This window comes from Bos grunniens, chromosome 18 (assembly GCF_055505025.1).
Source record: "Bos grunniens cultivar Pamir isolate PY7600 chromosome 18, Bosgru_T2T1.0, whole genome shotgun sequence".
NCBI lineage: Eukaryota > Metazoa > Chordata > Mammalia > Artiodactyla > Bovidae > Bos > Bos grunniens.
This window is the reverse complement of record NC_141182.1, coordinates 17,854,817-17,974,422: the sequence shown is the minus strand read 5'-3', so window position 1 is coordinate 17,974,422 and position 119,606 is coordinate 17,854,817. Positions and strand designations below refer to the sequence as shown.

The 119,606-nt window shown below is 44.4% G+C and overlaps 1 protein-coding gene and 2 long non-coding RNA genes across 4 annotated transcripts; 1 reads left to right on the top strand and 2 right to left on the bottom strand.

The window, feature by feature from the left end:
• Positions 1-6,591: 6,591 nt before the first annotated feature.
• LOC147353175 (uncharacterized) lies at positions 6,592-17,913 on the bottom strand. The gene is made up of 4 exons (XR_015144995.1): positions 17,589-17,913; positions 16,977-17,072; positions 16,049-16,161; positions 6,592-9,407 (listed from the first exon to the last, which is right to left on the bottom strand). It is a non-coding gene; the product is annotated as an uncharacterized LOC147353175 (long non-coding RNA).
• Positions 17,914-26,029: 8,116 nt separating this feature from the next.
• Positions 26,030-88,785, bottom strand: LOC147353174 (uncharacterized). 2 transcript variants are annotated; one of them, XR_015144993.1, is made up of 4 exons: positions 88,603-88,785; positions 27,511-27,616; positions 27,023-27,119; positions 26,030-26,615 (listed from the first exon to the last, which is right to left on the bottom strand). It is a non-coding gene; the product is annotated as an uncharacterized LOC147353174 (long non-coding RNA). The 2 variants fall into 2 exon arrangements; XR_015144994.1 differs by having other exon boundaries at positions 26,035-26,611; positions 88,603-88,735.
• A 180-nt stretch (positions 88,786-88,965) lies between these two features.
• CBLN1 (cerebellin 1 precursor) lies at positions 88,966-92,845 on the top strand. Its single transcript, XM_086349483.1, has 3 exons — positions 88,966-89,624; positions 89,773-89,892; positions 91,191-92,845. Exons 1-3 carry the CDS (start codon positions 89,361-89,363, stop codon positions 91,386-91,388), a joined length of 582 nt encoding a protein of 193 aa, XP_086205609.1. The 5' UTR covers positions 88,966-89,360; the 3' UTR covers positions 91,389-92,845.
• Positions 92,846-119,606: the final 26,761 nt, after the last annotated feature.

Below are 119,606 nucleotides of genomic sequence, written 5' to 3'. Positions count from 1 at the left end.
CTCCCTACCCTGGGCCTGTTTGTGGTGAGTTCCAGCCTCCCTCTGCTGTCCCAGCTCAGTTATTATCATTATAATACAGAAAAGAATGAATCCCCTGCTCCCAGGGGAGTGTCAGGAGCCTGTGGGGCTGCAGGAAGGGGGAGCATGCTGTGAGAGCTAGCTGCGTTCCCCTCCACTGTTCAGGAAGCAATCCTGCAGCAGCTAGATTTTCAAAGAGCCCTGGATGTGGAGTGTGCATGCCCAGGGGTGGGAAGGGAGGCTAGGCTGACACCTGCTCCGAGGAACAGCTATTTGGCCACTTAACTCTCTGATACATGTGCTGGGGGTAGGAGGAGGGGGTGTTCAGGCCCACCAGCCCCAGGGGAGCATCTCAGATGTGATCCTAGGGCTGACACGGGTTCCTGAACACTATTATCTCACGTGCCAGGCACTATCTCGAGGTTAACAGGTATTTTTTCATTTCATTCTCCCACTAAACCAGCCACAAAGGTATTATTAATCCCTTGTGATACTGGAGACAGGAGTAGGAACTACGATGGGCTTTATTTTACAGAAGAGAAAACTTAGACCAGAGAGGTTAAGCAAGTTGCCCAAGGATACACAGCTGGCACATGGTGGACTCCCCTGTAGGGTCTGTACTCTTAATTATGAGGCTATAACCATGACAGTATCTTACACCCCAAGTTACTGCAACTTTTCAAAACCCTTGATTGTTCCTTGAGGTCCTCCCACCATCCCCATGATCGAAGAGCTGAAGTCTCTTGTGAAGGTCCCACCACTGGCAGGCAGGGAAGCCTGGGTCCCTTCTGTTTTCCAGGGAAGTGGGTGTGACTCTCATTGGGTAGAAAGAGAAACCTAGGGTTAATGGAGGGACCCAGCGGTCCCACTGCTGGGCACTGGAGGGTCAAGAATTTAAACAAGCCCTCAGCCTTGGAATCCAACACCTTCTCCAGGTAGCCGAGCTGGGGGAGGTTCTCAGGGTGCAAACCCGGGTCCCTCTGTGAAGAACTTTCTGCAGGTGCTTTCTCCATGTCGCTCCCAGAGCTGTCTCCTCCACTGCAGCCCCGCAAATGCTGAGGACAGCCTGGACAGCTGTTCTGCCCTCTGGTAAGGTCAGTGGAACATTCCAGGCAGGAGAGTGGACTCAGAGGCCAGACTAGTGGGATTCGAATCCCGGCTCTGCCACTTGGCATCTTCTGCAAGTAAACAAACCACCGCCACCACCACCAAACCCTCAGTGCCTCTTTCCTCACCTGTGAAGTGGGATAAACGGCGTGATGGATCTCATAGGTTTCCCTGAGGAATTATTGGGTCAGGCCTCACAGCAGTGCCTGGCACAGGAAAGGGCTGTCTGCTGGTACTTTGCTGCACGGGGCACAGGGTGAACACTGGGCTGGGCCCCACCTGGGCCCTCCTTCTAGGGGTCTGGGTTTTCTAGCCTTCTGCTCAGTTTCTTAGTGCCCACTTACTTCCAGTTCCGAGTGTGGGGTTTTGGTGTGCCCCAGGGGTCCCTCAGCACCCTGCACGGACACTCGGCCCTTGCACGCCGTGGTGCCCACACCAGCACATGACTGCCCTCTCACGTGTGGAGCCCACGCCAGCTCTTCTGTGCACCATCACCTTCTTTTTCCCCCCACCCTTGCTTCTGCCCTCCAAGTATCGCAGGAATCCCACGAGGTCTCAGACCCTGCACTGGAGGCCATGACACTTCCTTTGTCTCATCTTCTGTCCCAGGGACTCTCAGAGGGGCGGCTCCTGCCCCTGCAACAGACGTTCAGCCATTTCTGGAGACGTTTTTTTGGTTGTGGCAACTAGGGGAAGGGGTGCTACTGGCATCTAGTGGCTGGAGGTCAGAAATGCTGCTGCTAAACATCCTATAAGGCACAGAAAGTGAAAGTGGAGCCGCTCAGTCGTGTCCGACTCTTTGCGGCCCCATGGACTGTAGCCCACCAGGCTCCTCCGTCCGTGGGATTTTCCAGGCAAGAATACTGGAGTGGGTTGCCATTTCCTTCTCCAGGGGATCTTCTTGACCCAGGGATCGAACCCAGGTCTCGTGCATTGCAGGCAGACGCTTTACCGTCTGAGCCACCAGGGAAGGTGCAGAATACCCCCACAACAAAAACTTTCTGTCCCAAAATCAATAGCACTGAAATTGAGAAATCTTGGTCTCTTGGACAACACAGATATGAGACCAAATAGTTAAAATCAAATGTGATAAGGCTATAATAGAAGTCTGCCCAGAGTTATCTTGAGGTCCAGAGATGGGAGAAAATAAATGAATCAGCAAGAAGCAAGGGAAGTCCTTATCTGGACAAGTTGTCTCATATGTGCTCCCTGTGCTCAACTGACCCATCTAGGGTCCAAGTATTGTTCCTCTGATGGTTCAGGCCCTGTCTGCTCTGGTAATTTCATTTGTATTCCTGGATCCCCTGGGTAAGATTGAGGGCAGGAGGAGAAGGGGACGACAGAGGATGAGATGGTTGGATGGCATCACTGACTCAACGGACATGAGTTTGAGCAAACTCTGGGAGTTGGGGAAGCCTGGCATGCTGCCATCCATGGGGTCACAAAGAGTAGGACACAATTTAGTGACTGAACAACAACTCCTGGATCCAGCCATGCCTGAAGTACACCCTGGTTATGTGGCACCTACAGATTTCTTTCTTTCTTACATTTGTATGAGTTGAATCACTTCTACTCTATAGATAAATGTCACAGCCATGTCTGTACACTCACAGATCTTGTGCAGACTTCCCCTCAGCCTTACACACCCAATGGCCCCCCAGCTAATAGCTGCTTTCTTTTCTCTTCTTGTGGCTGATGCTTCCATCAGGGCTGCAGTACTGGCAGCTGCCGTGCCTGCAGCATTAAAATATCCAAGCAGCAATTGCGTGATTGAACTGTTCCATCAGCCCAGACGGGGGAGGGTGGGGGGGAGCCACGATCAGATGTGGTTTGTGGAACAGCTGCCCGTGCAGGGCTGGCAGTTAATTAAAAGCCCCATGCACTTAGTGATTAACTAATCACAGCATGGTGGCAGCTGGCGATGATGTGGCGACTTCTCTGCGGGAGTCAACTGAAGCTCCAAATGTCTGGCCTAGGGCGGCAAGGCAGCAGGGGGCTTGGGTGGCCCCAGTGTAGACATCCCAAGGAGTCTGAAGAGCAGATTCCCAGTTGTCTCTCCTGCTTAAAGCTCCCAGGAGAAAGAGGCAAAGGGAACCTGGGTGGGCGGGTGAAGATGGAGACGTCACTGCGATGGATGGGGTGGGGGTGGGGCTGGAGAGGCGGGGAGGGGGCGCTGTCAGGCTCTTGGAACCAGTGAGGTGGGATGTCGGGGAGGGGGTCGGTCACAGGGGTCGGGCAGAGTCCTGGGCTAGCTCAGGGAAGGGGGGAATGGACACCCCTGTCCATTTCAGGGCAGTGTGGTACAATGGTTCAGGAATGACTGTGTCATTTACTGCCTGTGTGACTGGACGTGGTTTTCAACCTTTCTGCCTCAGTTTCCTTATCTGTAAAATCTGGGGTTAATAACCATACCTGCTTCCCAGAGTTGCGGCAAGGATTAATTCGTGTGAAAGATTTCTAACACAATAAGCACATGGAAAATATTAACAGGCGCTATTAGTAGCAGAGGGCCACTTCCTCACGGTGAGGAAACGAAGGCCATGAAAGTGAAGTGGCTTTGGCTCCAATGTACCAGGCGACCCCTCCCCCACCTCCCCTAGGAGAAGCCTGGGGACTTTGAAAGCCAGGAGGCTTGGGGCTGGGAGGGCTGGGGTGGGACTTCCCTGGTATCCAGTGGTTAAGATTCTGTGCTGCCAATGCAGGGGCCCCCAGTTAGATCCCTGGTCAGGGAACTAGACCCCACATGGCAGCAACTAAAAAGATCCAGCATGCTGCAACTAAGACCTGGCACAGTCAAAAAACAGAGAAAGGCAGGCTGCGGTCTCAGGAAGTGGAACTCGGGGAGCGCCTCCAGAAGCTGCATTTCCCCGAGTGCCCTGGGCTGCTGCTCCCTAGGCTGCACCTTACCACCTCTGTCATGCTTCTGGGCCCAGTTCCCCAGCTCCCAATTCTGACCCTGCCCATCAGGGTGACCCCACAGGACTGCAAGTAGCTGTGACTTGGACATCCTGAATGTTGGCCCCCAGACTCCCTCTGACTCAACAGGAAAGAAGCTCATACTTTCCCCACCTGGCTTACAGGGCCCGGAATCTGCTCCAGCCTCTACTTCTGCTTCTGTCTCTCATTACCTCCCTGCTGCCTGCAGACCCCGAAGCTGCCACTTTCTTGGCTGACTCTCTTCCTGCTAAGGAATGCTTTGTCTACCGTCTTCCCACTTCGCTTCTGGAAATCTGAATCCTCGCCTTAAATGACAGCATTGTCTGCAGAGATACACTGCTGTCTCTCTCTCTCTCTCTTCTCTGTCTCTGTCTCTCTCTTGCGTGGTGTGCTGCTTTGGAAAGAGGTCCTATGATGGGAAGGGGCTGGGGGAGCCCATGGAGCTGACCAAGGTCTAGGAGGCTGGAGCCAGGAGGAGAGTGAGGTGAGATCCAGCATAGGAGGAAGAGCAGCAATGGGCCCATGGTAGCGCCATCGTCCCTCACTGGAGTGAGGTGGGAGACTCACCTGCCTTGGGGCCAGCTGTGCTGTAGCTTGGCTGGACATCACATGGCCTGTGAAAGTCCAAGCGGGGAAGCTGGGTCCTCAGAAACTGACCATGCATCCAGGCTGTGTGTGAAAGTGATAGGGAGCAATCTGATTGGTTGAGCTGGCGTCAGTGATCACCTGTCTGCTACTAGAGATGCTTGACTAAGCACTCCAAGTGTGTCCTGGGGGAGAGATGGTCTCCAAAAGTAATAGTGGGGTGCTTGTATCACAAGTGGGAAAAACCAACAGATGTGTCCCCTCCACTGCACCGGGTCTAGTGTCTAGGGGGCGGCACTCAGCTGGAACCCCTGAACAATGCCCTCCCTCCACCCCAACATCTGTCCTGCCCTCCCCTATGGGGCCAGGCCACCACTGGGAACCAGCAGGTAAGTGTTCCTTCTTGTTGCCCCCAGATCTGTTGCCCAAAGCCCAAGCATCTGGGATGTTCTCCAAATTCTGAGGGCTATTTAAAGTGGGTTGATGCACTGTCTCTGGCTGCTATGTGACTGTGGGAGAGATCTCTGCCTTCTCTGAACCGTTTTGTTCTCGCTGGGAGTAAGAGACATAATGGATGAGAAAGCTCTTTGGAAACTATGAAGTGTTGGCCCACATAACTCATGAGTGCTTTTATCTCTGCTCATGGCTTAGGAAGGAGCTGCCTGTTTCCGCTCTTTGAAGTCGGTCCTGCTCCCCTCCCATTCTGCATCTGTCCTTCCAGTGCCCTCTGCCCTCTCCCCATCCCCAGCCTGGGGTTGGGACCTGTGTTCCTGCTGAGAGTGCTGCCGTGGGAGCCTGTCCCATGGCCCCGTCACTGCCTAGCCCACAGGAGACACAGCTGTACAGTCAGCAGACTGGGGCAGGTGCAGGGTGTCTGGGAGGCTGAGGGCCAAGGCGGTGCCAGGGTGGGGTTGAGGGGTCTGGGGAATGACAGTGTGTGATGATGGTATGAAGGGCATGAGCCCTTCCCCACAGCCTTGGAATAAGGGACATTCAGGTCACATTCCCTACAGTAACGTCAGAGGGACTTAATTTCTCAGCCAGAATTCCTGGATAAAAACATCTGGGGCTTGGGGGTCATCATTGATTTTGGGGAACTCTTGGTTATTCATAGGACTGGTCATCCATCAGATAATTCAGTAAGTAAGTCTTAGCTCCAGCTGCTATAACAGAAATATCACAGACCGAGTGGCTTGAAGAACAGAGATTTATTTCTCAGGGATCTGGAAGCTGGGAATTCTGGGATCAGGGTGTCAGCATGGTGGGGCTCTGATGAGACCCTCTTCCTGGTTTGCAGATGGCTGTCTTCTTGCTATGTCTTCACGTGGCCGGGAGCAGAGGGAGGAGGAACACAAGCGTCTCTTGTGCTCTTCAGACGAGGACACGAATCCCATCATGATCTAATTCCCTCTCTAAGGGCCCTACCTCCTAATACGATCACACTGAGGGTTAGGATTTCAACCTACAAGTTGAAGGAAAGTCCATTTTCAAGTCCATTTCAGCATGGACTTGGTGGGGTGGGGGACACAAGCATTCAGTCCATATCTCTTACAAGTTTACAAAATTCATTCATGTCTATTTTCTCATTGAGCTTTATCTGCATTTCACAGAGGGGAAGCCTAAAGCCAGAGGGGCCAAGAGACTAGCCCAAGTTCTCACAGCAGTGGCTTAAGCTTGCTAGAAGTTCCTCTCACTTAAAGAAAGTATGTGGTGAATGGTCCAGAATGACTCTTGGACCCAGCTGGACTACAGCCCAACTGGACCCCACGCAGGCTGTGAAAGATCAAATGAAGAGGGAGGGAAGTCATAGGTTGGGTTTCCAAAAATAGACTCTGCACCCAAGACTCCCAAGAAAGTAATTTATTAGGAAATGTTTCAGAAATGACCAGGAGGGGCTGGAAGTGATCTACACAGAGAGAGGCCTTGCCTCTGTGGAGGGGGAGGCTGGGTGAGCTCACATGGTCTGTGTCTTGCTGGGACCTGAACCTCTCACAGAAGTGCGCAGGTGGGTGGGCCAGGGCTGCTCTGGCCTTCCCTATGTCAGGGGCCTAGCTGCCTTCTATCCTGTGCGTCTCCATCCTCCAACATAGCAACACAGGCTCCAGCCATCAAGCCCATCTTTCCAGCCAACATAAAGGAGGAAAGGAGAAGAAAAGGGGTGCGTCAAGGCCTGTGGGTACCCCCAGCTAGAAAGGAAAGCTCAGAAATGAAGGTTTTATTCCAGGCAACATGTGCCAGCTACATTTGGGTTCTGTTACTGAAGAAGGAGAGGGGATGGACGTTGGAAGGAAAGTAGCACCCACTGTTGCAGCTAGAGAATGTGAAAAGGAGCCTGACCGAAGTCCTCGAGATTTCCCTACAAAGGAGCAGAGAGTTGCAGCTGTTGGGAGAAGGGTCTTCTCAAGAGGAGGGGTGGGTTGGGGCTGAGCAACAGCATCTCTGGGTCCCCTGAGGCCTTTATTTGTGGGATAAGACTCCACCCAAGGAACAACTGACTCCAGAAGGACAGTGGTGTTGACAGAGCTCCCTGGAAGCGTCTTGGGGGTGGGCAGGCACGGGAAACTGTATTGGCCTGTATCCTTAGCTGGGAGCTGGGCCCTTGGCTTTCAAGTTCCTGGCTTGCTTGGAATTTTCTCACTAACCTTCGGAAGGCCTCTAACATCCCTCAGGCTCTTTCTACCATGTGTAAGATAGGGACAATGTGAGGAATTCAGGGTCGGACAAGGCAGGAGGTACTTAATTCAGGCATAACATTTAAAAGGGTGTCAAAAAAAAAAAAAAACTCAACAATTATATTAATGCAGTATTTTTATTGTAGTAAAATATAAAAAATTTACCATTTTAACTATTTTATGTGTTCAGTTCAGTGGCATTAAGTATAGTCACACTGTTGAGCAAGCATCACCTTCATCCATCTGTAGAATGTTCTCCTCTTCCCCAGATGAAAGCCAGTATCCTCTAAACACTGACCTCCCAGTCCCCGCTCTCCCCAGCCGCAGGGATAACACTACCTTCTGTCTCTCTAAATTTGACTACTCTAAGTACTTCATGTAAGCGGAATCATGCAGCACTTCATTTTTTGTGACTGGCTCATTTCACTTAGCAAAATATCCTGACGATTCTTCCGTGCTGCAGCACGTGTCAGAATCTCCTCCCCTTTTAAAGGCTGAATACAATTCCATTATGGATATGCCACACTCCATATATCCCCTCATCCATCAGTGGACACCTGGGTTGTTTTCTATTCTTTGGCTATTGTGGATAATGCTGCTAAGAACATGGATATACAGATATCTAAGTCCCCACTTTCATTATTTAAAAAAAAAAAAATCAAAATTCATGCAAAAAAAGTCTGCAATGAATAAACTATCAAAAAGTGAAAGACGAGATCAGGAGCAGCACAGTGCTGAGCTGCAGGAGAGCCAGAGGCAAAGGGAAGGATGGCTGACACTCACTCTGTATGATCCTGCTCGTGGCGCCCCCTAAAATCTTGTGCCCCAGGTGAGTTCCTCACTCTCTTCACTTTCATCCTGGACTGATGGGGACGAAAGGAGCCTGGCTGAGCACACTGGGCCAGGAGACTCCCTTACCTCCCACCCCTGCCTCCCACGGCTGATTTAGGAACCAGAGTGATGGAGCAGCCTTTAAGCTAGAAAGCTGAAGCTGGGGTTTCCTCTCCCCTTGGATAGATTCATCTTAATTAGCCACCTCAGATACAGTTCCTTCCCAGGCTGAGGGGGCTGAATTATGGAGACAGTCGCTTCATCTTCCTTTCCTCTGAGTTGTTTTGCCAAGTGACAAACCAAGAGATGCATGTCCCCTGCTCCAGGTTGGCTGGTGGAGCTGGGTGGGAGGCCACTTAACGAGGCAGGAGTCGGGGCTCCCCATCCGTCACCTGCAGCCCGGGCGGGCACTGCTTGGCGCTGTGTGCAGGGAGTGAGCATGGGCACCACCCAGACACCATGTGCAGTGTGCACACGGGGGGCTCCACCAGGAGGAAGAGACGCTCCCTTCCTCAGTCAGAGCCTCCCCACCTCCCCCACCCCAAATACAAGAACTCATGAAATCCCCGTAAGTGAGTGTCTTCCCTTAGTCATTCAAGGAACATTTAGAGAGCACCTACTGTGTGCCGGGCAGTGAGTGAGTAGGTGGGCATGAGGGTTGGTAAAGAGATGGGTCAGTTGTGGCCCTGACTCAGGAGCTTAGAACAAACTGTTTGCTCGTGTATCAGGGATTACGGTGTGTTGGGTTACTGGGTGTGAGGGCGGGCAAACGAAGGGGTGGTGAGATGCCAGCCGACTCTCATCCTGGGGAGTGTGTGCCGTGTGTGTGCTGGGGGGAGGGTGGGAAGACGCTGCCCTGGATGAGACAGACCCTCTCTGAGGCCCGGACCTTGCCTGCTAAGCCGAGACTGACCAGCAGAGGGCGAAAGTGCTGTGGGAAAGTCAGGGACTGCGGGGAGGGAGCGAGCAGAGAGACAGAGACAGACACAGAAAAACAGAGAGACGTCTGTAGAGGCAGAGAGAGTATGTTAGTCTCTTTCGGCTGCCATAACGAAACACTGGGTGGCTTGACAAAGAAATTTTCCACAGTGCTGGAGGCTGGCAAGTCCAAGGTCAAGGTGCCAGCAAGGTAGGTTTCCTTCTGACGCCTCTTATCTTGGTTTGCAGGCTGCTGCCGTCTGACTGTGTGCTCACAAGGCCTTCCTTAGTGTATGCACGCGGTGGTGTGAGGCGGGGCAGAGAGAGAGGTGGCTTTTCCTGTAAGGCAACCAGTCCTATGAGATTAGGGCCCCACCCTTATGACCTCATTTAACCTAATTACCTCCTAGAGACCCTCTCTGCAAATAGTCACACTGGGGCTTAGGGTTTTAGCCTAGGAATTCTAGGGGGCACAATTCCATCCATTGCAGAGAGAGACAAGGAGAGAAGGAAAGAAGGGGAGGGGGAGAGAGAAAGACAGAGATGGGGGTGGGGTAGGGGTGGGGAGGAGGGAAGAGCCCAGGGCACTGGGTGGGATCAGAACTCCTGGTTCTGGCCCAGCTTTACCCCTAACTTTGCTGTGACCCCAAGCAGACACTTCTGTCCTTCGGAGCAGCCACATTTTCGCTTGCAAAGGAGGTAGATGTGTGTCCTACCCCATACCTACCGAAGTAGCTACAAGCTCAGAGAAAGCAACTCTTAAGGGTTCTCCCCGCTTGCCCACTATTTTCCCAATCAGTGACAAAGCAGCCCTATGAGATGGGCATTAACATTACCTCCACCTTTCAGATGAGGTCAGGCAAGTTGGGTGACTGCCCAAGGTCACACCCAGGTCTTCTGACCCTGGGGTCTAGTCAGTCGGGTGAGCGCTCTGAGAGGGCAGGAGATACAACACAGATGTGAAGGAAACTTGGAACTCCTTGGCACGGCTAAGGTGGACTTGTCGGTCTCCCACTGGGGGTCTCTGCCGGGGCTTCCAGAAAACTCTGGAGAAAGGGCAAGTTTGGTGGAGGACGCTTGCAGGGAACACAGGCTTCCTAGTTAATGTTTGGGGAGCTGGTCCAGAGACTTATGAACCCAGAAGAACACTCCCTGGACATAAGGATACCAAATAAAGCTGTCCAGACAGAGGCCCCCGTCCTGCCTCGTTCGCTGGATGGTGAAGCCCACCCAGCTCTTGGCTTCCACTGCGTGGCATGTGGAGGGCTGTGTGCAAAGGAGAATCTTCTCCTTTTTGCTCAGAGACACACGAGGGACGCCTAAATCTAATAAGTTAATCTAGACTCCTAGAAACAAGATTAAATTTTCAAATAAAGGCCGGCTCTGACAGCTAAGGCATAAATCTTTTATTTAAAATAGAGACTAAACCCATTCAAATGCAATCAGCGATGACAGATGCAGATAGAAACAAGCTCCGATAGAACAGACACGGTGCGGATTTGTTCGCTCTCCGTGACACATCACGAAGGGTGACCTTAAGTGCAGCCTGAGTGTCAGCCAACTGCGGGGGACTCTGCATCCATTTCCATGCGGTGTGTTGGCCCAGGACTGTGCCAGTGGAGTTGCCGGGGGAGGTGGGAGGGAGCCAGTCTCAGAGGTCATGGTCCCATTGCTACCCCCTCAACTGCCACAAGAGGGCAGGGAAAAGGGACAGCAGGGTTTAGAGGTAGAACCCGCCTGCCATGGGTCGGGAAGATCCCCTGGAGGAGGGCATGGCAACCCACTCCAGTATTCTTGCCTGGAGAATCCCCTGGACAGAGGAGCCTGGTGGGCTACAGTCCATAGAGTCACAAAGAGCTGGACATGACTGAAGCAACTTAGCATGCACACATGGGCAGCAGCCAAGGAGCCTGAATGGGAGAAAATGGGGAGCTGTCAAGAGCAAGGGGGAGAAGGTTAAGGCAAGAGGAGAAGGTAGGTAAAGATCATTGGGACATTTCCTGCAGCTGTGGGAGGACAGTCAAAGGAAGCCCTGCAGGTTTCAAACAGACTTCCACCTTGGTTACCTATGGGTGAGCATTCCTGAGTGCCAAACACTATGCATTCCCTACACGAGCTCATCCGATCCTCGCATCAAACACCTTTACAGGTCATAGACTGAGCTCAGCGGGGTTAAATCCATGCCTGAATTGCACAGCCAGTTAGTGATAGCCAGGAGCCCTCCCCAGGCGTGCCGACTCCCATCCCTTGCTCTTCTTGACACTACATGGCTCACAGGCATCCAGAGATGCCAGGGATCTCTCAAACATGCTGGCATCTTTTTTGTTCTGACTCAGGAAAAGAACAGAGAATGACTTCTTCTAAATACCACCCTCTCTTTGAAGCTTTTGGATGCTTGCTGCCAGTTCTCTTCATAGCAGCAGAAACTCAAAGCCACGCCACAAACACACGTCCCTGGGGACCAGGGAGGTCCCCAAATGGATAACCCCTGAGTTCATGTTTAGGGGCATGTTTTTACAGGATGCTGCAAAAAAAAAAAAAAAAAAAAATCCTCATTCAAGATCGTGCTTGTGTTATATAAGTTTGGGAAACACTGCCTACCATAACGGCTTCTGAGGAGTCACAAAACATTGGAATTTTAGTCTCTTGAGAAGTCCTGCAGAAAAGAAGCCTGTTTAGTCTCATTTAACCTAGCATTTCCCCAACTGATTTGAATATGAAATGTTTGTGTTTCTCTCACTAGACACAAGATCACAATAATCTATCTTCCAAGGAACCTGTTTTGGGAAACACTGATCAAAGAGTGTTTCAAGTTGGCCCATGCCAACAGCTTGGAGAAGCTCCCTGCATCTCCAACAAGTGTATTATGGGACATGAGACTTCACCATTAAATACCTGAAGCAGACGCCCAGAGAAGCCACAGTTGAGAATGGTGGTTCTCAGTCTTTTTAGGATTAGTCTCTCTGGGTAACCTGATGGAAATTCTCAATTTTTTCTTCCCCAGGTGGAGAGATGCATACATGTATATCATGTACATACACTTGAGTGTTGATTTCAGTTTTAGGGGTTCATGGGTTCTCTGTTGCCCAGAGGCCTCAGGTCATGAGCCTGTTTTAAGTTACCACCAACTAAAGTCCTTGGTGCCATTGGCATCCAAACACTTGGTCCTGGGAAGAGGGTCAGGCCTTTTGAGGCAGGGCTGCTGAGAGTGTCTGGGTGAAAGGACCAAGCATACTCCTGTCCTTCTGAAAAAGGAAGGCTAGAGGGTGGTCCCCGTTCCATGTGTTCAATGTATAGAGACCTCAACAGGATCTGGGGCGGGTGCAGAATGCACCAGGCAGCTTGGTGAGCAGAGACCCTCTCTGGTTCTGAGGACCTTCCCAAAGACCTGTGGGGAGCCTGAAGCTCAGGGCTCTGACATCTCTTAGAGCCCCCCTAGCCTAGTCATGAGAGTCTCTGTTGCTGCTGCTTGCCCAGCACCCATCCCCCATGTCCCTTCTGGGTATAGAACCCTGGTTGTCCTTGGGAAACCACCCTGTGTGTGGTATGGATTGGTCAGGTCGGGCTCATGACCCAGGCTCATGACCCATGCTCATGCTGGACAGTCAGAGGATTACCATCTTTCAGGTCACATGACTTGTTTAGGGACAGACATGGGACCCAAGCCAGAACAATTAGTGCCAAAGGGATAAACGATAGAACTTTTCCTGAGAAAGAGCAGTTCTCTTGGAGATGTAGATAAAAAAAACAGTATGCCCAGAGCTTCTGGTAGCCATCTTGACCCATGAGGGGAGATTGCCTGAAAATGAATCTTCTACTGAGAAGATCAGTTGAGAGACGGAGGGCTGGGGTGTCCCAGTGAGGCTGTTTGAGACTACATCCAGTTATGACTCAGAGTAGTCCTACCCCTGCAAGGTTACATGGACCAACGCATTTCCTTTCTTGCTTAAGAGCATGTGTGTTGGATTCCTGACATTGGTAACAGAAAGAGTCCTGACACACCCTCTGTGGTTAAAAACACATTCCCAGGTCCACATCAGGTAGTTGAATTAGAATCTCCAGAAGTATAGATTGATTATCTATCTATCTATATGTAGATATACATATCTTCCTAGGTAATCTAATGATCTAACAGCTCTCAGTTCAGTTCAGTTGCTTAGTCACGTCCGACTCTTGGCGACCCCATGGACTGCAGCACACCAAGCTTCCCTGCCAATCACCAAGTCCTGGAGCTTGCTCAAACTCATGTCCATCAAGTCGATGATACCATCCAACCATCTCATCCTCTGTCGTCCCCTTCTCCTCCTGCCTTCAATCTTTCCCAATATCAGGGTCTTTTCCAAAGAGTCACTTCTTCGCATCAGGTGGCCAAAGTACCATCAGTTCTTCCAGTGAATATTCAGGACTGATTTCCTTTAGGGTTGACTGGTCTGATCTAAAAGCTCTAGTTGTGATCATTTCTCCTGCCTTTATACCATTGAGGGTACAAGATGCCCAGCAGGGGATTCCAAGATTACCCACATGTGGAATTTATCCAGCACGAGCCCTGGAGTCAAGATGTTTTACATGGTTGGTTCTTGGTTTATTCCTATTTTCAAGCTCTCAAATAGCGTTAAGAATCACGTGATTTGGACAGCTTCTCAACTTAGCACAGAAATGAGAAACTGCTCTGTGTTAATCTCCTCATCTTCCTGTACTCACAGCTGGACCACACCCCCTATAACCTCTTGTAGATGGGCGAGGCCATGAGCTTGGTTCCAATGAATAGAATGTGAGCGGAAGTGATGTGTACCACTTCCAGATTCAGCTTATGAAAATCTCCCTAGGTATTCTTCATGGTTTTTCCTTTTGGCTTGATGCAGATAAACATGGGAACTTTAGAAGCTGTGTTGTAAGGTGGCAGAATCACAAGGAGGAAGGACCCTGGGTACCAGAATCGCTCTGGGAAGTGAGCTTCATGGCTACCAGGAATTCCTGTTTGGGGCTGTACACAAGCTAGGTTGTGTTAAGTCACTGGGAATTTGGGGTTGATCTGTTACCGTTATTTAACAATTGGATTTTTTTCCATGTGTGGATCCATCTGTGTTTTATAAAATCTCTGGGTGACAGTCTGGGAATGGCATCTTTTTAATTTTTTTAAATATAAATTTATTTATTTTAATTGGAGGCTAATTACTATACAATATTGTATTGGTTTTGCCATCTTACAGGTGACAATGCTTTTCCTAGCTTAAGTGGTTGGCAGGAGAACAGAAAATGGTTCTAAGAAGAGCAGTTTGATGCAGATGTGAAGAGATTATGATGATGACTCTTTCCTTGGCCCTGGCCCCCTTCCTATAGTTCACACACGTCTGTAGTTAGAGCTCGTCCCTGGGACTCAGCACCCATCTTCTCACCCTCTCTGTCCCCAGTCCTTTCCCGGGGAAGACTCTAGGGGCTCTACCTCTGTCCCTGGTGCTGAATCCAGTGGGGTTTAAAGAGCCTTGCCACCGAATCACCCTGGACTTAAACCTGAGAACTGGGCTTTACTTCTAAACATTTGTTCCCTTGGAAAGTCTTTTAACCTCTCCAAATGTTAATTTCCTTATCTGTAAAATGGAAAACTATGCTTTCCTCATGAGAGTGTTGTGAAGATTAAATAACGTGGAGAAACCACTGGTGCAGTAGGGGTGTCGTTTTATATCCCTTCCCTCCCCACTTAAAAATTATTGAACCATCTCATCTCCTCCCTCCCCTCTCACCAAGAACAGCAGGTGAGCTGAGGACAGTTCACACTTAGGTGAATCCTGACTTCAAGGGTCAGCTCTATCATTCACTGAGTTTGAGTGGATTAAGAGGAGAAAAGTGACCAGATTCTAAAGAGACTGTCTCTCATGATTCTAGCTGCTATAGGCTACAAAGAGTTACAGAATTTTCTAACATTTAATGGAAATAGAAATTTGAGGGAAAGTTTTTTTTTTGTTGTTCCTGTAGTTTCTTCATTTGTAAAGTGGGGTGGCGGGGGGTGGTTGGTGGCAACTTGGTTTTTTCCAACCCCATTGCAAAAGGACACCTTTTAGTATTCTCACCACTCATGGATCCTCTTCTTTGTAAAGATTTTGTCAACTAAACACACTGTGCCTATTAAGGAATAACTAATTCATTTCCCCAATTTTATTAATAAAAGACATTTAGAAGTGATTGTGCAATAAAAACAGTATTAAGCTTCCCCGTTTAATGAGGTGGCTGATGCTTTAGTTAGTCTGTGTGGCCTCATTATCGGCTAATGTGTGGATTCCCTTAGGTTTTCTGAATTTTTGCCAGGAATTCATGGAACCCAATGCTACTTCTGTGAACCTCAGTGCAGGAGTCATTGCTTTCAGTGGGCTCTCAGGATCCTTCAAGCCCTGACCTGATTCTGTTGAGCTCTGATATACCTGGAGCAGGGAGCAGAATGGCCTGGGAGAAGAGGAAGGAGAGGAAGCTGTTGTGGAGAAGCAGCATGTACCTTGGGGATCGGAACTGTAGGGACATCCCCTGGCATTTAGTTTAATGCACATCTGGGATATGGAATGTACAATCCATACTACTTCCTTCACAAAGGATGTAGCAAGTGACACACACACACACACACACACAGAAAGATTGGAAAACTGGTTTATTAATGAAAACATGCTTGCCAAGGAAAACAGTTGCCTCCCTTTCTGTCAACGCTCTCTTGCACACAACATAGGAAGCTGATTTTAAATAAGAAGGATGTTTGGTGGGTATAAAACTAGAGTTAGGGAATTTGTAATTTTAATGGCATTGTCTTCAAACTATGATGGCTGTTGGGATATAACTTCTGGGAGGTTTTGTTCAGGCCCTTTCAGGAATGGAGACCCCTTCTGTCCCAGGTCGTGCTGGAAGCAACCCACCAATGCTTTACCTTTGGGTTCTGCCCTCCACTTGACCTGCTAACAGGGAACCCCTTGAGATACTCAAGTTGCTGCAGTTCTTACCTGCTTGGTGGGCTTCAGTGAAGCTTCTCTTAGTATGGGGAAACATTGGCTCCTTCTTCATGTGGCTGGCCTCCTTTTGTAGTATCAGTGGGTTTCAGCCTCAATGGTGCCACCTCAAGTTAGAATGACAGCCATTCTGTATTTGAACTGATGTCATTCTGACATCAGAGCCCATTCTCTTGACCACAACCCTATCCTGCCTTTCTAAGGCACCTGGCCCTTGAACTCTAGAGCCACAGCTCCTCTTAGCCTGCCCTGTTCAGAAAGCTCAGCCAGGGGGCCAGGGACCCGGTGCAGGAGGAGTCATCCCCCAGGGTGGTCTGATCTTGCCTCTGGCTCTGCAGTCTCAGAACAGCAGAGCATCTGCTCTCCTCCCAAGGTCTCAGGGCTCGGCTGCTCCCCTGGTTTATGAGCTGAGTAGGTGGAGGCCCGGTCTGACCTTTCCAGTCACTTCTCTCTGCTCATCACTGTAGCTGCTACAGAAAAATGAACGTCTTTTATGTTTTTCCAACTGCCGAGAACACAGCAGCTGTTGGCGAGGACTAGATGTGTGATCTTCTGTGAGCCTGGGACCTCACCCTTCCTGCCGCCTGCCACTGCCACAGCCCACATGCTGAGCAGAAGCCTGGTGAGACTTCCCCTGGGTCCAGGACTAAAGCTCCACAAGAAGGAGAGAAGCCCAGAGGGCTACACAAGACCCACAGCAGCCATTTAACTTTTAAATCTGCTGCCAGGAGCCTGGTCTCCTCTCTTGCTCTCAATCCCAGCCATTGCCCTGATCTTCCTGGCCAGTTCACTCTGCCCCCAACCCGGGCTGTTGCCTCCCAGACCAGGCACAACTCTCCTACCTCCAGCGCTCAGCGTCCCCATGTCCTTCCAGGCCACCCTCTCCTTCCCATGGCCTCTGCCGGGGATGAACTGCTCCTACCTGGTTCATTTTATGATGGGTGTTGTGTGTTTCTCTCCTCTACTGTGGCCCCTTAATTTCAGTCTTGGGTTCTGTTTATTTGCAGGCTTTCTTCTCCTAAAAACAAAAACAAAACCAAACCCAACAACAACACCAAGGACTATTGTCTGTATCTTGAGAAATTATAGAACCCTCCTCTTCTTTCTGCACTGCTGGGTACATTTCTTGTTCCTACCCAAATGACCTGCCAAGGTGAGAATGTTAATTTATCTATCTGAGTGGGAATATGCCAATATCACCCTGCAATAAGGGTGCTGGCACTTAGAATAAAACTCGAACTCCTCATGATCAGCCCCCATTCACCCTGACCTCATCTCCCATCTCTCCTCATCGCCAGCTAAGCTCGGGTCACACAACCTGGCCTCTGGTCCTCAGGTATGCCAAGCCTGCTTCTGCTCCGGCCTTTGCACCCACCATTCCTTCTGCCTACAGCACTTGCCCTGCACCCTGGCAGACTGGCTCCTTCCCAGCATGTGGGCTCAGCTCAGCTCAGCCTTCTCCCTCTTGTCCACACTGCCCAGTGTCTCTCTATTGGAATATATTTTCCTGGTACATTCTTCTTGCTGCACTTACCAGTTTCAGAAAGCCTTTCTTTAAAAAGTTAGTTTCACTTTGTTATCTTCATCCTCCACTTGGGCGGGGATCTTGCTCATCTTGTTTTGCTGTATCCTTAATGCCCAAGAGTGCTGGGTTCACAGGAAGCACTTCACTTCTGATGAATGAATAAAGGTAGGGTGATCACACACCAGTATCATCTGCAAATGTCTGTCCTTCCCCTGTTTGGGGAGTTTCTACCCCAGCACCCCCTGTTTTGCCTTTAGCATGGAATATCCCTGGTAGCTCAGTTGGTAAAGAATCTGCCTGCAGTGCAAGAGACCTGTGTTCGATCCCTGGATTGGGAAGATCCCCTGGAGAAAGAAATGACAACCCACTTCAGTATTTTTGCCTGGAAAATCCTATGGACAGAGGAGCCTGGCAGGTTACAGCCCATGGGATTGCAAAGAGTCAGACACAACTTAGCGAATAAGCCACTACATGTGAATGAAGTAAATTAAAGGGCCCCTCACCCACTAGATTACCTTCTAAGGGGACAGACCAAGCTGTGTGTTTCTCTGACTCCCCAGCATCTTGAAGCTGTTCAAAGCGCCTGCTGAACTGAATAGAATCCTTTGAAAGTACTGCGTCCACTTTGGTAATTGAGGAAGAAGGGCCTGTCTGGTCCTTTGAATGTACCTTGCTGGACAAACCAACACCTGGCGTTCTCATTCTCAGTTGTGGGTTCCGGGTCATGGGGGTGCAAAGGCTGCATCTCGCACACTAGACGTGTTGATGGAAATGGGGAGAATCTGCCTAACGTGCAGAGTGTCAGAGGAGCGGCACCGCATCCTTCTGACACTTGAAAATTGCAAATTTGAAAGATTCCTTCTCACTTGTCAGGAGTCCAGGCCTCCCCTGCACAGACGGCTCCCAGGCCTCACTCCCCTAGGTGGGATTTCCCACTGCCCCTGAGCCAGCCCACCGGTATCTTTGAGACCCACTGTTGGCACAGCAACTCAAGCATCCTAGGCACTTGGTTTCAGAATGTTTTATCAGGACTCTTTCAGTTACAAGTGACTTTAAAAAGGAATATATTGGTTCAGGCACAGAAAAGATGTTGAGTAGGGGTTGCTTCAGGCATGGCTGGATCCAGGGGACTCTGTATGATTCTTTTCATGGGGTCTCCCCATGTGGCAGCTGTTAGGGCAAGGTGGCCCCTAGAAGCCTTAACATCCTCCATCTAGTCCAGCTGTCCAAATATTGCTCAATCCATTTCTGCCACCCCCTTTTTCATGTTCCTTAAATCAGCCAGGCATACTCTTGCCTTTGGATATTTGCACTATTCCAAGTGCCCAGAAATCCCTTCCTTCTCTGCTTCACAGCTGTGTATAACATTCCTTTACCTCCCACAAAGTGGCAGTTGCTCAGTTGTGTCCGACTCTGTGTGACCCCATGGACTGTAGCCTGCCAGGCTCCTCTGTCCAGGATTGCCTAGGAATTCTCTAGGCAAGAGTACTGGAGTGGTTAGCCATTCCATTCTCCAGGAGATCTTTCTGACCCAGGGATCGAATCTGGGTCTCCTGCATTGCAGGCAGATTCTTTACCATCTCAGCTACCAGGGAAGCTTTACCTCCCACAAAGCTTTGCTCAGATTTACCTTCTGAGGCTGCACCTGACCACCCAATTTAAAACTGGACTGCCTCTCCCTAGCATTCGCAGTCCTTACCTTGCTCATCCTCTGCCTGCTCCATAGCAATAAGTGCCTTCTCACTTACTCCACATGGTAGTTACTATCTCATTGTCCTCTAGCCCACTGGAATGTCTGTTTCATTTACCCAAATTTTTTCATCAGGGACAATATTTTTTTCACCAAGGACCTAGTAGAGTCATATCATATAGTAGTTGCTCAATTTGTTGGGTGAATGAATGAAGCAGAAAGAAATCAATTCAACATCTACACATTGGAAATAAAGCAAATTAAAAACTCAGCTCTTTGGGAACCTCACTTTATGGTTGGCGGAGGCAGAGAATAAGTGAGATTTTTAGAAAGTACTAAATACATGGAGTTTCAGGTGACAACAAGTGCTTTGCGGGCAGACACAGCAAGTGTCCACAGTTAAGATGAGACCTAGTTCCTTTTGTATGCTGAGAACCTGGCAAGGATGAGATGATTCTTGGCTCCTCTGCTGTTTTGATATTACTCTTTTTGAAAGGGAGACAGGATAAGCACATTGCTAATGACAGTAATAAAGCATCTCCCAGATTTGTTTACAGGTTGTGTTTGCTTTTATTTTCATTTCCTTCCCGATTCAATTCAGGAGCAGGCGTGGGCAGCCCCCTGCCATTCCACATTCCCCTGACATTTCCCACTCACATGGTGTAAATGAAGAAATATGCAAACAGGTCTGGGAGCTGCTGGTGTTTGGAGCCCCTCTTGGGGGCGGCTGCTGCGTGAAGAAGAAGCGACCCAAACCAATAAGCGGGTATTGATTTGCATTGGCATTAATGTCTTTTTGTATCGACACAAGTATTTTATCAAAACCAGCCTGGGGGGAACATCCATCTTCATATTGACTTAAATAGAAGATATTACAGTGTGGGTGTTCTATCTACACACTGTAGACCTCTGCATACAAATACAGATGCATAATCAATATTTCATCATCAAATTATGATCTGGCTTTTGATGTTTTGCAAAGAGAATCTCAAGAAGTGCAATAATAATTTTGAAATGCAAAGACTGTTTTCCATTTTAATAAGAGTTGGGAGCTTCTGTTAGCCATCCTTGTGTGGGCAGCAGGAAGAGACCCCTCTGGCTAGAGGAGGGATATGGTGGGAGCATTTGTAGACCAGAAAGCTGCCTCAGTTTTGCTGTTTGAGGCTCAGTCGTGGACATGCTCTAGGCCTGTTCATTTATCTACCCTGTGGCCCCCATTGCTGGACCATATCCAGACCCTCTTCAATCCCTTTCATCACTTCTGCATACCCTTGGGCTAGCTTCGCTGTATGCTTGCCTCCAGTGGTCAGCAGGTGCCACTCTTGTGCTTCTGGAACCACTTTAACTGTGAGAGTTGAGAGCTGAAGGCACTGAGTTTTCTGTCCCCCTGGAGTGGTCCCCAGGCAGAGACTGAGGAGTGGGCGTAGGAAAGCCCAGCTCCCTGGGTCAAGCTCCTGAGGTATCAGCTGGAAACTGCCCCCGGCTTTGATCCTGCTCCTGTTCTTCCCCTCCCCACTTTCTTGCCTACTTCTGCTTCCCCCACAGGGGACCCCCAGGAGCACTTCATACTTGGCACTTGCATGGGAAGCCTTGTCTGCTCCAAGAAGTCTGACTCTGCACATGCCACCCATTCCCTGTGTCTGTTTATGGAGTCTTTCCTGTGCTCCAGGCACTGTGATAGCACTTAGGGACAGGACAATGAGGGAGTACTGATAGATACGGCCCATATCTCTGTGTCAGTTTTGGTACTTTAGATGGACTATTAAAAAACAAAGGAAATCTCACGTGGACAGGAGATCAGAGGGCTCCAGGACCCTCACAGCTCACTAGCACCGTGCACCTGGTTCCTCCACCTCTCTGCTCAGCCAGGCGCGGGGCTGGCTTCACCCTCAGGCTGGGAACAGGAGGCTGTGGCACTTGGAGCCAGCATCTCTTCTTGGGCCTTTCTCTTTAAAGCTGGGACACTTTCCTAGGTCCCTGTCTACCCTAGCAGGATGATCTTTGTCTCATTGGCCTGATGTAGGTCACATGCTGCTTCCTGAGCCTGTCCCTGGCAAGGGGGTAGAATTACCCTTGGGCCAGTCAGGTCCACCCTGGGGCCTGGGGGTTGAGGTGGTTTCTCCAGAGGCTTAGGGGATGTTCGAGGGGGTGGACTGCTGAACGCAATGGCCAGAGTTCTGTTAGGAGAGAAGGAGGGTTGATGCTGGGTGGGAACCGCTGTTCCTCTGTTGCTCTGCCTTCTAGATTCCTTCCTGCACCTCCCTCTGGCCACCACTTAACACCCACTGTCTGTTCATGCAGTTTGGTCTGTCTACATGGTGACTCCCCGAGGGCAGCAGTCTGTTTTGCTTACCCCTGTATCCCTATGAATAGCCCAGTATCACACATATAATTATGCTCAATAAATATCTGGTGAATAAGTGAATGGGAATAATAAAGGGACTGAATGAGTGCATGAATGAACATCTGTGATTTGAAGAGCAGATGCGAAGAGATGGTGAGGAGGTTTCCCATCCCCCTCCAGTGGGGCATGCCCTGTGATGATGGCAGGGCAAATGGACCACTCCCAGAAGGAGCTGGGATACAGCAGGAGGGACTCCTTCCCAGGCAGCGAGGGCCCTGGCTTTGGGTGAGAAAGGCTGGGGCTCACCTGGGCTCTGATACCAACTTTAGGTATTACCTCTGCTCCCTGGGTCTCACCACTGTTTTTCCAAAGATTTATTAATTTTTTAATCTTTGGTTGTTCTGGGTCTTCATTGTTGTGCTGTCTCTAGTGGGGGCTGCTCTCTAGTTGCGGTGCACGGGCTTCTCGTTGCGGTGGTGTCTCTTGTTGCGGAGCACAGGCTCTAGGCACACGGGCTTGAGGAGTTGTGGCTCCCGGACTCCAGAGCTCAGGCTCAGCAGTTGTGGCATGGGTGATCTTCCCAGACCAAGGACTGAACCGCTGTCTCTTGCATTGCAAGGCAGATTCTTACCCACTGGACCACCAGGGAAGCCCCTCTTTCTTATACTTTTAATTGGAAGATAACTGCTTTACAATGTTGTGTTGGCTTCTGCCATACAAAAACAGTAATCAGCTATAAATAAATTTATTTATATATATACACACACACACACACACACACACACACATATATATATATATATACACACTCCCTCTTGAGCCTTCTTCCTATCAGCCCCCAACCCACTCCTCTCTGTTGTCAAAGAGCATTGATCTGATCTCCCTGTGTTATACAATGACTTCCCACTAGCTATCTATTTTACACATGGTAGTGAATATATGTAAATGCTACTCTCTCAATTTGTCCCATGGACCTCACTACTTTCTCGAGAGAAATTGGGAGGATCCGATCATTGACCAATTTGTTGGACACCTATTACCTGAAGATGGCAGGATACATGCAGGAAAAGCAGAGGATGTGATGCAGGCATCTGGGTGTGGATCTAGCTGTGGGGCTTAGAGCTGGGTCTTTAAACTAAGGTTGAAGGGTGAGGTTTGAGGGATGCACAATTGGGCAGCTGGAGGTGGAAATGGGGATGCGTTGCAGGCAGAGAGAAAAAAGCAGGTGGACAGACCTTGGGCAGGCTTGTTTGAGGAAAACAAGGCTGGCCTGGCATGAACTAGGGGTGGGGAGTGGTGCATGGTAGGAGACAAGGCAGCGAGGTCAGTGGGAGCCCAAGCCAGGAGGCGGGACAGCGCAGGCTTTATGCTTTATTCTCAGGGTAGCAGACATCACTGGTGAGCCTGGGAGCGGAGGGGAGGGGAGGGGAAAGGAGATGGAGGGTAGACGAGGTGAGGGGCTGCTGCTGTCTCCCAGCTGGAGGTGAGGTGGCTTAGAGCAGTGCAGTGACAATCACAAAGGAGAGAAAAGGCCTGACTGGAGAGGTCCTCAGGAAGCGATCTGGTAGCAGGGAGTCTGAGATTCTGTCTTGGCTGGGTGTCAAGGACACGTGCCCTGCCCTGCTTCTTGAGCAGTGTAAATCAGGCTCTCCTCATCCAGGAGAGAAGCTTTCTTTCACCCCGTGCCCAGGGAAGGAAGGAGTGAATCAAGCATAATGCAGTTAAGAAATACTATGTAATCAATCACCCTAGCTTAAATTAAATGCAGTGTTCAAACGTGTTGCCTAACGTTTTTTCCATATCAAGCAGAGGCCAGGGTGGATAACCAGCATATTTAAAGTATCGCTATTTGAAGCTGGAGAAAGGCATCCTCATTATTTTTAGTGAATGAGAAGGCTTTTTGAGGGGAGGGAATAAGGAAAATGTTTTGGGGCATAAATTCTAGAAAAACTGACTTTTTCTAAACTCTGTCCAAAATGAGGTATAATGTCATGGCAAGTATGTGGAATTTGGAGTTGGAAGGCTACACTTGAATCCCACTCATGCTGTGTGACCTTTGGTCATTAGCCTCTCTGATTCTTATTTATTTATTTTTGCCTCTAAGATGGGGATGATAACAGTTGCTTCAGATGGTGACTGTGGGTATGAAATGAAATAATGTTAGTGGAAGTGCTTTATCAGCTGCAAAGCACTATTAAATGAAAGGATTATCAAAAAAGTATTTTTTTAAGGAAAAGATAAATAACTGGAAGATATTATGGAATTAATGTTAGTTAATTCATTAACTAACGTGTTAGCTAACATCTAAGGGGTGTGTTAATGTCTTTATCCTTAGGAGACACATACCAAAGTGTTTAGGAGTGAAATGTTAAGATGTCTAGAACATTCAAATTGTTCAGCAGAATCCAAAATTGCACAGCTCAATGCATTATCTGTCTATATGTACATCTCCATCTATTTATATCTATATCTATATATTGAAAGACATAAGGAAAATGTGATATAACATTAACCACTGGGGAATCTAGCTAAAGGGCACGAGTGTTTATTAAGTTATTCTAAACTTTTCAGTAGATTTGAAAACTTTCAAAATAAAAAGCAGGAGGAAAAGCCACTTAAAACTGGACTGTAGATCTAAGTACAAAAGGTGGAACCAGTACCTCAGGAGGCCACCAAAGGCAGTGTCTTCCTGCCCTTGGCCTTCAGTAGGAAATGGCAGTCAGGGTACACGGGGCCTGGCGGGGATGGAGTGGAAGGAAGAAAAGCCCCATTTCTCTCCCTGCTCCCTCCTGTCTCTTCCTGGTGCCTCCCACAGGCTGAACCCACTCAGATGCCAAGGGCAGAGCCTGATGATGAAATCTGTGGGCATCAGCCTCCAAGGGCATGAAGCTGGGAGCACGGCGGAGGATGGATTCAAAGAGACCGGAGAATGACCAGCTCCCTCCTTCTCCAGCAACGGGCAGGCAGATACTCATTTCTTTCAGTTCTCCTAAGGCTAAGTCACAGGAAAATGACATCGTCCTGACCAAACCTTCACCTGGATTAAATCATGTGCTGCTGTGGCTGCTGATTTCCAACCCCCACCCCACCCTGAAAGGAGTTCAGGGTGGACGACAGAAATGAGGCACTCCGTGCTCCTTGGGGTGGGTGGGTGGGGCAGGGGGGACTTCAGATAGGTATTTTCAGGAGCTGATTTTATGAGACCAATTCTTATATCTTTGGGAAATATATTCTAGAGAAGTACCAAAATCCTTCATGGTGAAGACTGCTCCTCATGCCTAGGAAAAGCTTCATAAGACAAGTAGAAACTTTCTGGAAAAATATGTGCTTGATTGCATGTACTCCTTCTCTTGGTGGCTCACTGGTAAAGAATCCACCTGCAATGCAGGAGACCCCGGTTCAGTTCCTGGGTCAGGAAGAGCCCCTGGAGAGAGGACAGTCTACCCACTTCAGTATTCTTGGACTTCCCTGGTGGCTCAGATGGTAAAGAATCTGCCTGCAGCGCAGGAGACCTGGGTTCTGTTCCTGAGTTAGGAAGATCCGCTGGAGGAGGGCATGGCAACCCACACCAGTGTTCTTGCCTGGAGAATTCCATGGACAGAGGAGCCTGGCAGGTTACAGTCTGTGGGGTCGCAAAGAGTCAGACACGACTGAGCAACTAAGCACAGCACCTCTTCACCAAAATCATATATATACTGACAGGTTCCTGGACTCTTTGGAGCAGTCTCTCAGAGCTATCTGAGGTCCTGTCTCCTGGGCTGCAGGCCTCATTTTGCCCCAAATAAAACTTAACTCGCAACTCTTGTGTTGTGCATTTTTTTTAAGTCAATAGACATGATGCCGGAGACTACTGCAGCCATGCTGCCACCACGATGGAGGGAAGGCCAAGTGGGTGGCAGAGCAGCCCGTTACAATTCTGTGCCCAAATCCAATGGGTGTGGGGGCTTCCCATATGTACATGCATGCTAAGTCACTTTAGTCGTGTCTGATTCTTTGCGACCCCAAGGACTGTAGCTTGCCAGTCTCCTCTGTCCATGGGATTTTCCAGGCATGAATACTGGAGTGGGTTGCCATGCCCTCCTCCAGGGGATCTTCCTGACCCAGGGATCGAACCTGCAAGTCCTGCGGCTCCTGTACTGCAAGCGGATTCTTTACCGCTGAGCCACTGGGGAAGCCCAGGTGTTTCCCACATAATCAAGCAAAACTCTGACACCAGGCATGTGTCCCATAATTCCTGATGCTGCATCAGATCCCATAGGTTAAGGTCTCCATCCTCCAAGGCTGCCTCACATCACACTTGAGATGCCAATCACAGCCCAGCTTGCTCTTGACTGGCTGTAGGTCAGAGGTTCCAATGAATCCCTGCTTTGGATCCATTAATTTGCTGGAGTGGCTCAAAAAACTCAGAAAAAATAGTTTACTTACTAGATTACGGATTTATTATAAAAGGATAAAATACAGGAACAGTCAGACAGAAGAGACGCACAGGGCAGCGTTGAGAAAGGGCAGGAGACTTCCAAACCCTCTCCAGGCACACCACTCTCCCCAAATTGCCATGTGCTTGCTCTCTGAACCCCAACTTTCCGGGTTTTTATGGAGGCTTCATCACATAGGCAAGGTTGATTCATTCATTGACCTTTGGAGACTGCACTCCATCTCCAGACTCTCTGCCCTCCTTGGAGGTTAGGGATGGGGATGGGGGTTGGGGCAGTGGTTCTCCTGGCAACCAGCCTCCGTCCTCACTAACATAACGAGGCATCTTTATTGCTCTTATTTCTTGGGAGATTCCAAGAGTTTTAGGAGCTCTGTGCAGGAAACAGGACCAAATAACATATTTCTTCATATAAATCACAGTATCACACCCTTACTAAGAGCCTTGACACTGTTGAACACCTGGGTCAAACCTGGGTCACCTGCTGCCAGGCTTCTTCGTGTGAGGAGGTCTTCCATTATGAAGCCCCTTGGCTGGACATCTGGTCTCTGGCTCCCAGGAGCATCCTAACTAAGGAACAAGTTAAAGAGGTCTGTTTGTCTCATATGCCTTAGTCACATCCTTCCCTTCACCTTCTAGAATTTCCGCCCTGATGGCAACAAGAGACACAAAACAAAGACAACAAGGGAATGGGCAATAAGCAAGAGAAAGGTATTGAGAGGAAATCTAGTGAATCAGAGGAGGAAAATGTAGAAATATGCTCTATATTGTAAAACAGCTGTACTCCAGTAAAGATTAGTTAAAATAAAGAAATACGCTCTATTGTTTGGTGATAGACATACAGGGCACTAAGCTAATGGATTTAGGAGACATTGCTGTGGCCTGTGTAGCAAATGCTGTCAGTTCTAGCCCAGACCTCCCAGGTCCCTTAATCAACTGTGCACCCATCTTCCAGCTTCTATAGGCTCTTTTTCCACCTGTGACCTTCAGGGGATATTCCTTGTGCCTTAGAGCTGCACCCCTTCTGCAGAGAGCTTGAAGCGCCCAAGGTGGCCTTTAGCCAATGTCCAGTCCCTGTGAAAACAAACAAGCCTCGCATCCTCTGTCCCAAGGCTGGACAAACCCGGAGATGCCATTTGTGTCTAAGCCCCTCTTGTGACCAGGATGCATCTGGGATTTCACCTCAACTGCTTTGGATTTCACCAAACTGGTTTGGCTTCCTCCCTTTCCCCATCCTGCTCCCACCCCACTCTGTTGCCTCTGGGGAGCACTGTAGGCGATGATGGTGTGAATCACCTGGCAACGGTTTCTGGAGTCTTTGTACCTGGGAGCCCTGGCCAGCACCAGCCTGTGGTCTCTCAACTGCCCCTGACCTTAGCACAGACCTCCCTCACTGCCCCTCCTCTGAGGTGGGGCCACCCAGGCCCACTATTGCCCAACCCCTGACCCTCTCTTAAGTACTTACTTCATTTGCAAGTGTTTTTTCCTCACCATAATGTCATTAACTCCAGGAGGGACCTGAAAGCCAGGCATTTATCTGACAGTGATGTCTGTCCTGCTCGATGCGGTTTCTGCAGGGCAAGAAGCAGTCAGGAAGTCACAGAAGGAAGGGGACATCTGCTCCAATACAGACGTCTTTAACATTTCCTGCTAAAGCTTCTCCCTTCACAATCAATCCTTGCCCTTTGCTGACCCTGGGACATGCTAAGACCTTGAGATTGGCAGACTGTGCCACCAACGTTACTTCCCTGATTACACATTTTGGTACTAATCTGGGACTACATCAGTGGTTCCCTATCCTGAATGCTACTTAGATTCCCCTGGGAGCTTTTCTAAATGCACCCACCCCCACTGTCCTCCCCTCCTGGATCACTGGGCAGGGGGCTTAGGCGTCAGCATTCTTCAACCTCCGCCGCCCCCCTGCCCCCTGCCCAGGTGACTGCAGTGTGCAGCTAGGACTGAGAACTGCTGCTGTGCAGGAAGGAGTGTGTCCTCGGGGAGTCACTGCTAAGGGACCAGGCTTCTCTCCACCTGGGGTCGTTGGTCACCTTCGTTCTGGATAAGAGGCTGCTGGATGCTCCTGGCTTCTTTCCTGCTGCTCTCCTAGGTCCTACCTCTACTTTGTTAAGTGTCTGTTTATTTAAATATTCAAGTATAGGGCTTCTCTGAAACTGTGAGCATTTCTGAATATCATCAATTGTTGGTCATCATAATATCCAAGGAAGCAGAGTCTGAAGATGGATATGGGGGAAAAGGCATTCTTCCCAGTGTCAAGCGTCACCTAAACTTATGCTTTGATGGAAACTTGTGTCTTCCTGATGAGCAGAGGAGCAGAGAGTGTGTTAGAGGAAGGAGGGCCTAACGGGGAGGCCTAGACACTCTGCTTACAGACTTTTTTAGAACATGCTGGTTTACTCTTTTGAAGGGCCTCATGCTCAGTTGCTAAGTCATGTCCAGCTCTTGAGACCCCATGAACTATAGCTGCCACGTTCCTCTGTCCATGGAATTCCCCAGGCAAGCATACTGGAGTGGGTTGCCATTTCCTTCTCTAGGGGATATTCCCAACCCAGGGACCAAACCCGTGTCTCCTGCATTGCAGGTGGATGCTTTACCACTGAGCCACCTGGGAAGACCTGTGAAAAGCCTATTGGGTTGCAAAGATTGCTTTTTTTTAAAATAAAACTCAGTTTATCACTTAGACATCAGACAGAAATATTTTACCAAGGCAGTTAGAAGTGCCACTCTGAACAACAATTTAGCCTTTTCAAAATCATTCTCACTTTCCTGTTCTTTTCATCTATATTCAGGGAGAAAAAAGCAAAGCTTGATGTTCAGCTGAATAACATAAACCTCCATTAATTACCTAGAAAGATTTGCATTCCCCCCTCAGTCTAAACACTTTAATGCCCTCTATCAAAGGCACAGGTAGTCTGAGGGAGTTTCAGATCGCCTCCACCACCACACTTCAGGAAATTCTGACCCTTTAAAATAATTTTAGGGGATGTGTTAATTCCTTCTCTTTGATGGTTACCCTGTGGATTCTCATATTTTCCTTTCTCTCATGTCTACCAGTTAAGAAAGATGCTGCTTCTTTATTTGATTAAAGATACTTTATCCAATTCTTGGCTTACATAGAAAAATAAAATCACTTATTTGAGCCTATGTAGAAAAAATAATCATTTGACAAATGGTATCTGCCACTTTTTATCAATTTGGTGGGGGAGGGAGTGAATACATGCAACATTTATGTACTGTATGATACCAGGTCATCTAGCCTCTTGACCCTGAAAAACATTTCTGAGTTGGAGTTATGTACCACAGAGAAATAATTGCCATTTTCTGGTGCACAGATATCAGGTATTACTATGGCCCTTGTCCCATTGCCTGTGGTTCTTTCTTTATGCATTCATTCTTCTTCTACATCAGTGGGTTTCAACTCTGTCTGCCCAGAACTTGGGGCTTAAAAATATATGGGTGTGTAAGCCCCTGGCCACAGAATTGGAAGTTCTGGTTCAATTGGCCTGGGAGGCAGCTCAGCCTAGGTGTACACAGTAGTTCCCTAGGGGATGGAAACATGCAGGTGGGTTTAGAACAGCTGTGGTTGATGTCAGCTCATTCTGGTAGCAACACTACCTCCTTCACCTGGTACCTCAGCATCTGCCACAGAGTCTGGTACATGACAAGCATTCACAAGTCTGCTGTGAATTATATCCCAAATGGAAGCTGGAATCCCGATACCACCACAATACCACCTCTTCTGATGTATTTCCCAGATGCTATTATTAAGCAAGGAGTCTTAGGGTCATCAATTCTAAAGAGGCAGGATTGCTGTCATACTAATGTGTCATGGTTCACTCTGGGTCACATGCCATTACTTGCAAACACTCAAAGACAATAACATAGCATTTAGCCTATAAAAATGAGTCAATATATTGAAAAGAATTATTAAGTCATTTAAAAAGGCACAGCAATAGATCCTAGACATATAAACCCAAGCAGCACAAATATCAATGGTACCTAATTACTTTCATTCACCCAAAACTGTAGAGAACACTACTCAGAATAAACACCCATTTCTTCCACGTGGCTTTCAGGCAAAATTTTGAAATAGCTTCCTGAATTCAAAAGCAAGCAGCCGAACTGTCAATTTTTGGCCTCATTTTGGCTGGTTAGCTGACTGGCTGACTGACTGATGGATCTAGTCGTGTGTTTCTTCATTTGTCTCAGGCCTTTGAGCCTCTTGGTGCTGGGCAGTGCCCTAAGCACTGGGAAACAGTGGTGAAAACAGGCAGCTTGTGTCTGATCTCAGGGAGCTCATATTCAGTTGCGGGAACTAGACAGGACAGAAGTGAATAGCACGCAATTCAGGTAACAACCGGAGAAGGCAATGGCGCCCCACTCCAGTACTCTTGCCTGGAAAATCCCATGGACGGAGGAGCCTCGTAGGCTGCAGTCCATGGGGTCGCTGAGGGTCAAACACGACTGAGCGACTTCACTTTCACTTTTCACTTTCATGCATTGGAGAAGGAAATGGCAACCCACTCCAGTATTCCTGCCTGGAGAATCCCAGGGACGGGGGAGCCTGCTGGGCTGCCGTCTATGGGGTTGCACAGAGTTGGACATGACTTAGCGACTGAGCAGCAGCAGCAGGTAACAACTGCCATGATGAAAACAAAGCAGGCGGACCGAACACTGAGGGGCCAGGGGTCCACTTCTGCCTGGTGGTCAGGGAGGGCTTCTCTGGGAGGTGACTGGGCAGGTGAGGTCTGAGTGTCAGAGCGCAGAATATATTGGGCAAGGAGGTGCAAAGGCACAGGCTGGAAGTGGCTGGCAGCTTGAGAAGCAGAAAGGCCAAGGGCTAGAGCTTAGCAAGTTAGGAAGGGGTGGTATGAAATGTGAAGCAGGAGCCTGATCACATAGGGCTTTGTGCACCGTGGTAAGGAGTTTGTGTGCATACATGCTAAGTCGCTTCAGTTGTGTCTGATTCTTTGTGACTCTATGGACTGCAGCCTGGCAGGCTCCTCTATCTATGAGATTCTTCAGGCAAGACTACTGGAGTGGGTTGGCATGCCCTCCTCCAAGGGGTAGGGAGTTTGGGTGGATGCAATTAAGATGGTCAATGATCTCATCAATTTTATCTGTAACAGAGTCGCTACCACAGAAGGGGGCTACAGTGAGAAGGTTGATTGTGTGAGTTTTGTAGCTCTGGGAAGCCATTCCATTGGATCAAGCCAACAGAAGTTATTACAAGAATTTTCTTTTCTTCTGGAGTGTCAGAATGGGAGTTGGGGTGTTGTGCCAATTCACCTGAATGAAACACTCTTCCCCATAAATAGCCATATGGTTTGTCTTCTCTCTTCATGTAAACCTTTGTTCAAATGTCGCTTCCCCAAAGAGGCCTGTCCTCCCTACCATGCATCTCTCTAAATTCCCTACTCTCATTCCGGTGGTCTTTACAAGTCTGACTACTACTAGATATTATACATCTGTTTATTTCAGACTTCCCCCTCCCCACTGGAATATAAGCCCTTGAGGTCAAAGACTTCATTTGTTTTGCTTTATATTTTTTGTTTTGTTTATATTTTGTTTTCTGCTATATTCCCAACACTCAGCATAATCTCTGGCACAACAAACACTTAGAAAATAAATTTCTGGGAATAAACACCATCGGATTTTTGCTGCATCCATTTGAGCATGAGGGACTTGGGAGAGTCCTAGGATTCTTAGGCTTCTATTTGCCCAGCACATTCGTGTCCCTTCTAATCTTTCTGCCTTAATCACTTTAAATGTACTGACAAGCACAATTGACCAATTAATAGTGCTTATGCTTTTGTTACATCATTTGTAATCCACGATGCTCTTTCTATTTGTAACGGTCTTTCAATTTTTCATGACTCAAAATGGAGGACATACATAATGAATACAAATAGCAAATTGATTAAAGGTAATGCATATTCTACTGCTTGCTGGGTTTATGCCTGTTATTAATGACAGAAATCCAGCAAATTCTCATGAAAACACCGATGACATACAACCTTTAATGCAAGATGTTGGAGCACTAGGGGTCCTAAATTTTCCTAATTACTGAGCAACAGCAGACATTAATTTCCCAGACGGCAACCTTTGTAAATAAGAACATCAGCATGGCTGCTTTGTCCAAGTTCTTTTTTGCTGAATACAAAACCCATCACGCAATCCATTTTTATCCACCAGACTATTTGTGTTGTGTTTCAAAAAAAAAAAAAAAAAAACAGATACACTTGAGAGATTGCTTTATGAACAAAGTATAAAGGACACCACTTGTGCAAAATCAAATTTACTGTCTACTGAGGGACTGCATGTTTTTTGGAATGCTAATATACTATGATACAGATTTCACATAGCTTCAGCTGGTGGGCTGAGCATCAAAGCATCACAAAGGTGATAAAGCAAAACAAGAAAGAAGAAAGGGATTAGAGTCTGAAATGGAGAATATGGTAGAGGAGATGCTTTTAAGAGACCCACCTGGCTAAACGCGCAGTCTTGGTCTCAGATTGCCAAAGGATGAGCTGGTTTGCAATGAGAGGCCTTGGGAACCAATCTTTTCTTCTCCCCACTAGATAGAAAACCTTCTGGGAAGCAGGTGTGTCCTGTGAAACACTGGTGGGGAGGCTGACTGGTTTAGCTTGATTGGTACTGGGAAAACAGTCAAGCGCTTGTCTGATGGGTCGGTAAAGAGAGTGGATGAGATGGATAGGAGCATTTGTTGAGGCCCACTTGTACTTAGAAGCCAGCATTCACAGCAGGCTCGATGCTACAAGCCTGACCACTGCTACTAAAATCTTCCTCCTCCCATACAAATTGGCTGTGCTGCAGAAGGAAGGCTGAGTGAGTGAATGGCTGGCTATGGTCCATGCCTACCTCCCCAGCAGTCAAAGCCCTGACAGGTCTGCATCCATGACTAGCTGAGCTCTGAGTGAGTACAACTCCAAACCCAGGGGAAGCAGGGGTCTGCCAAAGTGTGCCCAGCCAACCTGAGACCCACAGTGGTTTTGATGAAGACTAAGCATCTGCCTGCAATATGGGAGACCTGGGTTCGATCCCTGGGTCAGGAAGATCCCCTGGAGAAGGAAATGGCAACCCACTCCAGTATTCTTGCCTGGAGAATCCCATGGACAGAGGAGCCTGGTGGGATACAGTCCACGGGGTCGCAAAAAGTCAGACACGACTGAGTGACTTCACTTCAGTTCAAACCAGGCTTAACAGATTCCCTTCTGTATTTTAAGTGTGTGCACCATCTTAGGTTGGAAACTCCAGAAAAGACCCAGAGCCAAGGATGTGAGAACCATGTGGTTTACTGAGAAGTAGAGGGAGCCTGGAAAGTTGAAGGAAACAGGGAGACAGGGAAGAGAAGGTGGATGGACAACATAGGGGAGGGGACATTCCTAAGTCACCTACCATGGTGGGTGACTGCAATTTAACCTCAGAGGGAAACTGGAAAACTGTGCTAAACACATGCCTTGGAATGACCTTGGTCAAGGGGGGTGAGGGGGCAGGTTATTTATCCCCATATATTCCACAGTCATTGGTTAAGGATGCCCCAGAGACGTATTAATTCCCAGGTACTTTGTCTGACAAAGTGAAGTGTACGTGGGTGAAGCACTAGCAGAGCTGGCTTCAGAAGTCACCCCCAGGGCTAAGGATTCCCTCTGGTGGATACAAGATCCACAGCCCCCCACCAAACTTCGGAAGCTCCACCATTACTCGTGATAAACATGTCTGATAGACATACACTGGGCATTGAGTACACTGCTGAATGTGATTTGAAAGGGGAATGAAACTTAGACTCTTTGCTGAATTTTCCACTCTATGGAGACAGCAAGACAGATTTCTTGCTAAAATTTAGGAAATACACATGCCCTCCTCCCCCACTGTCATATGTCTATGTGAGAGAATAAAGAATTCACAACTAGTTCTATAAAAAGAGCCAAACTCAGAAAAGAAATACATTCACAGACCATAGAGTAAGAGACAGTGCAGAGACAGGAGAGAAGGGCAGAGGGAAATGAAGACTTCATTTATTATAATTTGAAAAAAAAAAAAAGCCTCAAATACTTTTGGTACCTTTAAACATTTTCCCCAGATGAAGCCCAAGGTAATATACGTGTGCTGGAACATTCTGATTGTCACCTTGGGTCTGGTTGTCAAGACCTCATTACGTACTAGAATTTATCTTTTAAAGCCAAAGAATTCCTCAGTGTCTCTACTTCTTTGGGTATCTTAGTTGTGAAAATCCATTCTTAACAGATAATAATAAAAATTGCACTATTTAGCATTTATTTAGTCCTTATTATTCATGAACTGTTTTGTATGTATTATCAAATATAACAAACATATGGTTAGCTATCATTTCCCAAATTTAACACAGAAAGACGCTAAGGCTCAGAGAGGTTAAGTGACTAACCCAAGCTCAGTCAGCAAGTGGAGTTAGGATTTCAAACCAGGTATTCTGATTCCAGACCCACATCTGTGCATTCTTTTTCTTCCATGCGTCCTATTTCTTTAATAACCAAGTGTTTTGATAAACGTAAATCCTGTCCTATTTGCTTATAGCCCAAGACTGTGAAGATGTTTGACATTTTATTCCATGGTAAGTATAACACCTTCACATGAAATGTCCTAGGACAAAGCCATTCAAAGAGAAGAGAAGCTTCAGCTTCCCAAGGGCCACATTTGGTTTCTCCTGCAGCACGCCCAGGTCACTGTACTAGTAAAACCATTTCGGTTTTATCTCACACCCACAACACTGCTCTCTAAATCTACAGAGTCCACGTGAGATGCGGGAAATCAACTCTCTTCACCTCTCTCGGCTCCCAAGTGAGACTATTCAACTACTGGTCTCCATACTGAGTAAAACTATGAAACATGCAAATACCACTGCCTTCGTATTAGCTTTTATTGGCATTTCCTAAAGAAAAGAAGGCTATGTGTGTGATGAGAGATGGAACCACTGCTTAGAAAGCACTTGAGCAATTGCTTCGATTCACATTTATTACAGTGTGATCCCGTGCCTAAAAAAGAATTGACATTTTTTTCTGGTGCGGCTTATAAACGCAGAGGCAGAGAGGCCTCTCATGCTTCTAAACATCTCTTCAGGAAGAGATGAGAGGGAAAAAGCTCATGCCTGACAGTGCTAAAAGCTTATGGTTTGCTGTTCCATGGTATTTCTATTACAGTGTAAGTGTGTAGATGGCATAAGCACATATGCACATAAATGCTATTTGCTAAATTTAAAAGAAAGATGGTTTTCCCACTTCTAACACTTAGGGATTTATAAAAGATAATGCTTTGAGAGCCAGCAAAATCAACTACTACACACACATAAAAGACCCTCTTATTTCTCTAAATATTTAGAGAATTAGTCTAGAGAAGGCCCACAGCAGGATCTACCGAAGTTAGACTGGATGAAATACTGAAAGCGCACCTGGGGACAGCTAATGTGCACAAGTGTGGATGTGTGTCCGGGGTGTGTGTGTGTGTGTGTGTGTGGATATGTATATCTATACCCACACACAGAAGAGAATATACACTTTTAAGCTAAACCACTCAAGAATTCCATCATTCTATCTTCACTTATTCTTTCCACATGATTGTGTTCAGTACTAAGAGCAGCATTGGCTGTGTCAGACCCAATCTGTCAGACCCAATAAGTCAGGAGGATATATTTAGGGATTGGGACTGGTCATAATGTGATTATTTCATCTACATGTTATCTGACCCTTATAATAAGTGATTGCTGCAGTGTGATGAAGTGCAGCCTGCTCTCTAGCTAGACAGCCCCAGCGCCTTTGCCTTCAACACATGAGAGCAATGGCAGCCCCAGTGTGGGGAAGGAGGCAGAGGTTTGTGCAGTGTGGTTTGAGATCCCCTTGTCAGGTCTTCTGATGCGGAACAGGACTGGGCAGCACTAACAGCACCTCTAACTAGGATATTTAGGTCTTAGAAACATCATTGTTTCTGAAAACTACTTGTGAGTCTCCCTCCCTTGCCCCAGATATCCAGCCAGAAACAAATACAAGAATATGGCATTGTGCACAGAAGTCCCCAAAGATGGCATTATAAGGACTGAGAGCATGGAATAAAAGACATAGGTTAATATAAATTTCAGAAAAGCCCTTATGTATACTTATAGCTGATTCATGCTGTTTTACAGCACAAAATCAACACAACATTGTAAAGCAATTATCCTCCAACTAAAAATAAATTTTAAAAAATTCTAGCCTTTCACAAAAACTGATTAGTTAAAGTCATTGTTTACAAAATAAAGTCAAGCATTTACTGTTGCTTAAGCTTTGCTCGACAACTTCTTAGTAGTCAGGACAAAAGATGCTAGGGCAATGAGCCAGACAGATGATGCTAAATAATAATATCATACTGTTATTAAATTAAGTAAGTAATAAAGTAATAAATACTTTTTATTATCATTGTAATTATTTAATTACTTAATTATATTCTTTATTATTATCAGATAATCATGAAGGTGTGATCACTCACACTCACCTAGAGCCAGACATCCTGGAATGTGAAGTCAGGTGGGCCTTAGGAAGCATCACTACGAACAATGCTAGTGGAGGTGATGGAATTCCAGTTGAGCTATTTCAAATCCTAAAAGATGATGCTGTGAAAGTGCTGCACTCAATATGTCAGCAAATCTGGAAAACTCAGCAGTGGTCACACAACTGGAAAAGGTCAATTTTCATTCCAATCCCAAAGAAAGGCAATGCCAAAGAATGCTCAAACTACCGCACAATTGCACTCATCTCACACGCTAGTAAAGTAATGCTCAAAATTCTCCAAGCCAGGCTTCAGCAATATGTGAACCATGAACTTCCAGATGTTCAAGATGGTTTTAGAAAAGGCAGAGGAACCAGATATCAAATTGCCAATATCTGCTGGATCATTGAAAAAGCAAGAGAGTTCCATAAAAATATCTATTTCTGCTTTATTGACTATGTCAGAGCCTTTGACTGTGTGGATCACAATAAACTGTGGAAAATTCTGAGAGATGGGAATACCAGACCACCTGACCTACCTCTTGAGAGACCTATATGCAGGTCAGGAACCAACAGTTAGAACTGGACATGGAACAACAGACTGGTTCCAAATAGGAAAAGGAGTACGTCAAGGCTGTATATTGTTACCCTGATTATTTAACTTATATACAGAGTACATCATGAGAAACGCTGGGTTGGAGGAAGCACAAGCTGGAATCAAGATTGCCAAGACAAATATCAATAACCTCAGATGTGCAGATGACACCACCCTTATGGCAGAAAGTGAAAAAGAACTAAAGAGCCTCTTGATGAAAGTGAAAGAGGAGAGTGAAAAAGTTGGCTTAAAGCTCAACATTCAAAAAACTAAGATCATGGCATCTGGTCCCATCACTTCATGGCAGATAGATAGGGAAACAGTGGAAACAGTGGCTGACTTTATTTTTTTGGGCTCCAGAATCACTGCAGATGGTGACTGCAGCCATGAAATTAAAAGGCACTTACTCCTTGGAAGGAAAGTTATGACCAACTTAGACAGCATATTAAAAAGCAGAGACATTACTTTGCCAACAAAGGTCTGTCTAGTCAAGGCTATGGTTTTTCCAGTAGTCATGTATGGATGTGAGAGTTGGACTGTGAAGAAAGCTGAGCACCAAAGAATTGGTGCTTTTGAACTGTGGTGTTGGAGAAGACTCTTGAGAGTCCCTTGGACAGCAAGGAGATCCAACCAGTCCATCCTAAAGGATATCCGTCCTGGGTGTTTATTGGAAGGACTGATGTTGAAGCTCAGACTCTAATACTTTGGCCACCTGATGTGAAGAGCTGACTCATTGGAAAAGACCCTGATGCTGGGAAAGATTGAGGGCAGGAGGGAAAGGGGATGATAGAGGATGAGATGGTTGGATGGCATCACCGACTCAATGGACATGGGTTTGGGTGGACTCAGGGAGTTAGTGATGGACAGGGAGGCCTGGCGTGCTGTGGTTCATGGGGTCGCAAAGAGTTGGACACTACTGAGCAACTGAACTGAAAGTAATGTGTCTTTTTATATAAAATATATAATATAAATTACAAATTAATGCAATATCTAAATAAATCAGGGGTAAAGAAACTTCCTACAAGGCAGGCAGGTTCGATCACTGGGTCCAGAAAATCCCCTGGAAAAGGAAATGGCAACCCACTCCAGTATTCTTGTCTTGGAAATCCCACGGACAGAGGAGCCTGGCAGGCTACAGTCTGTGGGGTCACAAAGTCAGACACAGCTTAGTGACTAAACCACTACCAAATAACTTAAAAATGGAAAAGGAATGATAAGTCAAAAGTAGTTCTCTAACAACTTGAAATAATTCTGCAAGCCTTAGATACCTGTGAAGTTGGAACACTATAGAAAATAAAATGTTAAGTTAGGAAGAACTCCACAGTTGGAAAATATATTTATGGTGTTAAGGTATCCTGAATATTCATTGGAAGGACTGATGCTAAAGCTGAAACTCCAATCCTTTGGCCACCTGATGCGAAGAACTGACTCACTGGAAAAGACCCTGATGCTGGGAAAGACTGAAGGCGGGAGGAGAAGGGGACAACAGAGGATGAGATGGTTGGATGGCATCACCAACTCGATGGACATGAGTTTGAGCAAGCTCCAGAAGTTGGCGATGGACAGGGAAGCCTGGCGTGCTGCAGTCCGTGGGGTCACAAGGGGTCGGACATGACTGAGCGACTGGACTGAACTGAAGGTATCCGAGGCATTAGCTATATAACAAAGGTGAGAGTAGATGCAGAATGGTATGATGGATGATTCCTAGTATTAACTTGGTGATGAGAAGGGGCTGCTTCAGAGCAGAGTTTTAAGTAGAATTGAGGAAAACTGAAGGTTGCTACTAAAGGTACCAAGGAAAAATCCTACTGAACATGACCCAGTGAGAAAGGCAGGGAGACAGGAAGCATGGCTGCATAAAAGATCTATAAGAGGAAATTAGGAAAGCTTCTTTTCCCTCAATATTCAACTGTTTTCCAAAAATGAAGCCTGCTGAAGTAGGAAATATTTTCATAAAACAGAAAGTAGAATATTTACTTCTTGGGAAAGGAAGATTACATAAAATGTTGAAAGATGGAATAAAGCTTTATCTTTATTTTATTCTATTTCACTTCATTTTATCTTATTTTTAATTTACTTATACTTATATGGGCTTCCCCAGTGGCTCAGAAGCAAAGACTCTTCCTGCAATGCTGGAAGCGTGAGTTTGATCCCTGGGTCAAGAGGATTCTTTGGAGAAGGAAATGACAACCCATTCCAGTATTCTTGCCTGGGAAATCCCATGGACAGAGGAGCCTGGTGGGCTATAGTCCATAGGCTCTAAAAGAGTCAGACACAACTTAGCGACTAAACACAACAACAAAAATGTTTATATAGTACTTACCATATATGAGGCACCATTTAAGGTATTTCATAAGCAATAACCAATTTATTATTATTTTTTAAAATTTGTTTATTTTAACTGGAGGCTAATTACTTTACAATATTGTAGTGGTTTTGCCATACATTGTCATGAATCAGCCACGGATGTACATGTGTTCCCCATCCTGAATCCCCCTCCCACCTCCCTCCCCATCCCATCCCTCTGGGTCATCCCAGTGCACCAGCCCTGAGCATCCTGTTTCATGCATCGAACCTGGACTGGCGATCTGTTTCACATATGATAATATACATGTTTCAATGCTATTCTCTCAAATCATCCCACCCTTGCCTTCTTCCACAGAGTCCAAAAGACTGTTCTATACATCTGTGTCCAATTTAATTTTCAAAACAAAAATACTGAGAAAATACTGTTGTTACCCTATTTTGCAGATGAGAAAACTGAGGCTCAGAGGAATCGAGTTACTTGCCCAAGATCACACCACTAGTAAGAGATGAGGCTGTCCACAGGCAATTAGGCTCCACAGTATATGGGACCACTATGCCATGCTGCTTTTATAAGGCAAGGAATTAGTAAGTAACATGCTGTGATTAACATGCTCAAATTTCTTAGCTTCTGAATCTTTGAAAGATTTCATGAATATATAATACAGTTCCACACTATCTAGAAAAAGTTGACGAAATTTGGCCTTTGAGGTCCATTTGTCTTTTTAATTATACATTGAACCTGAAGGGTTCTTTAAAGGATTAAATCGTTATTACACAAAAATAAAACAAGAGAGTAGAGAATTGGAAAGATATATTTTTCTGTTATTCCACAATAATTTTCACACTGAGATCAGATTAGAAAATGATCAGGATAAATGGCCACAAATAAAATTCCCCCAAATGTGCAGACACATTCTACCAGAACAGTCTGTGACAGCATTTTTAAAGAAGTGTTTCCTGCCACAGAAGTGCTAATGTTAACAGCTCCAAAAAAGCTGTAGCCTCAAAGAATAATGTCTTGAAGGGTAAACTGTATTTCCCTACAAAGGCTTAACTATAAGGACGCTTATGTTCAGTCTTGACTCATATTCACGGCCTTACCAATAAGAACATCACCCTCTCACTCATTCATTTATCAAACCTTTACAGAGCTCCAGTGGAGGTAATTCCAGAACAAGTGAGAGATAGTCATCCACTCTTCAGGAAATCCATTTGGAGATTATGAATTGGAATAAATAATTACAAGGCCACAAGTTCCTGTTAACAGAGATTCCAAAACCACAAGAAACAGTATCTTTTAAACAATGTGTAATGTGCTTCTGGGTCAATATGGTGGAATGATGACATGCATTGTTTTCTCTGACTAAAACACCACTAAAATGAGAGTAAATGCCAAATTCCTACTTCTGGCCAATACCGAGTAACAGGGACTTGACTTGCCCTCCCATCTAAAACAACCAAAAAAAAAAAAAGTGGGGGGGTGGGGAGCAAAATATATGAAATAACAGGATGGAAGACACTGGACATCAGCCAACAAAAACAATGGTCTTTGAGAAAAAGGACACCAATGAGATGAGCCCTAAGCCAAACAATATACAAAGGAGGTTCCAGGCCACAGCAGGAAGAGGGCAACTCAGGTGAGGCCTGGTGGACTCCTGGAGTCGAGTGGCTGAAGCTAAGTGCTGAAGATGTAGGCAGCTAGAGTTAACAGAGGACAGTCCTAGAGAAGCGTGTGCTGCATAGTGAGAGAGATCCAGAGACCAGAAGATGGTCCTCTATAAGCATTCAGCTGAGGACTGAAAAGTGTATGCTCAGAGGAAACTACCCAAGGTCAGGTTAAAAAAAAAAATTAAAGAATTAAAACAGTGTTGACTGCTTGCACAGACTTGGGAACAGTCCTTAATCCAAAACACTCAGATCAGAAACCTCAAGATTTAATGGGCTGTGTGTACATCCACAGAACAGTTTGCTTCAACTATGGGAAATAATTACCCCCAAACCAAACATTTTTTTGGTTTAAAGCAAACTACAATATCTAAGATAAGAACTATACTGGATAGGATTCATGGTAGCTTAGACCTTGTAGAGGGCTTCCTTGGTGGCTCAATGGAAAAGAATTCGCCTGCCAATGCAGGAACCCCAGGTTCAATCCCTGGGTTGGGAAGATCCCCTAGAGAAGGAAATGACAACCCACTCCAGTATTCCTGCCTGGGAAATCCCATGAAGAGAGGAGCCTAGTGGGCTGCAGTCCATGGGGTCAAAATTAGCTGGACATGACTTAGTGACTAAACAACAAAAAACAACAAGACCTTGTAGAAGAAAAGCTTATTGAACTTGAAGACACAGCAATAGAGAGCATTTAGAAAGAAAGACCAGGAGAAAGGGAATTTTATAAAATGAGCAGATGATCAGTCAGCTGTGGGCTAACTTCAAGAGGCTAAATACATAGGAAAGTGGAGTCCCTGAAATGTGGGGCAGAGAGGGCAGGACAGAAAAAAAAAAAAAAAAAAAAACTGAAGAAATAATGGCTAAAAATTTCCAAATTTGATAAAGACAATATGACCACAGATCCACGCAGCTCAATAAGCTTCAAGCCAAGAAACACAAAGAAAATGACAGCCAAGTACATCATAATTAACTTTCTCAAAGCCAGTGATGAGAAGAAAACCTTAAAAGCAGCTTCAGACAGACATATCACATAGAGAGGATCAAAGTAAGATAAAGGTAGCTCTCTAGACAGAAATAATGCATGTAAGAAGAGTGGAGTCACGTTTTTTAACTCCTGAAAGAAAAGAACAGTCAACTTAGAATTCTATATTTAGTAAAAAGTATCTTTGAAAAATGAAGACAGAGAGCAGAGAAGCTGAACGGGCTGGACTGGTGCAGTTGAGTGGCCTGGGTCCAAGCATGCAGGTATGGTCTCTCGGGGCAGAGAATGGAGAGTGGGGCCCAGCCATGTGCCTCATCCACTGTGGAGATCTCTCCAGCACCCGTGCTGTGAACCCAAATGGCTGACTGGCACAGGGAGACACAACCAGCTCCTGCAAGATAGTCAGTAGCTTGGTGCCTGCCCAGAGCAAGAATCTGGTGTCAGGCCTCTGGCTGTTAACAATCAGGCAGTACCAAAGCCAGGGACTTATGCAATGTGGCAATGACATCAGACTGGCATACTTTGTATCCTTGCACATGAAAATTCTCACATTTAATTCCCCACTCCTCACCATGTAGAGTGCATACATGGAATGGTTTCCAAAATATGTCCATCTCCTCTTCTTCAAGTGAGTATTCACGAACAAATAATCACTTCCCAGGTGGCACCACTATTAAAACAAATAATCATTTTCCCAGTGGTAAAGAACCCACCTGTCAATGGAGACATAAGAGATGCAGGTTTGATTTCTGGGTTGGGAAAATCCCCTAGAAGAGGGCAGGGCAACCCACTCCAGTATTCCAGCCTAGAGGATCCTGTAGACAGAGGAGCCCGGTGGGCTACGGTCCATGTGGTCACAAAGAGTTGGACACGACCGAAACAGCTTAGCAGGCACTGTCTGGTTAGTACATACCAGGCTCTATTTAAAGCCTTCACATGCCATTTCATCCTCATAAGAACTCTATGAAGTGGATTTTATTATTGTCTCCATTTTCTATATGGAGAAACAGAGACACAGATTAAGTTACTTGCCCAAAAGTTACCAAGTTTTTAAGTGGCAAGGTCAAGATTTGAATCCAGATTTATATAACAGTTATACTATAAAACTACTACATATATTGCCTCATTCAGCTTTAGAAAAAGTTAATGGACTTTTAAAATTAGTTTTGTGTTTACAGAAAGACTGAGTACAGAATTCCCATATACTCTGTCACTCCTCACCCCAGTTTACCCCGTGCATTATCCCGTGCATTAGTGTGACGTATTTGTTACAACTGATGAAGCACTACATTCAGTTCAGTTCAGTTCAGTTGCTCAGTTGTGTCCGACTCTTTGCGACCCCATGAATCGCAGCACGCCAGGCCTCGCTGTCCATCACCAACTCCCAGAGTTTACCCAAACTCATGTCTATCGAGTCGGTGATGCCATCCAGCCATCTCATCCTCTGTCATCCCCTTCTCCTCCTACCCCTAATCCCTCCCAGCATCAGGGTCTTTCCAACTCTTCTCATGAGGTGTCCAAAGTACTGGAGTTTCAGCTTTAGCATCATTCCTTCCAATGAACACCCAGGGCTGATCTCCTTTAGAATGGATTGGTTGGATCTCCTTGCAGTCCAAGGGACTCTCAAGAGTCTTCTCTAACAGCACAGTTCAAAAGCACCAATTCTTCGGCACTCAGTTTTCTTCACAGTCCAACTCTCACACCCATACATGACCACTGGAAAAACCAGAGCCTTGACTAGATGGACCTTTGTTGGCAAAGTAACGTCTCTGCTTTTGAATATGCTGTCTAGGTTGGTCATAACTTTCCTTCCAAGGAGTAAGCGTCTTTTAATTTCATTGCTGCAATCACCATCTGCAGTGATTATGGAGCCCCCCAAAATAAAGTCTGACACTGTTTCCACTGTTTCCCTATCTATTTCCCATGAAGTGACTGATACATTACTATTACCTAAAGTCTACAGTTTGCATAAGAGTTCACTGTCTGTGTTGTACATTCTGTGGGTTTTGATGAATGTATAATGGCATGTGTCCACTGTTACAGTACCACACAGAATAGTTTCACTGCCCTAAAAATACTCTTGTGTTCCGCCTATTCATTCTTTCCTCCCTGCTAACCCTTGGCAACCACCGATCTTTTTATTGTCTCCATAGCTTTACCTTTTCCGGAATGTCATATAGTTGGAATCACACAATATGTAACCTTTTCAGTTTGGGTTCTTTCACTTAGTAGTATGCATTTATGTTTTCCCCATGTCTCTTTGTGATTTGATAGCTCATTTCTTTTTATTTCTGAATAATATTCCATTGTATGAATGTACCACAGTTCATTTATTCACAACTGAAAGATATATTGGTTGCTCCCGTGTTTTAGCAATTATGAGTAAAGCTGCTAAAACATTCACGTCCAGGGTTTTGTGTGGACACGAGTTTTCATTTGGACACTTCATTCAGTTTTACAGCAATGAAATCTGTCATAATTTTTTTCAAAAAAGATAAATACTTTTTCAGGCAAACAAAAGCTAAAATAATTCATTACCAGCAGACTGCACTGTAAGAAATGTTAAAGAAAATCCTTCAAGCAGAAGGAAATGATATGAAATGGAATGTACACAAAGGAATGAAGAACACTGAATGGGTACATAAATAAAATTTGTGCCTAATTGAAAACAATTATTCTTTAAAACATATTTTTAACAAAAGTAATAAATAATGTGAGGTTAAAAATATCTATAGAGGTTAAATGTATGGCAATAACAGCACAAAAAGGTTAGAGGGGGAGAAACAGAAATATACTATTGCAAGATTGTTACACTCCATGTGAAGGAGCATAGAATCACTTGAAGTAGTCTGTGATAAACAATACACACACACATACACCTTTAAGTAAAACTAAATTAACAGTCTGGTAGGCTGCAGTCCATGGGGTCCCTAAGAGTCAGACACGACTGAGTGACTTCACTTTCACTTTTCATTTTCATGCATTGGAGAAGGAAATGGCAACCCACTCCAGTGTTCTTGCCTGGAGAATCCCAGGGACAGGGGAGCCTGGTGGGCTGCCATCTATGGGGTCCCACAGAGTCGGACACAACTGAAGAGACTTAGCAGCAGCAGCAAATTAACAGTCATAGCTGAAAGGCCAATAACTGATACAAAATGGAACTGTAAAAAAATATTCAAGTAATCCAAAATAAGGCAAGAAAAAAGAGGAACATACATAAAAATAAACTCAAAATGGATTAAGGATCTAAACATAAGACCAGAAACTATAAAACTCTTAGAGGAGAACATAGGTAGAACATTCCCCGACATAAATCACAGCAGGATCCTCTATGACCCACCTCCCAGAATATTGGAAATAAAAGCAAAAATAAACAAATGGGATCTAATTAAAATTAAAAGCTTCGGCACAACAAAAGAAACTATTAGCAAGGTGAAAAGACAGCCTTCAGAATGGGAGAAAATAATAGCAAATGAAGCAACTGACAAACAACTAATCTCAAAAATACACAAGCAACTCCTGCAGCTCAGTTCCAGAAAAATAAACGAATCAATCAAAAAATGGGCCAAAGAACTAAATAGACATTTCTCCAGAGAAGACATACAGATGGCTAACAAACACATGAAAAGATGCTCAACATCACTCATTATCAGAGAAATGCAAATCAAAACCACAATAAGGTACCATTTCATGCCAGTCAGAATGGCTGCGATCCAAAAGTCTACAAGCAATAAATGCTGGAGAGGATGTGGAGAAAAGGGAACCCTCTTACACTGTTGGTGGGAATACACACTAGTACAGCCACTATGGAGAACAGTGTGGAGATTCCTTAAGATGTGTTATCCCAGGAGAAGCTAACACAGATGACCAGAACACTGACACATGTCCTGCTCCATGGGGATCAGTCATGGGGATCACAAAAAAAAAAAAAAAAAAAAAAAACTGGAAATAGAACTGCCATCCGACCCAGAAATCCCACTGCTGGGCATACACAAGGAGGAAACCAGAATTGAAAGAGACACGTGTACCCCAATGTTCATCGCAGCACTGTTTATAATAGCCAGGACATGGAAGCAACCTAGATGTCCATCAGCAGATGAATGGATAAGAAAGCTGTGGTACATATACACAATGGAGTATTACTCAGCCATTAAAAAGAATACATTTGAATCAGTTCTAATGAGGTGGATGAAACTGGAGCCTATTTTACAGAGTGAAGTAAGCCAGAAAGGAAAACACCAATACAGTATACTAACACATATATATGGAATTTAGAAAGATGGTAACGGTAACCCTGTATGCAAGACAGCAAAAGAGACAGTCTTTTGGACTCTGTGGGAGAGGGAGGAGGGGATGATTTGGGAGAATAGCATTGAAACATGTATAATATCATATAAGAGATGAATTGCCATTCCAGGTTCGATGCAAGATACAGGAAACTTGGGGCTGGTGCCCTGGGATGACCCAGAGGGATGGTACTGGGAGGGAGGTGGGAGGGGGGTTCAGGATTGGGAACACGTGTACACCTGTGGCAGATTCATGTTGATGTATGGCAAAACCAACACAATATTGTAAAGTAATGAGCCTCTAATTAAAATAAATAAATTTAAATTAAAAAAATAAAATAAAAATAAAACTTAGGAAAAAAAAAAGAAAAAAGAGGAACAAAGAGAGAATGGGACAAATAGAAAACAAACAGCACTTAATAGAAACAAATTGTGTCACATTAAATACACATGGTCTAAGTGCCACAATCAAAAGGCAGAGATTGAATTTTAAAAAGACCCAACTATATGTTGCCTATAAATAACACATCCCAAATAAAATGTCACAAATAGGTTAAAAGCTTGCGGGATGAAAAGAAATATAATGCTAACAACCAATCAAAAGAGAGATAAGGTCTTTTTAAAAAAACTTATTTATTTTTTAATTGAAGGATAATTGCTTTACAGAATTTTGCGGTTTTCTGTTAAACCTCAACATGAATCAGCCATAAAAAAAAATGAGCAGAAAAAAAAAAAAAAAAAGAGAGAGAGAGCTATGTTAACATCAGACAAAGGATATTTCAGAGCAGAATATTACCTAGGATGAGGAATGTTCTTTCATAATGATAAGGGGGTCACTTCATCAAAAGGACATAACAATTACAAGTCATAACTGTCTATGTACCTAGTAACAGATCTTAAAAATACAAGAAACAAAAACTGGAATAATTACAAGAAGATACAGACTAATTCACAAATATAGGAAGGTACTTTGATACTCCTGTATCAAAGGTACTTTGGCCAATGATATATAGACCAAATAGACAAAAAAATCAACAAGGAAATAGAATATCTAATCAACACTTTCAAAAAACTTATTTAATTCACACCACAGAACATTTGACCCAACAACAGCAGAATAAACATCCTTTTCATTTCACATGGACACTTACAAGGACAGACCATATTTTGGGCCATAAAACAAGCTCAGTACATTAAAAAGGATTCCATTACACAAAAGTATATTCTCTATGATAATGGAATTAAGTTAAAAAATCAACAACAGAAAGATCTCTAGAAAATATTCATATTTTGGAAAGGAAATAACATACTTATAATAACTCATGGGCCAAGGATGAATTCAAAAGGGAATTTAAAAAATATTTTTAACTGAATATAAATTAAAATAACAACATATCAGAATTTAGAGATGCCATTAAAACAGTACCTAGGGGTAAATTTATAGTACCAGCTGCCTGTGTTAGAAAGGAAGAAAACTCTCAGTTTCTTCCTTTAAAAAACTTAAAGAAAGAGCAAGTTAAAATTTAAGTATATAGAAGGAAGGAAATAATAAAGATAGGAACACAAAACCATAATAATACAGGAAAAAAGAAAAACAATAGAAAAAAAAACCCAATGAGACTCAAAGCTGGTTCTTTGCAAAGGTCAATAAAATTGATTAACCTGTAGACAGTCTTTTCAGAAAAAAAAAAAAATGAGAAGACAGAACTGCCAATAACAGGACTAAGAGAACTGACATCACTATATACTCTACAGATGCTAAAAAGATAATCAGGGGGATATTGTCAAGAACTTTAAGCCAACAAATCTGACAATTCAGATGAAATGGATGGATTCCTTTAAAGACAAAAAATTATTAAAACCCACTCAAGAAGAAATGGATAAACTAATAGCCCTGTACCTATTAAAGACATTTTTAATAATAATAAAAAAATCTTCCTATGAAGAAAAGTCCAGGCCATATGGCTTCTTTACTAGCTAATTATATAAATCACTAAGAAAGAAATAATGTCAACGCTACACAACTCTTTCAGGAAATTGGAAAGGAGGTAATATTTTCCAATTTATTCTTTGCGGTCAGCATTGCCCCAACACCAAAACTAGACAAAGACATTACAACCACAGAAAACAGAACAATATCCTTCACAAACGTAGAAAAATTCTAAACAAAATTTTAGTAAGTCAAAGGCAATAATACATAAAAAGTATAATATACATGATAAAGTAGAGTTTATCCTAGGAAAGCAAAGTTGTTTACTATTAAAAAATTAACCACTAGAATCCACTGTTAACAAGCTGTAATGAAAAAACATATGGTCATCTCAAAAGTGGTGGCTCAGATGGTAAAGCGTCTGCCTGCAAAGTGGGAGACCCGGCTACAATCCCTGGGTCAGGAAGATTCCCTGGAGAAGGAAATGGCGACCTCTTGCCTGGAAAAATCCCATGGGCGGAGAAGCCTGGTAGGCTACATCCCATGGGGTTGCAAAGAGTGGGACACAGCTGAGCAACTTCACTTTCACTTTCATCTTACTAGATAAAGAAAAGGCTTTGATAAAATCTAACATAGATTCTGGTAAGAGCTCTCAATAAAGGAATTAAGAAATAAAGGGAACTTCCCCAATATGATAAATGAAAAAATATAGGCTAACATTGAAAAAAAAAGAGCTTCATGACCCAGATAATCACAATGGTGTGATCACTCATCTAGAGCCAGACATCCTGGAATGTGAAGTCAAGTGGGCCTTAGAAAGCATCACTACGATCAAAGCTAGTGGAGGTGATGGAATTCCAGTTGAGCTATTTCAAATCCTGGAAGATGATGCTGTGAAAGTGCTGCACTCAATATGCTAGCAAATTTGGAAAACTCAGCAGTGGCCACAGGACTGGAAAAGGTCAGTTTTCCTTCCAATCCCAAAGAAAGGCAATGCCAAAGAATGCTCAAACTACCGCACAATTGCACTCATCTCACACGCTAGTAAAGTAATGCTCAAAATTCTCCAAGCCAGGCTTCAGCAATATGTGAACCGTGAACTTCCAGATGTTCAAGCTGGTTTTAGAAAAGGCAGAGGAACCAGATATCAAATTGCCAACATCCACTGGATCATCAAAAAAGCAAGAGAGTTCCATAAAAATATCTATTTCTGCTTTATTGACTATGCCAAAGCCTTTGACTGTGTGGACCACAATAAACTGTGGAAAATTCTGAAAGAGATGGGAATACCAGACCACCTGACCTTCCTCTTGCAAAACTTATATGCAGGTCAGGAAGCAACAGTTAGAACTGGACATGAAACAACAGACTAGTTCCAAATAGGAAAAGGAGTATGTAAAGGCTATATATTGTTACCCTGCTTATTTAACTTATATGCAGAGTATATCATGAGAAACGCTGGACTGGAGGAAGCACAAGCTGGAATCAAGATTGCCGGGAGAAATATCAATAACCTCAGATATGCAGATGACACCACCCTTATAGCATAGAGTGAAGAGGAACTAAAAAGCCTCTTGATGAAAGTGAAAGAGGAGAGCAAAAAAGTTGGCTTAAAGCTCAACATTCAGAAAACTAAGATAATGGCATCTGGTCCCATCACTTCATGGGAAATAGATGGGGAAACAGTGGAAACAGTGTCAGACTTTATTTTTCTGGGCTCCAAAATCACTGCAGATGGTGATTGCAGCCATGAAATTATAAGACGCTTACTCCTTGGAAGGAAAGTTATGACCAACCTAGACAGCATATTCAAAAGCAGAGACACTACTTTGCCAACAAAGGTCCGTCTAATCAAGGCTATGGTTTTTCCAGTGGTCATGTATGGATGTGAGAGTTGGACTGTAAAGAAAGCTGAGTGCCGAAGAAGTGATGCTTTTGAACTGTGGTGTTGGAGAAGACTCTTGAGATTCCCTTGGATTGCAAGGAGGTTCAAGCAGTCCATCCTAAAGGAGATCAGTCCTGGGTGTTCATTGGAAGGACTGATGCTGAAGCTGAAACTCAATACTTTGGCCACCTCATGCGAAGAGTTGACTCATTGGAAAAAACCCTGATGCTGGGAGGAATTGGGGGCAGGAGGAGAAGGGGATGACAGAGGATGAGATGGCTGGATGGCATCACTGATTTGATGGACTTGAGTTTGGGTAAACTCTGGGAGTTCGTGATGGACAGGGAGGCCTGGCGTGCTGCGATTCATGGGGTCGCAGAGTCGGACACGACTGAGCGACTGAACTGAACATCATACTTAACAGTAACAGAGTGAATGTTTTCCTCTAAGATCAGAAATGAGACAAAGACATCCACTCTCACTACTGTTCAATAGTTCATGGGGGCTCCTGGCCAAAAGAATAAGGTAAGGAAAAGAAATAAAAAGCTGGATTGGAAAGAAAAAGTAAAACTGTCTTTATTTATAGATAACATGATTGTCAATGTAGAAAATCCAATATGATGTACAAAAAAATGCTTGTATTGGGCTTCTCAGGTGGCACTAGTGGTAAAGAAGTCACCTGCCAATGCAGGAGACAAAAGAGACATGGGTTTGATCCCCAGGTTGGGAAGATCCCCAGGAGGTGGGCATGGCAACCCACTCCAATATTCTTCCCTGGAGGATCCCATGGACAGAGGAGCCTGGAGTGCTATAGTGCATAGGGTCACAAAGTTAGACATGCCTGAAGTGACTTTTACAAAAGAAAGAAAAGGCTAGTTTGGAAAGATGAAGTAAAATTGTCTTTATTTACAGATAACATGATTGTCAGTGTAGAAAATCCAGCATACTGTACAAAAATGCTTCTATAACTAACAAGTGAGTTTAACAATGTTGCAAGATATGAGATCACTATGCAAACATCAATTTTATTTGTATAAGCTAACAATGAATCATCAGAAATTGAAATTTCAAAACACCATGAAAAGATAGAAAGTATTAAGAAATTACCGAAGATTGCTGAATTGACATCTTTAAGAAAATCTGAAACACTTATTCATTAAAATCTGTACATCACAGTGAAATTTCAGAACCGTAAAGGTGAAGAGAGAATCCTGAAAGCTTCTACAGGGAATAAATAGATCACCCATACAGGACTTAAAATCAGATTGGCATTAGAATTCTCAACAGCCAAAATATAATGAAGCAAGAGCAAAAGGGAAGTTGTGATGGCACTAATTAAACACTCATCTAACACAGCAAGAAGCTGACAGATGTTGTTTAAAGGTGGTAAATCACTAAATAAAAGTATGAGCATAATATACAGAAAACTCAGCAGAGGCCACAGGACTGGAAAAGGTCAGTTTTCACTCCAATTCCAAAGAAAGGCAATGCCAAAGAATGTTCAAACTACCACACAATTGCACTCATCTCACATGCTAGTAAAGCAATGCTGAAAATGCTCCAAGCCAGGCTTCAACAGTACGTGAACTGTGAACTTCCACATGTTCAAGCTGGATTTAGAAAAGGCAGAGGAACCAGAGATCAAATTGCCAACATCCGCTGGATAATGGAAAAAGCAACAGAGTTCCAGAAAAACATCTATTTCTGCTTTATTGACCATGCCAAAGCCTTTGACTGTGTGGATCACAGTAAACTGGAAAATTCTGAAAGAGATGGGAATACTAGACCACCTGACCTGCCTCCTGAGAAATCTGTATGCAGGTCAGGAAGCAACAGTTAGAACTGGACATGGAACAACAGACTGGTTCCAAATAGGAAAAGGAGTATGTCAAGGCTGTATATTGTCACCCTGCTTATTTAACTTATATGCAGAGGATAGCATGTGAAATGCAGGGCTGGAAGAAGCACAAGCTGGAATCAAGATTGCCGGGAGAAATATCAATAACCTCAGGTATGCAGATGACATCCTTATGGCAGAAAGCAAAAAAATAACTAAAGAACCTCTTGATGAGAGTGAAAGAGGAGAGTGAAAAAGTTGGCTTGAAACTCAACATTCAAAAAACTAAGATCATGGCATCCGGTCCCATCACTTCATGGCAAATAGATGGGGAAACAATGGAAACAGTGAGAGACTTTATTTTGGGGGGCTCCAAAATTATTGCACATGGTGACTGCAGCCATGAAATGAAAAGATGCTTGCTCCTTGGAAGAAAAGCTATGACAAACCTAGACAGCATATTAAAAAGCAGAGACATTAGTCTGCCAAGAAAGATCTGTCTAGTCAAAACTATGGTTTTTCCAGTAGTCACGTATGGATGTGAGAGTTGAACTATAAAGAAAGCTGATTGCCAAAGAACTGATGCTTTTAAACTGTGGTATTGGAGAAGACTCTTGAGGGTCCCTTAGACTGCAAGGAGATCAAACTAATTAATCCTAAAGGAAATCAGTCCTGAATATTCATTGGAAGGACTGATGCTGAAGCTGAAGCTCCGATACTTTGGCAACCTGATGTGAAGAACTGACTCATTGGAAAAGACCCTGATGCTGGGAAAGATTGAAGGCAGGAGGAGAGGGGGATGACAGAGGATGAGATTGTTGGATGGCATCACTGACTATGGACATGAGTTTAAGCCAACTTTGGAAGCTGGTAACGGACCAGGAAGCCTGGTGTTCCATGGGGTTGCAAAGAGTTGGACATGACTGACTGACTGAGCTGAACTGATTATACAGAAATATGGAGCTTATCACCAGAAGGCCTGTAAATAGGACGGGTTAAAACTGGCTGCCTTGGGGAGTATGATTGGAGGAAGAGGATGATGGGGTAGAAAACAAATACAATCATTTAAAAGTCTTATTTGTATCACTTAATTTTTAAAACCGTATGCATGATTTCAAAATATGAGCTTAAAAATACACTGGATACATGCTGACATCAGAGCCCAAAGCAAGGTAAGTGAATTCTAGACTAACATTGCTGCACTTTTCAAAATATGGCCATTACAGCCTATGTTACTGCCAGTAAGCAGTTGTTTTCTTCATAAAATATGCATGGACTCCACAGAATGTATTTCTTCTCTCCCTCTCTGTCTGTCTGTCTCTCTCCCCTCAGCCCCCTCTCGTGGTCCCTTGATAAACAGACTTGCTGGGGTACGACTCTGATGGAACAGTCCTTATATATGAGGCTGACTGGTCTATGACCAAGCTAAACCATCTAGAGTGTACGATCTGGATACAGAGCAGTGACCTCATACCCAAGCTCTGTGCATCAATCAGCTCATCCTGAGATGATGTGCTCAGTCAAATGCACGCCAAGGGGAGATGGGACAAAGGAAGTATTTTGGAGAAAGAGACAACTTGACTTCAGAATTACTAGCAAAGTGGGTGGTAGAGAATGTCATATGCTCTCTCCCAAACTAAAGAAATGTATTCCATTTTCAATTTTCTCTTTATTCTGTTGACAACAAGAGAAAATCTTAGTACCATTATGTATTTAACACCTTTCTGTAATAGTTACTAAATCTCCCTTTTAGACGACAGATAGCAGACCTCAGACACAGAACTTTCCATCACTACAAAATTACCGTGCTTGGGACTTCTCTGGTGGTTCTGTGGCAAAGATTTCACCTTTTAATTCAGAGGGTGTCGATCCCTGGTCAGAGAGCTAATGCCTCACATGCCTCAAGGCCAAAAGCCAAAACGTTAAAAAAAAATAAACAAGCAATATTGTAACAACTTCAATAAAGACTTTAAAAATGGTCTATGTCAAAACAAAAAAATCTAAAAAAAATTACTGCACTTTGTTTTCATAGCTACTGTCTTTTACATGTGACAAATGAAACATTTGTGGTGGAGACAAAGGTAAAATTTATCCTTTTAAATAAAGTTATTTACAATTAAAAAGAAGGTGATTTAAGAAGAATGTTGAGTAAATAACAGCATAGGATGAAATCATGGCAGTATCTGTAAAGGCGTTTTCCAAATCACCGAGGTTTGGGGAACTCCAGGCTAGGAAGCTCTGCCCCAGTTTACCTTCTTCATGTGGCTCCTTGCAGGGCAGAGAAACAAGGGAAGAATGGCCTCATTTAGGCCGAACATGAACAGCATTTTCTGGGTGAAAAACCCTGAATCTGCTCATGCTTTTTAATAATCTCCCAATTAAATACAGCTGTTGTGAGATATACCCCAATTTGAAGTGTACAATAAAACCCAGAATACAGCCTTGGGAATTGTGGGTTTCTGAAAAGTAGATGGCAGGTAAACTGCTGAGCTGTTGTTTTCCCTTTCCAATTACACTTAAAGAAAAACTCCCACAATTGCACTAACTCCACATATATGTTGCCTCAAACTTTAAGCCCTCAACCGAGATAAACATGTAGAAGAGAAGTTTCACATCAAAGCTAGGCAGCTGCAAAGAGATTCTAGTCCCAGTCACTTTTCTTTCCCACATGAGCCTTTCATACAGCTGTGGATGGTGGATGGCAACAAGGTCACCGTGGAAGTTTCAGCTCTAAACCTCACTTGAATATGATTATTAGTAAACGTAACCAGCATTGGAGGAGGAAATGGCAACCCCATTCCAGTATTCTTGCCTGGAGAATATCCACGAACAGAGGAACCGGGCAGGCTATACTCCATGGGGTCACAGAGAGTCAGACACGACTGAGGCGACTAACACACACACGACCAGCAAACAGTAAGCTCAGGATGGTGATCACTGATGTTTACAAGGAAGTCTGAAGAAAAGAAAAACAATACTGAGAAAAATAAGTCACATACAAAAAAATGGTGACAAGAAGATATCACAAAGGAATTGAAAACACAGACCATGTTCTGGAAAATCGCAACATATTTAACAGATACAAGATTACAATACAGTATATTGTGTATATTTATGTTATACACACACACACACACAATCTTTTACAAATCAGTAAGACAAATGACCCAATTGGGTCGAAGTGTTGGAATAAGCAAATTATAATGCTGTTGCTAAGTTGCTAAGTTGCTTCAGTTGTGTCCGACTCTGTGCGACCCCATAGACGGCAGCCCACCAGGCTCCCCTGTCCCTGGGATTCTCCAGGCAAGAACACTGGAGTGGGTTGCCATTTCCTTCTCCAATGCATGAAAGTGAAAAGTGAAAGTGAAGTCGCTCTGTCATGTCTGACTCTTTGCGACCCCATGGTCTGTAGCCCACCAGGCTCCTCTGTCCGTGGGATGTTCCAGTTATAATGAGGAGATGCCAATAACCAACAAACATATAACAAATGGTTAAATCTCATTAGAAAAAAGAGAAATGTACATTTAAATAATTAGACACTATTTTGCACCCATTAAAGTAGCACACATTTTAATGTCTGATAATGCTAAGAGTTAGTGAAGATGCAGGAAAACACCAACCCTCATCCCTTGTTGGCTAAAATGTAAATTGGTACCTCCAGTTTGGAGAACAAGTTGGCCCTAACTGTAGAATGTGCATATGCTCTGGCCCAGCAAGAATAAACCTAGAGAAGTGCTTCTGTGCCCAATAAGTCATATACTATCGCAGCATTTTTAATAGTGGAAAACTGGAAAAACAATCAAATGCCCCTGTATGCCAGAAAAGCTAAACAGCTATAGCACAGGCACACACCACAAGATGCTAGGTCTATATTAATGAGAAGTCGATCTATATTAATCAACATGGAAAGATCTCCAAGGAATATTAATGAGTAAAAAAGCTAGTTACAGAAAGATACATACAATATTATACTGACGTGGGGGAAAAATCTTTTAAAAACAATGCTGTCTAGTTGGTTTAATGCTACTGAATCACAGGTACTTCACTTGAAAGTATGAAAACCATTTCAGAGGATACAGACTAAACTGACTGTGCTTCCTACAAGAGTGGGAGGAACCTGTATTGGTGGTAGGGGTCCAAGGTGACTTCAACTTATCTGTAATGTTTTAAGGAGTTGATATTTATGTATTACTTGAATAACTCTTGAGAGTCCCTTGGACTGCAAGGAGATTCAACCAGTCCATTCTGAAGGAGATCAGCCCTGGGATTTCTTTGGAAGGAATGATGCTAAAGCTGAAACTCCAGTACTTTGGCCACCTGATGTGAAGAGTTAACTCATTGGAAAAGACTCTGATGCTGGGAGGGATTGGGGGCAGGAGGAGAAGGGGACGACAGAGGGTGAGATGGCTGGATGGCATCACTGACTCAATGGACGTGAGTCTCAGTGAACTCCGGGAGTTGGTGATGGACAGGGAGGCCTGGCGTGCTGGGATTCATGGGGTCGCAAAGACTTGGACACGACTGAGTGACTGATCTGTTCTGATCTGATCTGAATAATCTAGATAATACCAAAAAAAAAAAAAAAAAAAAACGTTGAGAAGGATCACTTCTTAGCAATCCCGTACGAAGGACGGAGAGAAAGGCCAGGAAGGGAGGGCAGCAGAGCAGGGAGTGTCGATGCTTTTTATTGAAATTTATGAGAAAATCATCTTAATTCACGATGAGGAAGGAGTCCATGTGGGGGTCCCTTCCTTTAGGAAGGGATTCTCTCTGTAACCTTGCAGGGCCCCCAGTTCCTGGGGCCCATGTCTTCTTCACTCAACATGACAAAAGGCTGAGACCTCACTGCTGCAGGTGCTCAGTCGCTCAGTCATGTCTGACCCTTTGCGACCCCATGGACTGTAGCCCACCAGGCTTCTCTGCCCATGGAGTTTTTCAGGCAAGAACACGGGAGTGGGTTTCCATATCTTCCTCCAGGGGATCTTCCTGACCCAGGGATTGAACCCACGTCTCCTGCATTGCAGGTGGATTCTTTGCCTGCTGAGCCATCCGGGAAGCCCACCTCACTAACAAGACCCAAAGCTGCAGTCCAAGAACCCTTGATGGGTGAAAGTTCAAAAAGAAAATACACATGCAGTGTAAAGGAATCCCTCTACTTCTGTATTAAATTGTTATATCCACACCCAGCACTTCAGCAGGCAAGATAAAGCTCCCTAATGTGGTCTCCCGGTAATAATATTGTAAAACAATACAAAATGGCAGCAATTCTACAAGGTGGAGGTCTGAAATCTGCAGCGTTTTTCCTTGGTAAAATGCAGAGCTATTAGAAAGCAGATCCTCTTCCTAAATGTCTTGAAATTCATGTCCTTTTTAATTGCCCAGAATTCATGTCACTTGTGTGAAGAAGCTATAAACATACACAATCATAAAAATGCATTTAGACACCCTGAACAAAATCAATGCCATATTATTTTAGTTTATTATTCCTTGTAGAGTTCACATGGGCCTTCCTACTTTGATATTTATTTATAGCAAAGAAGAAAAAGAACATAAATGCCACACTTGGGATAACTCTAATGCTAGAATTGAGTAGAATACATAGAGCTTCTGCCTTAATTTAAAAAACTAAAGCCGTCTTTACGAATCAGCCTCACATAACATAGGACAAAGCTGAAGGTCACTGTATTATTCATTTAAAAAGGCATTGATAAGGATTAAAATTAAGGTTCATGAGATTTGAAGAACTGTTAGCTTGCATAAATGGCTTCTTTCTTCTTAACAGGGCAGATGGGGTGGGAGGAGGATGATAAATAGTATTAGAAAAAATATACTTTTCCTTTTTCCCCTGGGCTTTGTTATTTGTCTCTCTTTGGAACCTCTAAGCTCTTTATTCAAGAGGTCCTCCGCTATTCACAACTTTGCTGCTCTTATGAAAAATTAATGATTGCTTTCTCTTCAACAGAAGACTGCCTTATTTTGCAAAAGATTAACAAAGGGGACTCAGTGCAGAAGTGAGTCCCTCAGCAGGAGAAGCTCCGCTCGCACCAACCCATTCATGGCTGGGGGAAAATACCCCTTAGTTCAAGGATGGAAAGTAAACAGATGATGTGCAGCCTGTACAGACTGTAGAACAAGGACTACACCCTTCACAAAAGGAACGTGCCAACAGAAACAGGCTGCCCCCAACAGAAGGCTGACCCCATGCCCTGCCCACTGACTCCTTTATGCCTCACGCACCAAGTGCCGAGCTGTGTTTGCAAGCTATTGTTTGGCAGGTGGATTTTCTGCTAGGGGGTTAACAGGTGAGACAGATATTCCATATGCGGTACCAAGAACAAAATAGAGAGGATGCTTTCAGTTCAGCTGCCAGTGCTCAGAAAACACTTCTGAAAACATCACAGCTCAGCATTGCCATCATTCTTGAATGAGGAGCTGGGGAGGGTGGGGAGAGGGGGGCTTGTTTCCAAATGATTTACCAAGGCAAGGAGAGAGTGTAAATTGCAAAAATAAAATACTTCAAGTTCATATTTTGTCATATGTATACACCAGTCTTCATTTTAATATCCAGTGCAGTCCTCAAAGGAATTTCTGATGAAATTCCACTTTCACCATTTAAAAGCCTTATATTTTTATCTCACATATCTATAGTTGAAAAAGCTGAAGTGTTAGGAGGTTATGTCAATTACTGGTCAATCTGTGGGGGGCCAGGTCTCAAACTTGGCTCCTTCACTCAACCCAGCATTCTGGGAAGCTTGTGGAAGGGCATCTGGCCAGGGACAGTGGGCAGAACAAATTACACAGCATTTGATAAGAACAAAGAATCCACCCAAACTGACTCAATACGTATTAATAAGTGAATTCAACCAATATATATTTGGTATCTACACTGCCTTGGACTTCATGGAGCTTACAGACTAGTGGGGGAGGAAGTGAACACATTTTTACACAGATAACCATATAGTTACACTTGTAAAGAACCAGAGTTTGAGAGATGTGATTCAAGGTTATATCTTTTGTGGGTTTTTTTTTTGGTTTTTAAATTGTTATTAAGTGTCTGGAGAAGGCAAACTCTGAGCTTGGGTGGTTAAAGGTGTGCCATGGAGAATCTATAAACGATAGTTCTGCATTGATCAGTTGCTCTCAGCAGTGTTTGTCTGTTTTTGTGTATTGCTACTGGCATATAACATAACAATGAGAGAAATGAGCTGCTCTTTAACTTCAGTATACTTTCCAGAGAGCATTAAATGTACAGTGCTTTTCCTCATTATAAGAATCGTAACAGGGGAAGGCAGACGGTGGGATGAATTGAGAGAGAGCAGCACTGCCATATATACACCACCATGTGTAAAACAGATAGCTAGTGGGGAGCTGCTGTACAGCACAGGGAGCTCAGCTCTGTGATGACCGAGAGGGCTGGGATGGAGGGGTGGAAGGGAGGTTCAAGAGGGAGGGCATCTATGTATACTTAGAGCTAATTCGTGTTGTAAAGCAGAAATGAACATAACACTGTAAAGCAATTACACTTCAATTTTAAATAAATTTTTAAAACATTTAAAAAACAGAATATAGTAAAATAAAAAGAATCTTAAAATACTTGAGGGACAATGCCTGTCCTTATCTGTAGCATACGCTCTCTGTGCCAACCACTGCTCTAGGATGCTCTGATGGGTTACGGCTCATTTAATCTTCGCACTGGTCCCCAGAGGTTTGTGCTATATGACCTCCTTTTACAGATGAGGAGACTGAGACTCAAAGGGTAAAAGTGATTTGCCTAAGTTTTCTAGGTAAGAAGTGGTAGAGCTGGGATTCAAACCCGGCAGACTGGTTCCAGTCGGTATGATTTATGTATGATTTCTGTCTAAAGAGGGGCATTATTTAAAATAATTTTTAAACATCTAAAATCACTTTTGGCATAATTATAAATAGCTGAACCCAATAACTAGAAAATAAAAAGAGGAAAAGAGCCTAGAAAAAAGCACTCTTTTAAAAGTATACAATGAAAGGCAAAATCAATTCTTGCTTTAAAAAAATCTATTACAAGGATTTTACCACTGTCAAGATTTTATTATTAAATATAAAAAAATAATTACCACAACATTCACAAAGACATAAAAATGAACTTTGTCCCTTAAGGAAAATGGTAGAAATATTCAGAAGACAACATTCTTTTCCTAGAAATGGCAGCCAGCCAATAAATCACCAAGTCATACATGTCAGCTTTCCTTTCTTTTCCTAGAACTTAACACATGAAGATCTAGTAAAACTTACAAATGGTTCAATAAGAATGAGGAAAGCTTGTTAAAAGCCACTGTACTAAAACTTAAAACACCTACATGACAAAATAAATCATAAAAGGGCAAAAAAGAGTTATAAATAGGGAGTAAATATTAATAACATTTAATATTTAGTAAATGAAGTCATAACATTTAATATTTAGTAAATGAAGTCTTGTTAACCAGAAATTACAAACAACTTCTAAAAGTCAATAGGAAAAGTCAAAGTCACTCAGTTGTGTCCAACTCTTTGCGACCCCACTGACTGTATCCATGGAATTCTCCAGTCGAGAATACTGGAGTGGGTAGCTCTTCCCTTCTCCAGGAGATCTTCCCAACCCAGGGACTGGACCCAGGTCTCCTACATTGCAGGTGGATTCTTTACCAACTGAGCCACGAGGGAAACCCAAGAGTACTGGAGTGGATAGCCTAACTCTTCTCTGGTAGATCTTCCCAACACAGGAATCAAACTGGAGTCTCCTGCATTGCAGGCAGATTCTTTATCAGCTGAGCCACCAGGGAAGCCCCAAGTCAATAGGATAAACAACTCAATAGGGAAAAACCATAAATGATATATTCAAGACTGTCAAAGAAAAGGAATTTCAAGTGGATAATGAACATGGAAGGATGAGAAACCTCACTAGTAATTATGGGAACACAAATTGAAACCACAAGAAGCTACCTATCTCAGATGAACAAAATTTTTAAGTTGGTCAATATCAGATGTTGATGTAAGTGTGGGAAAACGAATGCTTTGATTGACCTGGTGGGAGTTATAAATGGCACAGTTTGGAAGTATTAAGTACCTAAGTGAAAGAGAAAATAAGCAAATTCTGTGATTTTAAAATTGTCTGTCCCAGAGAAACACTTGTGTTGATGCACTAGAGGATAGGGGTAAGGACAGTGGTTGCAGCATTATTTGAAATAAACTGGATGTAACTTAAATATCCATTAGCAAGGGAATGGGTAGCTAACCTGTGGTATGTTCATTTGATTTAATAGTTAGGGACACTAATATGGATTTAAATGTAGCAAAAATGCATGAAGCTAAAAAGCAATGATAAAAATGAAAAAAGTTGTAGAACAAAATACAGTGTGATATTATTTACATTAATGTCAAAAATCCATGCAAATAATCTTATGTGTTTCCAAGTATATGCATATGTATATATATGTAAAACTATATGAAATGACTGGAAGGATACACACCAAGTTCAGAATAGTGTTTACTTCTGAAAAGTAAGGAAAGAAGACTGTAGTTGGATGGATATGCAAAGGGTGATTTAATTTAATAAGATGCTATTTGTAAAGGGAGAATTTACTCATATATAATTTGTATAGTGCAAAAATATATACATATAAAGAAGACTAGATCAAATATGCCAGTGATTAATTTCAGGTGGTGGAATTATCTCTGGTAGCCTTTCTCCCTTTTAAAAAATTAGTTTTATATTTTTTCAAATTTCAAAAATAAAAGAAGTAATTCAAAAATCAATAGAAATGTGACTGTGATTTTTAGCTGAACCTGTGGTGTCATGATCTATCTTTTGTCATTAGTTTCTCTTTATTTTTATCTTACACAATTATGCTCTTAAATAAGGAAAAATTAGAGTCAGAACATTTTGATCCACCACTTTTTTACAACAAAAAAGAACATAATGCATTTGGACAACACTCTTTTTTTTGTTCTTGTCTGAGAGAGCTTTGAAATAAGAGAGGCATTCATTTCATAAGTTATGGATGTCATTGTTTGGAAGACATCAAGTTCATGGGTTGCATCATTTCATGGAATCCCACAGAGATGGATCCTTAAACAACAGTTATTAACAAAGAGTTAAAGAAATCTTTGCCACTCTGACAGTTACATCTAAGAGGCACTATTATAAGTGGTTTAGAGCTCAACTGTCCAGTACATTAACAACACGCTTTTATTTAAATTTAATTAAAAGTGAATACAAAACCCAAACTTAGCAGATAGGAAGAAATGATAAAGATCAGAGCAGGAATAAAAAAGAGACTACAAAAACAATAGAAAAGGTCAATGAAACTAAGAGCTGGTTCTTTGAAGACATAAAGAAAATTGATAAAACTTTAGCCAGATTCATCAAGAAAAACAGAGAGAAGGCCCAAATCAACAAAATCAGAAGTGAAAAAGAACATGTTGATTACAACACCACAGAAATACAAAGGACCACAAGAGAGTACTATAAACAGGTATACATCAATAAAACGGACAATCTAGAAGAAATGGACAAGTTCCTAGAAATGCACAATTTTCCAAGACTGAATAAGGAAGAAATAGAAACTATAAACAGATCAATTATCAGTAATGAAGTTGAATCAGTAATCAATAAACACCTAACAAACAAAAGTCTTGGACCAGATGCCTTCACAGGTGAACTCTACTAAATATTTAGAGAAGAATTAACACCTATTTTTCTTAAGCTATTTAAAAAAAACATTGCAGAGAATGGAGCATTTCCAAACACATTCTATGAGGCCAGCATCACCCTGAAAACAAAACCAGATAAAGACACTACAAAAAAGAAAATTACAGGCCAATATTGCCAATGGACATAGGGATTTTGCCAATGCAAAAGTCCTCAACCAAATATTACCAAACTGAATTCAACAATACCTTAAAAGGATCACACACCATGAGCCACTGGGATTTATCCCAGGGATGCAAGGATCATTTAATATCCACAAATCAGTGCAATATACCACATTAAAAAGCTGAAGAATAAAAATATGATCATCTCAATAGATTCAGAAAAAACTTTGACAAAATGTAAAACCCATTTATAATTTAAAATCTCAACAAAGTGAATACAGAGGGAACATACCTCAACATAGTAAAGGTCATATGTGACGAGCCCAGAGCTAACATCATAGTCAACAGTAAAAAGCTGAAAGCATTTTCTCTTAGATCAGGAACAAGATAAGGATACCCACTCTTGACACTTTTATTCAAAATGGTATTGGTAGTCCTAGTCATAGCAATCAGACAAGAAAAAGAAATAAAAGGAACACAAATTGGAAAGGAAAAAGTAAAACTGTCACTGTTTGCAGATTACATCATATTACACATGGAAAATGCTAAAGATGCCACCAAAAATCAAACAGAATTCATCAATGAATGTAAACTTTACAGTTAATGTAAAGATTCAGGATATGAAATTAACATATAGAAATCTGTTGCATTTCTATACACTAACAACAGACTATCAGAAAGAGAAATTAAGAAAACAATCCCATCAAGAAGAATAAAATACCTAGCTAGGGATAAATTTGAGAAGGTAAAAGATGTGCACCTGCTTACTATAAGACAATAGTGAAAGAAACTGAAGATGAAACAAACAGATGGAAAGACAGATCATGTTCTAGGACTTGAAGAATTAATATTGTTAAAATGATGATGGTAGCAAGGCAATATACACATTCAATGCAATCTCCATCAAAATACCAATACCATTTTTCATAGAACTAGAACAAATCATTATAAAATGTGTAAAAAGACTCTGGATAGCCAAAATCATCTTGAAAAAGAACAACAAAGCTGGAGACAGCATGCGCCCTGATTTCAAACTATTATGGTGGACTGTTATTCAACCACAAAAAGACAACGAAATCTTGCCATTTGCAATGACATAGATGGATCTAGAGGATACTATGCTAAGTGAAATAAGTCAGAGAAAGAAAAACATGGTATGATTTCACTTCTATAGAAACATAAAATCAAAGCAAACGAACGAACATAACAAAAAAGAAACAGAGTTATACATACAGAGAACAAAGAGATGGTTGCTCGAGGGGAGGAGACTGGCAGGAGGGAAAAAAAAAACACAATTAAATATTCAGTTCATCAGGACCACAAGTCACATTTCAAATGTTCAGTAGCCACTTGTAGCGAGAGGCTACCATACTGGACAGCTGAGATACAGAAAATTTCTTTCATCACAGAATATTCTATCACATAGCACTGGCTTAGAGCATGAATTCTAGAGAAAACCACTCTAGATCCTGGTCCCATCTTTAACACTTATGAACTACCTGGCTGTAAGCAAACTTCTTAATCTGTTTACGCCTCTGGCCTCATCTTTAAAATGAAGAAAATCATAAAACCCACCTCACTGGTTTTCTGTAAAGATTAAATGACTTAATATATGTAAAGCAATAGATATCATATAAATAGTAAGCTATTATTATGTTTGAGCTGTCTTACTGATGGTAGGAAAGTGCTACATAGGTCTCATCATTTCTCACTTCAGAGTACCAGGACATAGCAGAGGAAGAAGCAATGCTCTGGTCACTGGGAAGAGATCCCTGTTCACTTGGAGGCCTGTTGGTGAATACGTCACTGAAAGTTTATGCAACACTGAGTTATAGTTTGGTAACCTTTTCCATTGGAATTCAGAACATTCTCACTTATTCAACAAATATTTACGGCCTATTATGTGTCAGGCAATGCTCTAGGCACAGAAGAACTGTACAAAAAAGATCTTCACGGCCCAGATAATCACGATGGTGTGATCACTCACTTAGAGCCAGACATTCTGGAATGTGAAGTCAAGTGGGCCTTAGAAAGCATCACTATGAACAAAGCTAGTGGAGGTGATGGAATTCCAGTTGAGCTATTTCAAATCCTAGGCGATGATGCTGTGAAAGTGCTGCACTCAAAATGACAGCAAATTTGGAAAACTCAGCAGTGGCCACAGGACTGGAAAAGGTCAGTTTTCCTTCCAATCCCAAAGAAAGGCAATGCCAAAGAATGCTCAAACTACTGCACAATTGCACTCATCTCACACGCTAGTAAGGAAATGGCGACGCACTCCAGTGTTCTTGCCTGGAGAATCCCAGGGACGGGGGAGCCTGGTGGGCTGCTGTCTATGGGGTCACACAGAGTTGGACACGACTGAAGTGACTTAGCAGCAGCAGCACACACTAGTAAAGTAATGCTCAAAATTCTCCAAGCCAGGCTTCAGCAATACGTGAACCGTGAACTTCCAGATGTTCAAGCTGGTTTTAGAAAACGCAGAGGAACCAGAGATCAAATTGCCAACATCTGCTGGATCATCAAAAAAGCAAGAGAATTCCAGAAAAACATCTACTTCTGCTTTATTGACTATGCCAAAGCCTTTGACTGTGTGCATCACAATAAACTGTGGAAAATTGTGAAAGAGATGGGAATACCAGACCACCTGACCTGCGTCTTGAGAAACCTATATGCAGGTCAGGAAGCAACAGTTACAACTGGACATGGAATAACAGACTGGTTCCAAATAGGAAAAGTAGTATGTCAAGGCTATATATTGTCACCCTGCTTATTTAACTCATATGCAGAGCACACCATGAGAAACGCTGGGCTGGAAGAAACACAAGCTGGAATCAAGATTGCCGGGAGAAATATCAATAACCTCAGATATGCAGATGACACCACCCTTATGGCAGAAAGTGAAGAGGAACTAAAAAGCCTCTTGATGAAAGTGAAAGAGGAGAGTGGAAAAAGTTGGCTTAAAGCTCAACATTCAGAAAACTAAGATCATGGCATCTGGTCCCATCACTTCATGGGAAATAGATGGGGAAACAGTGGAAACAGTGGCTGACTTTATTTTTGGGGGGCTCCAGAATCACTGCAGATGGTGACTGCAGCCATGAAATTAAAAGATGCTTGCTCCTTGGAAGGAAAGTTATGACCAACCTAGATAGCATATTCAAAAAGCAGAGACATTACTTTGCCAACAAAGGTCTGTCTAGTCTAGGCTATGGTTTTTCCAGTGGTCATGTATGGACGTGAGATTTGGACTGTGAAGAAAGCTGAGCACCAAAGAATTGATGCTTTTGAACTGTGGTGTTGGAGAAGACTCTTGAGAGTCCCTTGGACTGCAAGGAGGTCCAACCATTCTAAAGCTAAAGGAGTCCATTCTAAAGGAGATCAGTTCTCGGTGTTCATTGGAAGGACTGATGCTGAAGCTGAAACTCCAATACTTTGGCCACCTCATGCGAAGAGTTGACTCATTGGAAAAGACCCTGATGCTGGGCGGGATTGGGGGCAGGAGGAGAAAGGGACGACAGAGGATGAGATGACTGGATGGCATCACCGACTTGATGGACATGAGTTTGGGTAAACTCTGGGAGTTGGTGATGGACAGGGAGGCCTGACGTGCTGCGATTCATGGGGTTGCAAAGAGTCAGACACAACTCAGTGACTGAACTGAACTGAACTGAATGTTCTAGGCACTGCGAATATGTCAGTGAACAAAAAAAGATAAGGATCCCAACACTTGTGGGACTTCTGTTCTAATGGAGGATACAAGCAAGAAATATGATATACAAGTAAATTACACAGTGTGATTGTAGTAAGTCCTGTGGAAAAAGTAGAGGAGCTACAGGAAATCTGAATTTGGAGAAGAGGTCAGATTAGAATTGTAAAAGGAGGCAGAGCAGGGCTCACTGAGAAGGTGAGACTGGAGCAATTACTTAATGGAGGTGAGAGAGTGAATATTCCAGATTTCAGAAGTGCCCTCAAGGCAGAGGGAATGGCCAGTGCAAGGGCCCTGAAGCAAGAACACAGCAAAGAGGCCCGAGTGGAATGAGTGAGCGAGAAGGAAAGGAGGGGGAGAGAGCTTGGGGATAAGGAGGGTGGGAAGGCAACCGTACAGAGACCTGGTGGTCACTGTAGGACCTGGCTTCCACTCAGACTGAGATGGGGTCCTCTGCGTAGTTTTGAGCAGAAGAGTACCAGGATCTGACTTAAGTTCCAAAGGGTCACGATGGCTACTGTACTGAGAAATGCCCACGGTGGGTGGAGGGTGGCAGCAGGGACAACAGGAGAAGGCCACAGTAACAACCCCTGGGACAGACGCGGGCGCTGGGCTATTGCGGTAGTAGTGGGCGTCATGTGAGAAGTGGCGAGATTTTGGATTTTGATATTGACAGATTAGAGAAGGGAAGGACTAGGGAGGGCCAGGTCAGGGAATTCTTTCTACAGGATGAGAGATGTGAGCAGCTTTCAAAGTCCTCCAGACACATCTCTAAAATCCACATGGAAAATTCAGTATGTTTGATGTAATCCTGCATTCTTACGCTCCCATCAAGTATCAACCATACTTATTTCTTGAACACCTAACAAAAGTATAAATATTCTGTTCTTGGCCAGCAAACACTCTTGGTATTTGATGTCTAAAAATGCCAAAAACCACACCAAGAGATTTCAAGTATTCATTAGCAGTAGAGTCCTTCATCCAAATTTAAAAAAAAAAAAAAGGAAAAAAATTAACAAGGCAAATCTCTATTTTGGTAGGAAACTGGCAAGTTAGAAACTTACATTAGCACTTAAATAAATGGATAGAAGGAGCTCAGGAACTCCTTGTAAGTGGCTGCCGCATGGCACAGCTCAGGTTTGCGATTTTGCAAATGGTTTTTTGTACTCACAGAGTGAGATGCAGATTCTATGTTCTCTCAAGGCTACATGGGCCTTGACAGAGTAAATACTGCTTCAAGACCTCACCTTCAACAACCTAGGATGACACAGTCATTTTAATGTGATTAGAAAAAAAACCTTTTTATTTTCTGCCATACTGCTAATGTTGGTGTGGGTATAGGTGAAGAGAAGAGCAGAGGAGGAAGTGGACACACAGAAAGGATGACATCTGCCCTTAACTCCTCACATTTCTCTATCATTTGCATTTTTAAAGTAAGAATTCTGATAATGTAACTTTTTAAAGTAAAAAATAACACTCTACATTTATCTAAATATCTCATGAAAAAACGTAAAAGTGCAAGTGTTAGTCGCTCAGTCGTGTCCAACTCTTTGTGACCCCATGGACTGTAGCCTGCCAGGCTCCTTATGTCCATGGAACTCTCCAGGCAAGAATACTGGAGTGGGTAGCCACTCCCTGCTCCAGGAGATCTTCCCAACCCAGGGATTGAACCTGGATCTCCTGCATTGCAGGTGGATTCTTTACCATCTGAGTCACCAGGGAAGCCCCAATCTCATGATATACCTCAATTCCCTAGCAGGGATTTCTGGGAGGATGGAAAACAACTAGTCTCTATATTCTGTGAGCGAAAGTCACTCAGTTGTGTCTGACTCTTTGTGATCCCATGGACTGTATGGTCCACGGAATTCTCCAGGCCTGAATACCAGAGTGGATAGCCTTTCTCTTCTGCTGCTAAGTCGCTTCAGTCGTGTCTGACTCTGTGCGACACCATAGACGGCAGCCCACCAGGCTCCCCTGTCCCTGGGATTCTCCAGGCAAGAACACTGGAGTGGGTTGCCATTTCCTTCTCCAATGCATGAAAGTGAAAAGTGAAAGTAAAGTCACTCAGTCGTGTCCGACTCTTAGTGACCCCGTGGACTGCAGCCCACCAGGCTCCTCCATCCATGGGATTTTCCAGGCAAGAGTACTGGAGTGGGGTGCCATTGCCTTCTCTAGAGGGGTTCTTATCAACCCAGGGATTGAACCCAGGTCTCTCACATTGCAGATGGATTCTTTACCAGCTGAGCCACAAGTGAAGTACAAGAATACTGAAGTGGGTAGCCTATCCCTTCTCCAGCAGCTCTTCCTGACCCAGGAATCGAACTGGGGTCTCCTGCATTACAGGCGGATTCTTTACCAACTGAGCTATCAAGGAAGCCTGTATTCTGTGAAGGTACCTATAATATTGGAGAAGGAAATGGTAACCCACTCCAGTAGTCTTGCCTGGAGAATGCCAGGGACAGAGGAGCCTGGTGGGCTGCCGTCTATGGTGTCGCACAGAATTGGACATGACTGATGTGACTTAGCAGCAGCAGCAACCCATAATATACTCAATGATGATGCTTTCTTCTCAACATTCTTTTCCAGAGGAAACAGCCAAGAACTGGTTATTTTTGTACAAGTCACCATATACTTCAAAAGGATTATGGGTTACATTGCACAAATTCTTGAGGGGCATGGGACTCATTTCAATGACAATTCTTACACCTACTTTCTTTAGAAGGCTAGATTTTAATGAGGAGAAGACAGAGGCTAGCGAGTGGCAGGAAATTTCCTTCTCAATATGAGGACACTTTTTAAGGCTGGCGTGTACAGTGAAAATGTACAGTGACATGCCTAAAGGAGATATTAAAAAAAGTGAAAAGAAAAATGCTGGCGATGTATTGATTAAGCTTCAGGTGCTACATTTCTTCAGCTGTGCTCTCACCCTTCACCAATGTGCTTGGTGCCCTCATGACTGATGCTTGAGAACAGCCTGAATGGGCTCTGTGGGTGCTGGTTTCTGTGTGGTGCCAGTGGGAGCCTCAGCAGGAAAGGAAGGGGGAGAGTCGAGGAATTTACACCTCTGGCTCTCTCCCTAAGGGCTCGTCCAGGGCAGACAGCATCTCTTACGTGGTCTTGGCTCTCGTCAGAGAGTACTCCTTCAGACCTGGGGTGGTGACAACTGTTATTAGTCCTGAGGTACTGCTCTACACCCTGTCCATCCTTTGTAAATATCCCCTTTATTCATTTCTCTTCCAATTGCCCAATTTGATCATGCCATTTTTGTTGTTGTTGTTGCTGTTGTTAAGACTCAGATATACCAACAAAGAAAGCTCTTAATTAGGTTCTTTGTGTCTTGAAAATTCTAGAGGACATATGCCACTCTTTTTGCACCTTCCTTAAATCCCTCACCCCCATCCTAACCCCCAACATGTGAGCTAACTTTCTTGTCTGGGGATTTCCCTACCTCATGGCTCTTAGTGAGAGATGGAGACCAACAACCACATGGAAGACACATGCTCATTTCCCTAGCCTCCCTTGCAGCTAGGGCTCAGACACGTGGTCCAGGCTCAACCAATCAGATGGAGCTTGACTCCTGTCAGGACTTAAGGCAAAGTGGACTTCAGAGAACCCATTTTGGCTGAGGTGGTGGCAGCACTGGGAGCTACATCAGTTTGCAGAGGGAGCAGCTGAGCCTAGTGTCAGGCTCGAGGTACCGGGGGTGCATCTGAAGGAATGCACACACTGTGGTGGCAGCACATTGGTTCCCTGTAGAGATTTTCTGAATTGCTCTTGCTTCTGGTATTCTGCTCCTGCAATGCAGGAGATCCCAGTTTGATTCCTGGGTCAGGAAGATCCACTGGAGAAGGGATAGACCACCCACTCCAGTATTTAGACCACCCGCTCCAGTATTCTTGGGCTTCCCTTGTGGCTCAGCTGGTAAAGAATCCACTTGCAATGCAGGAGACCTGGGTTTGATCCCTGGGTTGGGAAAATCCCCTGGAGAAGGGAAAGGCTCACTCCAGTATTCTGCCTGGAGAATTCCATGGACTGTATATATAGTCCATGGGGTCTCAAAGAGTGGGACACAACTGCACAAATTTCACTTTCAGTTTCCTGTTTCTGGATTACTCAACATCTGTCTCTGTGGACCCCTTGGGATGTCTTCAAGTAACCCAACAGTCTTCAATTCATCCCTTTCTTGCTTGAACGAGCTAGAGTTGGTTATACTGCTTGAAACTAAGAACTCTGATAAAAAAAAAAAAAAAAAACCAAGCCAATTCTGTGAGATTCTGGCATCCTAAAATCTTCATCTCATTTTAAGTTAAAAATAAATCCATGTGTGAGTATCTACTATGTTTCAATTACTGTGCTAGGTGTTACAAAGCTAATTAAGAGGGAAAACTAAATAACCATAATCAAATGATAAATACTACAATGGGTCCTTCACATTTGAAGTACAGGTGCAGAAGTGATTAATTCCACCTAGGAGGATTTTGTAAAGTTTCTGTAAGGTAGTGAGTTGAATAGAGGCATGGGTACAGGTAAGGAATAATATGAAATGTTTGGCATGTCCAGAGAATGTAAATGAGCTCAGAGAAGCTTGAGTAGAGCACAGCAAAGAGTCCACTGGAGGTAAGGCTGGGACAGTGAGTCAAGAACCAGCTACAAACCATCTGAATTTCATTCTCTAGGCAAGAAGGAGAAGCCACAGCCATAGGCTCTGGAAGATGGGTTGAAGAAAGCAAGAATAGAAGCAAGAAACCCATTTGATCTCACAAAGGGCTATGACCACAGCAGAGACCACAGTATTGAGAAGGCAGGTAGAGGCTTAAGAAGCATTTAAAAAGATACAAGTGAGAGTTTTATCTCACAGATGGTTATGACCACAGCAGAGACCATGGTATTGAGAAGGCAGGTAGAGACTTGCTGCTGCCAAGTCGCTTCAGTCGTGTCCGACTCTGTGTGACCCCATGGACTGAAGCCTACCAGGCTTCTCTGTCCCTGGGATTCTCCAGGCAAGAACACTGGAGTGGGTTGCCATTTCCTTCTCCAATGCATGAAAGTGGAAAGTGAAAGTGAAGTCGCTCAGTCGTGTCCGACTCTTAGCGACCCCATGGACTGCAGCCTACCAGGCTCCTCCATCCATGGGATTTTCCGGGCAACAGTACTGGAGTGGGGTGCCATTGCCTTCTCCCTGTAGAGACTTAAGAAGCATTTAAAAAGATACAAGTGAGGGTATTATCTCACAAAGGGCTATGACCACAGCAGAGGCCATGGTATTGAGAAGGCAGGTAGAGGCTTAAAAAGCATTTAAAAAGATACAAGTGAGAGTTCCTGCTCTGCTAGGTGTGGAGAGCCAAGCAGGATTCCAAGATGGTCTTAAAGTTCTAGCTTGAAGGAGTGGGTAAGCAGCAACAATTCCTACTAATGTAGGACACTCATTAATTAGTATAACTTTGGTTGGTATGGAGGGAGAAAGTAACATGCCCAGATTCTTTCTTAAGAATGTACTAATACATGTATTTTTATATGCTGGGATTTTGCTTCTAACATTGCTACAAACAAAGGAAGGATGGAGTTGTTTCAAAGTTGGTTGCTATTATTTGATTTCCCTGCTATTTATGGGGCTATTCTATTTGCTATGGATATACCATAGCCTAGCCTTAAACCGCACAATCATCTGGAATGTCCCTGGGATGGCATTTAGGAAAATATAATGCTTTAGAAGGGCTAAAAGTAAGCTATTTAAATTCTCCCCACACTATCCTCTTTCTCACCTCTGATATAAGGGTGATCTAGATACACTTATACCAAGCCCACTGCCAGACCCATGTTAGAACCCTTGGGAGTTCACTGGACCCCTGGGCTAACACTAATTGTCTCCCTTGTTCATCCGCTGTTGACATCTTCATTCCATTCCTGACCCTGACTTCTCCTACCATGTGTAATTCTAAGACCTGACAACAGCAAGCTTGGCTTCCCAATACACTCCCAATACATCCTTTTCATGTAAACTTACAAACTTCAAGAATGTAATTGGCTCTCATCCCTGTGGTACTAAGCCTGGTTCTTGATAGCATTTTGCCTTTGTTGTGAATAGCAAAGTTCTTCTGGTTGGCTTTTTGTTAAGTGGACCTGGGATTTGACAACATCTTTAGACGTGGATTCTAAAAAGGCACTACCACTGTGTACTTGGCTAAAGGAAACACATTTTACTAGTGAATGACTTTCACTTAAAAATTCTCCACCAGCACAAAAAGCTAAGGCCATGCAGTGAGTACTATCCTACAACACTCCTCATTTCTGAAAGCACAACACGATGGCTGGTAGCTTTAGAGATGTTATTTGGAAACCAAATACAGAAAAAGTTTTGTTATTCCACACCTTACAGAATCAGAAGATGCATGATCCTGTATTCCCTTTTGCTCCCTTTTTGGACAATCACCTATAAGGTGGTATGATTCTCTGCTAGATCATGAGCTCCCTGAGGACAGGATAAGCTTCTAATCTATATCTAAATTCACATGGCACAATGAATGTTACATGGCTGGAATCAAATAAAAGTTCACTGAATTAATCTATAATATATGGCAAGAGAACTCACACCAAGAGGGGATTTCAGCTACAGTAAGTGGGCAAGTGAAACTGCTGTGCCTCTAGCAAACTAGAGGCAGAGTCAGTGACTATCACCATGCAATATGAAACTCCCAAATGAATGGAAAAACAAGACTCATGGATAAGTAATGCAGTCATCAAAGCAACAGTGTCTTACGAGATTTTTTTTTAAAGTCAAAACTGTGCCACATAAGCAATGAAATATGAAGGTTGATCATGTGAATAAAACTTAATATTGTCAAAAATTTTATGACAAACTTTATTTGATACATATTCAATGACATGCATAATCATCATGCAGTACTGTAATCAGGCATTAGTAAGTGCCTATTGGGACTTCCCTTTAGCTCAGATGGTCAAAAAATCTGCCTGCAATGCAGGAGACCTGGGTTCAATCCCTTAGTCAGGAATATTCCCTGGAGAAGGAAATGGCAGCTCACTCCAGTGTTCTTGCCTGGAGAATTTCATGGACAGAGGAGCCTTGTGGGCTACAGACCATGGGGTCGCAGAGTCAGACATGACTGAGCGACTAACACACAACAATGACTTAAGAGTCCTTACTTGTGTTTAGCCAAACTCATTGCTTAGCACTTCCTTCTCTTCTTAGTAATTCTCCACACCTACCACATGCATCAGTTGTTGTTTAGTTGCTAAGTTGTGTCTGACTCATTGCGACCCCATGGACTGTAGCCCGCCAGGCTCCTCTGTCCACGGAATTTTCCAGGAAAGAATACTGGATGGGGTTGCTCTTTCCTTCCCCAAGGGATCTTCCTGACCCAGGGACTGACCCTGTGTCTCCTGCATTGGCAGGTTGATTCTTTACGATCAGTAAGGATGGGCTTCTCTGATGCTATGAATAATTTAATCCTCGATGCACAGATACAGAAACCCTTACTAAGTCTCAAGCAGGTAAGGCTCTCCACCCTCCCTCTACTACCCGAGACGCCTGAAGCAGAAGCATATGGGTGCTCTGCCCATAGAATTTGACCACCTTCAATGTATTCCAACTCTGATTGCTGGATGTCTGCTATTGGGAGGTGGATCACTGGGGAAATGGAGAATATTCCCTGGCTTCCTGACAACTTGGAAGAGAGTAGAGGCCTTCTGGCTTGAGCAGAAAGGGGAGAAGAGAGAGCGAGCTCAGGCTAAGAGTCCCATTGCTCAGGATGCCTGATGTGCAACAACTCTACAGCCCAAGTGTCTTGGGCAATAGGTCTCTGGGGATCCTGATGTTGAGACCAACTCCCAGCTCATTCTTCTCAGGGAGGAAGCCAGGATATTCCAGAGGCTTTCATTTTATAGTTAGAGCAAAAGTTAGGCACAGACAGCCATACTAAAGTCTAAATGACTCATAGATTCTTTTCTATTTTTATGGTGGGGGAGGTGCTTAAGAACACAAAGGCACTACTAAACTGAAATGGGAAGGAATGTCCCTGTCAAATAAAAGGCAGACAAGGGGGAAGGCAGCAGTGCTGAAGACCAAGCCCCTCGCCTAGGTCTGGCCAACAGCTCTGCCTATTACAACTCTGGGGCTGGAACGGGGACAGAGATGCTGTATATGGGGGTATCCCATGCCATTCCTGCCGCAGTGGGCGGCAGTGTGTAGGGGTCCCTGATCAACGCAGCCACCCACATAGTGTTAAATTCCAAGCCAGAAACACAAATGTAGACAACACACCGTCACTAGTGTCAGAAGAAACCTGAGTAGTAGCAGTGCAGGAAAGGGTTACACACGGAGTCCATGGTCCGGTGCCACTGCTCATTATCCTGTATTTTGGTGGGTCACCTGCAATATACTGACATTGACTTTGCCATCTGTGAAACAGGGGTGCAGAATCCTGCATATCTCAGAGTTGAGTACAGGGCTCATGTGATGCGTCTCTGGGAAAGATGTGCTGTTTAATCGTCTAACAGGTTGAAATCACTGTTTAACACGTTGCAACTGAACCTAGGCAGTCTATTTACTCTTGGCTTCCCCATCTGTGAAGAGATTTTCAAAAATCATAAAAAATTATAGTCGTAAGTTTTGTACGGTCTTGCATGGTCATAAGACTATATGTAAGTCTTGCATAGTCATAAGACTGTAAGACTATTACAATGATTAATTAACAATTTGTCATTGTTGTTTAGTAGCTAAGTCGTATCTGACTCTTTGCAACCCCACGGCCTGCAGCCCATCAGGCTCCTCTGTCCATGGGATTTTCCAGGCAAGAATATTGGAGTGGGTTACCATTTCCTTCTCCAGGGGATCTTCCTGACCCAGGGATTGAACCCCTGTCTCCTGAATTTGCAGACAGATTCTTTACCACTGAGCTACCGGGGAAGCCCAAGGCATGTAGAGAATTTAGCCTGATCTTTGGTACTTATCATATTAACTATTAAAAGCAATATGTAAAATACAGGGTACTATCTAGATGTTTAAGGCATTGAAAATAAACTCGTTGCTTGCTGCCATAGTCCTGAGTCCTTTCAGAGGGCTAAAGTCAGAACAGACAAGGTTAATGATTTGGCTCTGTAAACATGGCATGCCTCTCTTTGCTCTGGATACAGTGGGCTTACCCTGTTATTAAAACTTGTTTAGTGGATATTGAGCTGCCATGAGGCCTAATATTTAGTGCCAGTTACTAGATTAAATATTTGCTCAGAATGGTATTTGAATTACCAGGTTCTAGATGTTTCTGGTTGGTCAGGTCTCCTTTGTATTTTGTACAGAGGCAAAAAGTGATAGCCTGACTATGGAACAGATGTGCCATTTCTCAAAGGATATTAAAACCATGGTTCACTATAAGACTGTGCTTGGTGGCACGGAATTTAAAGAGTAAACTCAACTTTATTTGGTGAAGAAATATTGAGTGGAAGAGACAGGACTTTATTTTAGGTATTTTTCACAATCCAGTCATTCTGGCTTAAACACATAGGACATTGTTGCCATTCTCTTTTCCCCTTACTTTCAGTAGGCTAAATGCACCTTTCTGATTTAAGAGTTTCTGATTTCTAAGTACCTTTCAATTTAGAGTTTACTAACAAAAGAAGATATCATAATATAGCCAAACCAATGTTAAGAATTATAAAAGAATTTATAAAATTATAAACAAAACACACAGATGGGACTATGCTAAGTTTTGCTAACATATGCTTACCCATGCTCTCTTCATGGGCACATTCCTTCATGCTAAGGTTCTAACATAATATGAAAATAAGGCAGACACATTTTTGAAATCAAAACAGGACTAAAACAAAAACACACATTCAGCAAAATCTTAGACATCTCAAACTCATGATGAACTAAATTTTAAAATTTAATAAGTTCTTTAGGTTAGTTTGCATGTTGGGTGCTTCTTGATCTCTGGGGACTTCTGGATCCATGGTACACAATAATCACATGACACTTTCCAAAGTTACCCATCTCAACGCATCAGAGGAGGAAAGGTCATATTCCATGTAAATTCTGTGTTTTTACGCCATGTGCTCAGAACGTCTATGGAAATGAGCCTGGTATTTAGAAGATGATTCAGAAGTGGTGTCAGAGATGTGTCAGGCTAATCAGTTTGCAACTGTTAAAAGAACACTGATCGGTACAGAAGTGGGGACGGGAAAGGGGCAACAGAATAAAGGATGTCTTGTTAGGTGATGAGAAAGAAGCACTAATAGTGTATCTCAATAAAATGAGCTTTAAAAATATCTGAACTTAAATCTTCAAAATCACAATAAAATACAAACGATTCACAAATAAACCCAACAGGTCAAATCCTATTAAATGCCCAATCGAGAAGTTCAGTGAGTTCACTCTCTACATGTTTAACCCCACTGGCTCACTGCACAGTTTCTACTTACTTCTCAGTATGTTATTAATATAAGTTTTGCAAAAGGACATATTGGTAAACTATACACGTCTCCTTCTAGGTACCATCGTGGAACCTGGTGCCAAGTTCCAGGTTCTTCCTCCAGTTAAAAAATGTGGTTGGTGTAAAAACTAGAAAAAGCAACATCCTACTGCTATGTTCCTACCAAGTTTAAAACATGTGAATTTCACCTTTATCCAGTGAAAGGTTAAAACTGAGATATTAAAAGGTAATGCAGTAGTAATAACTCATTTCCCCAAATGTCAGATCACAAAAGTTATCACTTACGTAATTGCTTGTAGTTTATTCCTTTGCTTTCCTCTTTTCTCTGTGCATTTAAAAAATATTTATTTAATTGGAGGATAATTTTTTTACAATGTTGTATTAGTTTCTGCCATACATCAACATGAATCAGTCTGTGCTCCCTCCCTCTTGAACCTCTCTCTCTGCATATTTGTAACAATGTTTTAAAAGTAGAAATGTAATTGTCATGTAAACAGCTGTAAAAATGATTAAAAGGTATGGAAAAGCGTAACATGAATGCCAATAATCTGTTTCTGACAGTAATATATGTGGGACACTATTTAAAGGCATCTCATATATATTTTTCCTCCTCATTTAGGAGAAAGAAGAAAAAATGGAGAGAGGCTTATCATCTTTGAAATTTTAAAATCTGAACTTCATTGCATAATAGGAAAAAATTTAAAGTTAATTAGAGCTAACCCCTAGCTAGAAACATCATTGGATACTTTGGATACAGCAGGGGCACCTTTTTAGAGGTGCAATGTTGCAAGAGAAAGTGGGGAGGTTTTTAGAACTTGGGCAACAGAAAATAATCCCACCTCTGCCAGCTGAATGGTCTTAGGCAAATATGTCTGCCAGACTACATTTTGACATCCAAAAATTTGACATAATAACTATCGGAAAGCCTCACGTTGAGGGGATTATTTGTCTGTTAAAGGTTTACTGGTTTTTAAATAGATGGCACTGTGCAAATGAAGCTATTGCTTTGCATGGTCAATTGTCAAATATACTATTTAAAATACTATTTAATTCTATCCAACTTACATACCTATAGGCTCCTAATGGTCTTTTCAATGGCTGAGGGTTTATGAATAAGACGATTTTCCTTCCGGCATTCACCTGATGCTTTTCTTAAACATGTAACCTTGAGTCCAACCCACAAAATAATGCTTTGATTAAAGCAATGTACATAATAAAGGTTATCCTAATTTCTAAGATGTCAAACATCAATCATAAAAGAGAACTACTTCTGAAAGAGATGTATGTGTGCTGGGAAGAAAAGATTTCTACTTCTAATTACAGATGATTCGTTGATGAATGCAAATCACAGCCTGCCTGAGAAGCACTGCTATGAGCATCCTCAGGTGTGGTTCGCTGGTTAACAAAGAGGGAAAGTGGTGACAGCGGACAGTATGTGGACTTTAATATTGCTAAAAGGAAATTCTCTTTCAAGGCATTAACAAAGTTGTATGAAAACACCTTTATTGAAGTTTATAGAAAGCTAAAAAAAACCCATAATCCTAACCAAAGACAGCAACTAAAATGCTGATTAATATATTCTACCAGGCATCTCCTGTAAATAGTTCATAGAAATTTCATAATTCCTGTACATACATCCTATAAATATAATTTTGCATGTTGTCTTCCCATTTAATATCAACAGACTTTAAAGGGCAGTCACTTGGAAACTGTCTCAGATACATGGTGAAATCCGTTTCAATTGAAATAATTTAATGGACAATAGAAATATCATGAGGAGGCCCTATTTTTTCCCATATCTTGTTGAGTGGAAACAAAGATTCTTAATTAGAATGAGTGGGAATAACCAAACTGATTTAGGCCTCTATTTATCCTCTAGTTTAAAAAGGTAGCCCCACCTAGGAACAATATTATGGGGCAACTAAAGGGAAAAAAACAAAACAAAACCTGTGTCAATTTGCAGTAAGGTCGTTTCCTTAGACTACCAAAGCACATTTATATACCAGCTCCATGCTTTAGGCTTAAAATGAATCTCTCTGAAGCAATGACAGAATTTTTGCCAAATGACTAGGATATAAACACCGTTTTGGTCAGACAGTGAGACATATGCTATGAAGAAAACAGGTTTGAACTAGGCAAGTGGGTTTCTCTAGAATAAACGAGAGCTCATGTAAACAGCTTCATCTTCAGAGCTTCACATCTCCGCTGGTGTGAAAAGCCTTTGCTTCTTCCACGGGGGATGGAGGCCCCCTGGTTTCCTGATTCCTTACACTAATGAACTGCTACAAATTTGTTGCGACATGCCAGAGAGCCCTAACTTCAGCTTTCAGGTAATGCTGAAGAAGCACCCTACATCCTAGACCCACCTTTTGCAGGGTGTACTCTCAGCACTGTGGGCGATTACCAGGGGAGAATATTCTATTTAAAGAACTACTGTCCCAGCATAACACAAAGAAATCACCTAGGAAGATGCAAGAGACAGGGAAAGCTTTCAGTGATGTTTACACAAGCACAATGTCAGGGCCTCCCTTTCCGGTTCCCCGAGAGGATGGGGAGGAGAGAGCTCATTTGTGAGGAAAGGCGTACAAGAAAGTAGTCAAGCAGCCATGTGAGTGGGAAAATGGAAGTTCTTCCCAAGACAAGTGCACAGACACTCCTTGAGCCCAAGAGTGTGCTGTGTGACGAGGCACTAACATAAAGGAGGGAGGGAGTGAAGGAGCCTAAAGCAGACACCCAGGCTCTGTGTGCCCTATTTTTCACCGCAAGCACAGATATCAAATTCTTCTCCTAGCATGTTTTAAAATGGAATAGCTTTAAAACAAGACATATTTAAAGGGCACATTAAAATGTATTTTAAAAACTTCTCACAGATGAACACCAAGCCGACCATTCTCCATTGACAAAATATGCCAAGGCAACATGATAATTACCTTCACCTTTCACTGACGGGCAGCCAGATTCCCAGTCCTCAAATTTGCTTACATTTAAAAATGGAAATGGACTTCCCTTGTGGCTCAGTTATTAAAGAATCTGCCCGCAATGCGGGAGATCTGGGTTCGATCCCTGTGTTGGGAAGATCCCCTGGAGAAAGGAAAGGCTACCCACTCCAGTATTCTGGCATGAGGAATTCCATGGACTGTATAGTCCACGGGGTCGCAAAGAGTCGGACACGACTGAGCGACTGTCACTTCAAAAATGGAAATGACAACATACAGTTTATAATGTTGATGATTTCCCAATTAAATCTCATGATAGGAGAAAAATTAATGTCAGTAGAACAAAAAGATAGCCAACTCCTGAGTCGTGTGATGTCTCAGCAGGAAAAAAAACTGTGGTCTCATAACTGTGTGATCCAATGACATCAGAGTGATTTAGCTTTAGTATTTCAGGGATAAACTCATAACAGGAAGAACGTGGCTGTCACAACATCACATCTCTCCCACAGATAACTTCCACAGACAGCAGGAAGTCTGGCTGGTGGTGTTCCCTGATGTATCCCAGGCGACCACAACAAATACCTGTTAGTATTTGAGGCGGTCAGTTCACATCAGTTGAATGAATACAGAAGGAGGAGTGCATGGTATGCCTGTGAAACCACGCCAACTGTATGTATCGTGGTACATTAGTCTTTGTTTTAAATTTGGGAATGAGGACTTTACAGGAACTATATCTACTGAAATCAAACAAAGACATTCTTGCTTGGACTTCTATGTGGCAAGAGAATAAAAAATCACTGGCACAGAACCATGGGAGTGGCTGGCTCATGTCAAGAAAAGTCTGGAGCAAGCATGGGGCAGTGGGGAATGCACCTGGGCATCTCATTCTAGAACTACCTGGGCACCTGCCGAGGAGGAGAGGAGAGGTGCACAGGGGGTGGAGAGCCCAGGCCAGGTGTAGGCTAATCACATGGGTGGATTAGCTCATTCCATCCTGAACACCAGCCTTTAAGGTAAATACTGACTGTTATTCCCGCTTTGCGAATGAGGGAGCTAAAGGCAGATCGCCCCTTATCAAAGGATTCTTGCCTATGAAGCGCCACTAAATTGTTTCAATTGACACAGATTTCTTGACTATGAGGTACCCTGACTTTAAAGCCTGTGTGAGAGGCACTGTCTTGGAGGAACGTACCCTCCCTGGGCTTCCCAGGTGGTGCTAGGGTAAAGTATCTGTCTGCCAATGCAAGAGTTGCAAGAGACGCAGGTTCGATCCCTGGGTCGGGAAGATCCCCTGGTGGAGGGCATGTCAATCCACTCCAGTATTCTTGCCTGGAGAATCCCATGAACAGAAGGGACTGGTCTATAGGGGCGCAGAGTCAGACACAGCTGAAGTGACTTAGCACCCTCCCTGGGCCTCAGTCTGCAAAATGAAAGCAGCTGACTTATAAGAATTAGTGTTCAATTCTTGCCTGGAAAATCCCATGGACAGAGGAGCCTGGTGGGCTGCAGTCCATGGGATCGCTAAAGAGTCAGACACGACTGAGCAACTTCACTTTCACTTTTCACTTTCATGCACTGGAGAAGGCAATGGCAACCCCCTCCAGTGTTCTTGCCTGGGGAATCCCTGGGACGGGGAAGCCTGGCGGGCTGCCGTCTACAGGGTTGCAGAGTCGGACATGGCTGAAGCGACTTAGCAGCAGCAGCAGCATTGAGGTTCAAAATACTCCAGGATGAAGACACAAAATCCTGATCTTTATTGATCTAAAAAGGCCATAGAGGTCTCACTGCATTAATACCCTATCATCTTGATGCATTAAATAGTAGGACCAATTTCATCATGAGGACAGAAGAACATATTCCTGCAATTTTACAATATACTGACAAAATCAGATAAATTTCAATGCATCTATAATTACTTAAAACATATCAGCATGTTACTACAATAACCAAAAGAAACAGGAATTTAACTAGCCTATTCTCCTAGACTAGTAAACACAAGAATTGAGTAGGTATCCTAACTTTTATTGCCATTTGTGAATAGCTTACTTTCTAATTGCTCTATATTTCCTAACTAGCTTTTAATACTGTTTAGGTAAGGACCTCAAACAATACTGGGCAGCAGGTATGAAATGGATAGCTAAATTGAATGGATGACTTAAAGGATTCCCTTATAAGTACCTATATATTGAAACATATTTTATTATGGCTTGCTTTCAAACTGTTGTTTTAAAACTTAAAACATTACCTATTTCAGAGAACAATAGTAAAGCCCTTATTCGTTAAGAAATGCAAGATAAAAATTTAAAAATTGAATAACAGTAATTATCATGCTTTTCAATAATAAAATCACATTTCATTTTCATATCTTAAAAGGTTTTTATATTTTAAAAACTCAAAAATAATTTTATGAGCTCACAAAGTAATACTGTATTTTTCTCAAGCTATTAATATATCCTTATGGACAGGGAGGCCTGGCGTGCTGTGATTCATGGGGTCGAAAAGAGTTGGATACAACTGAGCGACTGATCTGATCTGATCTATATTGTAAACATTGGATGTATTTTACTTGGAGTATTTGCTTTTTTAAGATACTCTTCTTTTGATTTTTTTTTTTCATGTTAACATTCTGAAAACAGTACAGTTACATTTATCAGCATTTAAATTTTAAAGCTCAAGATGAATAGTTTTGTTTGAAATATATAACTTGGTAACATCATGCACCTAAATTGAATTCAAATTGTGTCAGGGTTTTAATTCATACTGACTTTTAATATGACCCAACTAGTTACTAAACAGCTAACAGTTCCACAAGAGGATAAAATATACCAAATCTGTTGGTTCTGAAGGTGAGGCAAGATGTAGTGATGATACAGCCTATCACTGAGATCCCAGGAGGAAACAGAATTAAACTCAGTTTGAAGGAGGGATTTTAATGAAGGGACAATCTACAGAAGTGTTGGCAGGGTCTGGAGAATCAGCAGAAGATGCTGAGAATCCAGAGAGTGGCAAACCTCCTATCCTCAGTCTGAAGATACAGGGGGAGGGAAGAGTATTACAGGAGGGAGAGCTGGAGCCCAGAAGGCAGGAGGGGTGCTGGGCAAGAAGGTACAATCTTGGAAGGGGGAAGCACCACCCGAGATTTTACAGGGTAAGACTGAAGCAGGGAGAGCACTGGAAGAAACACCCCAGCTTCTCTCTTCCCTCATCTCTGATCCCCTACTTGTGCCTTCTTTCTGCCGGCCAAACCAGAAGCCAGTTGGAAGGAGTCAGCTTTTAGGGGCAAGAACAGGAGGAAAGGGAATGGCTCCAGGGAGGGGCTGGGGGCCGGGGGCGGGGTGGCAAAAACACTAGGAAACTCAATTACGTCACTGTCCCTGGGGTGTGACTCCGGGTGGCAGAATGAAGTGTGAGCCTCTGATCTCATTCCTCAGAAGTCTACCAGGAAATACCATTTTGGGAAAATAATTTGTTTAAAAAAAATACAAAACCCTCTTGTTCTTCTGCACTCCTCCCCCTCTTCAAGTTTTATTTAAATACTTCCTTTCGTTTACCTCCTAGTAACACAGAGGTATTTGGTTCAACAAGCCCTTCAGTTGGCAGACTTTGTTTCTATCCTGAGAGCCTTCTGAACTGTAGGAAATCTTTATACAACTGTCAAGATCTGGGAAATTTCCCTAAGATCCCTATTAAAGTTGGTGATAACTTTTCCCAAAAGTCAATCCAGCCGCCCACAGATGATAGCATTCATCATTTCTTTGATAAATGTCAAATGCATTTGAAGTAAAACTTGAAGTATTTAGTTTGAATGTTCTCTAATCTATTAATTTTGTACATGTGCATAATTTTTGTGTAACTTCTGGTTATAAGGCAACTGTAAACAAAGACAGAGACTAATCAAAGCTACACTGTAAGAACACATACTAAGAAGCCTTCTCAGCAGAACCGAAAGTTCTTAAATGGAGGTTCCCTGGGGTGCAGCCCTGACCACTGTCAAACATGAAGTCTGGGGTGGGGGGGACAGGGATCATGGATGATTCATCTTTGCAGTAGCCAAGGCCCTAAAACAGTGTCTCGCACATTTCATGCACTCGATAAATGTTTGCTGAATTGGCCGAACCTTCGTTTGTCCCGTAATCACTACCCAAAAAGCACACAGATAATTACTTCTTGGAAAAATTCCAACAACTAGTGTTTGATGTCACCTATGTGGTTTCTCTCTCAAGAGCAGTTCTGTAGGATTACATAATTTTATGTTTCTTTCTTCCCCCTTTGGCCTTAATGTAATACATGTGAATAACAGCTTTATACAAAATTGCTACCCAGCACAACCACAGCAGATTCAAGGCATCATTTTAGAGGTGATGACAGCATCTTTCAATTTAGCAGATGACAATGGCTAGGGAAATGCATAATTTGGTATTAACTAAAGAGCTAAAGATATTTTGAATATATTCTTTTTTTTTTAAGATCAGAGTTTTTTTTTTTTTTAAAGAATTAGTGTTACCACAAACTTAGTCTTCAATAAAAAATAATTCTGCATTTCTATGCATTGAATGAAAGTGTCCAATTACAAAGTTAATTCTGTAACATACTTTTTAAATTTAAACAGCAAAAATGTTGCATCCAAAATGAATCTCTATAGCCCCCCAAAAGACATATATGCAGGAAGACCAAGGGTTTGGTGAAAATTAAAAATATTTCATACTTTGAAATTTAGAATTAATTTAATTTAGAATCATTCCCAAATTTTATAGTCTAGATTGAAATATTAATTTGAAATTACCTTGGCCACTGAAATCCTAAATTTAACACTCTTTAGAACAAAATAGCCTTTCTCTTCTGCTTTATGGGCAAATGAACTAAATGCTAGGAAATGGTACTGCCTGGGCCTTTGAACCAAGGCTAAAAGAGATGAAATGCTATCTGATGTGTATAAACATTAGAGAACCCATTTTGAGCTAATAAAAGGATGAGTTTGTTTCATATCCTGTGACACAATATTCCCTCTTTTCTGAAAATGCTCTCATTTTAACAATAGGGGGTTTTATTTTTTTTTTCTCCTCCAGGGTAGGGGTAGAGGAATCAAGATAGCTGTTATATTCCTTTATTAAAATGTACTGTGATGAAAAATTCAGAGTGTGGATGGGGAAACAAGCCTGGACTTTACCAAAACATAAAGCTGCATTTAGGGCAGCTGGTAAAGGGTTAACAGCAACAGTACAAATTCATTATTTGCAAACTCGACATTCCCCAAATCTCTCTAACACCTTGCTTTAAAAGCCTCAGACAGATGATTTTATAATGCTTTACCAACATTTCAACACCTGAAAAGCCTCAACAAGTTAAACCTCTAGTCTTAATATTTCAAACATGACCTGACTCAATTCTTTCATTTTTTATTGCTCAAATTCTCATTTGTTTTCATTAATCAATGAATAATGAGGAATTTTACATACCTATACACAAAGTAGATTTTCATTTTTTAGGAGCCTAAGAAATGAAAAGGAGAAAAAAAACCACAACAAAATGCTGCCACAGAAATATTTTAAAACAGAATGTTAGTTATTTATACTTCTCACAGCTCTACCATTCAAAGTGCATTCAGACTTCAAAACAAACCCTTCAGTAACATCAGTGTTGATAGTACCTCATGGCAGGTTTAGCTGAAATCTTGAGGATCCCAAAGGACCAAGATAAACACATACATACTGTTCTGGCTACTTCATCACTCTTCATCACTATTCTTTTGGGGTGACATATATTGCAGTTGACCCTTTGAGAGGGACTAAAATAGACATGTATTGTTCCTGCTTGCCCAGCGTCCTTTCTCTATGTTTTCTTTGGAGAACTCCTCTACTCCAGATAATGTGGACCTGACATCAAACCCCTTTCTGAAGGATGACATATGAATCCAAGCTTAGTCAACGGAACAGTCTCTTCTTCATATTCGGGGAGGGGCAAGTGACTGACACCCCTGTAAGAACAGCTCTACAACTTTAGCAGAAAATATTGAAGAAACAGTGTTATCCTTTCCTTGCTCTGAGTTGGCAGAGGAACTATTGGGATTTAAGTCAAAACTAGAAAACAGATCCTGATAACCTTGCCTGATGGAGCCAACAATGCTATAACAGGCAAGACCTACCTGTAGGCTTTTTCATCAAATGAGTGAAGTCCTTTATACTCAAGCCAGTTTGAATTGGTTTTGTCACTTGCAGCTAAGAGAATCCTGAGTGTAACAATGTGACAATATTTACAATAAACATGACTGCTTTTCAAGTTTCTCCTCCGCCTATACATTATCACATTTCATCTCACAATTCAGGAAAGCATATATCCATTAACATGAAATTCATTATCTTTAAACACATAGGATGTGGAAGAGGGACAAGCAACGCCAGGGGCGTGATCATTCTGAAATATGGTGGTCAGGGAAGTCTTCCTTAGGTGGAAGAAAAGCGGGGATTACATATTTCAGAGAACTGAATTGTTATCCATCAAATGAAAGAATAAACAGTTTATAGCAGAGCCAGGAGTGATCCTTATATTAATTCCCTGAATGATAAATTAGGAAGCTTCTGCAGTATCCTAGGCCCAAACAGACTCAAACAAATAGGACATAAAGTAGAGTCAAGTTAAATGTGGGGCTCTCTAGGTGGTACCTGTCGTCACTGACATAGGATAAGAGACAGTTTGGGTGACAAACGGAAGGAGACAAAGTATGGGTCAGTTAAACATGCCTGCAGGATATCTAAAGGAAAGCGATCCAGCAGGCCCTTAGAATGGTAGGCCTGGGATTCAGGTAGGCTGAGACTGGCCATACAAGATCCCCAGTGGCATAGGGATGGCAGTTTAGGCTTGGGCAACGCCCACTAGAGCCTCCCCCACAAAAGAAGAGAAGGCTGGAGACCCACCATCTCCCTCTAGATAATCTCAGTCCTGTTTGTGAGCTCCATGAGAACGGGCTTCCTCACCAGACAGGTTTCAGTAAAAATCTGTGCAATATCGGAGTGTGTAGACCCCGGGCACTGAGCACATGCTGTTGATTCTACACGGGTATTTCGCCAGGTACCCTCCACTGCTGGGGCTGCCAGGCTTCGCGGCTATACAGGGTACAGTGTCATTATTCAGATCTCACCTCCTAAATTAGTTCATGCTCTCACATTAGGTGTAATCACAGCTGGCAACGCTTTCTGGGGATGTCTCAAACAGATTTGACTTGAAAAAACAGTTTTCTGTCAATTAACTTGAGATAGAATTGTTGCCTCTTCCCCCGCCCCTTCTCTTTCTCCTGGGCGAACCCAGTGACCCCAGCAGGCATCCCAACAGAGGCGAGGTTCCGAGATGGGTACCTCCAGATGAGTCTTTAAACAGCCATCTAAGTCTCAAAGACACAAAGCTGAAATGTGCGGCTGTTGGCTATTCCAAAGCAGTCTTCCTGCGTAGGGGAGAGCCTGCCCTAGGCGGCGGCAGACCTCGCCGGCGGCGAGCCGGGAGACCGAAAGGAGGTGCTGTCAGCCCGCGATCCAGATTTGTCCAGATCCCCGAGCTCGCGCCGGGCCGCCGCCTGCCACACGTCTGCTTTGGTTTGGCAGAGCACGCGGGTTCAAAGTCGCCCGGCGGGGACCCAAGCGCCAGGTGCTCCGGAGGGCAGCATTCCCGCTCGCCTCTCGTTCGGGTCCGAAGCCTCTTGCTTTGGACTTGACAGAGAGGTCTGATCGCCCTCCAGCTTCCACCTAATGGCAGGTTAACGGCCTGCATTCCACGCCTTTCCTCTTACCACCTCTGTAGCTCCCCTCTCTCTGTCACTTAGCAAAGCTGTGTTTTACTGTGTTGACCACGTTTGTGTAAAGCTCTAAGTTAACGCGTGAGGTAAAAATTCATTCGCCTTGAAATTTCAAAATCACCCTTGAAAACTCGCCCATAAATCACAAGATTTGGTGTCTATATGCAAGGCAATAGTACGTAAGTACACGTGGATAGAACATGCCACAAAGGTGTACAGTAAATAAAATGCGGATGCAAAGTATAAAATTTTAAGTGCAAAAGATAAAAATGGTATCAGGGAAATGAACCTGTCTGCGATGCCACTGTACTTGCCAGTGCCTCCTGCACTAGACTGTATGAGGCACGAAGGCAGGCCTCGTCCGATTTTGCTCATCACTATGCTCTCAGCGCCTGGAAGCCTGGCACTTCGCGTCCACGAGTGTTCAATGCTCTATCTCGAATAAGTGAAATAAAGAATAAATGAGTGCTCGCTCGATCCGACTCCGCGACCCGCAGAAGCGGGCTAGAACGGCCGGCCCAGCGCCATACTCTCGGCCGCGAGGCCAGGATGCGGACACTGGCATCGATGCCCCGCGGCGCCAGCTCCCAGCCGCTGCACGTGCGCCTCCTTGCACCCAGGCCTAGGCGCACGCCCCGCCCCACCACGCACGCACGCGCCCTGAAGCCTGGCCGCCGGGTCGGCCCGCTTGCCGAGGCTCACCCGCGCGTCCGCTGCCCCTCACCCCTTTACCCACTGGGGGGCGCTCCCCTCCCGCCCCACGCGCCCACACTCGCGCGTCTCTCGGTCTCTGGCGACTCTACTCCGGAACCTGGGCTTGCGCGCCGCCTCCTACCTGAGGGCCGGCGAGGGAGGAGGGCGGAAGGGCTGAGGGGGCTGAACAAGACCGTATCGGGAGGCGGGAGACAAGAGAGCGAGTGGCCGCCGCAGACGGCATAGAAACGCGGGCGCGCGCGCGCGCGTTCCCGGCCCTCGCTCCCTCCGTCGACTCTCCTTCTGAGCCCAACCCTGCTGCCGCGCGCCGCCGGCCTCGCCTCGCCTAATAACAACGGCGCCCAGGGTCAGGTGGCCGCGCGCGGACAGCGCCGTCATTGGCTCGGCGGGGAGCGCGGCGCGCCAGGATTGGTCGGGGGGTGGAGCTTCTGCCGGTGCGGGGGCGGGGCTGGAGAGGGAGGCGGGGAGGGAGATGGTAGGGGCGGGGCCAGGCCGCGGTCCGCGCCTTTGTGCCCGGCGCGCGCTCTCCGCCGGTTCCGGCTGCATCGCCGGCTGCATCAATAATTCAGAGCGGCGGCGGCGGCGGCAGCGGCCGGTGCGGGCAGGAGACGGCGGAATCAGCGGGGATCGAGCGGCAGCGGCTATGCATCCAAGTGCGGCTGGGCAGCCACGGTACCCCTGAGGCCCGGGCGGGGCTCCGGGAGCATCGCTCGAGGGGCACGCTTGCCCAGGAGTGCAAGAAGACCCGAAGTGTCCAGAGCGGCGTCGGCAGAGCTGAATACGGATCTGAGGAGGGGGCTTCGGAGCCGGGCTGGGGCGGGGGGGCGGCTGGCGCAGGCAGCCCCCGGGGTGGGGGGCGGGGTGGGCGCCGGCGCCGCGATGCTGGGCGTCGTGGAGCTGCTGCTGCTGGGGGCAGCATGGTTGGCGGGCCCGGCCCGCGGGCAGAACGAGACGGAGCCCATCGTGCTAGAAGGCAAGTGCCTGGTGGTTTGCGACTCCAATCCTACGTCCGATCCCACGGGCACAGCTCTGGGCATCTCTGTGCGCTCCGGCAGCGCCAAGGTGGCTTTCTCTGCCATCAGAAGCACCAACCACGAGCCGTCCGAGATGAGTAATCGCACCATGATCATCTACTTCGACCAGGTGAGTGCTCCAGGAAGACTGGATGGGCGGGGGTTGGGGGAGAGGTAGTAGGTAGATATTCGACCCTCTCCGAGGTCTCAGCGGAAACGTGGGGACAAGAGTTTGGATAGATTCTTGCCCACTCCCCTTCGTTCCCGTCTCGTTATAGGTACTAGTGAACATCGGGAACAACTTTGATTCAGAACGCAGCACTTTCATCGCCCCGCGCAAAGGAATCTACAGTTTTAACTTCCACGTGGTAAAAGTCTACAACAGACAGACCATCCAGGTCAGCTTCCGCCTCAGGGCCAGGCCCCAGCCCCGGTAGGGGGCTACTGGCCGCGGGAGTGAGTCGGCCCGGCGTGGGTGGGAAATAGAAGGGGCAGCCGCATGTGCCCAAGGCAGCTTGGAGGAACGGGTAGCAGGGCCTCACGGTTCTCTGGCTTGGACTCTCCCTTGTTTTCCAGTCATGGGTTCTTTTTTTTTTTTTTTTTCTTCAGTCATGGGTTCTTGAAACCACCTCCAGGCACAGTTTTCTGCCTCCGCCTTGTGGGACCCTCCAAAGAGGTCCTCCCGCTACGGAAGCCCGGGGATTTCTCTTTAGAGTTTCTGTTAGCATCCCAGACAGTTCCCACTTCCGGAAGCTTTCCGCGGATCCTCTCCTTCAGCACCACGGACAGTATCCCCGACTCCTGTCCCAGTTCTGAAGCGGGCGAGAAACCTGTGCGCTTGCCTTCAGTGCCACGCTCCGGGGGAGTCCTGGCGTCCCTCTGGGGACCCACTCCGGATTTCTGAACAAGTAGCGCCTAACTATATCAGTTGAAAGGTGGAGAGAAAAGGGAGGGGCGTAGTGCCACACCCTCCTGGCTCCAGCCTTGCCCCAGCCAGCACTCACTGGCTCTCCAGGGTTCCCAAAGGTTTTCAGGTTTGCTTTGGGCGGACACAGAAGGCAGAACGCGCGGCTGGGGAGAGGGCCATGGGCCTTTATCTGCTGATGCCACCGCAAGGGCAAAGCCAGGCGGTGGAGGGCAAGGCTGGATCTGGGACGAAAACTGAGCCCGGAGTTTGGGGATGAAACACGGAGTGCAGCTCTGAGAGAGATTTCTCATCTGCCGAAATCTTGCCTGGCTACTCCGCTGCATCTCTGCTGTGTCCCGGCATCTGGAATCGGGAGCAGCCAAGGTTTTTGTTTGTATTTGTTTGTGTTCCCGGAAGCGCCAGTTGTCTGACTTTCTCTCTGAGGCTGGCGGGGAGGGCAGGGCCGAAGGTCTCTGGGCGCCTGAGCCACCTACGGGTTCACTAAACCGGATAAAAGAGCGCCGTCAGGGTTCGATTGGCGGGCCCAAGAAGTGAAAGTTACTCCCGTTTGGGGAGCAGACCCTTTCTGTCACCCAGATGGGTCGCCTTCGCCTCATTGGGCCCTCGGTAGTAAATTACAAAGCCCCGTTTCTTTCCGCCCCCGCCCACCCGCCGCCCCCTGCTTCCAAGCTTTACGTCAGTCATCCAAGCGGTGAAGGTTCGCTATTTTATCTACGCTTCGGTACCCCACTGGGTTGCCCCTCTGAAGCCGGCCTTTCTCTTTCTCAGGTGAGCCTCATGTTAAACGGGTGGCCGGTGATTTCAGCCTTCGCTGGTGACCAGGACGTGACCCGGGAGGCCGCCAGCAACGGAGTTCTAATCCAGATGGAGAAAGGCGACCGAGCATACCTCAAGCTGGAGCGGGGAAACTTGATGGGGGGCTGGAAGTATTCGACCTTCTCCGGATTCCTCGTATTTCCCCTCTGACTGGCTCATCTCGGGAATGGAGGCAGGGAGAGGGCGAAGGCAGGAGGGGAAAATTATAAAGAGGCTGAACTTTAGAGGACGAGAAAGCGGCACGACTTGAAACTTCCTACTTGTTCCCCAGCTGTATCCGGTAAACGAAGCGCAGCCCGGCGGTTGGACAACTTAGTCCATTTCCTCTTTAGGAGAAGTAAATTCCGCTTAGCTCTGCGCACTCCCATTTCCAAAATAAACTCGCCCCCAACTCCAGTTGCAGTAATCAAGAAAGACAGACTGCCTTGTCACTGTTTCTTACCCCGTGTTCATGTTCCCTACAATTTATATAAAAGAAACTTTGCATTTCACTGTATAATGTGAAATATCTTCCTCCTCTGAGTCCCGCTCTTAATCTTTTCATCCGCTGAAATCTGATATGTCCCTCCCCCCCCCCTTTTTTTTTTTATTTTGGAGAGGGGGGAAGGATTTTTTTTTTTTTTTTTGGATGGGGAAGTAGTTTTAATTTGGCAAGTACTGCTCTTAAAACACCGCTCGAATTAATTAGCTGAAGGTACTTTGTATGTATCATCGGCTGCTTGTTAGCAGAGAAAGGACTCACCTTAGTGGTGACTGGTTTAAAAAAAGAAATATATATATATATAAATATATATCATTTGTACACGAAGAACTGTTCCCAGTGGAAACTGGCTGTATTTCCGTATTTCTATGTCCCATTTGGAGTGATCGTGAAATCTAAGGCTGCTTGATGTTCTGATGCTTGTCAATGCCCTAGTGTTCTGTGGCTCCACTAAACGCCAGGAGGTTCTTCGGGACGCTTCCTCGTCCTCTGTAACATACCTGTGAATAGCCAAGATTTAATTTTGCTTTAATCCAATAAAGTTCAAGTGGAACTTTTATTTTTCTGAAACAGCTTTCTAAACTACGCACCTCCCCTAGTTGCGAGGTCTGGGGGCAGGGGTGCGGAAGGGTGAGATTCAGAGGTGTAAGGGACTTGGCGGCGTGCAAGCCGAGAAAGGCTAAGGCAGCGTCGGCCCTCGCTCCTTCCTGCGCGGGCCTAGGGCCAACCATGCATTCCGCCCTGTGCTCCCTGCTTTGGCGCAAACGTAAGAAATATGGTTGAAATGTTGCTAGGCGAGGCCCGACAGCCGGCCTGGAAGCGAAAAAGGCTTTTCGCAGTCCAAGTGCATCAGGAATAATTCCAACTCGAGGAGCCAGAACCTTTCTGCCCTTTCGTCACGCTTCCCACGCCTCTGCCTCCGGACCGTCCGCTCACAGATCCCGAAGCTGCGTCTGTTTTATTCCGCCTCCTCTGAATCCCGAGTCTGCGCCGGCGGTATTACCGGGCGCCGGGGACTTGTGATCGCGCTCATCGCAGGACTTTTATTCAAGAGGTTCGTCCAGGAGTTTTGATTGTATCGGAACATAATGTGAAAGCAAAATTGAAATAAACGACTTCGTTTTAAGTCTGGAAGTCTGACCAAGTCGCTTCGGCAGAGGGGAGGTCGGGCCGGGAAAAGCAGGTGGGCGGCCAAGGGGCGGGAGCCGCGGCCTGCATGGGCCCTTCTGGCTCTGGTCCTTTTGGAGGCTTCTCCTGGCCCGAGATTCAGAGATGAATTTAATTAGAGATGGAGAGAAGCGGGAAAGAGGTTAATAATAGCACCGTAAACAATGTTTCTCGATTTATTCCTGCGGCTCCTTTTGATTTAGAGTCAACAAGCGAGCGACCTGAGCTGAAACTCAGCCCGGGCTTCTCCGCACGCAATCCAGGAGCTCGGGCGTCTAGCTGGTGCCCTCAGCGGCCCCAGCGGCCCCGGACCCCTCAGGGGTTAAGCAGGGACTTGGGACTGAGGAGGGGAACCGGTCTTTTTCCTGCCCCACAGTTCTCCACCCTAGTCAGTCCCCAGGGAAGTGAGGATAAGGAGTCCTAAAGGAATTTTTAAACCATTCTTAAAGAAAAGCAACAAGACTCTAACCTCCCCCCCTCCCCAACTTTCTCCGCATTCTTCCAGTTGGGAGGGAGAAATCTGAGAGAACTGGAGCGCCGGGCAGCGGAACTAGTTCGACCCCGGCTCAGCGGGAGCAGAGCCAGCCCGCCAGGCACCCGCATACCGCACAAGCTAAGGCTCACCGCCGCGCAGGTGGGGTAGCCACCGCTCACGGGAACTGAGCCCCAAGCACCCTTGAAACTGACTCGCCTGTGAGTGGATGGTCGGCGAGCAGACCCGCACTGTGGGTGTCCAAGCGGTGCGACCTCCAGGCGGTGTTCTGCAGGGATACTTTGGCAAGTCCTCCTGCTTGGCCTCAGTTTGCCCATCTGTAGAAAGAGGGAGGAATCTGAACATCTCCAAGAGTCCTCCTGCCCCGAGGTTCTAGCCTTTCTCTCTGGTCTTTTGCCTGGCTTTAGGGAGTCCTGGCTGCAGCCAGGTGATCTGGAGCCTGTAGGCTAGCCCGGAGGCAGGGAGAAGCAGCCTATCCAGGAACTCAGGTTCACTTTGAGCCCTTGCTCTAGGGCCTGAAAGGTCAACACAGATAGGGAGTGAAGGGGCCCTCAGTGGGACAAGAGTGCGAAGTTATCCCTTGATTCTGCTGGGGCTCCAGCTGGCCCCTTCCTGGCTGGAGCACTTTCTCTCCAAACTCTGCCCTTGGCCTTGGGGATCCTGCTTAGCTGGTTTCAGCCACTTCTTTCATCTCCTGCTTCCTTCTCTCCCACTCCTGTCTTCGTGCCTTTGCACCTGCCGTTTCTTTGCTTCAAGTTGAAGCACCTTTTTTCTTCTTTCCCCACTTGGTAGAATCTTCTCTTTTTGGGGATCTAAGCAGTTCAACTAAAAGGCCTTGTCCTCTGGGAAGTGGTCCTGTCCATACAGCACAGACCCTGCCTTCCCCAGGCTCACAGCCCCCCTCCTCAACCTTCCACCAGGCCCTACCTGGAGTTGGCAGGGAGGACAACTTTGAGCTGTGGACAGCTCTTTCTTTAAGACCATCTGGGGCCTGGCACTTGGCAGTTGGGCCACCTCCCTCACCTCTGGGGCAAATGTGGAGGTGATTGTTACTCTGCCAGAGGCAGGTGAATGACCTTCATCTGAAAATTGTGTTCCAGCTTCAAGGAGTGTGCGTTGAGGATTGAGAGGGTTAGAGAAAAAGGGGGTTATTAGCTCCATAGGGACTACCTTCCTGCCCCCAACCAGAGGCTAGGAAGGGGAGGGTGTTATTCTAACCCACCTCAGAGTGGCTTTCTTTAAAGCTTAGAATCCTCTAGGCCTTTCTAGATCTGGGTCCTGTTTCTTGCTTTTATCTCAAATAAACCTGATCGGAATCAAGGCTGTAGGAGTTCCAGGACCACATCTTCATTCAGCTTCATCTTCTGTCTAAAAGTCTCCTTTCCTGCCCGGGTCACCTTGGTTACTTCCTTCTGTTCTGCCTCAGTGGTCACCTCCCACGGGGAGACTTCCTCACCCCAGATAGGAGAGTGGTAACCTACCTCTTCCAGGCCTTCTGCTTTGGAGTGTGGTCTCTCTTACCACACTGCCTCCTCCCCCACCCAGTTCCCGAGTGCAGAGCTTGAGTTAGGGGTCTGGTGGAGGGAAACTATGGAACTACCGAGAGCCAGCGGGCTGAAGCGGCGTGGGGGGCGGGGAGTGGGGAGCGGTGGGGGTGTTGGGGAGGGGGAAGCGGGGATGGGGTGGCCGGATGGGGGGATGTAGGAGGGGTGGTTTCTAAGACCCAACGAGCCCAGACCAGACTCGTAGGTCGAGGTGTTCCAGGCAGCACCCTGAGCTTCTGGGTGTCTCCGTACCAGCGCTGGATCCCTGGCCAGGTGCCAGGGTCACTGTCGCCCGTGTAGTCTGCTGCGCAGCGCGGGGTTGCGCGACGTTCCGCGCAAGGTCCCAGGGCTCGCTAGCTCGCCGGGGCTTTCACTGTTAGCAGAGCTGGGAGCGCGCCCTCCAAGCTGCGCTGGAGCTGATGCTCGTACCCCGGGCGGATTGGTTCCTAATGAGAACATAATTACCCAGATGGAGAGGGAGCCTCACCCCGCTCCTTAATTGTTACCGTTATGGGGTAGTGGAGAGGCGAGAGAGTGCTGGGCTGAGCTACGGGGCCGGGATTTCCGCGCATACAGGGCGGGGTCCTGGGACCCCCCGCCCCCACCGGCACACCCAGCTGAGGTGAAGGCTTGGCGCCCTGCCCTCGACCCCTGGCGCGCAGTGCGTCCTGATACTACTTCCTCCCCCAGCCCGAACCGCGTTTTCCTCAACTCCTAGATGCAAGGGGTGGATTAGATGTCTAGGGTATCCTCCAGGTGATCTGACTTTTCTGATCAGCACGTCGGTGAGTCGTCTTCCCCGTCCCCCACCCGCCACACACCTCCAGGCTGCGTTTGTCACCCCTGCTAGCTTTCAGACAAAACAGTGCAACCTTTTACTGGGTCTGCGGAGGCCAGCGGTGCCCTTGAACGGGAAGGTCAAGCTGGGAGGAAAAGTGGAAGTACCCTTCCTTTGAGCCAACTCAGTGGGAAAGAAAAGCTTTCTGGAGACGATGACAAAGGTCTCTTGGCCTCTTTGCACAGGGCTCCTCATTGAAGATACACGCACACTCTATCTGAGCCTCAGTTTGCTCACATTTCAAATGGGAACAATAATATCTACACAGCAGCGTGGTTGCTAAAAGGTATAAAAATGCTCAGCACTGCCTGTGGCAAGGTAGGTGCTGAATAAATGGAAGCAACAATGAGGAACAATGGCCACAGTAGAGCCATCACTATCACAGAAGCAAGACTCGAAGGAACATCAAGCAGACAGGAAAGCTAAAACCACGAGGGTAAGGGACACAGAACATGTGAGTTAGGATCCCTCGTCCTTCTTCTCCTTGCATGTTCATCACCCCACCCACCTCCAGTTAATCATGAGAACAGGAGGATTTTACCCTGGAAGTGTCTTTCATCTCCATCCCTGTTGCTCATATATTTGTGTCAACCACTGTGGACGAATACTCTAGCTTCATGTCTGCTTTCCCTTTGGGTATGAGTGCTGTTTACATATCTGTGTTAATTTTTTAAAAAATGATGCCATTTTAATTTATTAATTTATTTTAATTGGAGGCTAATTACTTTACAGTATTGTAGTGGTTTTAGCCATACACTGACATGAATCAGCCATGGGTGTACATGTGTTCCCCATCCTGAACCCCCCTCCCACCTCCCTCCCCATCCCACCCCTCAGGGTCATCCCAGTGCACCAGCCCTGAGCACCCTGTCTCATGCATTGAACCTGGACTGGTGATCTGTTTCACATATGAGAATATACATGTTTCAATGCTAACAGTCTTTTGGACTCTGTGGGAGAAGGCGGGAGTGGGATGATTTGAGAGAACAGCATACCTGTGTTCACTAAGAGGGCGAGCTGCTTGCATCCCGCTCATCTTGCTTGGCCCAGTGCCCCCTGTGGTGGGCACAAAGCAGGACTCCTGTGACTGTGTCAGCAGTGAAAGCAACCTGTGACTGGCCTGGTTGCAGGATATGGACCCAGCCAGTGAAACTGCCCTTCAGGGGACCTCTCAGTCCTGGAAGCACCCCATCACTGATAGGAATGCTGATGCAGAAGTGCGTCCACACCCTGTACTGGCCCGGAAACCTTCCTGGGCAGCTGCACTTCTCATCTCTTCCTGTTTCGTTCTGTGCTCAGCCTGTCCCTGGAAATCCCACCTTTGACTCTGGGAAAGTAGTGAGCAGGGACAGCGAGGAAAAGGCCAAGATTAGACATATGGGTTGGTGTTTGGATTTGTTGCTAGGTCTTAATGCTGAGAAAATACTTCTGGCAGCAGTGAGAAGACACTGTGCAGCTGAAGTCAGGAAGGAGAACTTTATGATTATAAAGAAAGAATTTCCAGGTGTGTGACCACAGTCCAGAACCCAGGGGGGTCTTTGTTCATCTTTCTCAACCCTGAAGAGGTCAGGGAGAAGGTGCAGAAGGAGGGAGCAGGGGAAGGGAGCAGGCTCCAATCTGACCTTGAGGTCCACCCCATATACGAAGTCCTCTCTGAATGCCACCCATCAGGGCTTGGCCCTCTGCTGACTCCCTGTACTCTCTTATTCAGGTCACACCCTGACCACTTGGATGTTAAGCTTCATGGGGCATCAGCTGTCATCTGTGGTTTCTCACAGTGCATCCAGAGCCTGGCACAATGTCAGGGTTGGTAGATGCTCAATAAATGCTCCCTGATTGAATGAGTGAACATGTGAGTGGGTGAGGAGAAGGAGGGAGGGATTACTGGTTGTGTGATGAGTGCATTTGTCTGACCCACCAGACTGTGAACTCCATGAAAGTATCCACCTTGTTATTGCCTTATTTACAGTTACGTTCTCAATGCACACTGCCTGGAGTAGAGTCAGCATGAACAGTATTTCCTGAACAAATGAACAAAGAATTACAGTACTTTGGACCATGGGATTCTGGAATGCAGGCTTGAAACATTGTACACTTCTTGAGATTCCCACTATCCTCATGAACAGTCACATTTTATAGAGTGAAATTGAATTGTACTAGTTGTCTGCAGTTGATATTACAACACAAGTCTTTCTTGCATGCAGCTTGCCCCATCCTGCCCCCAACATATGGTCAGCTCCTTAGAGGGCAGGGACCATATTTTATTTTAAAGGGCAACACCTAATAACATGATTCACTATTGGTTGATTGATTGCTTAATCAAGGATTAAGCCATCAAGTCTGTGGCAGTGGGTAGGGTTAAAGCCCCTGGTGACGGCACCAATCAGCTGGTGAAGCCCAGCAGGATTTTCCATGGTTCTAACAGAGTAGTCAGGTATAAGCAGTAGCCACGCAGCATCTTGATCAATTGGGGAGCTGGTATTTCCCCAGCAGACCCTGGCTTGTGGCTGGGAATGGGATTTCTGGGGTTTTGCTCTAGCTAAATGCAGAATGACCTCTGAAGTCCCTTCACATTTTGGATTCCCTGGTGGCTCAGATGGTAAAGAATCCGCCTGCAATGCAGGAGATTGGGTTTCGATCCTTGGGTGGGGAAGATCCCCTGGAGAAGGAAATGGCTACCCACTCCAGTATTCTTGCCTGGAGAATCCCATAGTCAAAAGAGTCTGGCGGGCTAAAGCCCATGGGGTCGCAAAGAGTTGGACGCAACTGAGTGATTAGGCACACAAGCAGACCATGGAAGTGGAGTTGGTTTCATCTAAAGAAAATCAAAGATTTCCCAAATCCCCCTCCTCTCTCTGACTCAGTGTCCAGCTGGGTGTTCAGCCCAACAAAGAGTTTTCTGGAATACTCTGCTTGCCAGCAGCAATCTGCTTCCTCAGGTGAGGCTCTAAGAGCCCTTCATTCCATCATCAGAAATTGCCTGCTTTCAGGGAAATTTACACAGAGGGAAGAGGGAATTAAAAGGAGATACAACTGGGCATCGTGTCCTCCTCATTTAAAAGGGAGCCGTGTGCTCTTCCCAGATCCTGTATTGGAAGACTTTCCTTTGTATTCTGAGAGGCTCAAAAATAAACTCCCCAAAGTGTACTTCCACTGAGAAGTTCAGATGATTTTATAATGACTCCAAATATGGAATTAAAATGCAGCTGATGAGGAGCCTACAATTTTACTAACTCATCTTGATCAAAGTTGGTCAATTTAAGTCTCAGCAATGTTCCAAATGCTCACTCACTCTCTCTTTTTGAAGGAGTTCATTTCAGGTAGACAGATTATTTACTTATTCTGAAGATGCCAAGGGAAAGGGTGTGTTAGCAATATCAATTGAGCTGTGGGTGCAGGCTTGCAGCTCAGCCTTCATGTGGCATCTGAGTGTCTGTTGCTTTTCCTTCTTTTCCCTCTGGGTTCTCTGTGCTTCGTAAGTGGGACTTTGCCTTACAGGTCTACCTAAATTACCTCCAGCATCAGTATGAGTGACAGTGATGTGTTCTGAGGCTGTGAAGTTTGTAGTTGTTTTTCTTGGTTGCCTAAATGTGTCCCTATCTGTTGTCATAAGAAGTTGGGATCCAGGCTGAGGACAGAAGCACGCCTGTTCCCCCAGGAGGGAGACCATAGCACCTCCAGATGTGACCTCTATAGGGGCAGTGGGGGTCTTCATGTCTGAATTTCCACCTTACATCTGTCACCAGAGTCCTGTCTTCTAGCCTCAGCCTGCAGAGAAAGCCACCTGGTGACTAGCTTTCAAAGCTGTCACATGGATCTTCTTTGGGCCCCTCATAATTAATTCTTCCCTCGGTAGCCAGAGTGAGCTTCTCAAAGCATAAACCAAAAACCACACCGCGTGAAACCACCTTGTGCTTCCACAATGCACTGTGCCTTTTTATTGTGGCTGGCTGGGCCTCTCTCATCCAGCTCCAGCTGACCTCAAGGAGCTCACCTTCTATTGTTTTTCTTTACTGCAGAGGAACTCATTCTGGCTTTCCGTCAGCTCCTAGAATATGCCAAGCTTTCTCCTGTCTCAGAACCTCTGCACCAGGTGATCCTTTGGGGCCATTTCCTTCTCTTTCAGGTCTCAGCAGGCCACCTTTGATTACTCTCTCTGATACCAAACTACTTCCTCTATTACCAGTTGAGCTCTATTTCATTGCCCTGAAATGCTCATTTATCTGTTTGCTGGTTTGCTGTTTCTCTCCCTCCCTAGGAATACGGACCTGGTCTGTCCTGGGTGTCACTTTGTCTGCAGGGTTTGGAATAGAACCTAGAATGGTAGGGGCTGGCTTAATATACAAATGAGTGAGTGAGTGAAAGTCTCTCAGTCATGTCTGACTCTTTGCCATCCCATGGACTGTAGTCCATGGAGTTCTCCAGGTCAGAATACTGGAGTGTGTAGCCTTTCCCTTCTCCAGGGGATCTTCCCAACCCAGGGATCGAACCCAGGTCTCCCGCCTTGCGGGCAGATTCTTTACCAGTTTAGCCATAAAGGAACCCCAAGAATACTGGAATGGGCAGCCTATCCCTTCTCCAGCGGATCTTCCTGACCCAGGAATTGAACCGGGGTCTCTGCATTGCAGGCGGATTCTTTACCTCCCTGATACAAATATACAAATGGCTGATTAGAAATTAGCCATCCAATCATAATCCATTAGAGCAGAGGTGTCTTCTCATTGGTCCCCTCTCCTCAGGAGTTCAGAGGAACCATTAAACATGTCACCCACCAGAAGCATATCCATTCAGAAGAAAAGCATCCTGGAAGCCTCGGGGTTAAAGATGGGGGCTGGAAAATTGACCTCTTATCATTTGCAGGCCCAAAGAATGTTTCAGATGTTGTTTTGTTGTTTGCTTGTTTTTGTTTAATTCAGCTAACCATGTTGTGCACTAGGGAAAACGGAAGTGAGCTGTGAATGATTGGGTTTTTCCCCACTGAAGTTGTCCTGCAACAGACAAGCATGAACAAGAGAACAAGGAGAGAAGAGGCCTTGGTCTGCTGCAGAGGTGGGAAGCAGCCAGGGTACCGTTCCTGGAATTGTAACTCTGCTTGGAGCCAAAGTGGGCAGTGAGGTGGGGACTAAGAAAGGAGAATGAGGGCTGGGGAATCATATGCACAAGACAGAAGGCAGGGTCTTGACTCTCTCCAAGATAGGAAGAGGCAGCACTGGGGGTAGAAATGACAAGAGTATGAATCTAAGGCTGTAGAGAAAGGACATGTATGTTCAGACTGCAAAATATTCACTGCCGAAACACCCAGCTAGCCTGGAGCTCTCAATCACACATTTATTCAACAATACTCACAACACTGCATGCAGGCCCAGCACCGGCTCTGCTCTACAGGTCCAGTAGGAAAGCCCAGGCAGGGGGCCAACCTTGCCCGAAGTCCAGCTGAAGGGAGAACAGTACAGAGAAGGATAGGAATTAGAGTAAGGGGCTTAAGCTGTCTGAGCTCCTTGACTTAACCCTCTCGCTGCCACACCACTGTGAACTCCTCCTGGTCCAAGTCAACTTTTATGACCTTTGGGCTTCACCTGCCTTTCTGTGGCAGAGAAGGGGGCACTGGTTAAGAGAACAGGCTTTGAGCTAAGTAGAGCTGCTTTTGTGGGCTGCCTTTGTTGCTATATTCATCAGGACTCTTATGGCTTCAAATCATAGAATCCCAACTCAAACTGGCCTTAATGCCATCCTCCCTAAAGAATTTATTGAATCCCTTTACAAAAAAAAAAAAAAAAACCACACACACACAAAAAAACCCACAACAAAACAACAAGGATAATTAAATTTAGGTGTGTTCAATCCAGACACCTCAAGCAATGTCGTTAGGAATCTGCCTCTTTTTACAACTGGATTCATTTCCAGGCCCCTAATTGTGGCAGCAATATCGGACTCACATTTTATCTAGTTTCCCCATCAGCAAGATAACATTTTCTTTCTCCATAGGTCCAGAAAAAATTCTAGAGCTGGTGAGTATTGGATTGACTTTAGTGCAGATTGGAACTAGTTTCCTTGAGCAGAGGAATAAAGTGAGCTAACTGGTCAGGCATGGAGCCTGTCCTGCTTGGGAGTGGGGGTGAGGATGGGGAGAGGCAGTCCTTTCTGGGGCCAGCTGGTGCCAATGAAGGAGGACTGCAGGTGAGGTGAGCAGAAGCCACTTCCTATAAGGGAAGTGTGACTTCAGGTAAGGGGTTAATTTCCCTGAGTTTTTGTTTCCTTGTCTGTTAAAGTGAGATGAGCCATAATATCTAATTCTGGATTAATGAGGCAATATATACAAAAGATTTAATAGAGTGAAGGACATAGTAAGTGCACAGTAAATTGTAGTTATTATTTTTGCTCCTGAGACAATTTTGCCAGTGCCCATGCACTCTGGCATTGTTACTTATTTATATCACAAAGTTATCTTTTTTTCCTCCGGGAAGAGCACAAGCAAACAACTCATGGCCTATTCATGCTTATTTGTGCATTCCAGTCTTGTGGAGATCTTGTTAAAATGCAGATTCTGATTCTTTGTATCTGGGCTGGGGTTTGAGATTTTCCAATTCTAATAAGCTTTTTAGAATTGACTTTTTAAAAGAATTTTTGCATTTTAATAATCTTGGCCAAATTCTACACGACAAACTCACTACAGATGACATTTGAGTAGCAATGGTATAGGGCCATGTGTATCCCATGGCTATTTCCTAAATATTTGTCCACGGATGTGTTATATCAGAATCAAATGCGACTTTTGGGGGGAAGAGAATTTACTGGTGGCTCACATAACACAAAGTAAGCATGAGCAATGAAGAATGATTCAGTCACAATTTGATTACCAGTGCCTGGTCTCTATCTCCTGCTCTCTTATGCTCAGCCCCTTTCACTCCTCACAGTCACAGGACAGCTGCAGGAGCCTTGGCCTTTTCATTTTCTCTGCTTCAAATTCTTTACCCAGAAGTCTTTGCAAAATTCTTATGGCATCTCATTGGCTCTAAAGGAGTCTCAGGGCAATTTCTAGATCCATTTCCATGGAAAGGCAATGCAGGCTCTGATTGGTCAACATAAGTTTTATTCCCCTTGTGAGGTCAGGAAATGAAATCCACTTCATTGAAGCATTCAGGATAAAGTGTGTGTGTGGTGTGTGTGTGTAGGAGGAGGATTTTCAAACTAGAATTGAAAGCTAGCACAGAAAGTCAAGGGCCACCCCACTCCAATCCCAGCCCCAGGTTCTTATACCCAATTCTCCACTCTCATAGTTAACAGGCGTCTCAGACATATATCTTCAAAACGGATCCCTAATCTGCTCCTGCCACAGCATTTTCTATCTCAGTTCTGGAAAATCCATCCTCCTGGTAATTCAAATCAGAAACCCCAGCATCACACTTGACTACTCCTTTCTTATACCCAAAATCTAATCCATCAGCAAATCTTATCACTTTACCTTCAAAATAATCCAACAGTCAGCTGATCCAGGCCACCAGCCAATTGTCTCCCTGGGACAACTGCAGTCACCCAGTTAGTCTCCCAGCTGGCAGTCTTGCTTCCCTATGTCTACACACACGCATGATCACGGCAGCTACAGAACGACCCTTCTAAGTGGTGAGTCAGATTATGCCATTTTTCTGCTAAAACTTCCAGATGGGTTCTGTGCTCATTTTGAATAAAATCTAAACTATTTGTCCCCCATCACAGCCCACCCCTCCTGACTGCTTCTCTGACCTCATTGACCTTTCACCTGAGAGCTTATGTAAAGTTCACCTGCCATTCCCTGCCCCTAGATATTCTAATTCAGTAAAGCCCTCGGCTGGGCCTGGGGGCGGGGCGGGAGGGGGGGCTTCTGTGTTGCTACAAGTCCCACCTGTGATTTTGATGTGCTGCCCAGGTTTGCAAACAATTGCTCCCAACACCTGGCCTGGGTTCTGGCACAGGCATAAATGCCTGTCGAGTCAGCATCTCATCCTCCCTCTGTGCTTGTGTGTGGTTTTTAGGGTGGCGCAGAAAGTGGGAGGGGAGCGGGATTACTTATGAATTCCTATCGTGAAATCTGATTATATAAAGGTCGTCACTTGTATAATACTGGCGGAGATCTTCTGAGGAGTATAATTAGCATCAGCTCACTTTGCAGAAGGAGGGCTGTCCCGGCCCTGTTGGCTAACGTGCCTGCCCCTCAGTGGGATGCCTGGGAGGCTGTTTGGTGACCGCATCCCTCACTTGCATTTAATGGTGACAGCCCCTAGCAGCACACAGTGTCTCTGCCCAGCTTCTGTGCTGATAATGAAGGCAGCTTCACAAGAGCCCCTGTACAAACTGTACCTGCCAGAGAGCCTGCCCGCCTGACTTGTGTCATTTTAATTTGGCCCTTCACAGTGCCAAAGCTACCTTGCCTGCTGTCCCTTCTTGCCCACTGCCATTCTTGGGGCTGCCTGCCTCTGAGATGCAAACACCAGCTTCTTCCCTCCCTCACCCCTACTCCCTGGCTTGGTCCTGGAAGCCCCTGCCCAGCCGCCACCAGCTCCTTCAGCTGTCCCTGTGACAGGCTCTGAGCTGGAGTTCTGCAGAGTGTCTATTAGATCAGGGGTCCCCAACCTCCGGGATCTAATGCCTGATGATCCAAGGTGGAGCTGATGCAATAATTATAGAAATAAAGTGCACAATAAACGTAATGCCCTTGAATCATCCAAAAACAATTCCACCCTCCACCTGCTCCCCTCACCCCAGCGTGTGGAAAAATTATCTTCCATAAAATCAGTCCGTGGTGCCAAAAAGGTTGGGTATTACTGTATTAGGTCATTTTGGTTGTAAGAAACAGAAATTGGCTATCATAAGCAGAAGAGGAATTTCTTCATATGCCTTATGGAAGCCCATAGAATGGCCATGAAGCCTGGAGAACTAGGCTTGGGAAAAGCCTGGCATTGGGACAGCCCTGAGGTGAGGGACTCAGGAGCAGGAACTGATGACGATCCCTTTGGGAGCTCACCCTCAGGATGCAGTGGTGAGTGTGGTTTCCCTTCTCGTGTCCCTCAACACTGAACAGCCCTGGAGAAAAGATTGCCTCATAAGCTCACCCCTCATCTAGGGGGAGTGCTGAGCATCCTGACTGTCCATCACACCAAGGCTGCAGACCACATAGCTGAGAAACTTTCTCAAGATGGAATGTGGGCTCTGGAGGCAAGCTGCCTTGGTTTGTGTCCCAGCTCTCCCTTGATCTGTGGTGTAGCTTTCAACAAGTTATTTATTTTTGACTGGACCTCAGTTTTTGCATCTGAAAAAATGGAAATAATAATAATATCTACTTCATTAATTAAACAGACATATGTAAAGCATTTAAAATAATACCAGGCATTCAGTAGGCACTCAGATCAATGTTATTAGTAGTGAGACCAAAAGGAGGGGTATGGAGGTGGGGTGCTGGAAAGGCAGGGATTCACGTGCTCTCCCCCTCTCCCAAGCCCTGACTCAGGTTTCCACATGGTTTGTTATCCTCTCCTCCAATGTGGAAAGTGCCTGGGTGGGAGGAAAGAAGCCTTGGGAGCTTTCTGGCCTACAGGTCTCACCGATACAGAGGGACAGGTCAGGAAAAAATATTGATCGAGAGCTTTAGATGTAACTTGACCCTATCTAAATTATGGCTTTGCTACAAAGAGCTGTATGACCAGGTTGGTTGTTGAGTGTCTCTGAGCTGTGCAGGAATCAGGATAATAAAAACCTACTTCTTAGGGTTGTTAGGAAGGTCCACTCATTCATGTAAAGAACAGTTATTGAGCTCTGGCTGGAATCAGACACTGTTCTAGTGCTGGGATGAGAGCTTGAATCAAGGAGATATCTCCCTGCCCCCGTGTGACTGGGCGTACCTGAGTCCGAGCATCATTCAGAGTTGCATAATTACAGAGTAATAAGGGCTCTGGAGAAACTGCCTGCTCAGGGAGCTGTGAGCTGTGAGGGGATCTGACTTTGAGCTGAGAACTGAAGTTTGACCAGGAATGAGCTAGGCCAAAGTTGGGGGAGGGGAAAGCATTCCAAGCAGAGGAATCACATGTGTAGAACCCCACAGTGGGAAGCATCACGCATCTGGGGGTTGAGGAAGGGTCAATGCCACCCTCATTAAGGGAAGGATGGGGGATCGAGGTGGGAGGCTGGCGAGCTGAGGGGCCAGATCCTGTGAGGCCTGATAGTTCAGGGCGAGGATTCAGGGGATTCAGGTCTTCATTCTGAGACTGATGGGTCCTTCTTAAAAGACTTAATCACAACTGTTTTTATATTTTCAGAACATCAGGTTGGCTGCTGGGAGGAGAAAGCCTGGAAGGTGGTAGGAGAGGATGCAGCAGTCCAGTAACAAGGCTGCAACAGCCATGGGGCTTAGGGATAAAGGCAGCTAGGACTATAGCAGGGACAGCAAGGTTGGAGACCAGTAGATGGATTTAAGAGGGATTACGGACAGAGGAGACTGGCAGACTGCAGTCCATGGGGTTGCAAATGGTCCGACACAACTAATGCAACTTAGCACACATACATATATGTGGAATCTAGAAAAATGGTATGGATGAACCTATTTGCAAGGCAGAAATGGAGATGCAGATGCAGAGAATAGATGGGTGGACATGGTGGGGTGGGTGGGGTAAATTGGGAGATTGGGATCGACATGTATACGCTACCATCGTGGCTCAAACAGTAAAGAATCCGCCTGAAATACAGGAAACCCAGGTTTGATCCCTGGGTTAGGAAGATCCCTGGGAGAAGGGAATGGCTACCCACTCCAGTATTCTTGCCTGGAGAATTCCATAGACAGAGAAGCCTGGTGGGCTACAGTCCATGGAGTTGCAAAGAGTCAGACATGACTGAGCAACCAACACTAACATGTGTAAAATAGCTAGCTAGTGCAAAACCGCTGTATAGCACAGGGAGCTTAGTTCGGTGCTCTATGGTGACCTAGAGAGGTGGGATGGGGCTGGGCGGGTGGGAGGCTCAAAGGGAGGGGATATATGTATACACACAGCTAATTCATATCATTGTACAGCAGAAACCAACACAATATTGTAAAGCAATTATACTCTCAATTTTTTTTTTAAAGGGGTATTTTGGAGTTAAGGGCTTAGGATTTAGTGATGGATCAGGACACAGAGGTGAAGGATAGACCATCAAGGGTGGTTTCTGATTTCTGCAGGATTTCTGGTGATTCTATAGTAGGATAGGCAGCATCACCACTCCTGGAGAGTGAGATCTGGGGACAGGAAGGCTGTGAGCGTTAACATGGGATGTGTTGCTCTGGAGGTTCCTTTGAGATAGCATGTGTCCAGGTCAAACAGACAGCTAGATAGGAGGGTCTGGAGGTCAAAGGACAAGTCTGAGCTGGAGGCATAAACTTGGGCCTCATAGGCATTAAAGAAGGTCAAGAGCCCTGAGATGAACAAGTTGAAGGGAAGCACGCAGACAGTGCAGGGAAAGCTCTGAGGAAATGCTGGCATGTTACAAAGACTTCAACCATTGCTGTGTGTGTGTGTGTGTGTGTGTGTGTGTGTGTGTGTGTGTGTACCTGCAGCCAAATCTCACCTGACAAGGCTGCTACTATGATTGGCTTCTGGTTGGGTGGGCTTCACCTGCTGCTGCTGCTAAGTCGCTTTAGTCATGTCTGACTATGTGACCACACAGAGGGCAGCCCACCAGGCTCCTCCATCTCTGGGATTTTCTAGGCGAGAACACTGGAGTGGGTTGCCATCTCCTTCTCCATGATTAGCTCCTGTTGTCACCTAATAAAGCTTAAGACCCACAAGCCTCTACGTTATGATGAGGTGGGGGGCGGGGGAGAGGGGAGGGAGACAACAGAGGCACAGAAGGGAGTTGTGTTAAGCTCCTCTCACCTACACCCCAACATACACACAACTCAGACCTGACACTTTGATTGGGCTTAATTTCTTTCTTTCTAAAGCCTTCCCTGGAAGAATTACAAGCACAGCTTGCCCTGACAGCACCAGGGGGAGGACACAGTATTGGCGATGGCATAAAAGTGGAGGACAGAGGGAAGAGCAAAAGACAGAGCATTTATCCCGAGCAGAGTCCTGGAGCAGCAGCCACCTTCTGAGCAAGACACTGAGAAACCAAGGGCTTTAAAAATAGGACGGCTTCACTGCTTCAGGCGGGCAAACAACTAAAAGCCAACCTTCCTGATTCTAAGTAGCTGATCCCCACTGAGGCAGAGGGCCCCCTGAGCCCCAGAGAAGGAATTGGACAGGAGTGGGGGTGCATAACTGGATTATGGGCCTGGAGCTTTGTCTGGAGTGATCAAACTCTTCTCTGCCTCTGAAGAGACCCCAGACCACAGAATACAAGGAGACTTATTGCAGACAGCAGTCTCCAGAGAAGGGCCCTAGGGCAGGTTTTTTCTGGAACAGATCAAAACATCTGTGTACAAGCACAGCTGGTTGTCTCCAAAGAGTTTCTAGAAGATGCAACTCCCCTTCTCAGGGGATCTGAGGGTTACAAAGTTGAGAACTGCAGGGTTGGTGTGCTGTGGAGAGCTTTAGGGTCTGGTGGGGGATAGGCATGGGGAAATGCCCTCAGGGCCATGGACGGGGAGGTACCAAGTCCCATTGGATCTTGGAGGAAGCACAGGGCTTCAGGGAAGAGGTAAGTTTGTTTTTATTAGACTTGATTTTTTTTTCTTTTTTTAAATTTAAATTTATTTATTTTAACTAGAGGCCAATTACTTTACAATATTGTATTGGTTTTGCCATACATCAACATGAATCTGCCACGGTGTACACGTGTTCCCCATCCTGAACCCCCCTCCCATCTCCCTCCTCATACCATCCCTCTGGGTCATCCCAGTGCACCAGCCCCAAGCTTCCTGTATCCTGCATCGAACCTGGACTGGCGATTCGTTTCTTATATGATAGTATACATGTTTCAATGCCATTCTCCCAAATCATCCCCCAATGTTCATCGCAGCACTGTTTATAATAGCCAGGACATGGAAACAACCTAGATGTCCATCAGCAGATGAATGGATAAGAAAGCTGTGGTATATATACACAATGGAGTATTACTCAGCCATTAAAAAGAATACATTTGAATCAATTCTAATGAGGTGGATGAAACTGGAGCCTATTATACAGAGTGAAGTAAGCCAGAAAGAAAAACACCAATACATTATACTAACGCATATATATGGAATTTAGAAAGATGGTAACAATAACCCTGTGTATGAGACAGCAAAAGAGACACTGATGTATAGAACAGTCTTATGGACTCTGTGGGAGAGGGAGAGGGTGGGAAGATTTGGAAGAATGGCATTGAAACAGGTAAAATATCATGTATGAAACGAGTTGCCAGTCCAGGTTCGATGCACGATACTGGATGCTTGGGGCTAGTGCACTGGGACGACCCAGAGGGATGGTATGGGGAGGGAGGAGGGAGGAGGGAGGAGGGAGGAGGGTTCAGGATGGGGAACACATGTATACCTGCGGCAGATTCATTTTGATATTTGGCAAAACTAATACAATTATGTAAACTTTAAAAATAAAATAAAATTAAAAAAAAAGAATACATTTGAATCAGTTCTAATGAAGTGGATGAAACTGGAGCCAATTATACAGAGTGAAGTAAGCCAGATAGACTTGATTTTTTAGAACAGCTTTAGATCTGGGGCTTCTCAGGTGGCACTGTGGTCAGGAATCCGCCTACCAATGCAGGAGATGCAAGACATGTGGGTTTGATCCCTGGGTCAGGAAGATCTCCTGCAGTAGGAAATGGCACCCCACTCCAGTATTCTTGCCTGGAAAACTCCATGGGCAGAGGAGCCTGGTGGGCTACAATCCATGGGCCCACAGATCTAGAGAAAAATTGAGAATATAGTACAGAGAATCCCTCCATATGCCCTTGTCCACTTTCCACTATTACTAACATCTTACATTAGTGTGGTACATTTATTACAATTAACAAACTGATATTCACACATTATTACGAACTAATGTCCGTGTTTCACTCAGATTTCCTTGGTATCTACCTAATGTCAGGGTCTCATCCAGAATGACACATTACATATATTCAGTAGTCATGTTTTCTTAGTCTTCTCCTGCTACAATAGTTTCTCAGACTTTCCTTGTTTCTGATGATCTTGAGAGTTTTTAGGAGTATTGGTGAGGTATTTTGTAGAATGTCCTTAATCCAGAATTTGTCTGGTGTTTTTCTCATGATTGGAGTAGAGTTGTGGGTTTTGGGGAGAAGTAAAGCAACTTTTTCATCACGTTATATCAAGGATGCATACCATCAGCTTGATTTGTCACTGATGGTACCGACCTGAGTGGGCTTGCTGAGGCGGAGTTTGTCAGGCTTCTCCACGGTAAAGTTGCTCTTCCCACTCCCCTTGGCGCACTGCATTCTTTGGAAGGAAGTCAACATGTGCAGCCCACATTGAAGGGGTGGGAGTTATTCTTCCTCGCCTTGAGAGCTCAGTATCTACATACATATTTTGAAATTCCTCTGACATGGAGATTTCCTTCATTCACTTATTCAATCATTTATGTGTATCACTATGGACTCATATCCATCCTAAAGGAGATCAGTCCTGAATGTTCATTGGAAGGACTGATATTGAAGCTGAAACTCCAATACTTTGGTCACCTGATGCGCAGAGCTGACTCATTTGAAAAGACCCTGATGCTGGGAAAGATTGAAGGTGGGAGGAGAAGGGGACGACAGAGGGTGAGATGGCTGGATGGCATCACCGACTCGATGGACATGAGTTTGAGTGAACTCCGGGAGTTGGTGATGGACAGGGAGGCCTGGCGTGCTGCAGTCCATGGGGTCACAAAAAGTCAGACACAACTGAGCGACTGAACTGAACTGATGGACTCATGGGTACTTATGTTGTAGTTTGGGTTATAATCCAATACTACTTTTTTTGTTGCCAGAATTGTTTCAGCTCTAGACGTTAGAAGCCCTTTCAGTCGGCTCCTATCTCTTTGATATAACCTCTTTAATGTAGTTTTTTTCTTTTTTTTTTTAACTTCCTTGATTTTTTGGCACTACAGATGCTCTTGGACACTACTTGCCTCAGTCCTAGAATGAGACATTCCTTTAAGGAATGCTGGTTTCTTCTGTTGGAAAATGGTATCCAAACCAAGATCTAGTACTACATGTGCTCAGTGCTACTGGTGCGGGCAGTGGGTGGGGATGGTGGTCACTGCTTCTAGGGCCTCTTGGCTGATAGAACAAGAAAATGTATGAGGTATGCTAGCTCCTATATATACAGACATCTGTAAGTATTTCTATATGTAACCATCTGTATCTATATCTATATTAAACTAAAGATGAGTTCATACTGACATCTCCAGCTCTAACTCATTACCACATGGATTACTGTGGCCTCCTCCCTGTAAATTCCCACTCTAACAGAGTGAAATCTGGCTCCCAACATCTACAATCTGACTTGTTCAATCCCAGTATACATTTATAGTGGCTTCAGAATTATTAACTTCCAACACTCCTATAAGAAGTAACTTTATTGAGTGAAGTGCTTATGTGAAGTTCCTTTTGCCTTTCGTTTTACAGGTGCACTAGGTCAGCACCTTTTCTCTCCACCCTCTTTCCCGAGATTGTGCTATCCATTTATAATATAGGTAGAAAACAAGAGAGAATCTCCCTGTCTTTTCATTCTGTTAATAGCATCTTTTGCAGAGCATAAGTTTTAAGCTTTAATAAAGTCCAACTTACCTTTTTTTTCCTTTTATGGCTTGTGTATTTAAAAACTCTATATTCCATCCCATGCTCCCCTAACCTCCTGATTAAAAAAAAATTGCATACATTAAGGTTCATTCTTTGTGCTGTAAATTTCTATGGGTTTTTTTTTTTAAATGCATGATGTCATGTATCCAGTATTAAAGTATGACACAGAATAGTTCTACTGCTCTAAAAATCTACTGTGCATTGTATATTAATTCATTCCCCTCTACTCTCCCTTAAACCCTGGCAAACATTGACCCTTTTTCTATTTCTATAGTTTTGTCATTTACAAAACATTATAAAATTGGAATCATACAGTTTGTGGCCTTTTCAGACTGATTTCTTTCACTGAACAATATGTTTTTAAGATTCCATGTCTCTTCATGCTTAATAGCCCATTTCTTTTTATTGATGAATAAAATACTTCACTGCATGGATGTATCAGTTTCTCTCTTCATCTACAAAAGGGCATCTTGATTGTTTTTAGTTTTGGCAGTTATGAATAAAGTGGCTGTATACACTCATATGCAGGTTTTTGTGTTGATTTAAGTTTTCAAATTAGTTGGGTAAATATCCAGGAGGGCAATTGACAGATCATATGGTAAGATCATGTTTAGTCTTGTAAGAAACCGCTAAGCTTTCTCCTAAAGGGGCTGCACCATTTTGCATTCTCACCAGCAATGAAAGAGTTCTTACTGCTCTGCATCATTACTAATCCTCGGTGTTGCTAGTTTTTTGGATTTTAGACATCCTAAGAGTTTTGTAATGAAAGAAACGAATCACCAGTCCATGTTCGATGCAGGATACAGGAAGCTTGGTGCTATTGTTTTAATTTGCTATTCCATAATGGGAAATGATGTTGAACATTTTTTTTTAATATGCTTATTTGTCATTTGTATGTGTTCTTTTTTTCCATTTGTTGAACATTTTATTGGAATTTCTTTTTCATACACATGCTCATAAGAAAACTTTATTTCTTTCTGATGTCATACTATTTTTCTCCATTTCTTAGGGGGGCGTGTCCTTTGAGAATCTTCCCAGTAGAATTACAGTTATCTCTAGGAAACTTAAATATTTTTTTACTTTTATTACTTCATAAAAGTTTTAGCTTATCTTTTTCTTTTTTTAAAAAAAGTCATCCACCACACCATTTAAATAATAGATATTTGCCTTCTGCTTCTGACTTATACTGTGACCATACTACACATTCTAAGTCTAGCATTTTGTGGAATTCAGCGAAGTTTCATCTTTCTTGTGGCTGCATAGTTTTCCATTGAGGATGTATTTATTTGTCTTTAAATTTTTAGTTTTTAAATTATGAAAGTATAATAATACATTTGCAAGAGACTTGGAAAATACAGAACAAAGTTACAGGTAGCACCACTATATATTATAATTATTTTTTAAGTAGATAAAGTTTTTAGTTGGCATTTCAATATCAAGTTCTCAAAAATTAATAGAATGAATGAGCAGGAAAGTAGACGTATATAGTAGACCTGAAAAGCACTATGAACCAATTCAACACAATTAAAATTTATACATTTTTCACACAATAGCAGGATATAAATTCAATTCAAGTTCCCATAGACTATAAATCAGGAGACACTGGAACATATCCAGAGACATAAACTGAGATGCAAAAATTTTATGGTTTAAAGGTACTGAAATCATACAGAGTCTCTTCTCTTAACACTGTGGAATTATGTTAGAAATCAATATTGAACAATATTAGAAAATAACCCATATATTTTCAAGTGCAATGTGACATTTACCAAGACAGATCTTTGACTTAGCTATTGGAAGCCTCAATAAAATTAAAAGACTGAGTCATCCCAGTGCACCAGCCCCAAGCAACCAATATCATGCATTGAACTTGGACTGGCGATTCGTTTCGTATATGATGTTATACATGTTTCAATGCCATTCTCCCAAATCATCCCACCCTCTCCCTCTCCCACAGAGTCCAAAAGACTGTTCTATACATCTGTGTCTCTTTTGCTGTATATTAAAAAAAAAAAATTAAAAGACTGAAAAAACACAAAGGGTGATTACAGAGAAGAAAGTATTTGAATGAGAAATTAAAGTATTTGAATGAGAAATTAATATCAAAATGAGAGATTAATATCAAAGATACTTTAAAAACCCCATGTATTTGGAAATTAAATGTTCACTTTTAAAAGTTGGGTGTATCTATATCACTGTTTACAATAGCTAGGACCTGGAAGCAACCTCGATGTCCTTTGGCAGACAAATGGATAAGGAAGTTGTGGTACATATACACAATAGAATATTACTCAGCAATAAAAAAAGAATGCATTTGAGTCAGTTCTAATGAGGTGGATGAAACTGGAGCCTATTACACAGAGTGAAGTAAGTCAGAGAAACACCAATACAGTACATTAACGCATATATATGGAATTTAGAGAGACGATAACGATGATCCTGTTTGCAAGGCAGCAAAAGAGACACAGATGTAAAGCACAGACTTTTGGACTCTGTGGGAGAAGGCGAGGGTGGGATGATTTCAGAGAATAGCATTGAAACATGTATATTACCATATGTGATATAGATGACCAGTGCAAGTTCGATGCATGAAGCAGGGGACTCAAAGCCAGTGATCTGGCACAACTCAGAAGGACAGGGTGGGGAAGGATGTGTGTGTGGGGGTTCAGGATGAGAGGACATATGTATACCTGTGGCTGATTCATGTCGATGTATGCAAAACCACCACAATAATGTAAAGTAATTCGCCTCCAATTAAAATAAATTAATTAATTTTAAAAAAGATGTGTGTATCTAAGAAGCCATACAAGGAAAATTAGAAAACACTTGTAACAAAAAATAAATAAATAAAAAGAGAATTTATCAGAATTTGTTGCACGCAGGTGAAGCTGGTCAATGCAACTAAATTCAATGTGGAATCTTGAATAAGGTATGAAAACAAATAATGGATACTAGCATAAAATTTTGTGAAGTTTGAACAAAATCTTACTTTAATTAATTGTACTGTATCACATATTAATTTCTTGTTCTTTTTTACATTTATTCATATTCTCAGAATTGGATTAAAAGTTTCAAGACTCATTCAATTTAAAAAAAAAAATTACTAAAATAAGCATTCTAGACTTCTAGCAGTAATACTAGATGCCAGAATAAATGGAACTATATCAAGTTTTCAGTTGAGTATAAATTAGAAATCTAGCATTCTATTCATACTTAGTCAAACAAGTGGAACTAAAATGTCATAAATTTTTAGCTAAGTAAAAATGCGTAAGTTTTCTAAAATATATATATTTTACGTACTATATAAAATTCCCTGGTGGCTCCGATAGTAAAGAATTTGCTTGAATGCAGGAGACCTGGGTTCGATCCCTAGCTTGGGAAGATCCCTTGGAGAAGGGAATGGCAAACCACACCAGTATTCTTGCCTGGAGAATTCTATGGACAGAGGAGCCTGGTGGGCTATAGTCCATGGGGTTGCAAAGAGTTGGACATGACTGAGTGACACACACACGTACTATATATATGTCTGTCTGTATGTATACATAAACATTTCTACTAAACTTGAAAAAGGCTTGAGAAAGAAAAACAGAAAAAAAAAGAGATGGAAAAATTGGAAAACAAACTAAATGAAATGGGAGTCCTGAATATAAAATAGAAAAAGTGAAACAAACTAGATATAAGTAAAAGATCATCATGTAGTCCAGTCGTTTTAAACAAGGTTCCTCGTTAGAATCACATCTGGAGCTTTGGCAAAACAAAAACAAAAAAACAATACCTGGGCATTTGTATTCTTCAAAAAATTCCAAGATAATTCTAATGTTGTTTGGTCACTGAGTCATGTCTGACTCTTTGCAACCCCTTGGACTGCAGCATGCCAGGCTTCCCTGTCCTTCATCATCTCCCCAAGCTTGCTCAAACTTATGTCCTTTGAGTCAGTGATGCCATCCAACCATCTCATCCTCTGTCATTCCCTTCTCCTGCTGCCTTCAATCTTTCCCAGCATCAGGGTCTTTTCTAATGAGTTGGCTCTTTGCAGCAGGTGGCCAAAGTATTGGAGTTTCAGCTTCAGCATCAGTCCTTCCAATGAATATTCAGGACTGATTTCCTTTAGGATTGACTGGTTTAATCTCCCTGCAGTCCAAGGGACTCTCAAGAGTTTTCTCCAACACCACAGTTGAAAAGCACCAATTCTTCAGCACTCAGCCTTCTTTGGTCCAACTCTCAATTCCATCCTTGGCTACTGGAAAAACCGTAACTTTGACTTATACAGACTTTTATTGGCAAAGCAATGTCTTTGCTTTTTAAAATGCTGTCTAGGTTTGTCAGATGTTTTAATATACATCTGAATTTTAAAACGTGATTACAGATTTTTCTATTAAGTGGTAGTTTTAGTGATATAGAATCCTATTATTTTCTGTAAGCCAATCATGATACAATGGTATTAAAACAATAATAGTTACATGGAAAGAGGAGCCTGACAGACTACAGTGCATGGAGATGTAGAGAGTCAGACATGACTGAGCGACTAAGCACAGCATAGCACAGTTGCATAATCACAATAGTAAAAGATGTTTATCAGTTTACACAATCAATAGCTAGACCCCCAAGATACAGTTGCAAGCTATGTGGAAACATAATTAACCTAACAATATAATTGCATACAACTTGGGGTGGGGGTTAAGTATGGTGATGTGTAAGTGAAAGTGCATATATTCACATGTTTTTACCCATCCATCCAGTCTATGCCTTTGGGTTTGCTGCTTGTGCTGCTGCTAAGTCACGTCAGTCGTGTCCGACTCTGTGCGACCCCATAGATGGCAGCCCACCAGGCTCCCCCATCCCTGGGATTCTCCAGGCAAGAACACTGGAGTGGGTTGCCATTGCCTTCTCCAGTACATGAAAGTGAAAGTGAAGTCGCTCAGTCGTGTCCGACTCTTCACGACCCCATGGACTGCAGCCTACCAGGCTCCTCTGTCCATGGGATTTTCCAGGCAAGAGTACTGGAGTGGGGTGCCACTGCCTTCTCTGGCCTTTGGGTTTACATTTACATTTAAGATAATTATTGATATGTATGATTCTATGACCACTTTCTTAATTGTTTTTGGTTTATTTTGTGTAGGTGTTTTCCTTCACTTGTGTTTTCTGCCAAGAGAAGTTCATTTAGTATTTGTTATAAAGCTGGTTTGATGGTGCTATCTTAACTTTTGCTTGTCTGGAAAGCTTTTGATTTCTCCATCAAATATGAATTAGAGTCTTCTTGGCTAGAATATTCTTGGTTATAGGTTCTTCCCTTTTATTAGGTTGAACATATAATGCCATTTCCTTCTGGGTTGTAGAGATTCTGTTGAGAAATCAGCTGATAACCTTATACAAGTTTCCTTGTATGTTATCTGTTGTTTTTTCCTTGTTGCTTTTGGTATTTCATCTTTGTCTTTCATTTTTGTCAGTTTGATTACTATGTGTTAGTTGGTAAAGAATCCACCTGCAATGTGGGAGACCCCAGTTCAATTCCTGAGTCAGAAGATCTGCTGGAGAAGGGATAGGCTACCCACTCCAGTATTCTTGGGCTTCCATTGTGGCTCAGCTGGTAAAGAATCCGGCTGCAATGCTGGGGGCCTGGGCTCAATCCCTGGGTTGGGAAGATCCCCTGGAGAAAGAAAAGTCTATCCAATTCAGTATTCTGGCCCAGAGAATTCCATGGACTGTATAGTCCTTGGGGTCACAAAGAGTCAGACATGACTGAGCAGTTTCCATTTTCACTGGTGTATTTCTCCTTGAATTTATCCTGCCTGGGACTCTCTGTGCTTCCTGGACTTGGCTGACTATTTTGTTCCATGTTAAGGTAGTTTCCAGCTATTATTTCTTCAAATATTTTCTCTTGTCATTTCTCTCTCTCTATTCGCTTTCTGGGACCCCTAAAATGCAAATGTTGATATTTTTAATGTTGTCCCAGAGGTTTCTTAGGTTGTCTTTTTTTTTTTTCCATTCTTTTTTCTAGATTCTGTTCTGTGGCAGTGATCCATTCTGTCCTCCAGGTCCCTTACCTGTTCTTCTGCATCTGTTATTCTGCTCAGTCAATTCAGTCACTCAGTCGTGTCCAACTCTTTGCGACCCATGGACTGCAGCACACCAGGCTTCCCTGTCCATCACCAACTGCTGGGGCTTACTCACATTCATGTCCATTGAGTTGGTAATGCCATCCAATCATCTTATCCTCTGTTGTCCACTTCTCATCCCACCTTCAATCTCTTCCAGCATCAGGGTCTTTTCAAATGAGTCAGTTCTTCACATCAGGTGGCCAAACTATTGGAGCTTCAGCTTCAGCATCAGTCCTTCCAATGAATATTCAGGACTGATTTCCTTTAGGATTAACTGGTTGGATCTCCTGTCAGTCCAAGGGACTCTCAAGAGTCTTCTCCAACACCACAGTTCAAAAGCATCAATTCTTCAGCGCTTAGCTTTCTTTGTAGTACAACTCTCACATCCATACATGACTATTGGAAAAACCATAGCTTTGACTAGACAGACCTTTGTTGGCAAAGTAATGTCTCTGCTTTTTTAATATACTGCCTAGGTTTTTTAATATACTGCCTAGGTTGGTCATAGCTTTTCTTCCAGGGAGCAAGAGTCTTTTAATTTAATGGCTGCAGTCACCATCTGCAGTGATTTTGGAGTCCCCCAAAATAAAGTCTGTCATTTACCATTGTTTCCCCATCTATTTGCCATGAAGTGATGGGACCGGATGCCATGATCTTAGTTTTCCGAATATTGAGTTTTAAGCCAACTTTTTCACTCTCCTCTTTCACTTTCATCAAGCAGCTCTTTAGTTCTTTTTTGCTTTCTGCCATAAGGGTGGTGCCATCTACATATCTGAGGTTATTGATATTTCTCCCAGCAATCTTGATTGCAGCTTGTGCTTCCTCCAGCCCAGCGTTTCTCATGATGTACTCTGCATAGAAGTTAAATAAGCAGAGTGACAATATACAGCCTTGATGGACTCCTTTCCTAATTTGGAACCAGTCTGGTGTTCCTAGTCCAGTTCTAACTGTTGCTTCTTGACCTGCATACAGATTTCTCAGGAGGCAGGTCAGGTGGTCTGGTATTCCCATCTCTTGAAGAATTTTCCTCAGTTTGTTGTGATCCACACAGAGAAAGGGTTTAGCATAGTCAATAAAGTAGAAGTAGATGTTTTTCTGCAACTCTCTTGCTCTTTTGATGATCCAACAGATGTTGGCAATTTGATCTCTGGTTCCTATGCCTTTTCTAAATCTCCCTTGAACATCTGGAAGTTCATGGTTCACATACTGTTGAAGCCTGGCTTGGAGAATTTTGAGCATTACTTTACTAGTGTGTGAGATGAGTACAGTTGTGCGGTAGTTTGAGCATTCTTTGGCATTGCCTTTCTTTGAGATTGGAATGAAAACTGACCTTTTCCAGTCCTGTGGCCACTGCTGAAGTTTCCATATTTGCTGGCGTACTGAGTGCAGCACTTTCACACCATCATCTTTTAGGATTTGAAATAGCTCTACTGGAATTCCATCACCTCCACTAGCTTTGTTCGTAGTGATGCTTCCTAAGGCCCACTTGACTTCACATTCCATGATGTCTAGCTCTAGGTGAGTGATCACACCATCATGATTATATAGGTTCATGAAAATCTTTTTTGAATAGTTCTTCTGTATGTTCTTGCCACCTCTTCTTAATATCTTCTACTTCTGTTAGGTCCATACCATTTCTGTCCTTTATTGAGCCCATCTTTGCATGAAATGTTCCCTTGGTATCTCTAATTTTCTTGAAGAGATCGCTAGTCTTTCCCATTCTATTATTTTCCTATATTTCTTTGCACTGATCACTGAGGAAGTCTTTCTTAGCTCTCTTTGCTATTCTTTGGATCTCTGCATTCAAATGGGTGTATCTTTCCTTTTCTCCTTTGCCTTTCACTTCTCTTCTTTTCGCAGCTATTTGTATGGCCTCCTCAGCAGCCATTTTTTTACTTTTTGCATTTCTTTTTCTTGGGGATGGTCATGATCACTGCCTCTTATACAATGTCATGAACCTCCATCTTTAGTTCTTCAGGCACTCTATCAGATCTAATCCCTTGAAT

Excerpts from the sequence above, each read along its gene's own strand:
- CBLN1 (XM_086349483.1), top strand. The coding sequence starts at position 89,361 with ATGCTGGGCGTCGTGGAGCTGCTGCTGCTGGGGGCAGCATGGTTGGCG. Across the intron at positions 89,625-89,772 it reads TGATCATCTACTTCGACCAG|GTACTAGTGAACATCGGGAA; the intron begins GTGAGTGCTCCA and ends GTCTCGTTATAG. Across the intron at positions 89,893-91,190 it reads ACAACAGACAGACCATCCAG|GTGAGCCTCATGTTAAACGG; the intron begins GTCAGCTTCCGC and ends TCTCTTTCTCAG.